The sequence below is a fragment of the Bombyx mori genome, chromosome 11 (genome assembly GCF_030269925.1).
Source record: "Bombyx mori chromosome 11, ASM3026992v2".
NCBI lineage: Eukaryota > Metazoa > Arthropoda > Insecta > Lepidoptera > Bombycidae > Bombyx > Bombyx mori.
The window spans coordinates 10,677,223-10,814,898 of record NC_085117.1 but is presented as its reverse complement, the minus strand read 5'-3'; the positions used below and the strand labels follow the sequence as shown (position 1 = coordinate 10,814,898).

The 137,676-nt window shown below is 36.2% G+C and overlaps 4 protein-coding genes and 1 long non-coding RNA gene across 7 annotated transcripts; 3 read left to right on the top strand and 2 right to left on the bottom strand.

Annotated features, from left to right (window-relative positions):
• The first annotated feature begins 37,323 nt into the window (after nucleotides 1–37,323).
• Nucleotides 37,324–81,563, top strand: LOC101740207 (ataxin-1-like). The gene is made up of 4 exons (XM_012695064.4): nucleotides 37,324–38,001; nucleotides 74,030–74,430; nucleotides 75,252–75,485; nucleotides 76,251–81,563. Exons 2-4 carry the CDS (start codon nucleotides 74,038–74,040, stop codon nucleotides 76,557–76,559), a joined length of 936 nt encoding a protein of 311 aa, XP_012550518.1. The 5' UTR covers nucleotides 37,324–38,001; nucleotides 74,030–74,037; the 3' UTR covers nucleotides 76,560–81,563.
• Nucleotides 56,526–58,099, bottom strand: LOC134199689 (uncharacterized). Its single transcript, XR_009974286.1, has 2 exons — nucleotides 57,084–58,099; nucleotides 56,526–56,877 (listed from the first exon to the last, which is right to left on the bottom strand). It is a non-coding gene; the product is annotated as an uncharacterized LOC134199689 (long non-coding RNA).
• Nucleotides 81,564–81,980: 417 nt separating the features above from the next.
• Nucleotides 81,981–88,538, bottom strand: LOC101735486 (anamorsin homolog). The gene is made up of 6 exons (XM_004931489.5): nucleotides 88,198–88,538; nucleotides 87,620–88,116; nucleotides 86,555–86,784; nucleotides 85,205–85,370; nucleotides 82,856–82,962; nucleotides 81,981–82,171 (listed from the first exon to the last, which is right to left on the bottom strand). Exons 2-6 carry the CDS (start codon nucleotides 87,762–87,764, stop codon nucleotides 82,067–82,069), a joined length of 753 nt encoding a protein of 250 aa, XP_004931546.1. The 5' UTR covers nucleotides 87,765–88,116; nucleotides 88,198–88,538; the 3' UTR covers nucleotides 81,981–82,066.
• On the top strand, nucleotides 88,504–95,140 carry LOC101735621 (transmembrane protein 42). 2 transcript variants are annotated; one of them, XM_012695011.4, is made up of 4 exons: nucleotides 88,504–88,834; nucleotides 89,690–89,782; nucleotides 90,935–91,084; nucleotides 93,491–95,140. In XM_012695011.4, exons 1-4 carry the CDS (start codon nucleotides 88,751–88,753, stop codon nucleotides 93,611–93,613), a joined length of 450 nt encoding a protein of 149 aa, XP_012550465.1. In that variant the 5' UTR covers nucleotides 88,504–88,750; the 3' UTR covers nucleotides 93,614–95,140. The 2 variants fall into 2 exon arrangements, with proteins under 2 accessions (XP_012550465.1, XP_004931547.1); XM_004931490.5 differs by lacking the exon at nucleotides 89,690–89,782.
• Nucleotides 95,141–95,828: 688 nt separating this feature from the next.
• Nucleotides 95,829–137,447, top strand: LOC101735761 (dual specificity protein phosphatase 22). Of its 2 annotated transcripts, XM_004931491.5 has the most exons (9): nucleotides 95,829–96,400; nucleotides 104,753–104,869; nucleotides 113,145–113,269; nucleotides 119,415–119,586; nucleotides 123,765–123,918; nucleotides 126,733–126,909; nucleotides 127,172–127,361; nucleotides 129,243–129,338; nucleotides 132,768–137,447. In XM_004931491.5, the coding sequence occupies exons 1-8, from the start codon at nucleotides 96,380–96,382 to the stop codon at nucleotides 129,295–129,297; spliced, it is 1,011 nt and encodes a 336-aa protein (XP_004931548.1). In that variant the 5' UTR covers nucleotides 95,829–96,379; the 3' UTR covers nucleotides 129,298–129,338; nucleotides 132,768–137,447. The 2 variants fall into 2 exon arrangements, with proteins under 2 accessions (XP_004931548.1, XP_012550463.1); XM_012695009.4 differs by lacking the exon at nucleotides 129,243–129,338.
• The last annotated feature ends 229 nt before the right edge of the window (nucleotides 137,448–137,676 follow it).

Sequence of the window (137,676 nt, the reverse complement as noted above, 5' to 3'; positions counted from 1 at the left end):
AGTAGAAGCCTAAAGTAATTACTAGTTTAATCACCGGTATGTTTTTGTGTTGAGGCACACTTTTTGGGCATGTCGGTTCCTTCCTGGTAGGAAGTAGTGGACACCAGAAATTTCCATAACCTTTTTTTTATTGCCCTTGCAGGCAGACGAGCATAAAACAGGTTACCGTCATCCACGGACTTCAGCAATGCCAGGGGCAGAGCCAAGCCGCTGCCTACCGTTAAATCTATTACAAGATACCTTTTCAAGGGCGTTTTGTAGTGTGTTACACTGAAAGTAAGACAATGAAGTAAATTGCATTCTGGCTGCAACATTCTGTAGACTACTGATGGCAAATTTATCTCATCTAAAAATCTCACCATGGTTATAAATATAACTAATAATCATTTGCAAAATGTTTATAATATATAGTGGTTATATATTTAATATAATAGAAAGTAATAGGATTTTGTTACGATATTTTTATCGGGTAGCCCTTTATTTCAACAAGCAGACAGCCCTATGAGGGCAACGTTGTGTTTCGACCCATTAAACGACCAAACAGCAAACCTGTTTATTCGTCGTACACACTAACCAGAAGAGGTCATTCGCTTCAATAATTAAAAAAAAGATAATTTCGTCTTTCTCTTTTTCAGGTTTTCATATTTTTTTAAGTCATATTTGATCAAAAAGTTTTGAGTTTGTTCACTTTTTTCCCCTCCTTATTGTTGGTAGTTTATGAGGCTATTCCAACTACACGCGGACTGGCAGGTGAGCTCATGGGCTCAACCTGAGAGAATTCCTTTTTATTTATTTATTGCCCTTTTGCCTTTGTAGCAGACGAGCATACGGCCCACCTCAGGGTGAGTGGTTACCGTCGCCCATGGACTTCAGCAATGCCAGGGGCAGACCCAAGCCGCTGCCTAACACTAGCCCTAGCAAGAGCAATGTTTTTCTGAATCTACTACAGGATCGGAACCGCGACCCACGGAGAAGATCCAGCGAGAAACTCAGCGGCTTGAGCTTGTTCGATACTGGGCTTGCTGTATGCGAGTTACAAGTTCAATCACATAACAAATCAGTTGTGCTGGTGTGCGGTGAATAGCCGGCTATAAAATACGATGTTTAAAGCGATAGTACCTAACTATAGTAGTAGTTAGTCCAGCCTTCTTTCAACTATGATTTAGGTACCACTTAATGCGTAATTCACATGCGTTCACGACTGACCTCTGTGATAATGGGATAATAATTTTTAATTAATGTGACTGTTTTATGATTTTATTGATCCAGGCGGTCAATCTTATGTTATTAAACTCGAAAGCTTATTGATTGGAACGATCGGCTATGCGTTATTCTGATACATTTGAGGCTTTGAACTGCGGGAAGGTGCGTGATGGTTTCTATAGCTGTGTCTATGGGCTCAGGTTATGGTCAAGGAGCTCCCTGATCGTCCAAGTCATTAAAATTCAACTAAATTAAGTAAAATATCCAATTAATGGCAAAATTTTACAAACAATCACGTCACGTACATCACCATTATGGTTTTAAACACGATGAAACGAAAAAGCGACACTAAAAAGAGACAACCATATACATTTGTAAGATTTAGGCTGCGGGAGAATTCGATAGAATACAACTGAACGTTTCAGTTATATTCTACTGTGTGTGTTTCTATTTATTTATTTATTGAGTAATGACTGCAAACGGGTGCCGTCCTCGAGATGTCGCGTTGGAGAAAAATACTCCGGATCTTATGGATTGCATATCGGACCAACGTATATATTTAAACTCGCGAAGCTCAAAATCAAAACAAGGCCTTCTAATATCTGCCTCAGGCGAATCCTAAAGTAGGTACTTCGGACTAAGTGCCAGGAAATATGGAAATAACTTTGAAAAACTGGGGATTACTGGCAAAGTGGAAGGAAAAAGATCGCGGGAGCGCATCCAATGCATTGATCTGACCAGGTTCGCTTTGATTCCATCGTTTAAATACAGTACCTACATCGAGAAGATGAAAGTCATGGGTGGAGGTTGTCACGACCTTCAGGCATGGAAAGCACAACTGGAGAACGAGGGGTGATATATTATACAAAAATATAAATTTTGATCTCTATTTCTGTCTCAATTAATATAATATTTGACACATATAGCTGTGGCTTATATTATAATTTATGAAATAAAAATATTTCAGAACTTTTATTACGTAATTGGGTATATTTTTAAATATTCGCTCCCACACTTTTCCCAAATGTTACGTGAGGAATTTCAGTGATTTCTTTTGAAGGCGTTTCTCACGCGATCATTCTGCCGAACCTCGCGTGAACCCCTCACATATGAGGCTTCGCAACGATCCCGTGGGAATTTTTCCACTTTCAAATGATTTTCATTATGCAGTACTTTAAATAAAATAACAATACGAATTCGCAAGTCTAAAAAAAATAAAATACTGGTTCTTTACATGCGTGTTTTAATTTTATCAGCTGGTACGCCGCGCCGCATGGTTTCTTGGAAAATCACGTGTGTTTACTTGAATTTATTTTATTTTGTGTCAATTTATGATACACGTGCTCTGCTGTCTTGCACTGTGGCTGAACTTAACAGGTTAAGGACCGGAGCGGTCTCTGTGGGTGGATACTATTACTTTGCCAAAACAAAATTAGCGATCCCTTGGGACCTCCGCAACTCATCTGTCTAGAATACCCCTGACCGCAAATTTCTATTGAATATGTAAGAAACGCGGACCCCCGTGGCTCATCTTGGCTAGTAGCTATAACATATTCAAGGGGGACTATTCGACAATATAATTGTATAAGCAAAAAACTAAAAGTAGGAATAGCTTATTTGAGTAATTCTTTATCCATATCTATTTAATTACTTTTGGCAAAAATCGCAAAAAAATCTCGGTCATTAATCTGTTAACTTTCGAATTAGGTACATAAGTTTTTTTATAGTTACGTATTTTAAGCATGCAAATGTTTGCATAATCATCCCACTGATTCGAAGCATTCATGAGTGCATGCATTTCGGTTTGAATAGCAGCACACGCTCAATTCGAAAAAGATTTAGATGTCATGTTCGAAAGAGTCGGAAGCATTCTCATCGTAGTGTCTATGGTAAGTCTATTATTTACTCAATTACACCACGCGATCCATGAACTTCGTCTGACATATAAGGCAAATAAAAAAAAACAAGACACGAAGACTTGAATGCCATAGTATTATAAAGTTGGCCAAATTAGCTACCCTATTATTACCCATACGAATAAGTGGTCAAGGTGATAAAAATGAATGTGTTCAAATTTATTGAGAGGAATAGTTTTTCCTGTTCTCGAAACACAGTTTTCGTTAGGGATTCCTTAGAAAAAAAAAAGGATTTGGAAACCAAAAATTTGAGGGAAAAAAAGCTCATAATTTTCATTGCGTTTCCATAAATAAAAACATAATTTACCTTTTTTGTATTTTCCACCTACAAATTTTAGTACCAATCGTTACTTCGATTAGATCAAATTTAACTAAACCGGAACTGTTTAGAATAACATCTTTATCTAACCTATACTTATACAAATAGCTTCAATTTTAAAATTGAAAGATGACTCAAAATTCCCTTTATGGTGTATCTTCTATCTAGTCTTTTTAGGTTTTCTTTTTTTGTCATGTTTATAAACTGGACACTGTTCCAGAAATATCAATGAAGCCTGCAACGTGCACATGCATTACTATTACGTGTAATAATTAATATGTAGTAGCAGTAATAGCATTACATAATTGTAGTGTCAGTAGTTCCTTTAATCGCATTATAGTGCATGTTAATTTAGTTATCTTGGTTTTTTTTTCACCACTAGGTGGGGTCGGCAGAGCGAATTTTTCTCTACCATTCTCTTCTAGCCCTTAGCTCAACACTCATCCCTCTCTTTCTCTCATATATTAGTTATAGTCTCTCATATATTAGTTAACTCCCAATTATCGTCTACGTGTGTTCGTTGTGAGCGTTGCTGGTTATTGGATCGGTCGGCCATTATTAAGCGGTCTGTGACTGCGGAATGCGCCCATTGACCGCTCCGGATGCCTCGCATCCCATTATCGACATGCTAAAAGTGTTTATTTAATTGAGAATGAGATTTATTAGTTTCCTTTCTGAAATTATATCATATTTCATTTAGTGTGGGCGTCATGTTTAATTCTAATATCTCGTCCACTCGCTCAACGTTACGTTTAAGTTCATTTCTAAAATAATAGTTCCGAATATACAAAATCATCTGTTTGTTTACTCTTTGCTGGATATAAAAGATCTGTGTATTAACTACAAACCGATACGATAGTATAAACGATAAATACATGATTAATGATTATGTAATTATATATTTTTAATCAAACAATGTATGATTGAAATAAAATATATGATGGAAATGTGTATTTTCTTTAAAACAACTTTCGCTTATTGCTGAAAGAACTCAAAGAACTCATTTTAGAATAATATTTTATGAAACACGTCCCTAATAAACTATGAATAGAGAGGGCACATTAAAAGCCTTCCGACACCGATTGATTACGCACAAGCAATAAGCTGGTTCGTTCATTATCACTACTGCAATGGCACGCGTTACGTCATCACTATCCATCCATAATTACGTACGGTCTCTATGGAAGTTATGTAAGTTCTCAAAGATGTTTTGCAATCGTATTGAATCAATTACGGCATGCATAGTGACCGGCGCGGAGCGAACGGAAAAAACTGAATCGCAACGAATAATTCATGGCAAGTACGAGCACTTCAACATTGAATGCTCTGAGATCACACAAACAATTGCTCGTGAGTGCGCGCGTTTTTCAAATATTTCTTTTTCTCGTTTCTCCGTTTCCTTTCCTGGCAGAGTGCCACATGTTTTATTGATGGCCAGTTCATTGATATGGCTGGGTCGTTCAGCCGGTGGGTGAGTGGCCACTTATATGAGCCATAAAAGGCCTAGCCTTGGCCATATGGGGAAGCCGTCACAACGCGAATGCATTCATGCGCGCGCGCATATCAGATCGCCGGGGTTACAAAACAAAGTGACGGGCGTGTTTGTAATTCAAGATTAAAAGAAGGTATCAAACAAGAATCGTTCTTTGAACACGAATACTTCTCCGAATGGAGTTTCGGAAACTTTATCAGACGCTGCTCTCGCATTTTGTTCTTTTGAAGACGAAGGCATGTCGCTAAATCATTATTTCTTTACTAAATCAAAAGTTATGCATGTGTAAGACTCTTGACAACTTATCAGCAGAAAGGAGTACAGATCTCTAACTAAGCAATAAGAATTAAACTTGAGCGCAAACTTTTCGGAACCTTATGATAACATTTTGTATTAGATCTTGTAGACTTTCTGAAACTAGATAGTTCATTCATTCGTTCGTTCTTTATGCCAATCTAAAAGGTACCTAATCCAACCTAGTCGGATCGTCACGATAGCTCAATATTAGTTTAGGTTAGAACAAAGACTGGACTAGACAAGCTCATCCAGTAACTACTGAAGCGCATAGACGTCACCGAATACCGCTGCCCATCTTAATATACCATGTCTATATTATTGTATATAACAATAAAGTAGTAACAAAAATAAACCGAGTTATAGTAGAGATTTCATTTTGACGTTTAAAAGACAGGTTTGAGTTTTATCTACAAATAAGGTATACTTATGTTTAATGACGAGATTCTACAACGTCGCTTCAAGCGGTAGGTATTCTAAAGCGCGCTAAAAAGCCGAAGCTGGTTACTCGCTAGTACCAAATAGATAAATAAAAAAAACAATTCAACAAAAATAACAAGAGTAATTAGAAGCGGGTCCATTATTTGATCTCGCCAAACAGTAGCGTCTATAATCAAACAAAACTTGTACTCATGACAACTGTTATCCAAATACATATATAAATATGTGTGGGTGGGTATTCAGTAAATACTTGTCGCAGCTTGTCAGAAGTCTGCCTTTGGCGTAGTATACTAAACACCAATAGTATAAGTATATCATTATACGACGCACGTGTCGCTCAGCTGATACACAGGGACGCTAGAAGAGGAACGCTACCCTGCACCCGCTGCTCGGCCAGTGAGGGGTACTAAAGATATCGATAGCACGATAATTTATCGAGAAATTTACACCGTGTTACGTGAGAAACGTGGATCTCCATGATGATCTGAGCCTAGAGTCCTAGAGTCTATCTGTAAGGATAAACAGTTGGCATCAGTTTGAAAAAGCAGCACGACACGAGAACCCTCTCATCGTGGCCGCCGGTAACTACATTCCCGATCCTGCGGACCGAATGGTAAACAGTCATCGTTCTCGTCGAACCCCTCGCTTGCGACGAAGGGATCGGCAAGTAAATTAACCCACAGACGCAGCCCACTGAGTTTCTCGCCGGATCTTCTCAGTGGGTGGCGTTTCCGATCCAGTGGCAGATTTTGCGAAGCACTGCTCTGGCTAGGGTGAGTGTTAGCAACGTTGTCAGGTTTGAGCCCCGTGAGCTCACCTACTAGTTCGGTGAATCTAGTATAACCCATCGAGGTTACTAGAATAGGTAGGAAAAATAAAGAGAAATCTAATTCATTGGCACTTTTTTTAAATCCATTAACTACTTCTATCTATTTTATTAGTAACATACATACAAAACCGAATAAATATATTTCTAAGCGTTAACTTTTTAAAGTAATATACACACAAACAACAGCTATTAAAATTCTCTATGGATTGTCAGATTTATATCTAAGGCATTGTTATTATAAATGCATCCGTTTATTGCTAAACAGAATGGAAGTTTTTCTTTTAAGCATATCTGCAGTTTACGCGTGCAATCTCAAACCAACACAATAACATTTTGTTTATGTAATATGTAATATAGAATAAGATCTCGCTGTTTTTAATTCAGTGTGAAAAATGAAACGTGATCTAAATTTGGATTACCTGCTCATTTCATATTTTGAGGAAACATTTAGGAACTTAAAATGAATTTTCGGAACAATTCATCTACTGTTTAAGATGTCTTTTTCTTTTGGCCTACGGACTGCCCACTGCTGGACATAGACCTCCACAAGCTTCACCACAACGGCCGATTTTGTGCTTCTTTCATTCTGCGAATTTCCGGCGATAAAGTTACAAGTTGCTATTTTTTACATACATTGACTGATTTTATTGGTGATTGGGCGTTTTGTGGAACCACATGAGTATGTACGGCGCGAAGCAACTGCGTTCTGGCTTAAAGGTAGAACGGCAGCCATAATTTACAAGTGAGACTTAGACGTAGTCTTAAGATAAGCGGGGCTATTCACGTTGTAATGTCTATTCCTCATCATTAGTAACGATTTAAAACCAGGCGCTGTGATGAAGTCGCCCTGATTGCTGGGCCGAGAGTCGTGGGCGCGATTTTGGGGATAGTCGTGTGCAAACAAACGAACAGGATTGTTTGGTCTGTCAGAGCATTTAACATGTTCACATATTATTATGTATATAGTAGGTATATAAGTTTATTCTACATTATACTAGTCATCTGTTTCATATACATATTACCTACAGCAAGGTATTCTGTGATTTAGCCCTTAAAAAAATAATAAGGCAAGAGACATTTCAAAAATCTTTAAAATATTATTTGGCGTAAACTCTTGCCTTTTATTTTCCTTCTCGTGTACAAAGTGTCTTCGAATCTACTTCGAATGTTAGTATTGTTGAATAAAGATACGATAGTTCTAAAAGTCGGGATAAAAAGTGTTCGCATTGTATTCTTGCAATTAAAATATCGGACGACTTATAGTCCAATGGTTTTTTGGAAACACGAAAATTGTGGGCTGAGAAAATGGGAAGCTAAAAAAAGGACAAGATTTTTTTTATTAGCTATAAACAAAGACAACAAGTCCTGTACAAATTTCAGTTTCTTATTACCTTTTATTTAGTGTTGATACTATTATTTCTTAAATCTTCACCTATCGATATATCGAGCAGTAGCAGTAAGGCGAAGCCCTCAGTACGCACGTGTCTCGCGGCCAAGGCTGCGTCGTGAAAGCTCTGTATCTCTCTGTGTACGTACCCGCCTACGCTTGGCTCCACACAACCGCGCCCTGCACACATAGATACGTCTGTCAAGCCTCTAGCACTCACACAGGCACCGAGCCCGTACCTCTCATGTTTACACACGCCCATAATTGTGTGCGTACGATCGGATTGCCCCACGCATGTGTGCAATCTCAAGCTCCATAACTTGTTTAGTGAACAAATTCTCAGAACCTCGCTAATGTCTGTGGTTTTATCTGCACCGGCTTGTGTTACATTGGTGGTTCTTCCTTCTTGTGTTAAATTGTTTCACGTGTTCGATACTCATTTGAAACGTAATAGACAACATATTGTAGGAGCGCATTATGCCTGTGAAACATTTTATGATCTCATTAGGATGCGTGTTTCATGCGATTTGTAATTACACATACTTATAACGCTCTTTGAGAAAGAATGGCATTCAAAATTATATCACGGCCTGCCGTAACTTGTCTTTATCAAAGCATTCATCGTGACTTATACTATTTAAGTTATTTGAGTCGACTATTATCAAAGCCGGCAATGTGACTTTTGGACAATTATTGGTAAATCAGAAAAACGAATTATTGACTTTGTATTCCATTTGCAGTCACAAAACTCTTCTGAACGACATCTTAGATAAATAACAGGTTAAGTATTAACCTTTATTTAATGCAGGTTTTGAACCGTATTCTTTGAAGGAGACGATTATATTCAAATCAATCTGTATTGACATATCAATCACATTTTTTTGTCCAAATGCACAGATTGCCACCTTTGATAATAGACGACTCATTTAACTCAAAGTTTATAAAAATAAATCACCACACCGCGTATGTCACTATATTTTTTCCCCGTTATAATCAATTAACTAACAACACAATTTAAATGCAATTTAATTTCGATTTTAGTGAACACAAAAATATAAAATTAAAACCACAAACGATCAACATAATTCCGAGTAAGAACTTGTACGTAGTAAGTAGGATTACTACACGTAATAACGCATCACATGCTGACGTAAGCGTGTTGAAAGCTAACATAACCAAAGGTCAGCTAAAAGACAAAAAAGTTAATAAGTAAAACAGAAAAATAAGAGAAAGATAGACATAAAATGCACATTAACAATGCTTTTGTTATTTATGTTAAAGTTTTAAATACGTTGTAATAAATGACTTTATTACTGATGGAAATACTAAGTAAGGGTTTAGTTTAGCTCATTTCTACGGTGAAATTCCGTTGAAGCAGAATAGTCGATATTTCGATATACTTAAAATTTCAATCTCATATCTTAAGGTGTGTTCACGGCACTGTATCACGTGTATGGAGTACGGGAACCAAGTAGTTAGTTAGGCTGTGAGTATTACCGTCCTGACGTCAATTTAAAACGCAAATTTAGTATCAGCTCCCGTTTTACAATTGCAAAAGAGTTTTAATAAGCTATCATCTGACGACTACTCCTTAAAGCTGTGATTAAATTTACGCGAAGGTTTCATCGTTGAGCTAATCTCTTGATTTATCTCTCCAAATTTTGTTTATAATAGATTAGTTTTTTTTTGTCATGTAAAAACATTTTCAAATACTAATACACGATACAAAATAAAAATATACGAGTATGTATGAGATCTGAAATAAGCTGTGATAGTTTTGCGATAATGACGTAAAGTTTAAGTTACTAGATAAATTATGAAGTCTTTATTCATAATAAATAGGTTTACGTTTACGAGACGTAGATTTGACCGAATAAATAAAATAGTATGAATTATTTTTGTATTTAGAAAATCTACTGGGTATGTTTCGCATCAAAATAAAATAATTAGAAAGTTACGTGTATCTATTCGACTTCCTAATTTGGCTGTTATATTAATTCATTCACGTTAATAATTTATTAGAGACTAGCGACTCGCCCTCGCTTCGCTTCGGAAACATTAAATTTTATTATTGATAGCTGAATCCCGTAATGCTACCCACGGTTATTGTCGTACTGCGGATGACGCCGCGGGGCGAAGCTAGTTTAAAAAAAAAAGCCTAAGTTATTCCTTACATGAACCTACCTATCAGTGAAAGTCTAGTGAAAATTCGCCCAGCCTTTCCAGATATTAGCCGGAACAAACAGACAGAAAGACAAACATTTAAAAAAATGTTATTTTGGTGTGTGTACCGTATATATATTCATATGCATGAAGTAAAAAGCGCTTATTTCAATATTACAAACAGACACTCCAATTTTATTTATATGTATAGTATGTCGAGAAAATTTTTAAAGACCAATAAAAGCATTTCGTTCGTTTGTAAGCGTGCGTTATAATGTTGCCTAAACTAGGCTATCGCGTTTCAGACCGGTTATATGTACGAGTATATCCCGACTGAGTCGACATTCCAAAACAGACGGTAGCTTTTTACATCCAAAAATAATATTCGATAAAAAAAATATGACGCCTAAATTATTTTAAAGATTTTGACATCCATTGACACCTGTTGATTGATTTATCTTACTATTTCACGATGATCGGCGAGCCGGGATTATGGAATCTTAACTATTCTATAAAAAAAATTATTCAATCTTAGCAAAATATAAACCTAAATATATAGTAAAATTGATCGATAATAATATTTACTAGTGGTCCAGTAGTAGTCGAAATTCGACTATAATTAATTGAAATTGTAAGTTTGTACACTATTATGATTGTATTTTATACTTCTATAATCACAAATTTCGCCAAGGCTACACTATAAAAAAATATTAATGAAGACAAACAATATTTAATCTATTCTCAATTTGACCACAGACGTCAAGAACAAAAGTTTTACAATAAATATTATGCATGCATGTGTGCGTCAAATACATGGTATGTAGTATGTGTAATGTTTTCTTTATTGATTTAATGTATCTTTTATGCATTATTTAAAATAAAAAATATTAGCATTGTGCACTTCTTCTATATATTCTCTATAAGTGTGGAAAATTTCATAATCCTCCGTCCGCGCAATTTTCGTAAAAAGGGATACCAAGTTTTTGCTTCACGTATTAATATATAGATAAAAATAATCTTGTGCTGTGCAAACAGTTAATGTCATTAGTACATACACCTACTAGAATTTTCCATTTTGGTAAAATTTCTAAATATTTTATATATATTTATATAATAAGCACTATCGAATCGTCTTTAATATATTAGTTACCGTGGAACACAGTTAAACTTTACGTCAATTAGCTCCAAACTATCACAGTAGAGTTATCGCATTGCACGTCTGGAAACACTGGGCTTGACTACGGATCTCATGGTTCTATTTATGTTTTGTGCCGTGTGTTCCACGTGGAGTGCTGAATGGCCTAGATGTCTGGATTCAGGCCACAATCGATTTTCTGCCAGTGCGTTTGATAACTATATCTGTATTCCATTTGCATATTAAAACGTATTTATACTGTTAGAACATTACATTTTCAAGATCTAATTTAAATGTCATCCTAAAAATGTAGGGTAATGCTATAGCATTGCTAGGTAACTTGGTATCCATGTAGAAAATACATGCTATTAATGGATAGGCTAATATTTATATGAGTGTTGGACTCCCTACACCATTTGCGGGGGCGTTAATTATGAGAATCTTTGTGGGGATGAGAAATAATAATGTTAATTTTAAATGCTTAGCGAAGCTGTACCCAGCTAGTATCTAATATGTGTTAAGAAGATAAACTCAGATAAATTATTTTAGCTCAAAACCCTCTTTTTTCCGCTCAGCTCAACCTTAAAACCCTGCTTTTCTCAGCCTTTTGAAAGTGCCGCGTGCCTGAAGGGTGCCCATTTGAATAAGTTTCCGAGAGTCGTTACCGGTCCCCAAAGTTTCTTGCCAAGACGAATGCTGATAGTGAGAACAGGGGAGCCTCATGGAGTGGTCTAATGATAAAAACGAGTGTGGGTAGGGGGATGCCCTTGCTACTGCGATGTAGGTCACCGGGGCGCCGCTGCATCCAGACCGTGCCGCGGGATGTCGCGACCTGACCTAAATTCCAAGAAGTACACAAACTCAATTTTATCGTAACACTGTATAATAATTTATTTACATCACAGATGCGAGTTATCGTTGAAGTAGACCATTACATTTCCTTGAAAGATTTTCATTATTTTTAGACAGAGAATGAGAGAGAGCACACCAAAACACAATTAACAGTCAAAAAACACGCATAGTTGTTTACGGTGGTTTTATGGCTAAAGGCGATCTCTTCCAGACAACCATTTATTTATCTACAGAAATTCTGAAAAAGATACGCATTGAATTGATGATACGATAACGCGTATCTATCATCAATTCCGTTCTCGTAACCATGATCATGATATTTGAAATTTCGTTACTCTTTGTGTTTGGCGATTGTTTTTTGTTTTGTGATGACCCGGTTACGCTCGTGGCATGAATGATGCCTGACCGTGTACCGGCGGGGCGCCGCTTAAGGGGTGACGGTAGCGGGAGACGCCCTGTGCCTCTCGGATGTATTTATTCCTAGCCCGCCCGCACCTAACTGAAAATTAATGCAAAATAGCTGTTATACTATACAATATGATATACAATATGTTATTCACACTAAAAAGATGATAGGTACCTTTTTTGACACCAAGCTTCTTAAAGAATATACTAATACATTCGCTATGATATGTTTTCTATCCTACTTGATCCTCTTAAGAGTCCGCGCGGGTAGGTACCACCACCCTGCTTATTTCTGCCGTGAAGCAGTAATGCGTTTCGGTTTGAAGGGTGGGGCAGCCGTTGTAATTATATCTGAGACCTTAGAACTTATGTCTCAAGGTGGGTGGCGCATTTACGTTGTAAATGTCTATGGGCTCCAGCAACCACTTAACACCAGGTGGGCTGTGAGCTCGTCCACCCATCTAAGCAATAATTAAAAAAATTAACTATTTAATGGAATTATTTATTTACAATAATGTACAAATAAATAATAAGTCGGTTCAATTCCAACTAAAATTTACATTTAGGAAAATGTAAATTATATAATCTAAAATTAAGTATTAAGTATACACGCGAGCAAAAGTTTGGAATCACTTACTTGAAATTAGTTCCGCGCGATCTTGCTTACTGAATAAATTTTAAATTATTATAAAAATCACATAATTTTAAAGGTTCAACTATCAACTTTAAAATGATACCAAATTCATTCAAATCGAGCCAGTAGTTAAGGAGCTATTCCGGAAGGAGGTACGAAAACAAGGAAATATGGAAAAATAATGAATGAATAAAACAACAAAAATTAATAAATAAAAATTTTATTTAGCCTTAAAAGTAAATGTCAGTACTTTGTGTTCCCTTCCCTTGCCCTAATAACTCCTCGAAGACGATTCTTCATAGACCTGATCAGCTTTTGAATTGATTTTTGTGGGATACCTTCCCACTTCTCAATCAACGCCGGTTTCAGCTCATTCAGGCATGAAGGAGCAGAAGTTCTGGAACGAACCCTTCTGTTCAGTTCATCCCACACGTGCTCAATAGGATTCAAGTCAGGGCTGAGCGCAGGCTAGTCCAATGTGGCGATATCGACTTCTTCGAGGTATTCAGTTGTTACACGGGCAGTGTGACAACGAGCGTTATCGTGCATAAGGAGGAAGTCATCACCGGTGTATCCCGCATAGGGAATGACCTGTTCCAGCAGAATATTGGAAATGTACCGGTCCGAAGTTAGATCGCCTCCTCGTCCCCCATCAGGCACGAAAAAAAGCTCGGTTTTACCGTCGAAGGAAATGCCGGCCCACATGATACAAGAGCCGCCCCCATAAGCCACTGTTTTAGCGAAACAGCACTGCGCAAATTGCACCCCAGGCCGCCTGTAGACCCAACCTCTTCGGTCGCTACCGTGCAAACACATCCTGCTCTCGTCGGAGAACAGGATTTGCCTCCATTGCTCAACCTCTCAATTATGATGGGTACGAGCAAATTGAAGGCGTGCTTGTCGGTGAGCTACCATGAGTTTCGGGCCTGTGACAGGCCTTTTTGGAATCAGATTCGCTTGCTTGAGTGGTCGACGAACTGTCCACTTGCTGGCTGCTACCCTACGAACATCTCGGAGCTCCTGTTGGACGTCGACGCCAGGTTAATGCCGATTTCGGAGAGAGGTTGACACGATAAAACGGTCATTCCTCTCCGATGTAGACCGGCACGTCCAGATTTTGGTCCCGGGATAAAGCTAGCAGTCTCCTGAAAGCGCTTGCAAACTTTTGAAACACAGGACTGGCTTATTTGGAGCCGACGAGCGACAACTCGCTGGCTGAGCTCTTCTTGCAATAGGGCTACGAATTGTGCTACTTCTGTAGGTGTTTTCTCAATTGTCGTACAAGGTAAAGAGTCAAAAGTAGCGGAGATATGTACCGGTCAACGTGTGAAAGTCGACTCATAAAGAAAATCCGATAACAGGTGCTTTTATAGGGGTCAATAGGCCGCAACTCGCGACGTATCAAGCAATTGAAACACGTCTTTTTCGTTATTCCTTCACTTAATCCAACATAGCTTCTTAAATACTGGCTTGATTTTAGTGAATTTGGTATCAGTTTAAAGTTAAGAGTCCAACCTTTAAAATGATTTCATTTTTATGATTATCAAAAAAATATTTAGTACACAAGATCGCGCGGAACCAATTTCAAGTAAGTGATTCCAAACTTTTGCTCGCGAGTGTATATTAAACGAGAACAAAAACTGTGTGTCGATAAAATAGTCACACTTTTTTATTTTATTTTAAATTCACTTATAGTCTCCATTTGTTTTTCAACCTCTTAAAATTAAATTTTCAATAAATTACACAACTAACAATTGAATATGAACAGTTGAATTTTTAACTTTTCCTTATGATGAAGCCCCAGAAGAGTTATCTTAATAAGAGTGAATTAAATCGAGTCTAGAATTGTTCGCAATTCATGTTCACTTATTTTCATCACAATAAAAAAAAAAAAAATATGATTGTAGATATAGGATTTGAAATTTTCCATAAGGTGTGTGATTTTCCTCAATTTTCCTCGTGCCAATAGTACTATCGATCGAAACGATCCGAGACAAGCTTTTTAAGGAAACATGGAACGGAAGCTTCGATCCGTAACAAACAGATATTTACTTTCACTAGCCTCAAAGCACTTAGGAGGAAGCTTTCGCACATTTCTGTGTTCCTGAGTTGGCAGGTGTCAGAGATTCGTGTATTTCGTAAAAGCGATTCAGTGAAATTTGACATCAAACATTCCGTTAGTTACTGTGTTTTAGATTTTACGAATTTATCCGTTGATAAATTATCGGTGCGTCAGGCAATCTCTCCTCGATCTCTTTATTTCTCGTCATGAATGGCGGACATCTTAGTTCTGTCTTTACAATTAGGTCTAATTAGAGCCCATAAAAGAACTTGTATTTTCTATTATAACTATTTTTACTATTGGACAAAAAGACTTGTATTTTATACTACATACACTGAAATTTCTGATAAGTATATATACTTTTTAGTGTTCTTCTGACGATGATTAAATTTGCAATAATACTAATACATACTTGTAATACATTGTATGTAATACATACATTTAGACAGAAAAAAGTTAATAAAAGTCAGTGTAGTGGCGGTATGCTAAAATAATGATATACGATATAAAACACACAATCTATACATATAAATAAAATTAGAGTGTCTGTTTGTAGTATTGAAATAACCGCTTTTTACTACATGCATATGAATATATACATACACCAAAAAAATTTTTTTTACAATGTTTGTCTGTCTGTCTGCCTGTTTGTTCCGGCTAATCTCTGGAACGGCTCGATTTTGATGAGACTTTCACTAATAGGTAGCTGATGATATAAGGAGTAACTTAAGCTACTTTTCTTAGCCTAGCTTCGCCCCGCGGCGTCACCCGCAGTTATTGTCGTACCGCGCGCAGCATGGCGGGCTTCGCCTATCAATAATAAAATTTAATGTTTCCGAAGCGAAGCGAGGCCGGGTCGCTAGTGTGGTATAAAAATCGTTTTCGATGAATTTTTTTTGTAAACTTTAATGTAGGTATTTGTACACACTTGTAATAAAGCTTCATCAGATTCTGTAATCATACAAATAACCAAATCAACAAAATAATGCGTTTCAAATTTTACTCTAAGTGAGATTCGATGGCTTAGAATGTATTTTGTGTTTAATAGCACCACCTTTTATCTCTTTCCATGGGTTTCGTAAAATGCGACTGACTGATTCACAGGAGAATGGACAGCTGTTCCCCTTAAGTATCTATCAGCCTACTCTGATGGCCTAAAAAGTACGTTTCTTCGCTTATTACAAGTTCAAAGTTATTACAGTTACAAGTACAAAAAGAAAGTTTTGAAAAAGCCTCTACTTAATTCAGATATCATTTTACATTCTTAGGATTCAAACAAATCACAGATAAAAACTGCTTACGGTATCGGATGAATGTCCAAACTAATCTAATCTAAATGAATCTGAATCTAAATGAATCTAATCTAAATAATCGGAATGTGATCTAAATCCAGTTTCGTTGATCATGAAAATAAAAAATATATATACAAAAAAATCGAAACTTACAATTGAGTGCTTATTACATTTTCAAGGGTTTATTAAATTATTACTCAGCAGCACCGCCCCCTGATATACTGTAATAAACCAGCTCAGCTCTACGAATACTTTAATAAAATCCACATAACAAAGCTGCTTCACAAGACATTAGTCACTGGCTGAAGGATTAGGAACCAACTTCCCTTTGAGTTACATACGAGAACGGGCACAGAAATTATTGTTGCGTGTTTGTATAATAAATTAACGCTTAACGCTTTTTATGCACAACATGTACCTAATACAATGGATACCAATATAAACAGGTATTTTTGTCGAATTTAATTCAGGAGATAATAATGTCTACGTGCTTTGAGTTTCATTTTCGTTATTGAAAAATAATCAAAACAATTAAACACGTTTGAAATATCAACTTAGGTATACTTATTAAATTTTTCTATTCTTATCATACTCAATGAAAAAATATTGTTAGTTAGTTATATAGTTAGTTATATTGTTAGTTAGAAAAAATATTGTTAGTTAGTTATATAGTATATAGTTAGTTATTTTGTGAGTTGCCAGTTTTGGATGCCTTCAAATTTGAATGGCCAGTATCAACAAAGTCTGTCATTGTGGTGTAGGAATCTTATACCTTTAAACGAGCAATTCTTGTATATATATATATATATATATATAATCTGAATTTCGGAAACGGCTCCAACGATTTTCATAAAATGTAGTAAACAGGGGATTTCGGGGGCGATAAATCGATCTAGCTACGATTTATTTTCAGAAAATGTTGTTTTATTCGTGTTTTCAATAATCAACTCTTCCCGACATCTCTTGGCGAATAATAATACTATTTTTCTTAATTGAGAGCAACTAGCCGCTTTAAAGACACAACAAGATGGCGTTATCAAAATCATCGTCTAGTTGCAATTAAAGACAACAAGAACGTTGATTTGCGTTATTGGCAACCCTACTGTGAGTATTATTTGTGTTCGTTCGCGGTTCGCACTTGTAGAATTCGTGGCTGGTAATAATCGTAACAATGAAGCCGAAAACATTAGTGCTTGTCAAGTAGTCAGGACAGCTACAGTAGCGCAATTAATTGACGTTGCATGCATTCAAAGCGTGCTCGCTACACAGACGTTTATTTTACGAGTGCTATATTCGTATCAAAGTTCAAACGTACAATGATCCTACATAAACATTACACGGAAAGCATAATCGGAGTATCGCTTAAGTAACAAGATGATTACAATTACAAATTGTTCGTATATGGCTTGATTAATATTTAGGGTACTAAATGAGATCCTCGCGTGAAATTAGACACGATATAAAATTTGGAGGATTCTCAAATCCTAAATGAGAGTCCGACAATGCGACAGTAGTAACATATAGTAATGCTACTTATTTCTGTTGACTCATAATGCTGATACTGAACATTACAAAATTATTTGAAAATTTGTTCTCGGAGGATTAACCCACAACATTTTGATCAACGTTTTAATTGATTAACATTACAAAAGTATTCAATTATATTACCTTATAATGTGTTCTGCGAAAATGAAGTAGTTTACTACGAGAAAACCCGGATCGCGTTTTTTTTTTTTTTTTTTTTTTTTGTCAGGAGGAAATCGCCGGACTCCCACCCTCCACTGGGGATGGAGGGTGGGGCATGTCGGAGTCGAACCGACTAAAACCTCCTGTCGCTCAACAACCAACGTCCAACCCTCGCATGAGACAGAACTCATGAAAAGGCAAGGGGAGGAGAGTGAAGCGTTTAGTGCGGAGCACATCTCTCCCATCACCCTCCCCCTCGGGACGCCGGGCCAGCGATCGTCGGCGCCACGACCACCAGCCCTCTCGGTCGGCAGGCTGTCCGAAGCCCGCCTAGATGGCGCCGGTTTGAATTGGTTATCCTACGAAATACCCCGCTGGGTCAGAACCAGCGTGGGTCGAGGATAGCCGGCCTTCCATCACCCGGATGCTCTTGCGTAAAACGCGTGCAGAGCAGCTTGCACGTCGTCTTCTTAGGCCCCCTTCGCCGGGCCCCAGACCGACATATGAGGGGGACCCGAAACACTTAGAGGGCCAGGGCTAGGGCGAGATCCGCCTCCCTGGCCCCCGCTCGACGGCGGCGGGCTTGTGCGTCTCTCACGCGCCCCGCCGCCTCCTTCTGCGAGATGGTGCACTCGCAGAAGTCGAGCATCGCCTTCCACGACTCGTCGTTGCCGAGCATCGATGCCACAACACTCGGCAACGACAAGTCGTTTCCTATTTTTGCGACAAGGACACGGCGCCACCCCTCCCATGCGGGGCAGGCAACGAGCGTGTGCTCCGCCGTGTCCAAGTCGCAACCACAATGGTAACACTCTGCCGTCGGCTCGGCTCCGATCCGGTGCAGGAACTCACCGAAGCAACCATGCCCAGTGAGCACCTGCGTGAGCCGGAAAGTGAGGCGTCCTCTGTCACGATTCACCCAATCCACAAGAATCGGGCGAATCGCCTCGACGGTCCTACGACCAGCCGAAGGATCGGCCAGCCGCCTGGACCATGACTCCAGCACGGACCGCCGAGATTGGGCCCTCCGCGCTCTGACCACACTGGGGCTGGGACGCGCCACGCCCCGGGCACGAAGGTTAGCCCGCCACTGATAGTCAGCGGCGAGCGCCTCCGCCTCCAGGACCCAAGGCGGCGTCCCAGCCAGTACACACGCCGCCTCAAAAGAGATGGTGCGATAACCACGGATGACCCTGACCGCGATGGTGCGTTGCGGCCGTTGCAGCAACTTCGCTACCCCCACGGCCAGGGACTGGCCCCACACGGGTGCTCCGTATAGGGCCATTGACCGCACCACCCCCGTATAGAGACGGCGCGTCACCTGGTCAGGCCCCCCGATGTTGGGAAGAAGCCGGCTTAACGCGCCGGCCACCCCCAACAAACGAGGGACCAGGTGCTGAAAGTGAGCACGGAAGGTCCAACGACTGTCCAGAATGAGGCCGAGGTACTTTAACTGCACCCCGACCCCGATCCGGACGCCTCCAACCACGATATGGGCATCGACAGGTGGCACTCTCCGGGGCCTGTGGAACCACATGGCCTCGGATTTACTGAGCGCCACGTCGAGGCCCAATCTCCTGATTTTGCCGACGACATGCGCTACCCCAGCGGTGGCAAGACGAGCAGACTCAGCAAAGCTCCCTCCCCGGGCCACGACCAGCGTGTCGTCTGCGTAACATATTACGCTTAGGCCCGGGAGGAGGGCACCCCTCAGCACCCAGTCATACCCGATATTCCACAAAAGAGGGCCGAGTACCGACCCCTGTGGAACACCGCGCACGACCGGGAACCGATGTACGACCCCACCGTGTCCGGTACACGTGACCGATCGCGTTTAGTTCATATTATAAATTGCACTGCTCGTTTTTCTGCCATTTTCGAGTTAAACCAAGCCAAAGTCTTTTTAATTATTGCAGAAATAAATATTAAAAGGATTCCATCTTTAGAAGAGGAAAATAGGGGAAACCTTCCGCTTTTTAGCATGTGCATTTTCATTCCGAAATCCAATTATAGCTGAAGGTTTTCGAACATTCGAGGAAGGGGAGACCAATATAAAATTTAATAAGTTATTCTTTAAATTCCTCGTCACTCTCGTTACCTTCTAACGCTGTTTCAGCAAGAACGTTTACTGAGTTACAAACAAAAATTAATCTACTTATGTACGTGATTCATTCTGTTGAGAATTTTAAATAAGAAGCTACATTGACAATATAATGTAATAGGAGCGTCCACACGGATGACATTTATTTACCTCCTTGGATCATGCGAACGATCACGGCAAAACTTTTGAATCGATACTAATAATTAAATATTACGTAAGATCATTACATTCTAAACTTGAGACATTAACAATATTTCACACGATTTAGGCAAATAATAAATATCCCAAAATGAAATTAATTAGTTAATTACCAATTTTTTTTTATCATTTTTTAGATACTCGTAAATAACATCATCATTGCTTTTTGTTTGATAGCTATTATATTTTACACGTAGAAAATTTATCGTCATATATTTTGTTAAATATTTTTCTAACCTAATCGAATATTCTCTGTTAAACGACATAGATTTTATTTACTTTAATATTGAATTTTAAAATTTACTTGTGAACTACATAGTATCAAGGAATTCATTGTTCTAAATAAATGTAACGGCTATTGCACTTATTGTTCATTGTTTATTCATATTTTTCCACAGAAAATACAGTTATGCGGAACAATGAGAATACTGTTACAAATTATGATGATCCTTTATATTCACACAGGCTAAACAAAGGTCGACAAAATTATGTCGATTACACCTGAATCAAAAATTCAAACTGGTCTCTTTCAATTTGACTCGGTTTACAATTTACAATAAACTTACGAGTAGATGTCTGATATTTTTCCGCTGAGAGAAAAACTTGATGAAAATAAAAAATAAAAACATTCATCGTTAATTTGGTTTGTGGATTGTCAATAATTAATGGTTTAAATGACAAAAAAAAATACGGTTTTGTTGGTAGCTGAGTTAAAAGGTGGAAAATATTTTTTATAGGCTTTCAAAAAATAGAGTTATTAAGAAAAAAAATCATTTAATGTAAAAATACGTGACCCTTTTAAGTGTGTGAAAATCAAACATTCAATAGAATATGTATCTATGTAATAACATAGATACGTACCAAGCTAATAATACTGTGTGTTTGTCAAAGAAGTTATAGGTAATCTTAATACAATTTTTTTTTCTTATTTTTCTCAATTATTAAATTTCCCCTTTGATCCCATCTCTGTTTTGTCGATAAAGGCGTTGGGCATATTATACCAGAAATTGTGAAGGTCGAAAAATAACAAAAACTGACATTTATATTTATGATTTTCATTGGCTTGATGAAGGGATTGCTGGTGGCCGAGGGGCACTTTCAGCTTCACCTGTGCAGGTAAGTACAGAGTAAGCACAGGCTCATGCCGGAGAGGTGGGATTTGCTAACAGCTGCCTTAGCTTGCTGGTGGTAGGACCTCTTGTGAGTCTGCACGGGTAGGTACAACCACCTCGCCTATTTCTGCCGTGAAGATGCGTTTCAGTTTGAAGGGTGGGGCAGCCGTTGTAACCATACTGAGACCTTAGAACTTAAATCTCAAGGTGGGTGGCGCATTTACGTCGTAGATGTCTATAGGCTACAGTAACCACCTAATACCATGTGGGCTCGTCCACCCATCTAAGCAATAAAAAATAAAAATAAAAAAAGGCTAACGGCTCAAGGGCAGCTACTTCACGACAAATCCTGATCACGCACGAGCCAGTCACCGTCGACGCTCTAGACACGTCCTTAATCCATCCATCCAATTGGAATCCATCGAATCCAATAACTCTTGCACTAAACGCCTTTAGCTCTAACACTAGGAGCAGGCTTAGGGACCCCGGTAACGACGGAACCCCGGAATTAGCAAAGGGTTTGACGTGCAAACTAGCCCATGCATCAGCCCGCTGAGTTTCTCGCTGGATCTTCTCAGCGGGTCACGATTCCGATAGTAGTAGATTCATTTGTGAAGTAGCTACCCTTGAGTTGTTAGGTTTCCTTTGGGGCGCTCGGGAAGCTGTTAGCAAATCCAACTCCTCCTTTTTTTTTTTTTTTTTTTTTTTTTTTCGGGCCGGGGGCCGAACCTCCTACGAGGTCCCCGCGCCTAGGGGGCGCGCGGGGTATGTGAGACTCAACGATCTGCAGGTGTTGAGAGCAGATCGCGGGCCCAAGGATTTTAGGGCCCACCCACTAAACGACTCCCCTGCACTCTTACACCCGACGTCCGATCTCCGTCCGGGGTCAGAACCCGTTCAGAGTAGGGGGGTTCCCGCGGTCAACACTACAACCAGACACGCGGCGCCACCCCGAGGACGCCCGACCGACGGGTCGTCGAGGCGATAGTCGACGACCAACGACGTCGGTCTCCGCGGTACGGCGGCCCTACCAGGCCGCCCGGGCGGTGCCGCTGGTGTTCCGGGATACCCCGCTGGGCCAGAACCAGCCTGCCGGGTCGGAACGCGATACACCGCCGACCGGGTTGCTCTTCAACAGTATGTTCGGCGACGACAGCGACGACGAAAATGCGGACCGCATCGCAGTCCGCAGCCGCCGACGCGCCGTCCCGTCCTCCTGGTGCCAGCGCGCTAGAGTGACGGTAGCGTGCGGCGCAGCCTCAACCCCCTTAGGTCGCCCCGTGACCATCACCGGGAGGAGACTGCCTCCTCATAGGGGCTGGAGCTGGACAAACGCCCTCCTCCGAACCCCGGCTCGACGGCGGCGGCACGGCGCCGAGAGGGAAGAAGAGCTCTCCCTCTCCCGTTCCGCCGCCTCCTTCTGCGAGATGGTGGACTCGCAGAAGTCGAGCATCGCCTGCCAGGACTCGTCGCTGCCGAGCATCGTAGCCACGACGGTCGGAAGCGACAAGTCCGGTCCTATATTTGCAACGAGGACGCGGCGCTGCTCCACGAAAGCGGGGCAGTACGCGAGCGTGTGCTCCGCCGTGTCCTCGTTGCAGCCACTGCAGTGGTGGCACTTCGGCGTCGGCTCCCTCCGGGCGACGAGGTGCAGGTAGCGACCGAAACAGCCGTGTCCCGTGAGCACCTGTGTCGCCCGGAAGGTGAGACGTCCTCGGTCGCGATTCACCCATTCCGAGAGGACCGGGCGGATCGCCTCGACGGTCCGTCGCCCGTAGGCGGGGTCCGCCAGGCGGCGAGACCACGCCTCGAGCACGGCACGCCGAGATTGAAGCTTCCGCGCTCGAACTTCCGCCGCCCCGGGACGCGGCTCCCCCCTGGAGCGGAGATCGCATCGCCACGCGTAATCCGCAGCGAGCGCCTCCGCTTCCAGGTCCCAGGGAGGCGTCCCAGCTAGCACGCACGCCGCCTCAAACGAGACGGTGCGGTATCCACGAACCGCCCTGACCGCAATCGCGCGCTGCGGACGTCGCAACGCCGCAACGTTGTCGCGGGTCAGGGCGTGGCACCACACGGGAGCCCCGTACAGTGCCATCGACCGCACCACCCCCGTGTAGAGGCGGCGCACCACCAAGTCAGGCCCCCCGACGTTCGGCAACAGCCGACTCAGCGAGCCGGCAGCCGCCATCAGTCGGGGACCTAATCTTTCAAAGTGAGCGCGGAAGCTCCAACGACCGTCCAGTACGAGACCGAGGTACCGCAACCCGGTTGCCTCGATCTCGACGCGAACGCCTCCGATCACGAGGTGGGCCCCCTGAGGCGGCGCTCTCCGGGCCCCGTGAAACAACAGGGCCTGGGATTTATCGAGCGCCACCTCCAGACCCAGCCTTCGGATCCTGCCGATGACGAAGGCCACCCCCGCACAGGAAAGACGGGCAGACTCTCGCAAGTCCCTCCCCCGGGCCACGACCAAAGTGTCGTCCGCGTAACAAACTACGCTCAGACCCGGAAGAGGAGCACTTAGGGCGCTACGCAGGACCCAGTCGTAGCCGATGTTCCACAAGAGAGGGCCAAGGACCGACCCCTGTGGAACACCGCGCTGGACGGGGAAGCGGAGCACCGCCCCACCGTGCCCGGTGCACACGACCGACCTGTCCTCGAGGTAGGACCCGATCAGCCGACGGAGATACGCAGGGACACCGTGATACTCCAGCGCCCCTGCGATCACCGACCAGGGCAAGGTGTTGAACGCGTTGGCGATGTCAAGGGACACCGCCAGTGCAACCCCGCCCTGGCCGACAGCCTCATCAGAGAGGGCACGCACGCGCATCACCGCGTCGATGGTCGAGCGGCCCTCCCTGAATCCGAACTGCTCCGCTGACAGATCGGGACCCACCCCCGTCAGATGCTGGACGATGCGGGCGGCCACCACATCCAACTCCTCCTGGCTGAACCTTTGCTCGCCCACCTGTCCTGATGACATTGGAAAGGCTTCCGGGCTACCAGTAATCCATCAATCATAAAAAAATACTTCTCGAATGAATCTACTACTGGATTGGAATCGCGACCCACTGAGAAGATCTAGCGAGAAATTCAAGAAAGCTGACGCTATGGGCTAGTTTTTACGTCGAACTTTTCGACCAGCTCGACGAGTATGGTAACATATGCTTTGGATGCATCTACCGGTAGCTTCCAAAAGGATTGAGTATTGCAAGGGGCGCGTGACATTGACGTTACCATCTACGCAACAGATAGAGCTGAGACTAATTAGAGGAAAGTCATTAGCTTTACACCTCGGATAAGGAAACGAACATAAACAAAACTCACTCCTAATGAGCTGGCACATCGCTTTGAACTCGTACCTATTTCAGCCAAAGAACAATGTAGCTTTGTCGTTCTGGGAAAAATAAATCTTCACACGGCTCCCGACGCTCGTGTTTACTATGAAAACCAGACGACTCGCGTTTCTTTTGCAATATTGATGTAAGTGTGCGTAATACTGAGTATATGTGTAAGTTATTGTTGCAGTCAGGTTACACGATGCTCTGGGTTTATATTTAAAACACGGAAATTTCATGTTCGTTTGTACACTGAAATTTACAGTCTCGAGAGATCTCGACTACGGGTTCCAGTCGATTGAGTATTGGTCAATTCGTTTAACCTTTTTATTTATTATGTTATTAACACTGACTCCATTGTAATCGGGGTTTTCAGAAATACTTGTAGTTGTTTACAACAAAGAGTGCATTTAAGAATTTAGACTCATTTAAACTATAGTACATATTCCGGGATATGATCAAAAATTGCGTATTATGCTGACAGTTGTCAAATTGCTTTTAGTGATGTACATATATAGATGAAGATTGAATCAACTGTAATCATTGATCAACTAACCACGTGATAAGCGTAACAACAAAAAATGCGAACTACGCTAATATATATTCAAAATGTACTAAAACTTTATTGAAAAATTATTAAAATTTAAAATCACTTTACATTCTTCGATCAATGTATTCTAATTATGAGATAATTCTAATTATAAGAACATTGGAGATAGTGGCAGTATTTATTCTGATTGTAATTTTTGATCTGATAAAAATGTACCTACCTACCTAAATTGCTATAAGCTTTTTGTAATATGACGAAACTTACAAAAAAAAATGAAACAATTTTATTTCAAAGCAACAAAAAAGAAATGAAACAATTTTTTTTTGTTGCTTACTAACGTTACAGTATTTCCTTCTATTTTCGCAAATCGAAGACATAATTAAACCTACTATATTACGGTTTCTCTTCAGGGACAAAATCTCGCGTTTTTTTTATTGTCAGTACATTACTTCCGACATATATTATGTATATTTTAGTTTTCTTGGTCACGGACGACTAAGTTGTTATTCGACGACATTTGTATATTGTGCTAACTTTTTTTTTTATTGCTTAGCTAGTTGGACGAGCTCACAGTCTACCTGGTGTTAAGTGGTTACTGGAGCCCATAGACATCTACAATGTTAATGCGCCACCCACCTTGAGATATAAGTTCTAAAGTCTCAGTATAGTTACAACGGCTACCCCACCCTTCAAACCGAAACGCATTACTGCTTCACGGCAGAAATAGGCGGGGTGGTGGTACCTACCCGTGCGGACTTAAAAGAGGTCCTACCACCAGTGATTACGCAAATTATAATTTTGCGGGTTTGATTTTATTACACGATGTTATTCCTTCACCGTGGAAGTCAATCGTGAACATTTGTTAAGTACGTATTTCATTAGAAAAATTGGTACCCGACTGCGGGATTCGAACACCGGTGCATCGCTACATACGAATGCACCGGACGTCTTATCCTTTAGGCCACGACGACTTCAAAACTGCTGTTTCATTCTACATATTATATACATATAGTGGTAAAGTACAAATTACGTATAATAACGTCGATTCAATAAGACGTGAATTGTTTAAATACTATGTGAAAATAGCTGCGGCTTTTGAATTTTGCTTTAAATTATTTCGAGATTGAAAACATCACGGCCGACGAGACGTTTGTGCGAATGAAACGATAACAATTTGTACGGAAAACAAATAGAGACTAGTCGGAGATGCGTAGGTTCGTACGGAAATAGGAACGCAGCCAGACGGGACGCCAGATTGGACCGAGCAGGAATGTTTGTGACTATGTAATTATCGAACAAAATAGAAGAACACAACGCTTTTATATTTTGCTACATTGGAACTTCACCCGGAATATTTGGAGTAGAATTCTCAATACACAAGTCTTTGGAGGAAGCCTTTACCCAAACCGGGATTTCTTGTTAATTCATATTTATTTTAATACACGTACTTATATTACTAACATGATTTAAGCTAACTTGCTAACAAAAATCATATTTGTTGTTTAATGTAATATTATTATCCACCTAAGATTGTAAAACAAGAAATAAAAACGCTTATTATTATTATAATGATCGAACACAAATGTTTTTATGAGTTCGAAAACATTTATACGGTTTTATCTCGTTTTTCATTTTCCGACGTCTCAAATATAAATGGTCAGTCTAGAACGAACAGCTGTGAATAAATAAATAAAATAAAAGCAAGATTACGGTTTTAAACGTATCCGTAATCGTGTCCTTATATCACTTCAGAAATAAATGTGAAAAGCACAAGATAAGATAATTATAATATTAAACAAGACGAATATTTGAAGAGCAGCCCCGATTTCAACACTGAATTGGACTGCCCATATAATTTTATAAGAATATTCTAGAAATTTCCATAAGATCGACATAGACGAAAGGCATATTTTGCAAATTCTGTTCAACAATGGAATTATATCTTCTCTTTCTCTTTTGTTGGTCGCTAATTATGATTCAAGGCTTAAATGGTTTACTACTATAGAAGCAGAAGTATTGAAATGCAAATACTACTACTAGGTTTACAAGTCTTATAGGATAAGGGGAGGTCATTATTAGTAAGTAAATCTATTCTACTTATAAGCTGCAATTAAAGTATTGATGTCGTCATACATATGTACAAAGACACGTACATATGTATGTATAGCATTGAAGTGACGTCTAACCCTGGGAAAACCGAATGTGTGTGAAAACGGGGTATTTGTATTTAAAGAAAAAATGCAAAATATCTCTACAACAGGCACGTTTAATAGAATAAATTAACATCATCTTCAGTAATACGGACGGCGTCAAAAAGTATGTCTAAAGTGTTGCATAATTAACACTTTAGACATACTTTTTGACGACGTTCAAAAATTTTATTTAATCGTATTAGTTGATTATCCTATGGAAAAAGTTCCCTCTGATTTATATTTTAATGTTGTTTTCTATGATGTACCCGAACGTAATACACGCACGATCTAATATTAGTTATATTTAATGTGTACGTCGACATTTCTCGGCTCGTGGCGTCTGGAACCTACAGGAATAGTTTAAATGGCGGACTATAATAAACAAGAGTATTCTCGACGTACGCTCTACACTGACTTATTTTCTATATTAACTCTTAGCATTATTTTTTATGACGATACATTAATCTGAATAATTTTATTTTGGTTGACTGGTATGCCTTTTAGCGGGATGGCATTTGCCTTTTAATATTTAATTGATTTTATTTCTTGTTTTAAGTTTAACATTCAATAATCTAATGTCCGGCCATGAATGTGGCATAAATATTTATTTAAAGATAAATAAAATGTCGTATTAGTTACAATTATGTTTAATATGTTACGTTAAAAGTTGTTAATTTTATTGAATTTTAATTACTATAATCGCCTCAAAGATTCATCGTAATTTTAATATGTTTTCGAAGACTAAATTTTACATTTAAATTGACAAATTATGATTACTCTTGTGCCAATGTAGCTAATTTAAAAAATAAAATAAAAATACCGCACCATTTTCTTTACAAAAAACAAATTACCAAAAGTATGCGCTGCCGATACAGTATATGGTAAAAATACCTATGTCCAATATGTAAACTATTCCACAAAAACCCGATTTGAAGTGAACACACTATGTGATTATTGTAGCAGTAGCTAACACAGAACAAAAAATTTGAAAACCTAAATCGCGCCCGCCCATATCCTGTATTTTTTTTCTACCTGTTTTAGTAGCCTCGAGGGGTTATTCTAGATTCACCAAGCTAGTAGGTGAGCTCACGGGGCTCAAAGCGAAGGTGTTACTAACACTGGCTCTAGCAAGAGCAGTGCTTCGCAGAATCTACCACTGTATCGGGAACGCGACCCACTGAGAAGATCCGGCGAGAAACTTAGTGGGCTGTGTTTATGGGTTAATTTACTCGTCGAGCACTTCGTCGCAAACAACGATGACCGGTAAACCTATCTAAAAGCACTGTTAATGGATCCGGCGGATCCGTAATGACGTGCTTAGGGCGACGTCGACTGCTTTCTATTCGGTCCACAGGATCGGGTATAATTCTGCATCACTATCCTGCCAATTTATATACCACAGCAGTTAAGCATTCAGTTTTGAAGGATGTTAAGACAACCCACTGAGTTTCTCGTCGGATTTTCTCACTGAGTCACTGGTAAAGGAATAACGAAATAAACAAAGGTTCGAGTCTTGAAATATCTTACTTTTTCAGTATTTTCGCATGCAGTCGTAGCCTGCTCCTTAAGAACTTCAGGCTATCCTGCACTACAAAAATGACACTTGGATTGGTATAGGCGAAGCCTGCTGAAGTTTCTTTGACAAGTTTCCGTAAGATCAATTTTAATCCAGGTATCGTTTGTTTATCGATCATGTTTCAAAAAAATAAAACACGAGGTGTAAAAGACTTGAAAGCCAAAGATTATAGTTAGAAGGGGAATGAATTGTAGGCAAAACACCAAATTTTCCACCGCATTGCTTTCATTATAATACTAGAGCAACTGTACTTAAGAAACTAAGGAGTTTGATAGAATTTGAATAGATTTCACACAACAGATTGAATGTTGATGCACAAAAAAATGTGCAAATAAAAATTTTGCTCATAGAAATTTCTATACCATTGTTTAAATCGATGGATGTTTCATTAGGGGAAAACCAAATTCATAGTCTAAAATATTTTGTAAGTCCGATGTGTTAAACACGTTATAGATTGCTATAAAATTTGTATTATTTTCATTAATATTAAGTATCACTTGTAATAAGAAATGAGTTAATAAAAAAAAATGCGGCCGAATACAAAAAAGTCGCTCTAAAAAAGTGCTTTGCATATTGGTGTCAAACTCACGGTTGATCTGGAATTAGCGATTACCGAATAATCCCGGATTCTTCAAGCACAGGATTCAACGACCCTTGAGTATTCAAGAGACATCGGTATTCACACATCATCAGGTACATAAGCTGGTATAACTTAAAGACAATCTAATAACCATGTAAACGTTCAGATTTGAGGTAAACATTGTTACTTACGTATATAGACGTTAATGAAAATAATATTATTATTGACGAAAACCTCATTTTATAAAATCTTTGGTATTCAAATATTAATAAAGTTAAATAACATCTTAAATAAAGTACTAAAAAGGATATTTATATTGTGATTTTGAAAGTAAATAAAATTAGGGTTTCGATTTAAGAAAAAATTTAGTCTTGTAAGTTTTATTTTTGAACAAAAATTAAGTGAAGCTTAGGAGGCGTGGGAAGGCAGACGTCTGGCAAATTTGCTTTGTGAGTAACTAAAGTACTTTGATTGATTTTTTGAAATTAAACTCACTTAAAACTGAGATCAATTATTGCGTTGAGATAAAACTGTATTTTCTTGTAAAGTTTTGTGAATTCAATCGATTTGGAACCGCCCTGCTTGTTACTATCTGGAAGCAAATATGCACATGCAGAATGTGGCCTTATGTCTCAGGAGGGACGGCCGTGACATTATATTCATATGGACTTATAATGCTAAAAAAATTCAAAGAGAACCAAAAATACATTATTGTGAAATCGCCTGTGATTTTGCCCACATTAATTTTGTTATTCATAAAGATTGATACTCTTTCCATTTTCTCGGGTTAAAGAGCTAGTTGCGTAACCCGTAACACAAAAAAATTCAACGTTTTCGCAATATATTATAAAATTATAAAATTTAAACCCTTTCAGAATTTTTTACCAAATATCGATTTTCAAATTTAAATTTATAAAGATATCTTAAGCTTTAGAAGTAAAAGACTAGCCAGATTTAAGAACAACAATCCAGTCAAATAAATTACAATTTGTGACGAAATCATTTTCATGCTCATTTAACAATGTATAATTTGTGAGAGTGAATAAAAAAAAATATTAATTCCGTTTTTTTTTAAGGCCTATATTAAGATTCCCCACAGGCTTATTCAAGAACGATTCTTTTCATTACTTAGCTCTGAGTAAATGTACATTTATGTAATTTTTAAAACTTTTGTAGGTAATTTTGATACTGCGTGAACCATAGACATCAGTTTTCCTAAAGCGATAAGAAAACGTTTTCGAAGACTGAAATTTAACGATAATATTATTAAAACCTTCTCACTTGGAAGATCAATATTATTGGTATTGCCTTGAATTTTGATCGGATAGTCTGCACGCGATAATGCCGATGTGATTTACTGAGTATTATTTTTAGTTAATATTATTGAATTTCGTATTTCAGTTGTATGTTAGTCACTGGAATTTATGATGAAGTCAAATTGATACCACACATGTATTAGAATTGCGAAATCCGCGAACGGCGATATCAAAATTCATCTGTAATTAATTGACGTACCCAGTTATCAAAGCACTCGAGTCGGCATTCAAAAAAACCTCTTAAATTTCCATATTAATCAACCACAGTAGATAAGAAATATTCTAATTATGAAAATCGTTTTAAAAGTCGTCGTGGTCTTAAAGACGATTACTTAATATTGTTAATATTTTTATAATGTTTACCAATTAATAAAAAATATATATATATAAATAGGAAAAAAGCACAGATCATTGAAAAACACAACAACGCGGCATTTTGTTAAAAAATCGTAAGCAGTGAAGACGTCGCAAGCTGACATTCGACTTATGACCGAAACTGGCATCAAGCCGCTTCGAAGCCAGATGCGTTCGCAAGCGCCACGCCTCCTTGCCACATCTTCTGTGTTTCTATGATCTGTGGCAAAAAAATAATTTCCTCTCAGTTTATTTCGCCGGTTTTCCCTAGGACTGTTCTCGTCTAAGTACCTGGCGTAACGATTATTTTGACTCTAAATATGAATTGTCAATCATTACGAAATCGAGATAAATTATTTTGAATTAAATTCAAACTCAACAGACGACCCATATGCATAGAACTTGAAATAAACGAGACCTTTAAATTTGAAAAGTTATAATGAAAACGAACACAGCAAAACTGTTTTCCTTAAGTTCGGTTTCAATTTCGATTACTTTTTCTGAGAAAACGATTTTCCTGGTATTTTATATAAAATATGTATACGTTTAAATTACTTGGCACGAGAAATTAAGAGCAATAATGTAAATTATTTTAAAGAAAAATCAAAACACTAAATTAAACACGGTTTTTATTAATTACGTTGTAGAAATAACGACATATGTATTTCGAATGTAGTAACAGCATTAAATTTATTTTATTTGTTTATTAATAGTATTTCTTCGAAAAATATAAACAAGCTGTTATGTATATGTTTCATAAATTAATATTTTACATTTTTAAGCTATTGCATAGCTTCTATCGCGGGCCTTGAGCGCGGCGACTGAATCAAGAAATTCCGTAACGAAAATAACCTAACACCCCCACTACGCCTACTATGTAGCTCGCGTTCAACACATTCACACGTTGCGCTGGTGTAATTTTTGTGAATAAGCGCGTGGTGTGACGTCGCACTGCATGAGCATCATGAAAAGTCTGCCCATCTCTCTCTCACGCGGTCTAGCTTATGAGTGTGAAGGGGACAGTTAATGTTTTGCTTTTGTTAATGTTTATAAATATAGCGTGGTCTTATTTTTATTATTGTTTTAATATTAAATTATTGTTGTCTAATTGTAATTGCATAAGTTGATAAAAAAAGCTATGCAATAGCTTTACCACGGCAGTCCCCGAGTGCCACACGTCTTTTACATTTAAAGGATGAATCACAACAAAATTGTTCACTTTAACTTTGTTTAAATCTATAAGTAACTGAGGTTGATGTTCATAGAATTTGATATCGACTAATGAGGAAAATTTTGACTGTCAAATTCAGAACATTAATCAAAACATTTGATATATCATATGCGTTCATAAATTACATTATTAACCGCTGTAGATCTTTTTTAAGAAAATCGTATGAATTTTGAAGAAAACTTATGTTACACTTTAAAACATATTAATTTTGCTTTAATACTTTATTAGATTGTTGAGCATTTAGAGATTTAAAAAAAATTGTTTAAAAAAATTGTTACGTCTTTTTAGTGATTGTGGGTGTGAGCTTTTGAGTAAACTGAAATGGTATTAAACAACATGATCAAGGCTGTTTGGGTTTTTTTCCCTGCGCCTGAGCGTGTCCAATCGATCGATGGCCCTACTGACGAGTTCAACGCGAAGTTGCTTTGAACGTTTTTATGTACATTAAAAATAATTATCTATTCCTTAAGCCATAATAAACTTAAGTTGACATGAAAGCGATTCTCGGGTCAAATAATTTAATTAATAATATTCACTCGATAAGATATTTTTAATATTTATGTGCATTATCTTGGGATTGTAACAAAATACAGTTTTTTTTTGGTGATACATTGTATTTAATTTTAACACATTTTTATTATTTTTGTTTTCTTGTTATTAATTTGATATTTTATGTACATAAAAATATTTCTAAGCAGTGTAAGATGTAAAAATAAGTTGTTAAAATGCTTTGTATTACTTCAGTAATTAATTACGACTGCAAAAACGAACTCTACGTCCTACGATCTATGAATTTTCTATAGTAATTTCTGTTGTACTTTTAGTAATTTTAATTGTTGTAAGCATTGTTGTAAGTAGTGTACAAGAATGTTAATGCAACGCAATAAATCAAGACCCTCATGTTTTAGATGTTTATATTGTAAAAAGATTGTAGAAGGAAACTTTTTCTCAAACAATAATCTTAGTGTGTTGATTTTATTTAATTTATTTATTTTCTTTCTCAGTCGATATGCGCCAGTAGCTTTTTTTGAATGAAGGTGAAATAAAATAAAGGATCTAAATACGAATCGTCAAAACGCTTTTTTTCACTACCTATGCTGATAGTCTTTACAGGCTATTTCAGCTTCACCTTGACATAGGTGAGCTCACGGGGCTCAAATAGGAGTGTTGCTAACACTGGCCCTAGCAAGAGCAGTTTTCGCAGAATCCACCGCCGGCTCGGAAACGCGACCCACTGAGAAGATCCGGCGAGAAACTCAGTGGGCTGTGTCTATGGGTTAATTTACTCGTCAAGCCCTTCGTCGCAAACGGGTTCGACGAGAACGGTGACCGGTGCTTGAGGTACCTAAAAGCACCGCTAATGGATCAGCCGTAATGACGTATTTAAGGTGAAGTCGACTGTTTACCATTTGGTCCACAGGATCGGGTATGTAATTTCCGGCAAAACGCTGTCTTACATTGGTCTAATTGCAAAAGGAATCTTACAAGCAAAGTTTGAAAGTGAACGAATTAATTGAAATTTACTTTATTGTACAAATGAAATGTTCATGTAATAAAATTTACACTAATTTTAAAAAGAGGCCACAGTTTAGTATATTTAGTATGTTTTTAAAGCCCAGAAACCCACAAAATTGTGATTTTCATTATAGAACTAGAGAGATCAGGCCCGGTATTCCTTTTTGTTAGGATTATGGCTTTTTATACCCGAAGCAGAAACGAGACGACAATAACCGTAGATTACTTTGTAGTGCAATAATGAGTAGGAATAATGTTAACGATAACGATACTTGGCTGCCGATTTTAGCTACGTTCCTTTGTGTAACCGAAGTCCCCATCTGTTGTTATTACCGACGGGTGTTTTTTTTTTTTTAAATTACGGTCTTCCTCGTTTGTCTCAGCTATTGTAATCAACCGTTTGAATGAACACAAAAAGTAATTTGCCGTAAAAACTCATACTACGTATCTTCGTTAACTGAAATAGTTTCGAGTGAAAGTTGCAATCCATCCACACTACCTGTTGCCTAGCAGGGACATATCTCTTTATTAGCTTTATTTTCGCATTTACCATGACCGTAGCGATGAAGATTTTAAAAGTCAAGATGAAGATTTTTTCAAGATAATACTGAAGATAATTTTGTTATTTTTATTTACTGCTTAGATGGGTGGACGAGCTCACAGCCCACCTGGTGTTAAGTGCGTCACCCACCTTGAGATAAGTTCTAAGGTCTCAGTATAGTTACAACGGCTGCCCCACCCTTCAAACCGAAACGCATTACTGCGTCACGGCAGAAATAGGCAGGGTGGTGGTACCTACCCGCGCGGACTCACAAGAGGTCCTACCACCAGTTTTCGTTGTTATAATGTTGGTATTATTCGCGGTCCACTTGTAGTTGTTACCGGAGTTCGTAAACTCGCAACGTGAATGTGGCCAGAGATATTGATACACAAGGTCGAAGACTCAATTGCATTAAATAACGGCTCTCCCACATTTCGAATCGAAACGTGTGACTGACTGTTTAGCAATGTAAAATCTTCACGATGATCCGGTCTCAAATCCATCGGTAAATATGTGAGGTCAGCGTAGGAACGCTACTTCGCGACAATATAACACTTTTATCGTTGCCGCCGCTAACTATACCCTTTATCCGGGTCAGGCAACAACCCATCACCGACGATGTTATAGGCACGTTCTGATTGATCCACTCAACTCCGTGTTTTTGGATGCTTCTAGGCCTAAGCCACGCAGCCATAGCACAGGTCATTGTACTCGTCGAAGAACTTAACGTAATACCTAACCCATACTATAACCCCGCTGAGTTTCTCGTCGATTCTCCTCAGCAGATCGTGATTCTGATCCGGTAGTAGATACACTCGCCAAAGAATCAACTTTGAACTACTGTCGCATACTGAAGCGTTTGGGCCGTTAGTAAATCCCTGTCTCGTGGCTGAGTACACGCTGTCTTTCTTTGCTTTCTTATTTTGTTTAGGCCGCAAAACCCCTACATAAAAAAACAGCTTGTTTCATGGTCAAAATAGGCAGCATGATGGTATCCTTTATACGGGCACATGACCCGTACCAATAGGTGGAAAGGTTCAAAACTAGAATATGTTTAAATACATTTATTTATCGTATACCAGCATAATGAAACACAAGTGACTCATACGATAAAGTTAGGTACAATTCCGGGTACTGACCACATGTAAAGCTGCATTATATGCTTCGGTATTAGATTCTACTTTAAAACTAATTTTATTAAAACCTAATGTCTCCATAAGGTTAAAATTGCAAAGAGCTGGTCTAAATCTGCCTATAATACCAGCGAAAAGGCTCAACAAATACCTGTCGTGTAAATTATTCGAAGTTAGTCTACTGAGAGGCTTAAATCTTGGTATAAGCTTAATACCAAATTACAAAGGTTGATTGATTGCTGTCTGAGATGTTCTAAGAATCCTTCCAACCTATATAAAATATTTTTATAATGAAACTAGCTGACCCGGCAGACTTCGTAGTGGCTCAATCGATAAATAAAAGACCTAAATTTTATTTAATTCCGAGAATTTTTATATTTGTCTACCTTTTAAACCTTTTCTGGACTTCCACAAATAATTTAAGACCAAAATTAGCCAAATTGGTCCAGCTGGTCTCGAGTTTTAGCGAGACTAACGAACAGCAATTCATTTTTATATATATAGGTAGATATGGCTTAACGAATCCGGTCTCTACAATAACATATACCTAAGCGACATTCCGTCCTAAGTAATTTTCTTGGATATTTCGTATCCAACTCCCAACCTTGATCTTAGGTACTGGTGGTGGCTACGACATTTTACTAGCCCATGAAGGTGGTTTAAGAGTGTCCCAGTCCTGATTATGTCTGACACGATGCGTTTAAGAGTGTATAACATGCATAAAAATCGAACACTCGCAAAGTCCAACTTCAAATACAATATATCCAGGTATTATTACGAGGGTGCATATCGATTCTGGTAACCGTATCTAGCCATAAGCTTGTCTGCATACCTTCACTAATAAATGAAATCGATTCAGGTTACAACTCGCGTCACTCAAGAAAGCGCAGCGATGCGATGTGCATGCGATACATTTGTAACAAGTTCCAATAGTGAAACATATTCATTCATACGTTTGTTGTAAACTTAATCTTTAGATTTTGGAGTCAGTCGCACCGATACAACAGTCATTTTTTTCTTTTTTAATTCATATCTAATCAGATAAATAAATCGGTTGCTCAAAGACTTAACAATGAAATGAGACGAGAACATTAAAATATTAAAATTGAAAATTTACGACTCTACTTTGCTAACTATAAACTAAGAACTTATCTCGTTTAGTGAACATTTTTGGTACAATGGCCCTGGTTAGCTCTAATTATGGTGAAAGAAAGCCATAAACACAGTTACCATAGGTATGTGAGTACGAGCTGTGCGATGACGTAAGCAAAGTTCGAAACCGGTCCGGGAACATTTCTGCTCGAGATGTGTGGGAAATAACGATAGAGAGTAGATTATAGTAGATGATAGTAGACCAATATGGATATTAAGACTTTTTACACTAAAATAGACTGATTCCAGAAAATAATGAGATTAAATAAATGAAAATATGGCTTACTCTACATGCTCTACGTTTCAAATTAATTCATGATTTGCATTTGCAAAAAAGTCTTTAATCCTTGATTTTAATACTAGTCTATTAATTTAATCCTCTTCTTTTGTTGACTCAACCTCTGGAAGGTGCCGTAAGTTTCCGGATTCATTGTGGGCACTACGTGCGTGCTTACAGTTTTTATGCATGTATTGGTGGATGGCAGGTTCTACCGGCGTGCGGCAGCGGAGCGCGGCCCAGGGGGGCATACTTACTACGTGATTAATCCGCGCCCCCTACCCCCGCCCCCCCGGGCGGCAGGCGGTGGGCCGCGGCCGGGCGCTCCGTACTCGCGCCGGGTTTCCTCGTCCCCGCGCCTCACGGCCACTCACTACGCACGGGGCTCCGCGTAGTGCCACTGCCAGTCGCGCTGCGACCTGCGCCGACGTCGCACATCGTTCGCGTATTTCTGATCGTCACATCGACCCGTCATATCATTCATGCAGATCTCTGCCCGTTGATTTACCTGCTGTGACCGCAGCGAGAAGACGCGCGACCCGCGAGTGACAAACAAAAGCGGCCGTCGCATCCGTGCACTTTTCCTTCGGTATTTGAACGCACGGAACCAGTTAAGAGTGAACGATAGACTTTTCCTCGGATGAGACCTCCGGCTTACCGCCGTTGTAGTGATCCACGGCCTGCGATGCTGCGCCCGTGACCGTCTCAAGACAATACCACGAAACGTAAGGAAATAATTTTGATGGCACAATCGGGTGGCTTGCGTGCACGGCCCGCCTTCCTATTTGCATGGCGCATACGAGTGGATTTTATTTTCGTCTGGCGGGCTGTGTGTGCGCGGGCGAGAGTGTGCGAGCCGGCGGTGGTGTGCGCGCTGCTTGTCTGTGTGTGTTCCACGGTAGAGACTCGAGACGGCTATTCTCTGGTGCTCCGCTTTATTTAGGTTGTTTCCGAGCGTATCGGCTCGTTTCAGTCTAACACCACCGCCTACCTCTATCACTGCCTCTATCTTAAATTTAAGATCATTTCATTCAGACAATTTTAGGCAGTAGTAATGAAAGTACTGCTATGTGTATTTGTATCATGAAATCAAGTACAAAAAAGGTACTGAATTCATTGAATTTGCCTGAAATGACTGCTATTCACAAATCGTTAAGAGTCGTCAGAGTAAACAAGCAAGGTAGAGCTAGCTATAAGCAATTCCTCATAGACTGTGTATAGTGGTGTGAGAACCGGTCCAACAGTGTTACCGTGTTGGCAATATTAACATTTTCTACAATTCAATGTGCGTTACATGTCAATGATCTCGGAACACTAAGATTTTTCTTTTGAATCTAAATGTTGTAGCCCTTCTTTTAGAAAATGGTTTGTTTATTTGTTACTTTTGAGCCAAAATATCACGGGTTTTGTTGGACGATAAACATTTACGATTGATATCCAATATCAAACTTGATATCCAAGATAAACCGTCCGTTTCTCAGTCGGTTAGGTGGAAGAATAGTTTAATGGTGTAAGCTTATTTACGACACCGTTAATGATCAATTTAAATGTATATTTGGAATGATTTTAGCGATGGCAACTTCAAAGTGATTACACGTGTATACTTAAGGTACTAAAATATTGGATCTTAAAATATGATCGAACAGATAATAACAATTCGTCAAGTTTGAAAACGAACTATACATTTATTGTACCAGAATTCATAATTTCTGTGTTTACTTACTCTAAATTACGTCATCTGAGGTTAATAACGGTAATGTAGACACAGAGCTCGCTTAAACAACAATTAGTAAGGGACAAACTATGCCGATAACAACGTGGTTTAAATAGTTATTGTTCTAATTGTAATTAGCTTTAATATTAAACATGTTTATTTTAGTTAGGGGCATCATTCATAGCCGATAGTATACTTCAAATAGCGCACGTTGGAAAAATGCGATGTAGGTAGTATTAATTTTATTAGTACCTATTTGCAATATTGAAAACTGCAACAGTATCTATATTACCCGTAAATCGGTCGTATATATATATAATATATATAAAGGTTGTATTTGATACAAGAAAAAAATTTAATTATATAGTTGTAATTATATTAAAATTATAAAAAAACCCGACCTTGAAGGATTAACGAATATCGAATGTGTAGTAAAAAAATACCCCATTATGGAATCTAATTGATAGAGCGTTGTTGATAAATCTGACAGTATTGTTTCCATAACAAATTGTTCTGTAGGAACGTCTAAGCAATAATACAACGTGTAAATAAATATTGCTCAAGTTTAACGTTATTATTAGAACAAATAGGAAAACTACACGGTCGAGTCGGACTGATACCCTCTGACCGATGACATATCCACGTTGTTGTCATATTTATGTAAAATTATATTTCTCGGCACCAGAAATATAACGTGTTTTTTTTTTTTGCAAACTTCCCTCATGAATTGAGTTTTTAGTTTTTTTCGTTTAAAAAATTTCTCAAAAATAACTTATCCTATTATAAAATGGTAGCATAAATGCCAGAACACTTAGCATGACACATGAGCTCGAGTTCTTAATTGTGTTGTTTAATGATTACCTAATCCCATATATTTAGTCAGAACACACGGCTGTTTCACGGCAGAAATCCTCCTCGCGTCGTTTTCCTCATTACTGAGGGTCGAGACTCCCCCGCTGAATCAGTTTCTCCCGTACGACTTCCCTCCATCTGCCGCGATCCTTTGCTTCATAAAGGCATTGTGGAAATTGATGCTCAGAGAAGATCGTATTTGGTCCGACCATCTCGTGGGACTGCGTCCTCTGGGACGTTTGCCATCTACCTTTCCTGTCACCATCAGCTGTTCAAGATTGTGACCCTCTTTACGAGCAATATGTCCGAAGAATACCAGCAGAAATAGGGGATGGCAATACGTACACGTGTAAAATGCTATAAATGAGTCGTCTATTATCAAAGGTGGCAATCTGTGCATTTGGACAAAAAAATGTTATTGATATGTCAATACAGATTGATTTGAATATAATCGTCTCCTTCAAAGAATACGGTTCAAAACCTGCATTAAATAAAGGTTAATACTTAACCTGTTATTTATCTAAGATGTCGTTCAGAAGAGTTTTGTGACTGCCAATGGAATACAAAGTCAATAATTCGTTTTTCTGATTTACCAAGAATTGTCCAAAAGTCACATTGCCGGCTTTGATAATAGTCGACTCAAATATTATATCAAGTCGTATGCCTATCAAATTATTATACCTGTTTCAACCTTGTACCGTAACAAGTGCAACAATATAATAAAATGTTAGATAACAACGGAAAGTAAACATTATTAATGATATAACTATTTAAAGCACGTAATATTGGTTAATATTATCAAGAAGTCGTTTTCCTAGAATGCGAGTCAATTTAGATTTTATGTCATTAAAGTTCTGGTCACGTGTGGTAAAATATAGAACGGAATATAATATATAGTATTGATGTGATTTACTCATCTCGGCCTTCAGTGTAACCATTGTACGAAATAGCATAATAGTGCAGACCTTGTGAAGGAAGATATACGAAATTATAATAACGAATTCATAGATGTAGGTGTATTATGTTATTTTTCTGCTCGGGATAACTTATACAATCTTAAAAGTTGTTTCTGTCTTCTAGAATTTCAATTTTTTAATTAATACTTGTGACCACTATTCATGGGTGGTTGTCACAAACCGAATAGTGTATCAAAATATTCAGTTATATTGATAGTGCTATGCTTGAAACTTTCCCCTGAAGTGCAAACTACAACTATAGGCAGTTTTAAATCAACTAGAGGTCCCGCAGCAGTCGAAATTCGACTATAATTAATTGGAATTGTAAGTTTGTACACTATTATGATTGTATTTTATACTTCTATAATCACAAATTTCGCCAAGACTACACTATAAAAAATATTAATAAAGACAAACAATATTTAATCTATTCTCAATTTGACAACAAACGTCAAGAACAAAAGTTTGACAATAAATAGTATGCATGCGTGTGTGCGTCAAATACATGGTATGTAGTGTGTGTAATGTTTTCTTTATTGATTTAATGTATCTTTTATGCATTATTTAAAAAAAATATTAGTATTGTGCACTTCTTCTCTATATTCTCTATAAGTGAGGAAAATCTCATACTCCTCCGTCCGTGCAATTTTCGTAAAAAGGGATACAAAGTTTTTGCTTCACGTATTAATATATAGATAAGATAAATGAAGGTGTATATTGAGCAAGCTACGTAATTCGAACTACGACTCGTATTAACAATTTAATAGGAAAAAAAAAGCATTTTACATATGGTCCCATACTGACAGCACATGTGTAAGTCTTGGAGCGTAATCATTAATGTACATGATCTTACTAGACTATTAAGTTTAGTAATTTTATTAACCAGAACATACGGGTGCGTGACGCTGACCATTTCAAACTACTTCCACTATCCCATCTTCTCTATGAATTCGCAATATCGTTGTCTTTTTAACTTGACCTTCCCGTAAATTAATACTCTGATTTTCCATTCCAACGCCTTAGACTAATGAAGAGTGACGTTAGCGGTCATAACCGGTTTTAACTGTAAACTAAATCACACTACAAATTGGGTACATGTTGTTTCGACACTAAATATTACGAAGATGATAAACGGAACTTGAGCTAGAAAATACTAAGAGTAATAACATGTTCCCAATCTTAAGGCATAATCTAATCAGCCCACTGAGTTTCTCGCCGGATCTTTTCACTAGGTCGCGATTCCGATCCGTTGATAGATTCTGCGTAACAATGCTCTCGCTGGAGCTAATGTTAGCAAGTTCTCTCAGGTTGAGCCCGTGAGCTCACCTACACGTTCGGACGTAGTTGGAATAGCACCTTAAGTTACCAGAGAATAAGTAGGAAAAAACAAGGCTAAACCCAATTTCCTATTGCACCAGCTCACATTAACGTAAAGCCTTTATACTTGGCAGCGAGCTTGAGGTCTTAATATTGATGGTCTTGTTGTATTAATCGAATTTTTTAATGATTAAAACTGATGAAATGATAAAATGGTAATTAAATCTTGAAACATTGGATGTTAAATTATATTATATTTCTATATTTCGCTAATAATGTGCAATTGACCTTGATTGTTTGGGGTGCATCACTGTGCTAGTTTTTTATTAAAATGAAACACGTGTATTGTCTGTTTTTGTATAAAAAAGAATAAATTTTGATATTCGATGCTATTCAGTCCCTATTAATAATAATTATCACCTCATTTTTGGTATTTTTTTGTAATTAATTTTAGAGTATTCTCCCGTACATCCAAGCAGCCTATATAGTGATCTAAGTCTTGTTCATTTGCTATTAGACAATGCTTTAGATTGTTGCCGATCATTCTCTCTCGTGCTCGTGATAATAACATGCTTATAAAATTAAACTAGAACGATTTGTTTTGAATGCTGCGAAAAGCGTCGAGATAAATTTTTACAGCTGTGTTATATATCGGTCTTTTATCTGTATTTTGAGAACGAGTAGCAGGGGTCAGGCTATTACATTAATTTAATAAAAATACATAAATAACACGTTGAGCTGTGCGATAATTTTAATAATTAATATTTATATTTCATTTTGCAATCGTTTCGCTCGTTTGACATCTTAAAAATATATATTATTGTTTGACAAGTAAAAAACACGCACGGCAAATCGAACTAACAATTAATTTTATCTTTTTTTTATCCTGTTGATACTGGTGTGGGTGTTAGAGTGAAGTTATAAAATTATTGCATTGTCATCCGCCCGTTGACGAGTGAGCAAACTTTCAATTTAATCAGACATCTTGAAGTCTTTGAAAATGACGCTAAAAGATTGATATTCACACAAACAAACATACACACATACTCAGCTAATAAAAACGTGTTAAAAATGAGACAACAGGGTCGACAATTATTTTATTACTAGCTGAGTCCCGCGATGTTACCCGCGGTTATTTTCGTACCGCGGGCGACGCCGCGGGGCGAAGCTAGTCTAAAAGAAGTCGCCTAAATTACTCCTTATATCATCAGCTACCTATCAGTGAAAGTCCCGTCAAAATCTGTCCAGCCGTTCCAGAGATTAGCCGGAACAAAGAGACTACAGAGAAATTTAAAAAAAAATGCTATTTTGGTATATGTACTGTGTATACATACTTACGCATTTAATAAAAAGTGTTTATTTTATTATTACAAACAGACACTCCAATTTTATTTATTTGTATAGATTGAAGCAAAAAAATATACGTTCAGTACAGAAAAATGAGTAGAAATTTTTATCCGATATATTATAACAAGATTAATAGAACGTGCTGAAAAACTGAATTAAAACCACAGAATGAAAAAAAATTCTCCATCTTTGAACAGGAGATATCATAAAACATTCATGAGATTAAAAGATTAAAAACTGTACAATAATGAACAAGTACATAGCAGTCTTTGCAAATAAATACAAAAGCATTTTTTACAGATTGTTTTATCTTTAATCCTTACAAAATTTGTCGAATGTTAATAATGACATTATAAGTAATTCACTTACGGCGATTTTGGATAGAGCATTTTTTTTTTAATTTTTACGAATTAAATCTCTAGTCGTAAATACGTAAACATTAAAATACTATGTAGGTAGAATTATGTGTTGTCTATCTAATTTACTACCCTTAAAATTATTTCGCCTATCTATAGCTATAAAGCCGAAAATCAATTCGTGATCGTCATCAAGTATTAAGATTTGACTTCGCCTTGTTTGTCTTATACATATATACATAACTATTATTATCAACAGTACGATATTCGACTGATATGCTATTCAATATATTTATTGAACCTTCAGAAACAAAACCTTGATTATTAAAAAGAAATGCACTCAATTATGTTCGCGATCATAACTTTTCGTCACGAGTATCATATCCCTGTAAAAATAAAAAACTAAAATAATTCTTTCGTTCGTATTTACCTTGATAGATATATAATCTATCCTTGAAAAAAGTATTTGTTCGGTCGATTAAAACTTCTTTAATCTGTTATTATAGCTTCTATTATAACTTCAATAACAATGTATTTTAAATATGCATATATTTATTCTCATATTGCAGGCAATTCTCATATTGCAGGCAATATGTCCAGGAATTAATGGCCTATCCAACAAATTTTCAAAATTACTGATAACAAGAACTATAAATACTGAAATCTTCCACGTATTACTAATGGGACTAGACCACGAAAAAAAAATACAATGAAATGTAAAAATTTCCGACGCGCGGCGTCGCTACAATATAAATATGTACGTACGGTTTTCTATTTTTAAAACATATAACAACAACAAAATACATAAGTTATTTTATATCAACGACGTTTATTCAATAAAGAGGCATTTGCCAGAAAACCGACGTACATTGCAAAGAAAATAAAGAGATACCGGCATAAATCGAACTGTCGCGCACGCACACATTCGTAAGTACTTGTCGCGTCGAGATCAGCGAGTGTGGGATGTGTTATCAACCAACTACCGCCTACACGTAACATCAAATGCTATCAGCTGCATTATAACGATAATACACTAGTGCCTATATTATAGGACATTTGTGATACGAGCAAGGTTTATTATTATTGTTATTATGTACAAAGTTTTTATTCTCGATTTTTTATAAATTTCGATAAATACTGAAAACCACGGGCCTAAGCCAAGTGGAGAAATTTTCAGTTTTAATTTCGTCTGATGTCTGAGTTCCGAATAATCCGTCACGTATTTAAAAATGTGGCTTTTTGCATGGTAAAAAAAATATCTTTGGGTAAACCTAATAGCTTGATGGAGTCTTGAAAGTACTTTGGTATGAGTTATGTTTGGGTAAAGCTTGATGGAGTCTTGAAAGTACTTTCGTATGAGTCCAGTGCTGGAAAGCACCAGCGGTACAATATATACTTTATTCATTTTCCAAACTCTAGTAATTTCTTCATGTAATTCTGTATATTTATGTATTTTTTCATTTATTGTTTTCTCCATATTATGCGTATTAGGAACTGCTATGTCTATTAAATGCACTACTTTATTTATTTTACCAATTATTATTATTACATTAAATAATAAATTTAATTTAATTTTTATAATAGGAATTCTATCATTAAACAATATTATAACATTCTTTAACATTTCTCGAATGATATCCGTTAATAATATTTTTCATAATTCCTAAATACTAGAAGTTGACTTTCTTTTAATAAAGCAAATTTGCCTTTATTTCTGTCCCTAAGCGTGAAGCTGCTGCTTAATTGAATGTGTTAAAATATTTAATTTAAGTATTCAAATAGTTTCTGATTCAAATAGCTTAAGACTTACGAAGTGTGGATAGGGGGTGATTAAAGAAATTAGTTTATTGCTGCTAAAGAACTTTAAAAATAAAATTTGCTCCGTTTTTCAAACAGTTCATTTTATTTGTTTACTCCCGTAATATATAAATTATATATTACTAGCTGACCCGGCAGACTTCGTAGTGCCTCAATCGATAAATAAAAGACACATCAAGGGGACACATCAAAGGAAAAACAAAATTGTTTGTTTTTATATAATTCCGAGCTTTTTTATATTTTCTCACCTTTCAAACCTTCCCTGGACTTCCACGAATAATTCAAGATCAAAATTAGCCAAATCGGTCCAGCCGTTCTCGAGTTTTAGCGAGACTAACGAACAGCAATTCATTTTTATATATAAAGATTTTAGAGTACAGTTTTGTTTCATCATCGCCTCGTTAACCAGATCTTAATACCTATACTCAAATAAACATATATGAGTGTTTTCGACTTTTCGTTTCTCCAATGATCGACTCAAATTGCAAACCTTGAGCCAATTTTCCGTAAATACGTATTGTAACCTACTTTGAAAGCAATACAGTAAAATGATTCGATTTATTTAATGTCTATACAAGCTGCGAATTCCAACAAAATTATCGAATTCCAAAAAGGAAAAAAGTAAAGTTGTAAAGAAATAGTGATCCTTCTCATTACTATACTTCTGAAGATACAGTTCATTCAGTAATGCTGCGAAATAAGACGAAGCTAATTATGTTTCAGCTTAGTATAATATGATGCCATCAAAGTACGCTTTATCAATATACGCCTATAATATAAATAAGTAAAAGAAAATAAATATGAATATCATCATGGGAATATTAATTAATTCCAATTAGTGTTTTGTCACGCGTTGCTGAATTTATTAATGACAAGGAGCGCCTACATTGTATACATATAATGAATTTAACCATGACTTACAAAAACATTGAGCCTTTTACCAAATCAAATTTGAGCACATATGTTCTAGTCACTACTCGCTGAATTGAAAGCAAAGATGGCCAATAAATTTTCATAATTACGAACTTCAATGTTGGTAAAATTCTTGAAACTAGAGGTCCCGCAGTAGTCGAAATTCGACTATAATTAATTGGAATTGTAAGTTTGTACACTATTATGATTGTATTTTATACTTCTATAATCACAAATTTCGCCAAGACTACACTATAAAAAATACTAACAAAGGCAAACAATATTTAATCTATTCTCAATTTGACAACAGACGCCAAGAACAAAAGTTTGACAATAAATAGTATGCATGCGTGTGTGCGTCAAATACATGGTATGTAGTGTGTGTAATGTTTTCTTTATTGATTTAATGTATCTTTTATGCATAATTTAAAAAAAATATTAGCATTGTGCACTTCTTCTCTATATTCTCTATAAGTGTGGAAAATTTCATACTCCTCTGCCCGCGCAATTTTCGTAAAAACGGATACAAAGTTTTTGCTTCACGTATTAATATATAGATAAAATGATAAATAAAAATTATGACAAATGAAGATTACCTAAAGTTCAAGCTTATTCAATAAGAACTGCACAACAAATGTAACAATTATAATTTATCAATAAACTTTGATAACGATTTTTAAATTATAAACCCTATTAAATGAATTGTCAATGAGGAAATAGTTGTAATTTATACATAATACACAAATAGTTGCTGCATTTAAAAATAATTTTCTCATCACGCTTCATTATTCCTAGGGAAATATTATCATAAATTTAATTGAAATCTAGTAACGGTATCAAAAACAATTAATGCTTTTTTTTTAATAGATTCCTAAAAGGATCTATCTGTTCGCAGCGGTTGTCATTCTTTTTTACTGACATGCGAGCGTAATTCGAATTGTATTCACGGTTGCTCACGATTGGCAGTTCATTAGGAATTCGGCAATGTCGAAAACTGTTATATTTTCCACGTTAAACCTTCGGAGACTTCGGCGTAATGCGTCAAGATAGGCGTTAGTATTTAGATTGGGCTTGCACGGGCCCGACTGCCTATTTAAGTCTAAAGAAAACCATTAACTTAGTCTAAAGTTAGTCTAAAATAAAATCATCACCCAACTCAAATCCACTAGATTGACTGTTCGTGATCCGAAGCTGATGTAAGATTTAGATCAAGAATAGCTCAAAAGATACAATTGCGTTGTGAAAATTTACAAGGCGTTGCGCTTGTTCTCATCATTGGCTATTTCTGGTGTTCGTAAAACAATGCGGTTCGTGCAGTAATTTGCATCTCAATATATGTATTATACAAACGGACATTGTTGTGTTAAACAATGAATATGTTAAGGGAGTGTGTTTATCAACAACGCCCTTACAAACGAATTGTACTTTGGTTTTGTTCGGTAAACAATTATTATTGAATTCACAATGTTAGTCGGTGTGCATTTGTGTATCAAACAACAAACAACCGTGACTGGAAGTTACATATTAGATTTTTTTTTGTTCGTTTCATTCAGCTGACAAATTACATTTGGAGGTTAAATATCTAGAACATTCCTTAATTATCTATGAATAAGAAAGCTGTTAAGAATTCGGAATGTTTGGAAAAACCAATTTGCGATAATCAATACGCGAAAAGCGAATGAAAAAACTATTATATTCGATGTTAATTCCTTTGTTAAATTAATTCTGTTAATATTCTTTGTAGCGTTGCAAGTTGTAGTTATAGGTACCACGATACTGCCTATTTCTATTGCTAATCAACGTTTACGTTATGGTTAATAGGTTCCGGTTTATCCTTACCGTTCATTCGCCCATTTCAACCAAAGAGTATTTATTTTGTTATTTTTCTTGAATATTTAATTTTCATTTTTATTAAGAATCCCTTTAATTATATAGAAAGGTGAAAAGTTATTTTGTTTAAGCGACATTTTTGCAACTTTACAGGAGAGTTGTTTTTTTTATTGCCCTTGTAGGCAGGCATACGGCCCACCTGATGGTCAGTCGTTACCGTCGCCCATGGACTTCAGAAATGCCAGGGGCAGAACCAAACCGCTGCCAGCCGTGATTTAAAGTTTAAAATTTGAAAAAATATTGTAACAAAAAAGTCCTCAGCTATTTGAATGGAGTAAAGTTAATTAAAGTTCAATTAAAAACATAGAACTGTTGATGCTAATACCAAATAAAACGCACCTTTAATTATAAAGATAAATATCTCTTAAACCAAATATCATTTCACCCCTCGATATACATTTTATGTAAGCAGTGTGACCCGTAAAATTGTTTTCCTTTTACGTAAAGCTGTTTACTTATTTATGCTAGACTTGTTCCCTTTGATTTATCAGGAACGCGGTTGATGGACGTTGTTGACCCATCTCAAAGAAACTAAACTTGCCTAAAAATGGAAATTACCTCCTTGTTCTTGAATATTTTCTTTTTGGGTACGCACCACCATGGACACGGTGATCTAATTACTTAAGCTTACTGGTGGTAGGACCTCTTGTGAGACCGCACGGGTAGGTACCACCACCCCGCCTATTTCTGCCGTGTAGCAGTAATGTGTTTCGGTTTGAAAGGTGATTCAGCCGTTGTAACTATAATGAGACCGTAGAACACATATCTCAAGGTGGGTGGTGAGATTTACGTTGTAGATGTCTATCGGCTCCAGTAACCACTTAACACCAGGTGGGCTGTGAGCTCGTCCATCTATATATGCAATAAAAAAACATAGGTTGTATGAATTCTTGAATAGAACACACAAATTGTGTCTATTTATAATTTTTATCTTTACTGGAAGGTCTTTACTGTGACATTTTTATTCTGTATGGTGACCCTGTTCCGCTTTTTCTGTGTTGTGACTACTGCTAGTTGTATGTGTATTTCTTGAAACTATGCGCGGGCCACCTATTGTACGCAGATGGTACTATTGTAACATAACATCAGATAGGGTGTGAGTTCGTTCACACGAAAAAAAGATAATTTGTTATAAACTTGTGCCTATCAATCGTCGATATTGTTCTCGAATTGATAAATAAGTACATTGCAAAAGGCAACGACCTAGAATTCCCAACGTTCACAGGCGTATTAACCAAGTCGCTAGTATATTCAAAGGAAATGAAACAAATGTACCAAAAACGCTGAAAAACATTAAGCTATCCGAGGTGCAAGTTTTTTTTTATTGCCGTATAGGCAGACGAGCATACGGCCCACCTGATGGTGAGTGGTTACCGTCGCTCATGGACGTCAACAATGCCAGGGGCAGAGCCAAGCCGCTACCTACCGTTTAATACTCTCCACAAAAATATTTGTACTCCAGTAAGACCCTAGCTATCGTTTCGCAAACGTAAACCTGTGTGCTTAGTGCGAGTTTTTAAACGTTTTCGATAGCGTAAAAGTTAACTCATATTTGTATGGAATGGGATCGTTTGCCCACGTTTGCCGCTAGGGGCGCTGTTCCAACTGCATACAAAATTGGATTAACTTTTACGCCCTCGAGAACGTTAAAAAACTCACAGTAAGCACACAGAACGAAGATGCGAAAGTGATTGAATATAAGAATCGTTTGGATTAAGTAACCAGTGGCGGTGATCGTCTAATGAATGGGCCGGTCGTCCGTGCCGGTTACGTAACGGCTTTCGCGATACACCGTGCAGCAGAACTTGTGAAACAACACTTATGCAAGAAATACGCTGTACGCAAATACCTCTTGCATACATCGTGCTAATGCATTGCGTCGCCCATGCGCAACTTATTGGACAAACTACCCGTACACACATGCACTTGGCATTGTCACAATTATTCCTGGAATAATTGCGATATTATGTCATGCAAGTTTTATTGATAAGCCGCTATTTCTAAGTTTCATAGAAAATATTTTAAAATATGTATTATTTGTTGTTGCATATAAAATTATTACGTACGTAACTATTATTGTTATCAATTGTTGACTTCTAATAGAATTATTTCTGTAATGTTTCATATATAAATATTTTTTTTGGTTTTTTTTTTAAATCTCTTTTCGATCGTATCAATCTTCATTTCAATTGTAAATGACAACCAACTCTTTAAGCTCTATTGTGTTTTCCTTACTAGGTGAACCTTTCGGTAATCATTTATGTAATCTTCTGTTATCGTATCGTCCGTACGTACACAAGTCTCACTGAAATGGCACGTGTAAAATGTTAGACGAAAAACGCTTTTGAAATAATATATGTAATATATTCAATTAACGTACATTTTTATTCACTTAAAATTATCGCGCATCAATTAAATTAAAGATACAAACAAAAATCGTTATCTAAATCTTATCCTTTGTTATTTATTACATACATTCAGATTGTAGTATTTGTTTCATAAAAGTGTATTTACGCAAATGGCTTACGATGATAATACAGAAACATATTATGCGATAACGAAAAGAAAGATTATAATCGGTTACTCGAGAATTCTGTTTGCTGTGAAGTTAGTAATGATAAAATACGAGTATGTGAAATATATTTCAATTTCGGTCTGATAATACTTAGTTGGTTAGATTTTTATGAATCAAAATTATTGTTAAATTATTACTACGGATGTTCCGTTATAACTATTGAATCATGCATCCGATTGACTTGAAACTTGGTATCCATGTAAAAAATACATGTACTTAATGGATAGATTATTTATGAAGGATTATTTATGGATGAATATTTATATGAGTGTTGGACTCCCTAATAATAATGACAATAAATAATAATGTTAATTTTAAATGCCCAGCGAAGCGGGCGAGTACGGCTAGTTAACTTATACGATTAACAAATAACATTAGCTGGATTCGAATAGTTTACGATTTAAATAATTTTTAATGATACAATCTATGTATTAAAACTTTAAATGAATGTCATACTATTTGACCTATTGAATTAAATAAATAATGATTCAAAGAACTAATAAGATATTACCCTACAATTAACAAAAGGTATACTAATGCGAAGAATTTCAGTTTAGGTGACATTCCTTAGATTCCTTCCATGAATTCGCCTAATTTAATGTCAATGTAATAATATCAATACGTAATATATAATATGTAATAAAGTCAAGATAATTTATTAGAAAAAGTAAATGTGTCTCTATCGAAATATTACGAAACTATAATGGATTCAACTCCGACCTTAGAAAGACTCTTTTGCATAACTTGTTCAATGAATATGCGATACCTTATTCAAACAGTCTCTATTTTATAATTAATTGCAAACAGAGTTTACATTACATTTATGTTTACAACATTAAACAAAGTTTTTTCTTTTTTTCTTTAGCGCACAGTATTTTTTGCTTTCTGTCTAAATGTTTTACATCGAAATATATTATAATTTTTTATAATTATATATTTAAAGGTACATATCTATGCATATCATTTCTAGCCGTCATAGTACAAGGAATCCAGATTTGAAGCCAGATAATCGTTTATAATATGTTCAATTTTAATTTATAAGTTTCACGTCCAGATTTCTATTTTTCATTATCTCGTTGCATTAATAGAATATATGTAGGTGTCTAAAACATAGATTTTGTCTTAGACTTTCTCATACAATGTTATAATATAATATTACATGTTTCCCAAGTTTCGGGGAAACATTAAAAAGGAAATGAGTACAAACTTATGTTTAATATAAATACTAATGTTTTTGTTAATACTAATAAAACGCGTAAAAACATTTACTTTTTACTGATAGTCAGTAAGCATCGATCTAACTGGAAAAGCCTCCGGGCCACCAGTAATCCTTCAATCATAAAAAAAGAGCTGTAGAAAAGGGCATGGTAGTAATTAAGATCTTGAATTAAAAAAAATATTTAAACTGAAATTGTATTCCTTAAAGATCATGTTAAATGTTTTTTTTTTTTGTTTTACATCGATACTGCATTTGTCAAAGATATAAGATGATATTTTTAACAACGTTACAAACGGTTAGTTTTAACAACAAACAAAAACAAATAACCTTTTTTGTTCAACCACTTCAATGACAACGATTGTAAACTAGTGTACTTAATCTTTCGGGAAAACATAACCTATCTATCGTAGCTTATCTCAAAAGCGATGAAGTATGCCGTAATACTTCATATGCCGTAATGCTCTTAAATCCCCGCTTCACAGTTGAATCAAGTAAGAAAATCCGTCGATATGTAACAATGAAACATTTCTGAATGTTATCAATTCGCAAAATGGTTTCCAACATGGATGTTAATACGTTAGGCCGTGTACACGACGGAGGTATGTGTGGAGGATGTAACATAAGGCTGCTTTCACGGTTAGTGGACGGTAGTGTTGATGTGGCGATAGTAGCGGCCTTGCGGCGCGGTCGACTGCGGCGCCCCGCACCGCGCCGCACGTGGCTGTATGCGGTGACGTCACACTCGCACGCACCACACTACGTTCAAGTTCAATGCTGACTATTAATTTCAACGTACCTCAGCACCACCACACACCCGCCACAACAGGTACATCAAGCGACTCGCAACACGACAAGGACGTATATTGACTCGTTGAAGACAGATAAAAAGGAAATTAAGCGATGTACTGAATTTGAAGGTTATAACGTAACCTCGAAATTTTAAACGCCTGTTATCGCGTATTATAATATTTTTTTGATAAACAAACACGTGGATTCTCGAGCTATTTCAGATTCATAAATGTTTTTTTTTCTCATAATACATTTTGATCGTCCGTGATGCAACGTCTTTTTGCTTTTGTTTTCCAAAGTAGTGTTATTCATGGTACATTAACGGACAGACTTTTGCAACTTTGTTTTAGTTCTAGATCGGTCACGGTTATTTCGTTGGATACCTTGGTTTTTGTAATCTACTGTTACCTCTTAAAACCTCTCCTTTGTTTTGTTAAATTAAAAAAGCTTAATCACTAATTAAAATTAAGGCCGTCAGCGCAAAAGTGGCCTAACCCACAATTTTTTATATTCAAGCTTATATGTATGTATATTGGAATTTATTTAAAATATAATAAATTTTGATGCAAAACCGGCCTATCCATGGTTTCACCCATAGATAACAGATGCTTTGTAAACATTATTTTTGCGCGTATTGTTTTTTTGCCTACTGAAATTCAAATTCATGAAAATTTAAACCTAATTGCCTCCATACTAACTATGGTAAGCTTAAGCCAATTTTGCGCTGACGGCCTCAATTATCTTCTGTATCTAGAGGGTCTAATGGTACACAAGTCGATTTTACTAGGAGAAAGATGTTTACGAATATTCGTAAATATTACCAATCCGAACCATCAAGAATGTTTCTAAGAAGCATTATGAAAACAGCCTCGGATCCATTGATCGAGGGTTCCGTGAAGAACTCGTGCTGGAATATCAACATTACGCCAAAACATCACAAGCACGAATTCATTGTATCGAACCGTGGTATTATTGCCACTAAGTAGTAAACGATAAGCCCATTCCTTATCAAAGATTGCGAGTTGTAACATCGTCAGTTGGAATTATATCCGAATAGCTTTAATTATCATTAATAGAATCTTAAAAGAAGATTGCAATCAAGGAAAAGATTGTACCAATTGACGTAATTGGTTCATCGCATTATATTTTTTTCTTTTTTTCTGTGGTGGGAGAGTGGGTGGAGCTCACGACCCACCTGATGTTAAGTGGTCAGCAGAGCCCATAGGCATCTACAACGTAAATGCCGCCACCTACAACGTAAATGCCGCCACCTACCTACTTGAGATATGAGTTCTAAGGTGTCAGTTTTTACAGTACAACGGCAGCCTCACTAATTGGGAATAATCACCAATTTGGGATCTCGTCATCGTCTACGGATTTTTTTGGAATTTTTCTCCAATGTTTGTATCCGTAACAAACTTATTTTACAAATATCATAATTTTAGATGTGAAGTAATTAGGTGGCTGTTTAATTAATTATAGTTTTTGAAGTTGACTTAATGTCGATTAAGGTCACCTTTGATGTAAGATGTAATAAGAAACTTTACAAATTACCGGGAAAGATTTAAACATTACAATAGCCACACAATACTCAAGCCTCAAGGTGTTTTATTCAAACAGTCTTAATTGTTTATTACCTTCTATTTTAAGGTTTCATATTTCCATGTCAAGATGATTCTTTTATTCGTCTACTGCAAATATACATAAGTAAAACTATTGAAACGCGTAGATGATTACTCAATTTAAAAAAAAACACTATTTTGTCTAACTATTAAAAATACTGGCCATCTAGTTTTCGTTATTTAAATAAGTTAATGTTTAGTTAATAAATAAGACTAGTACTTGGTGTCTTAAGGTATTAAAGCCATATTAATTAACCACGTTTAAGTAGTATTTTAATCAATGTATTTATTGAAATAAGGGACAGTCTCTTGGACCCATAGTTTTCATCTAACTCACTCTCTCTCTCTCTCCCTCTCTCCCTCTCTCTCTCTCTCTCCCTCCCTCTCTCGTTCTCTCCCTCTCTCTCTCTCCCCCCCCTCTCTCTCTCTCTCCCCCTCTCTCTCTCTCTCCCTCCCTCTCTCTTTCTCTCCCTCTCTCTCTCTCTCTCTCCCTCTCTCTATTACTATTATATATAGAACAGAATAATTCATGTCCGAAAGAAAATAAGAACCCATTTCGTTCGTGCTCAAAGAACAAGTCAAGAGCACACTGGCTGTGAATGCTGTTTTTTCACGCTAAAGTTAAAATTATGTACATACCTCATTACTTGAATTTCTGAGTAAACGTAAACCGTGAGCTGGCCGCCAACGCTGGCGCCTATCTCGAGCGAACTCGTCGGCTTTCTGTAAATAAAATAAGAAAGCCAATTCTCGTTTTCGTTAACATCGTGAGAAGTTACATAAACACAGTACGGTCCTATTAGTCTTTGTTTTTTTTAAAGTCGAATAATAAACGGCGTACGTGACTGTCTCATATCTAGAATTCAAAGTTTATCATTGAAAATTACAATAAAAAAAGTCACTTCATAAATTAACGATCATTGGTTTTATAGTAATAGTAATATTTACTTTTTTAAGAACTCGTGCAGATTAAAAATTAGTACGGTTCGAGTCTTTTAACTACCGAGGCTCCCTTCGCAACTATCACAGAAAGTGTATCAAGCTATCTTGAACTGAGTTTGACTGACTAGGTGGCGCATTAGTTAACGCCACTGATTCTAGGCTGAGGGTCGCAAGTTCGATTCCCACATCCAGCAAACATTGGTGTGACGAACAACTTCGTTTTCTCTTTGTCTAAGTTTTTAAAATGTGTATATTTAAACTTAAATTAGTATGCATATCAGTCTCCAATATCCATTGTACAGGAAACCCTAGCTAGAGGCCAGATGACCGTCTGTGACTTGTCGCTTCATTTATTTTATATCTGTATCCAGAAGTAGGCGTCTGCAGATCTATGTGATACTAGAGATATTTTATATTTCATAATCAACATGATTTTTATTTAAAAATAAACAGAAAAATAACATGTATAATAAAGTATATATGTTTGTCTGCAATTTATCTTATCTCCTCCAAAATACCAGGGACGAAAATTTTTCGACTTAACCTAAAAACCGCGTTTAACCCAGGAAGTTGCATGAACTGTGTTTATATGTATATAGATTAGTTATCTTTGTGGCAAAATTTGAGTTCATTACAGATAATGCCTTGCCTTTTTAATGTGTGCCGCACGAACAGGAATCATCGTCCTGCCCATTTCTGCCGCGACGCAGTTACGCTTTCCGCTTTTAATGATAGAATAGCCTTTTGAAACATACAATTCAGACTTCAATCTTATATCTCAAGCCGGGTGGCGCATTCATCACGACCACTTAACATAGAAATGCACTAGTACAATAAAAAAATTAATAAAGTGTGTAAAAACATTTTACCCATGGTTCAAACGAAGTCTTCAGATGTATTCTATCTCATTTACTCGCATGCCAAATCCTATATACGTATCTTTGTAGAGTCGCTTCGTGGTTACTTTGTTCTTCTGAGCCGGCATCTTCAGTTCTGAAGGTCATGTCTAGTTAGATGGCTGTTCTCTCATCACTCGCACAGTTCCTTTCCACGTGCTTATATCTTCTATGGTCCTGAGTGCTTCAGGTATGGGGCATGCCGGTAGGTGATGCTATGACCAACGGGTAGATGAGAGATTGATTGTAGAGGGCCTAGTTATTATGGAGATTTTCGAGACGACAATTTTTTTCGACCAGCAGTCCATGGGATGCGTAATATAAGTCTCCAACATCACATCTTGATTGCCTCGATTTTGGATCTATCTCTCTTAATATCGTACAAAAATCAATATGCTGCAACCAACCAAACTTTTGTGTTACGGGATATGTTACAATATTATTCGTAACATCAATGCTATAAATCACGGCGGTACTAAAGAGGTTTCTCCTCAAAAAACTTTATCTAACGTCCGCTATATGATGGCAAAGTTTAATTACTAAATTCATTGCAATTGTTAAATATTATATTTGAATAATAAAAATACATAATATTATCATACCTGACCGTGGGGCTTCGTTGCACGTTTTTTACCCGAGTGATCGATTTTTATCAACTCAATTTGAAAACAAAGATAACATTATTTTTTAAACATTTCAATCGGCAAACGGTACGTAAAGAAATAAACAACAAATCAACGACATCTGACCTATTACATCACCATATCACTTTAGTTTGAATCTTCGGCTAAATTAAATTGTTTAATCAGAGTTTTTATGGAATAAATCAAAATACTTTCACTCAACCTTGAACATATAATATTATTTGTACAGTACTGATCGCTCGGACAATTGCTGCTACTCCACGTATAGGCAGGTGACCTCGTCACACTACGGATTCGATTCACAAGGAACTCTAAAGAAAACGCCTACATATCGTTTGAGTGTTTACATAAAACTCAATCCATTCATCGATAAAATATGCTGACGACTTGAAAGTATCTAAATAACTTACCCTGTTCCGTACCGAATGTCCCATAGGGAGTTCTCTGAAGAATTGTTTGAGATTATACCTTCATCTCATTTTTACCTATAACACATAGCTCGCTCTGGAATTCCCGTCCCAAACATTTCCTGAGAACTATGTATATCCTTCTTAAAACTGGTTAGCAGTAGGTATACCTATTGCTGATGTCAATGAGTGACGGTAACCGCTGACCACAGGTTGTCCGCACCGTCTGCAGTCGAAGGTTAGTTTTTCTTTGAATAGAAGTCGGGACTTTATACGATTCCAATAGAGTAGAATGACGGTGAGGCGATCGGGACGTATAGGGCATTTTCATTAGCATACAATCGCTAGTAACTCCAAGCTGCAGGTTAGTCACGTGGCCACTATGATCTGAGCATTTAGTATGCATGTGAGGCTCACGTTTGCTTACGAGTGTAACAACCAAGGACCGAATCTAAATAAAGAAGCAATAACTGTTCACACGAGGTCAGCCTCGAGATATGTTTGCGAATATTATATTTGAAATAGGACAAGACTTGCACTGCGCCTACGTACCGCCATTGAAAATATACATACAGTCTCGGTGGCATTGTATTCTTATTTATATGTATATAGAATTTAGTAAGAAAAATAATAGAAACAAACAATTAGTCATTCAGCTTGGTTAAGGTAAATTAAAACATTATAAAATAATAAAGTATTGTATTTTAAAAATTTATAAATTTCACGTCAAAATTATGCCTCATAATGTTAATAATCATTTCCAATATTAGCACTGTTTATTTAGTTATAAATAACGCGGAATATGTATCTGCCAGACTCTGGTTGCGAACGCTGTTACAATCAAACATATGTTTACTGTTCTATTTTAAAACAAGTTATATCATCGAAAAAACAAAACGCATCTTGATTGGAACGTGTCTCATTTGTTTGTTGATTGTGTTTGAAATGAATTAGAAGGGAGTACGTGCATCGTTGGCAGCCCAGGGGAAAGCACTTGGCAGACTAATGTCCACAGACACGAGCGTAAAATAGATAACGCAGCAATGCTATTCTTAGATCAATACTAAGTAATAAACTAAAATACTTGGCAAGCGCACTCGCATGTTTCATCTTTCAGGAATGTTCATTGTTAAGTCTTCTTTTTGAATACATAATATGAATATGGTTATTCAAATACAAATAAATTATTTAAATTAGGTGTCATTTAAAAAATATATTTAAACATATCCGTGGTGGTAGGATATCTTGTGAGCCAGAACGGCTACCACCACCCAGCTTATTTTTGCCTTGAATTATTTGGGTATGAAGGTCAGGGCAACCGCTGTAATGTAAAATTGAGACTCAGAAACCATGTCTCAAGATCGGAGGCGACATTTGGCATGGTCAACCCATCAAGAAATAAGTTATTTTTACTAGTAATTCCAAAACTTTCCAAAACTAGTGACTCCGAAACTTGGTTTGTTCGCAAGGACTTAATAAAAAAACTTCAAGTGTTTGTGAATAAATGCCTGCGTCAAATTTTGAAAATTTTTTGGCCTGAGACGATCACTAACAAAGAGCTGTAGAGGATCACCAAGCAGACAATGGAGAAGGAGATTCTTACGCGGAAATGGCATTGGATTGGTCACATATTAAGAAAGCAAGATACCCACCTATCCAAGACAGCACTGACCTGAAAAGTTTCTGGCAAAAGGAAGAGAGGCCGTCCCAGAACAACTTTCAGCTACAGCTAGGCGTCTTGGGCATGAAGTGGGAGGAGCTAGAACAGACTGCCTAAGACCGATGTAACTGGAAGAATTTCATTCGTGCCCTACGCCCCAGAAGAGGGTAATAGGAAAGAAAGAGAGTGATTTCAAAAAAATTGCTACAATCCTGAGAAAAATCGGTGAAGCGAACATAGAAATATCGTCTTCTTTATTATTATTTACAATGACAACGAGTACGAAGAAAAGGATTTTGACTTGCTAGGTAGATCAACAATTTGTATGCTTTTTTTTGAGGAAGGATTGCCATTGGATTTCGCTAATTATGTACAGGTGACAGTTGAACATTTTTAATCTGTGATCCGGTAGCCGTAATAGCTAAGCCGAATGCTGGATTATATAACAATTGTATAAACAAGTAGATAACACGTTTTCAATATTGGTTTTACGATGACAAAATTACAATGTATAGTAAAATTTCTTAATTAAATAGGGCATGATTGATTGTGGGCCTGCACGGTAGTACAGTCATACGCCGTCCGACTAATTCTACGTTTCCATTCAAAATATGAAGCAGTCGTTAAAAATACATACAACGACATTGAAACTTCGATCTCATATCTTAAGATACAGCGTGACATACGAATTTCGTGTCTATGGTCTGTGATAAATTTTTTTTTGTTGCCCTTGTAGGCAGACTTGCATACGGCCCACCTGATGGTGAGTGGTTACCGTCGCCCATGAACTTCAGAAATGCCAGGGGCAGAGCCAAACCGCTGCCTAAAAATTACCTAACACTTAGTGACATTGACAACAAAAAAACCAAGCACGATTTAGTCTATGGAATAACCTAAAAGACGTTCTATTCTTTTCCATAATAGTCTTGTTTGGAAATAACGGACGTTGTCACCGATATCGTAAGATTAATTGAAATTAAAAATATATTTTCCAGAATTTAAATTGTTATGTTCATTGTTTTGAGGATTTCTAGCCTATTTGAGCTAATTATAACAGTTAAATAATAGATAAGTGGTCGTTAACCTTAAAAATGTTCGAATATTAGGGTTAATATTTTCGTGTATTATAGTTCCGTATTTGTTAATGCCATAGATAATTTTGTTCTGACAAGTGAGTAAATACATATTTTGTGGGTAACAATATAAGCATCCAGTACCTGATAAATCGACTTTAAAGTAGTGAACTGGATACTTTTTTGTTCTTTGTGACGTTTGGAGTCGAATGTATACATAATTTGAATTACTGAGATATTTGTGTTTTTGTGATTTGACAAAATATGAATTTTACTGAGGTTCTGTATTTCATAGGACTAGAATCTTATTTTTCATTTTACTATTCAAAGAGGTCTTGCCATATTTTGAACTATACGTCATGACGAAGTAAAAAAAAATGTTTTGTACCAAATTTCATTTTTCAAGGATGGATCAACGAAATATGAATATTCATTCCTATAAATAAATTACAAAAATAATAAAATTATTAATATTTTTTAATGTATTTAAGTATTTATTATTTTATTATTATTATTTCTAGTTTTTTCACAAAACATGGTTATTAAATAGGCCGGTACTGTCCGAAATTCTCGTGTAGGTATTAAAAATCTAAACCGATATACCTACTGTGGTTCACAGAGGCATCTGAAGTATCAAAGTGAATCTTTGACGGACCACAAAGCTTTCACGGCTCAGCGATATTCATCTAATCTATTATTAGACGGATCAATGAAAATTAATTTAGGCACGTTTAATTGCGCACATCGCTCCAAGTTAAATTTTAAATGTAATTAATAATGAATATTTAAGAAACTACTAGCGAATTCGGTAGAAGTTGCCCTGTAAACACGTCTTAAATCCGACTATTAACAAACATTTCGAACATTCAAATCGAACTTTACTTGAACAAACACAAAAAATTTGATCAATATCGCTAAAGCCACTCACATACACAGATACAGAAGAATTATTATAATATTAGCTTTTGGCCCGCGACTTCGTCCGCATGGAATAGTTCACAAATAATGCTTTATTTTAAAAGAAATTTAATTAGCATAAAAAACGCTATAGTGAGCCAACCTTATTATATAGACATATGCTGTCGCGGACTTTTTTTTAGATCTTTTAAAGGGGAACAATTCTGTCATACATTATTTTAGCGAAACTTTTACCGTTTCTGCAGCGCACGCAGCGGAAGCTTTCAAAAGGTAAAAATAACCCCGATTTTGATACATTATTTATTGGTGCTCCGCTTGTATTGGTCTTAGCTTGATGTTATATAGCCTTATAGCCTTCCTCGATAAATGGGCTATCTAACACTGAATTTTTTAAATCGGACTGTAGTTCCTGAGATTAGCGCGTTCAAACAAACAAACTCTTCAGCTTTATAATATTAGTATAGATAAAGATAATGAGTTCGTAAGCTGTAAATATCTAATTAGTATTTATTACCAGCCTTTCGGTGTTAGTATGTGGCTCATAATATAAGTTCAACAGTAGTTAGGTTTAAATCGAAAACAACATCTATTTTCTGTTTGATCATCTTGCGGAATTTAAAGTGGGAACTCACTTTATGAAGAAAAACTATACAAAAATAGTAAATTCAAATTGGCTGCTGTCAGGGCATGGTTTTTTAAAAAGCTCCAGCGCTTCGTTCGTGGTTTTAAATTAGATGTGACCCGAATTCGCTGAGGCTATTTCGTATACATAATAACAAGCAATGGAAAGTCTAAAATAACATGAATTTAATGTAAGAGCGAACGCGATTAGGAAATTTGTTTTGTTTGCCGATAAATATCATAAATATTTTAATAAAAAATAAATAAAAATAGAACATGTCCTCATCTTGACATTGATACTTTAGTGTTATTTCAAGTTTTATTAGAAATTAAATCTTCGTGAATTCCTACTGTTTTTTACTTGACCAGCTTCTAAGAGTGTCATAGGCCGTTGTATAATGCAATTAAATTTTTTATCTATTTTTTTTTATTGCTTAACTGGGTGGACAAGCTCACTGCCCACCTAGGTTAAGTGGTTATTGGAGCCCATAGACATCTACAACGTAAATGCGCCACCCACCTTGAGATATAAGTTCTAAGGCCTCAGTACAGTTACAACGGCTGCCCCACTCTTCAAAACGAAACGCATTACTGCTTCACGGCAGAAATAGGCAGGGTGGTGGTACTTAGCCGTGCGGACTCACAAGAGTTCCTACAATCAGTAATAAATGTCGTAAGACAGTAATATTGTAATGACTGATTCGATGGTGCAGTAATTAACGCCCCTAACTATAGGGCCGATGGTCGTGGAATTAGATTCTTACATGGGGCAAACATTCATGTGAGGAACTTGTTCGCTATCTCTCTGGGTATTTGATATGTAGGTAAGTTTTATATCTATCAGTTTCTGTTTCCCATAGAGTGTAGGGAATTCTAAGTTGATGACAAATGACTGTGTATGACTTTCGCCCTTTATTATATTACTAGTGGTCCCCGCAGTAGTCGAAATTCGACTATAATTAATTGAAATTAAAAGTTTGAACATTCTTATTGGTTCTATTGTCAAAGACTATTATACTTCTATAATCACAGATTTCGTCAAGACTATACTATAGACAAATAATTTTAAAGACAAACAATATTAATCTATTCTCAATTTGACCACAAACTTTAAAGAATAACAAAAGTTTCACAATTGACAATTTACAAAGAGTATATTTATACGTATGTGTTGTGTCAAATACATGGTAGTGTGTGTAATGTTTTCTTTATTGATTTAATGTATCTTTTATGCATTATCTTAAAAAAATATTAGCATTGTGCACTTCTTCTCTATATTCTATATAAGTATGGAAAATTTCATACTCCTCCGTCCGCGCAATTTTCGTAAAAAGGGATACAAAGTTTTTGCTTCACGTATTAATATATAGATTATTATAATATGGTTCTCTGTAACTAAACACCGAATGGATCAAGAGCTCGTCTGCCCATCTCTAGCCCAGTTAAATGTCACCAAGTTTCCAACTTTCTCGTGCGACACGTATGTAAGTAACTAAAGCATATATTTTTTTTAGTAAGTCTGTGGTCTTGATAAATACATTATCACCTCTGCGTCCTATAAAGCGTAGGAGTCGACCGGATCGAAACGAATGCTCGTATGTTTTATGATACTAATATTATGAACTAGTCTAGTTTGTAGTTGTAAATCATCGCTTACATTGTACACTTTAATCTATATATGTATTTAAAAATGAATTGCTGTTCGTTAGTCTCGCTGAAACACGAGAACGGCTGGACCGATTTGGCTAATTTTGGTCTTGAATTATTTGTCGAAGTCCAGAGAAGGTTTAAAAGGTAGATAAATATGAAAATTCTCGGAATTAAATAAAAATAACAATTTTGTTTGATGTGTCCCCCGTCGGACGGATTCCTTTTGTTTGTTTTAAGTTCATTTTATTTACAAATTATTTTATTTATTATACAAAAATTTAGGTCTTTTATTTATAGATTGAGGCACTACGAAGTCTGCTGGGTCAGCTAGTCAGAAATATAAAAACTACGCAATTAAAAAAAAACAAGGCTTGCTAAAATTATTTTATTATCTTGCTTATACACGAACTCACAACCCATTTGGTGTAAAATGGTTAAGAGAGCCCATAGACATCAACAACGTAAACTTGGCCATCCAGTTTGAGACATGAGCTTCAACTCTGAAGAAACGTTGAAGAAACTTTTACTGGTGGTAGGACCTCTTGTGAGTCCGCACGGGTAGGTACCACCGCCCTGCCTATTTCTGCCGTGAAGCAGTAATGCGTTTCGGTTTGAAGGGTGGGGCAGCCGTTGTGACAACCTGAGACCTTAGAACTATATCTCAAGGTGTGTGGCGCATTTACGTTGTAGATGTCTATGGGCTCCAATAACCACTTAACACCAGGTGGGCTGTGAGCTCGTCCACACATCTAAGCAATAAAAATAAATAAAAAATAAATGGGAGGGCGGTGGTGCCCGCGCGGGTTCATAAGACAACCTACCGCCAATACAATATATGTTAAAAAAATCCACTCGTGTGCTTATTTTATTGAAGTCAATTAAAACGAATGCCAGATTAAATATTAACTGGTCGTTGGTCTCTCAAATCGCTAATTTATGTATCTGCCGTATAAATGTAGCAACAATTCTGGTTAATCCTTATCGCGCATAGTGGTTCTTGTTTTTGAATAGGATTTCAAACTACCAAACCAAATTTCCCGCAAACTATAGTCTTTCAATCGAAGATAATTATCGTAATGATGGAATAACTGCAAACGCACTCTCTGAATATGAGTTAAATGAGTTAAAGCATTCTTGAAACTGAATATGTAACTATTAGACCGTACATTACGTAGATTCGTGTTGTTTGAAAGAAACTAAAAATGTTTACGTAAGTCGTAGGTACGATTATCATGCTAATCTTGAAGTCAAATAAATGCTAATGCATTTTCGTCACAAATAGGTATATAAATACGTATGTTTAAATATTTATAACAGTTGAATACAGTTCAGAGATCTCTGGGCTCCTTGTACATTGCTAACGTAAATTATAGGAACGTCGGCCGTGAATGTAGAGAAGTGTCCATGCCGAGCTCGATGCGAGTGGGCGAGGTTGTTTGCCTCGGCTCTCATTGCGTGATCCACTCAATAAAATCGTTATCCGATTCCAAATTGGTCATTCGAACGAACTCACCGAGCTCCTCGAAGGATAAATTCCGACACAAATAACTACGGATATTAAGGAACACATATGCGTGAAAGCGCTAAGGATAAATCCCAGGATCGGATCAATCGAGAGTTGAATATCGACGAAATCGACATTTTACCGTTACCGTTACAGCAAAGAACGTATTTATTTACGTGACCAATAAATACGCACTGGTTCACAGCGATTGTGAGTGGTATTGGAAACTCGAAATAACTGTCCTTAACACGCCAAGCCAGTTTCTCGATAGTGATCAAAATGCAACTTTAATATTATAATTAGCAGTACTGCAATGTAATTAACACGTCAGACGGCTTTTTGCCGCAAACAAGTAAGCTAAGTATTGTGGAAACTCTTGTTTACGTAATAGTCGCGTGACTAGACGCCGGCTCATTCAGCCTCGCAATCTTTATAAATATAAACCACAGCTCTGTACATTTTATATGTCCTGTCTGTATTGCTTCGTTGTAACTGCTGTATGAAATAAGCAATGACAAAGTGAATGAAGTTTCGGGACGTGAACGAATTGTTAAAACTAATTATAAAGTTTTATTGGTTTAAAAACGCCTTGTTTGAGCAGTGTTAAATTAATAGAATGCTTAATCATACTCACGAGGCATTTTTAATGAATTAGCTATAATATGTATGTGACGTCAATCTACAAGATTATGATGGACGACATTAATAGTGAATAGCAGATGATAATATAGATAAAATATTATTACTAAACTTAAGCATTAAGAAGATTACAATACGACCGCCTTATTGTTTTTATCTATCATAGCTAGAATACTAATACTATTTCAATATAAATCAATTGTACAAACAAAATTATTTACGTTACATTTTACATTGCAAGCTGTTTATTGTTTTGCGTATAAATGATGTAACCCGCTATTTATTATTCGAATCTATTGTATCATTGAATTTTACGCCAACTTCTGTTAAAATGTTTTTGGAAATGACTCACGCATTCTTGTACCATTTAATTTCTACATACTTACATATACATACGTATGTATTATATGAGGTAGGTATTTCATGTTGATAAATAGAATTCGTATAGTTATGTTTAATTAAATAAATAAACGGAAATATGTACATATATGCAGTGCTTGCTACACGTCGTTGATGCTAGAAACGTTTCTGACAGCTGACTGTCGCAGGTGCGGACCGTATCTCCGGCTTTATAAATATTTATAGTACGCCATTTGTCAACGATATTGTTACATTATTTTTCAACAATTACTAAGTTACCTTCGTCTATCTACGGGAGTGTTTTCACGGAGGAAACTAGTAGAGATATCTGTCTGGTAATAAAATTTGTTGTCAAGTAAAAATAAATGGTACGAGTTTTACCACTCATATAATGCGTCTTCATCTTTTCAATAGTTTTAAAGCGATAATCGTAAATAGTGTTCAAAACATAGGCTTATAGTTTACTTCATCGTTTTGGAAGCTATTATTATGACTATTATTTCGGCTTAAGACGTGATCATCGAACGTAAGAAATTCTCACGTAATGGAATTTATTGATGCTCGGTATGATTTTTAATAGACGAACAAGCATTTCACGATTTTTCAGTAAATTGTGTTTACAATACCTTGGAAGTAATGTATATTTATTTATGTTTATTTAAAAATGAAATATTTGAAAATAAATGCAAATTATTTAAATAAATTGAAACGTTCAGAAATATTATTAAATTTATAAAACCGATATTATTTCATTGTCCAAAAATAAATCTCAGTAAATTTTCCTTTTGTTTCATTTTGTAATAATTATGAACAAAAACAACTTCTCGTTAATTGTATAACGCTCGAACAAACTTGCCCTAAGGAAAATGAACAACTTGCCTACTCAAAACTTTAAAATAATAATTTGAACTGTGTAAAATTATGAGTGTGAAATAATATATTTCGATCTGTTTAATAAATATAAAAGAATGTGCGGATACTGAGAGGATAAGTTATATGTTTTGGTTCAGATAAAACCGAAATAATTTAATCGAAAAGCTATTATTATTACTGGTGGTAGGACCTCTTGTGAGTCCGCACGGGTAGGTACCACCGCCCTGCCTGTTTCTGCCGTGAAGCAGTAACGTGTTTGGTCTGAAGGGTGGGGCAGCCGTTGTAACTATACTGAGACCTTAGAACTTATATCTCAAGGTAGATGGCGTCGTTTACGTTGTAGATGTCTATGAGCTCCGGTGACCACTTAACACCAAGTGGGCCGTGAGTTCGTATACTAACCAAGTAATAAATAAAAAATTGGTGACCATAATTACATGGTCAAACCTAGTATAACAATATTGTGTTGATGCGTATGAACCTAGTTAAACATAATGAATACATTTATGTTGAGAGTTCAATATGCATTCGGGAATCGTCCAAAACGTTCGAATTTAATATCTAATCATGTGATTATATCAATCATTCATGATAGCGCGATGTTTGTAAGCTGCGATGCGATGTCGGGTGGCGGGAGAGGGAGGTACTAAGAGTCGAAGACGCAGTGTGAATGGCGGCGGCGGCAAGGTCACGGGCGTCGGAAGTGGGTTACGGGCGCCCTATCGACCGCCCGACGATCCACCCCTACTACCACCACTTTACGTGACTTTGCTGTCACAAACATTTAGGGTTGCCAACAGTTCTCTAAAATAGAGTTTTGTGTTTTATTTTACGTTGTGCGTGTACTTTATAACGAATAGTACTGTTTTGACTCACGAACTATACAAAATTATTTAAAATTTGAAAAGTACGATATGTGTATTTCAAAAATTAATATTAGCTACTTTTATTTTAATTTTTTTTTTGCGTCCTCTGTACTCGTTGAATAATAGTGATATAGTAGAAGTTAAATAAAATCGGTAACATTCCTAATCACACAATTGACTAATTAGAAAATGGATGTTTTTCGTATTGTGTAAAATGTGTGTGTTAGTAAAATGACATTACATATATTGTTATTTAGGTTTATTATCCGGCCACTGTAAGAATGCGTATGACTCGTTGCGTGCAATCAAATTGAGGATGTAGCTTTGTAGATTGACGTAAAGTTTGTAATGAAAAAATTGTGTAATAATAATATATATTGTTCATTTCTACTAACAAACGATCACTCAGAAATAATAAATCATCGTGTTAAATTGAGATAAATGTTGTAATTTCGTGCTAATTTTTTTTTAAGCAACAATGACATCCACCCTTCCGCCAGACAATAGACAATGCAGCGTCCGTATTTTTTGTTGATTGCTAAGGAGTTTTAGATCTAACGCTCTTCATTAAAAGGTACACTGCGATCAGAAACCCAATTACACACATTTTCTATTACAACTACTATTATTGTCAATATTAAAATTTATCACTGAAAGAAATGTTGGTATAATAATCTAAGACAGTGCCTGGTTTCGATTCAAATTATAATAACAACAGTAATTACATTAAAAATAAAGTGTTGCATGTTACGGTTCAACGATATTCATTCGGCCATGTTGTTTAATGATGTAAGATCAGCGCAAATTCGGTGCCATTCATACGATGTTTTTTGCGATGCGGCCGGCGAACCCGCGGCCTTGTTTGCGCCTACGCCGACGCCGATACGTACTCAACTAGTAATGCATAACGCAGACACACACGCACACACATATGCATACATACGCCTGAAACGTACCTTTATATACACTATAGAAAGACGCGCACACATGTATCTAATTGGGAATGCACAAACACATACAAGCTCTTGAATTATTTTTAAGTAGAGAAACGTAAGTAGAATTCTAGAAAAATCAAAAAGAATTTAATCTGAAATCCTAAGTTAGACTATTAGAAGGTAAGTTACTTTTAGCAATAAACTTTCAACAGTAAATACATTCATACATTACAATACTTTAGAATACAATAATACATTGAACAAAATAGAAAACAAATCCCTTGAGTTCAAATATATCCGTTAATTTTTATTACAATAACAAAATTTCTAACCTGAAAATGTGCTTGTTAGTGTGTCCTCTCTTTCACTTTGCAACGAAGAAACCATATCTTTTCACGTGTTTCGTTTTAGAATAAAAAATTCACGTGGGTGAAGTGAAATCGCGGCGCATCGGTTTCACACCCGGCCGTGCTTTGTTTAAATTAACCGATTCTTAGCTGTTTTTTAAAAGAGTAAATTCCAGAATAGTATTTATAAGAACTAGATGATGACGAAGCTTTGCTCGGTTTTTTTTTTGATAACGCCATCTTGTGTCTTTAAAGCGGTTAATTGCCCTCAATTAAGAAAAATAGTATTATTATTCGCCAATAGATGTCGGGAAGAGTTGATTATTGGAAACACGAATAAAACAACATTTTCTGAAAATAAATCGTAGCTAGATCGATTTATCGCCCCTGAAGTCCCCTGTATACTAAATTTTTTGAAAATCGTTGGAGCCGTTTCCGAGGTTCAGATTATATATATATACAAGAATTGCTCGTTTAAAGGTATATATATATAGAATATTTAACACTAGACATAATAATAATGCATAATTACTAATCTATTTAACGGGTTTAACGATACGAAATTCCAAACAATTCCTTTTAATTTGAATATTTGAATAATGATTCAATATGAGGAATGACGTTAGGTGTGTACTCTTGTAATGCGGACATCTTTTTTTTTAAATATCGTGGATGAGCAAACGTACTGACCGGACAGACCACGCAAGTGAAAAGTTTGAAACATATGACATATTTGGCAGAAGTCTCAGTTGCATTAATAGTGGCTGTTCCTTTGTGTAGTTTCGAACCCGTGAGAGCTAATGAGGGTGAACACGATCGGTGCTAAAAATCCACTTCGATAAAGCGGCACGACACGAGAACCCTCTCATCGTGGCCGCCGATAACTACATTCCCGATCCTGCGGAAAGAACGGAAAGCAGTCGACGTCGCCCCAAACACGTCATTTCGGATCCTCCCGATCCACTAACGGTGCTTTTAGGTACCTCAAGCACCGGTCACCGTTCTCGTCGAACCCGCTTGCGACGAAAGGGCTCGACGAGTAAATTAACCCTCAGACACAGCCCACTGAGTTTCTCGCCCGATCTTCTCAGTGGGTCGCGTTTCCGATCCGGTGGTAGATTCTGCGAAGCATGGCTCTTGCTAGGGTTCATGTAAGCAACGTCGTCAGGTTTGAGCCCCGCGAGCTCAGCTACTAGTTAAGGTTACGCTGAAATAGCCTCTCAAGACTATCAGCTTAGGTAGGAAAAAAAAACTGAAAATATAGAACATTTATGAAATTATGTAAGTACGCTGAGGTCTAGGAAATACGATGGGGTCTCTATCGATTTAATTAAGGAATAGTAGGTAGTCGAGTGGGTACGGATCGCATTCCTGAATCAAACGGACAAATTAATATATTATATTCAAATATTCTAGCCATCTTCCTTTGTTTTCGATTTTCCGACAAATGATAAATACCATTGCCAGTTTTATTTTTAGTTACTCTAGCATTCGTTGTATTTTTACGCTGTTACGCTCAGAAAAACAACGTTCTGCGTCGGAAATACAGAATTAGAATAATGCCGATACGTCAATCTGTTCGTCCGGATGCAAAATGTATGAAAGTCGCATTTAATTAGAGTATTTTGAAGTAGCCAAGCGTTACAGTAATCTCAGAATGGAATTAAAACTTTGGTAAATTAGGTTAAATTTACAAGAGCCGTTAAAAAAAACGTTATTTATTGAAAACGAAGCGAACCAGCTTTAAATATCTTTGAAAGTGTGTTCTAATATTTTGACGAAACGTCAGCTTTCAAAATGGAATACTTGATTGCTTTACAGTTTTGGTTAAAGAAATAGACGGGTTTGTGCGACGTGCGGGCTGCAACGAAAAGTGGGTGAGGGGATTAGGAATGTAGGAGTTTGAAAAATCAGTGTGGATTTTGGTTTTCATTACGCTATACAATACTTACACACACAAAGAACCATATATATTATATATTGGCATAAGTACTTAACATAAATACAGAGTTCGGCCGTTGTTATCAACACTCAAAATAACTATTAAATAGATTACAACAACTCAATAGCGATGTTAATATTTGAAAATGTTATTTAAATTACTGTTATGCCTGAAATTCTGTCGCTAGCTCCGTTGACTATTGTTAGACGAGTAGATCTCTGTTAAAAATAAAACCTAATGCAGTGTTGTCGGCCTCCGGCTATGTTTGGGCCGGCGGTTGAGAACTAGCTAATTGGCTTGAATTTTTAAAGAGTTAGTCACATATACGGCCATCTCTCATTGTTTTTGTGACTCACGCCAGTAGAAGCCGCATAATCTTGTTTCCTCGTGCGCGAATCACGGAACTATCAAAAAGTAAATTGTACGGATGGAGAATTAAAGTACATATTAGAATTAATCATATTTATAGGAACAGCAAAAATAACGCAAATTCAATCGTAAGCTATAATATAAAACATTATTTTTATCATTTAACTAGCCGACCCGGCAGACTTCGTAGTGCCTCAATCGATAAATACACGACAAACAAAAGGAATCCGTCCGACGGGGGACAGATAAAAGGAAAAACAAAATTGTTATTATTATTTAATTCCGAGCATTTTCATATTTATCTACCTTTTAAACCTTCTCTGGACTTCCACAAATAATTCAAGACCAAAATTAGCCAAATCGGTCCAGCTGTTCTCGAGTTTTAGCGAGACTGACGAACAGCAATTCATTTTTATATATAGAGATAATGCTCTATACTTATTATACTAACTCTTATTTGTAATTCTACTAATAAACTGAAACCATTGAAAATTAATACTGAAATTTCGATTCTTTAAATTAGCCATAACCGATTTTACAAAATCGTTGAACACAATAAATAACAAGGTCAAGAAAGGTTCGTGACTAAGTCTAGAAAGCCTAGTTGTGTAACGTTCTGTTGAGTTTCACATCTTTAACAATTTTTATTGTGAATTCAGTTTCTATACAGCCTAGATACGACTAATGAAAAGCGTAGCACTTTAGTCGGGTGGCACGAATTTATAAACGACATTTCTGTGCCATTAGTACTATAGAAGGCATTATAAAGGAGTTCCAATTGAAACGTACCTTATATTCTACTGTACCGTATGCATTTGTACTAAATAAATAATGTGAGTACATTTCGGCTCACGACGATATCCCTTAGTTTGTAAGACGTGCATGTGTTAACTCGAAAAGAGCTTATTGTTTGAGCAGGTGTGCGGACACATTCTTTGTTCTTCAAATTATCGTATGTACCACGAACGTTCACAGGAATGCGAGAAGCCTCTTAGTTTCACTAAAATGATGGAAAAACCAAAGATGTGTGCGCATTATTATTAACTGTATGTATCTAATGCAACCGCTTGTAGGTTTGGATGTGGACGATCACTACAATGTTACGTTAGCCTAATTTTAATCATGACGATATTACCGAACTCTTGTTTGGATTTTGAAGCGTAACAGAATTTGTTTACGTTTAACATTGTTTGTATTCAGATCGGAATTATAGTAAGTGGGTAATCCATAATGCAGATAAGCGCGTGTATTGGATACCGCGTGCTCAGCTTTATGAGAACTTACTAGTTACGTAACGCCTTGCCTTTACGTAAAAATAATCCTAACGTACTATTGTCTATAGATCGGTAGAAATATAAAATGTCTTTGAAAATATGTTGTAAAAAACCTTGTACTTCAAAATAGCATTAAAACTAGTATTCGGAACGTTATTTAGTCAATAGTCAGTGGAAACGTAAACTACAGAACCGCATACGGTCACACGTACTCATATAATGATGGACGAACGATAAACCGACAAAGAATCCGTTTTATGTGATCATAGACCTAAGGATCCCTAAAAATAGAATAAAAGCCGTGTTTATAGTCACACGACAGACGCCCGAAGTCATGTGGCGTGCACACTGAATTACTAAGTTTTATTATGTACGTGAACTAAATCTATTTATAATGTTGACGTCGACCGTTCTACATTGTTATCTCTGCGATACTATACGATTAATGCTGGCCGACGCAGATTCTGTATCTCACAATGCTTTGAATAAACTCGTTATTTTAATCTAATTATTTCTCTTAACTAATCTTGGAGCTTTCACGTGTTCAACCCGAAGCGTTCCCTTGGTTTTGAAAGATTCGAATAAATTTTTTCAAGCATCTTTTAAAGCTTAATCTATCTTCTCTGTATACAAAAATGAATTGCTGTTCTTTAGTCTCGCTAAAACTCGTGAACGGCTGGACCGATTTGGCTAATTTTGGTCTTGCTTTATTTGTGGAGGTCCAGAGAAGGTTTAAAAGGTAGATAAATATGAAAATGCTCAGAATAAAAATAAATAAAAATAACAATTTTGTTTTTGCTTTGGTGAGTCCCCCGTCGGTCTTTTATTTATCGATTGAGGCACTACGAAGTCTGCCTGGTCAGCTAGTCTGATATAAATTTTGGTCCAGAGTGTCCATTTTAGTTTTAGCATATTCTCTTTATATTTAGACGGTCGCTTCTCAATGAAAACAGACGGTCGCTTGTAATTCCTGATTTGATAACATTTGAAATATCTCGTGAATTTTTTTTGGACCGTTTCTTGCAACGCAAATGTACCTCAAATGACAAACAGATACGGTGCCGTTCTCCGTCACACGGCTCGCGTAACGGGGAGCTTTCTTAAATAGCCTTCTGTACAATGCGTTTCACTAAAAATCTATCTATATATTTAGTTATGCTTAGGGTTCCGAAACAGTTCCCGTAGCCTGGATTGAATGCTCTGCGCAGTGATAGTAATTGTTGTATTTCAAGTTTTTTTATTTTTCTGCTTAAATGGGTGGACGAGCTCACGGCCCACCTGGTGTTAAGTGGTTACTGGAGCCATAGACATCTACAACGTAAATGCGCCACTCACCTTGAGATATTATGGTCTCAGTATAGTTACAACGGCTGCCCTACCCTTCAAACCGAAACGCATTACTGCTTCACGGCAGAAATAGGTAACTTATCATCATAATAATAATATCTATTTATTTCTTATTTCAGGTCATCAGATGATTTCGGCGAGCTTGCCCGGCGAGGCGCTCGCCCAGCTGCAGCTCGGGCAGCTGAGCCATCAACTGTACCCTCCGCCGTCGGGCGGCATGACTCCAGAGTTCCTGGCGCCTCCTCCGCGCCCGTACGCGCGCTACCCCACGCGCCGCCCCGCACCCCGGGAGCCCATGCCCGCACCCCCGCCGCCCAGCGCGCCATTCCCAACCGTACCGGCATACACACCCTTTCTACCGCACCATGCTTCCTATGCGTATTTGTACCGATCGAGGGCGCAGCAGTCTCCGAACTACCAACACCGTCCGTATTCATCCGGTTTCGTGCCGCCATCGCCCGCGCCGGCACCGCAGTCACCGCCGGTTTCTGCGCCCGCCCCCGCACCACCTCCGCGAGAGGCAAGTAATCCTTTACAAGTAAATAGCTATTATTTATTTTTAAAAGAATTAACAAAATGCGCTTTTCAAAACGTCGAATTAACTCGAAATTTGATATATTTATTAAGGATCGATGACAAATCAATACTAAAAATAAAAAAAAAACAAATTGAAATTCAACTAAAAAATGAAAAATAAATAATGGTTTAAATAAACTTACAAGATACGCTTTTATAAAAAATCCAACTAAAAAATAGAAAATAAAATTCAATAAATTTGAATTAAAAATAGTCTAAGAAAAATTGATTTTATTGTAAAAAAAAAGCGTGGGGTGCTTTTCTGGATATCATCAAAATAACCTTTCTACTCATATCTGTTCATAAAATATTTATAACTACTGATACCATGCACCCCATGCTTTTTTTTTCCAATAAAATTTTTTTTCTTACACTATTTTTTTAAAGTTTTTAAATTTAATTCAAATTTAATAAAATTTATTTTCTATTTATTTGGATTTTCTATAAAAGTGTATTTTTTTAGTGGTTTTAAACTATTATAAAATTTATTTTTCATTTTTTAGTTGAATTTCAATTTTTTCATTACTTTTTTTAATATTAAATTGTCATCGGTCCTTAATAAGTATACCAAATTTCGAGTTAATCCAACGTTTTGAAGGGGGTCAAAATCATGTTCAAAGATTCCGTTACATAGTCTGAAGCTAATAAAGGCATATTAATAAGTTGCCTTAACAAAAAAAATAGTTCCTTTTTATGCGTCAGATATTTTTGAGTCACGAATGTACCTAATGAGAATTCGTTTTTTATAAAATCATTAATTTCCAGGAATCACCCAGATCTCCAGAGCGCGCCGTTCCCGCTCCATATTTCTGTCGAGGTGCGCTGATTCGACTTGAGGATGGTTCGCTGAGGCGTGTCGAGGAGATGCGCACGGAAGACTTTGTTATGAGTGCAGATCGTATTGGTGAACTGGCACTCACGCAGTGTACCGTCCTGAGGCTAGACGAGCGGGGCGACAAACTAGCACTTACGCTTACATACGGAAGGAATCGCTCTCAGGTCAGACTTTTAAAAATTCCTACTCACCTGTGAACCCAATCTTAATAGTTTTTTTTTTATTGCTCAGATGGGTGGACGAGCTCACAGCCCATCTGATGTAAGTGGTTACTGGAGCCCATAGACATCTACAACGTAAATGCTCCACCCACCTTGAGATATAGGTTCTAAGGTCACAGTATAGTTACAACGGCCGCCCCACCCTTCAAACACAAACGCATTACTGCTTCACGGCCGATATAGGCGGGGTGGTGGTACCTAACCGTGCGGACTCACAAGAAGTCCTACCACCAGTAAAAAGTATCTTATTCGCGTTTTCACTATTCGCGGGTTTAAAAAATGCGACCCCATTCCTCTTGTAGATTCCTTTATTCGTGTCTCTAGTCGGTATATACACATTGATAAAAAGGATTCTAATATCCAGTAGATATCCAACCGAATATCCTTTGTACAGTTACCATTCCCATGGTTTCTGTATTCGCGGCATATTTACGGAATATATAGTCCGCGAATAAAAAGCTTTTACTGTTTACCAGTTTAGGGCATCTAAAAAATCTAACTTTTCTGAAATTAGATTTTGATCTGTCAACAATCAGGTCGTTTACTGAATCACGACTAATCTACAAAATACTAGAAAAGCGTTACTAATGAATGCCTTTCAATTGAGTATTACGAAAGATTGCGATATTGCGGAAGATTTATACGCGGCTACTGTGACGTTAGCAATACTGGAAATATTTGTACAAACGTACCTTTCTCGATTTCCAGGTGGAGTTAGAGTCGACCGTGGAACATCCGTTCTTCGTGTACGGTCGGGGATGGGCGTCATATAAACCTGAGCGTACGTTGGCACAATACGGCCTGCGTGTACATCGGCTTCAGATAGGAGATGTGTTCGTGTCATTGGCCCCGAGAAAACATGCGTCACCCGCGCCTCCCGCCCCCAGCTCTATGCCACCGTCGGCACCTCCACAGACACATCCAGAGAACCTTAGTGTCAAAGAGGATGCCCGTAAAAGACGCTGGTCAGCCTCCGATGTATGCGAAGAAGACCATCCACCCCTCAAAAAACGTTGAGTCAACGGGCCATACGTCAAATGTCCGAAACGTGTGGACTATAATTAAATGTGTTGTGATCGCCTTCGTTGCAGTTTCCAGCTGTTTTCCAACTGTTTTCATTATATCAACTGAATTCTTGTGGACGGTACGTCACTAGTAATTCAGTTGGTGATCAAGCCGTAGCGGACTGCAGGTGTTCCGGCCCCAGTGAGTCGGGTTGCGTAAATTTTGACCATCGTTCTTGTTCATTATAATTTGCGCAGTTTCTGCAGCGATCGGCCGACCACTATGGTACGCTTATTCTATTCGGGAATTCTAGGTGCTTTTTACTGTCGGGTGCTTCTGTACGCGTTTGTGTACGACGTTGTAAATATGTAAGTAACTTAGGTCAAACTTAAATGTTACACTCCATGACTAATTAATTCACTGTCACAAAAGTACCGTTGGTTATCCGCGCGTGATTTGATTGAAAACCTCTATTATTCTGCATTACTAAACTAAAAAGGTTTTCGTTAAAAAAGTTATAATAAAGATTCAAGTCTCAACTATGTATGAATTAAGTCGGATTTTTTTAATGAGCACAAAAACAATAAAAAATAGGTTTCGAAACTTAAATTAGGGTAGAAATTGTGATAACCAATGAGATTTCAAGAGGGCAGAGCGAACGTCTGTGTGCATGACATACATGGCGTCGCATTTTTAAGACATAAAGGTACAATGAATGTTAGGTCGTATGTTTTAGCAGTTTAGGGCTGACGTGTGCTTATCTCCGATTTGCGATTTCCGTGTTTAGTTTTTCCAAGCAGTCATGTCAAGGCTCCGTTTTTCTCCGAAGGTTGTGACTGCAAACATATCTGTGGTGATTTCATAGCGCGCCTATAATTTCTCTCACGCGTTAGAATAGTGTGTATCAGACTCTTTCCATTGTAATTCATTAAACGAAGGTTGCAGATTCTCTTGACAAATAATTGAAACGTATTTTATAAATGTTGATATAATGATAGGTACATAATATGTATATTGTAAAAATTTGATATGTATAGTGATCATGGTTATTTAGATGTCATCTTTATTGCTTTTGACGTCCATGTGTGATACACATAAAACTTTTCTATGAGAAGATGTATACATAATAAACACACAGTCTGTGATATTTTGTAGTTATTGGTCGGAGTGGGTATGAAGTATTGCTTGATTAAAAGGAATATATGTTTTTAGGAATATAAGAACGTTATTGGTAAGAAATTGTATAGTTGTTGTATACTCAAACAAAATGAATACGCTAAAAAAATAGTAAAAGATAAATTAAAAAAAGTAGCGTCTGTGATTAATATACATATAACGTTATGTTACATAACGACAAACGCATGGCCATATCAAAATCATATTAATTTTATATAAATCATTAAGTTCGACATATTGTATTATTTGTTTCTCGAACTGCAATAACTATGCTAAAACAAAACGTAACGAAAATTATATTTGGATATCGCGAATTCCAAACGCTCACGATTACTGTACGAGCTTATAATGAAATAGTAATTTTCAGTTACAGTATATATTTTGGCAACAAATCTGGTTGCACGGTCTTCCGCGATGTATTACCGACGAACACCGAGATATGTTACACGATGAGAACTTGCCAAAAATATTTAGTTAGCCGACTAAGCGACTGAACTCAACAGTGTGGAACATACGGTTGTATTTTAGAAGGGTTGTTTTCATTGTACCGTTAAACGCTACATGCTTATTATAAATAATTCATTATTTTAACCGTCGACAACAGAACGCATAGTGCGAACACCAATCGCACGAACGATCTTTGGTGTTGTAAAAAAATTTATTAACGATTCGTTGTATATTGTATGTAAATCTAGTTTAATCGTCTTTATATTATATTAATATTTGTAATTGTAATGAAAGATCTCATTTTATTAATCGGTATTTTCTAACAAGGCGCTTTCATTAGATCATGACTAAGCCTACCTCACAAATTAAGACTAGTGCATCGCCGCGGACGCGCGCGAGCCGGTCGCTATAAAGTCTAAACAAGATCTCAATTTGATGAAAATGAACTTTTAAAAAGACTGGGACGCTTTACTGAATGTTGTGGGATAGTAGTTTCTTTGAGGATATTACTTAAATTATGAGATAAGGAGCATTTATTTTGGGGGGCGCGAGCTCGTTTCGTGGTTATCTTGCAAGGCTCCGCTTTCGACATATTCAATGAACCAATTTAGTACAAAATTCGTTAAAAAAAAAACAAAAGTATTATTACCCAAAATTTTTAATTCCGAAAGTATTAATTTTAATTCGATGAAAGTACTATTTTATTCTTGTTTTACGTGTTCTGTTCAGGCACAATCATGCTCGATATAACTAAACGAAATTTTGAAAGTCGCGGCTAGTGTTGATCATAAAACTGCCTTCGCCTCTACGTAGGTACATTTAGTCGATAAAACTCATAAACGAAAGGATGTATGAGCAGAATGTTTCAATAACTCTTCGTTCACACATTTATTATTAGTGATGACAATTTCCTTCCCTGACCGAATATTTCGGGAATTAAAAAAAAAACGATACGACCGGCATTTAAAACAGACTTGAGTAACTATAAAATTCGTCATATACGTAAACCAGAGGCTGACGTAATTTCAATAAATGAATTTAAAACACTTGTATAGAATCAATTTCCGTGACAACACAATTCACTGAACGTTTGTTATGAATGAATTTGTTTTATGCAAATCGTCGAATACTTCATGATAACAAAATGTAGCGTTGCTTGTTAAAATCAATACAGAGTCGTAGTCAGTTAACGTTTTAACAAAAAAAATTATCCATTTAATTAATCATATTTAATTCTGTCGCTCTAAAACATTTAGGGTCGATTCAACCAAACAAGAGTAAATCTTATTCTTAGAATAACTCGTCAGTTAATCGAGAGTAAATCAATTTTACGTTTTACCAACTACAATTCTAAGAATAGTGGGCCTATTCGGGAATTGTTACTATACCGCCGTTTCGCACGGAATAACGGAGCTATTCCTAGAATAAATTAATGGCGTCTGTCAGTCCAACATCTGATTTCTGTCATTTCATAAATATTTATTCTGTTTTAATTTCAAGTCAACGCAATGCACTAAATGATTATTAATAGTCTGAATGCAACGTTTAAACGAAAAAAGATAAAACCACACGACAAAACTTGACAATTCCCTCAAACAAACAAGAAATAAAAATAATACGTTTGACAGCTGGATATCTTACACAACAGCTACTTTTTCACACTAAAATACGGCAAAATCGAGTTGACGATTTGTATGCTCTTACACTATTATTATTATTATTATTAATGCTTTATTTCAGTTATTTTTTTTTTTTTTAAAACCATAACATTTTGTTAGTAATAATTACTTATAATCTATGTTAGTAACTTAAAAATCTAACACATAACTATCATTATATTATACATTTTATACCATTATATATTATTATTTTTCTCCTTCCAAGTGCCTACTGCAAAGGCTATTGATCAGCAGTCCCTCGATCTTGCTCGATATGATTCTCAAAAGACTGTTGTCACTGTCACGAACTCGACGCAATAACGATGCACTTCTCTTCCGCATTATTGCAAAGAAGTCATCGGTGTGAGATGTCGCAAACATTGTGGATGCACTACAAAAGCGCGGCAGTGACAACATCATCCTAAACGCATTATTATATTGGACACGTAGGGCATTGTAAGCTCTCCGCGTGTATGTGGTCCACAGACTACTGGCGTAAAAATTCTGGCAATAAGCTTTAAAAATTGTAAGTTTGACATAGCTATCGCAACCAGTAAATCTGCGGGCCAGCATGTTGCATCTTACTATCAACGCCCTACGCTCCCTATCTATATCAAAATCAATCACTATGCCGTTGAACAACAACATTTATTTGCCGGATTTTATTTTTGTTCACCATTCACTCTGCTATTCGCGTATTGTTATTCCTAGCGCAAGTATACGTGGAAAAACGACTATGAATTTACTCGAGATTAAAATCATGGAATAGGTTATTCCTCGTATAGTTACTCGAGTTTAAATTTAAGTTTGGTCGAATCCGCCCTTAGTCAAACAAAACAATATGTAACTAATCACCATAATCAACATCTGACTACGACCCTGATTCATTATGATTGCGTGAATCACTTAAGTGTTGAAAGCGTAGTGACAAAATTGTTTATACGTATTAAGAGATTCGTGAATTATTTGATGTTGCCAATTTTAGGTACGGCCAGTAATGGTTTCATAGTCCGTAATGTTAGTTTAAATACCGCTCACTAACAACTCAGAGGTGTTGCAAAGAGGACAGACAACATAACGAATACAACAAAACATGATAATTTAATAAATTCACAAGTACCGTGCGTACAAGTTAAATAAGGTTTATTATTGTAACCAAACACAAATCAAAGCACACTTTATGATGATTTTCGTCAAATTTACAAAGTCAGTTTTATTTGCAACGCCTAGTTTGACACAAAAATGATTGTGCCATTCTGAAAAGGACGTGTCCATAAGGCGTTCCGCAAAGTTCCATGAATTTTAAAAACCTCACAGATGAAAATCTTCAAAACTTTCGAATGCCTATGGATGTGCCCTTATATTCCATTTGTTTGTGGTAAGAAAAAATAATCTTCTTGCCATGAACGATATTGTTATATTACATATTGGGAACAGTAGTAGATATATATTTAGATAAATATAATAATTGTTAAAATGTTTATAAAGTAATAATGCACTGTTTCCAGCATGTAGAGATCGGATATAATTGTGTCATTAAATTTTAAATAAATATATGAAATGTTATAAATACAGTAAATACAAAAGGATTATATATTTTATTGTATAGCGGAATGAGTACTATTACAGATTTATTGTAAATGGACGGAAGTGTTATAGATCGAGAATATGTTAATGAATAAGTGAAATGTTTGTAAAAAGAAGAGAAAAATATGTATTACTGATTATTTGATAACCTGTTTGTTTTATTTGCATTACCCTCATTCTTTTTAATGGTAAGGCGAATCGTTTATATAATGAATCTAAATAAAATCAGTGTTCTAAAGGATTTTTTTAATTGCTTAGTTGAGTGGACGAGCTCACAGCCCACCTGGTGTTAAGTGGTTACTGGAGCCCATAGACATCTACAACGTATATGCCGCCACCCACCCTTGAGATATGAATTCTAAGGTCTCAGTGTAGTTAGAACGGCTGCCCAACCCTTCAAACCGAAACGCATTACTGCTTCACGGCAGAAATAGGCGGAGTGGTTGACCTAGCTGTGCGGACTCCCAAGAGGTCCAGTAACCACTTAACAACAGGAGAGCTGTGAGCTCGTCCACACATCGAAGCAATAAAAAAAAGTGACCACACTTAATCAAACACACAGATATATCTTACAAAAACTTTTATTTAGTAAAGGCATTCACAACAAGTAAAATACTAATACAGTGGACTGGAATAAATCTAAGCGGTTTTTCATATATCGGCCTTGAGATCTAACATCACTTTCTCGCCGGGCTTGAAGGCTGGCATGCCGAGGTACGGGCAGGTCGCGCATCGGAACGCATCGCCCAAGTAACACTGGAAAAATCCAAATGACGCATGTTCTAGAATATTCGGTTATATTGCTGCTTGCCGGTGGAACGGTCCACGGTACTGTCTAATCCTTACCAATGCTTGGTTCGTTTACGGGCATTGCACTCACTAGCTCCGGTTCCAACATAACATAGATATTTCGTATTCTATTGTCATCGGGTTCCGTAAATGATTAAAAATATTATTACGGCTTAATCTCGCTATAATATGATCTTTTATATTATTTTTGACGAATACTTACAGTTTTCATGGTAAAGGATAATCGACTAAATTTAAAAAAAAAAAAAAAACATAATTAAATCGTAAAAATAATTTTCCTTTCATATTTCATTTTGACAGTGGTAATACCTACCTTGCGGATTATAATATACTATACTACCACATAATTATTGATAACGGTAAATGTTACACAATAAAGGGAAATTTAAAAAAAAGGCCATTTCGGCCACAATGGTCACAAGTGTATGTATGATTGTCTTTTTTTACCATTAATAATATTCTTACTAATTTGGATTTTAGATAATATAACTTCAAAGTTTAAAAAAATCCGAAAAAAGAATTTATGTATGCTAATGACACAGAAATAATATTTTATACAAGTTTGAAGAATTCATTTTTGCATGAATTATTTATGTTTTCAAATCATAATGAAATTAAATAGCTTCTTACACTTCCACACGACGATTTTGGAGTTTCTTTTGTCTCGCCCCTTAGTTCCTCGGCGAGGCCACAGGTGCAGTCCACGCACGCTTTTCTCTTGCCTGTTGTTGCACAAACTGAAAAGAAAAAAAATATGTATGCATTTTCGACAGTACCATAGGCCTACAAATTGACTAAAACACTATGTGCTTTGCCCTAGATAACTTTTTTTTTTTTATTGCCTTTGTAGGCAGACGAGCATACGGCCCACCTGATGGTGAGTGGTTACCATCGCCCATGGACTTCAGCAATGCCAAGGGCAGAGCCAAGCCGCTGGCTACCGCTAACTAAAGTGGGAGTTTATACATTCTTTAAATTTACTAATAAAAAAAAACAGTTAATTAAATAGTAAAGTAAAAGTTGTTTTAACGAATGTTCATTAAATAAAAATTATCACATAAATACTATTAACGTGAAACAAATATTATATTAATGATAATTTTCATTTGTGTTTAAAATATGCTTCACTGCAGGAACAAGCAGCAATACCGTCTTTACCATAAGAGTACACGGGGCCCGTGCCCAGGGCCCCCATTCTCAGGGCGCCCGGAAGGACCGACAATTTCTCTCACACATTTATTCTCAAAACATTGTTGTCGGGCACATTACACTTTTTTCACAAATCAGTAATCTTATCAGAAGGTAATTTCGAGGCATATACTACGCCATTATATCGATGACTGCGCCTATTCCTACTGTACTAATTAATAATATTTCCGAACGCATCCTACCTAATTTACTAAGTACACCATCTAGCGTAACAAAAAAACCAGCAGCATTCTAATATCATTAATGAAATATTATATCATACTGTATTTGATTACCTATATAATAAATGGTCATACTCAGTAAAAAAAAAACATTTTTTACTTTCCAAAAGGGCCTCAAATTCTTGTGTGCCCAAAGGCCCCAGCCTAATTTAAGACGTCCCTGACAAGCAGGGTGGTGGTACCTACCCGTGCGGACTTACATGATGTCCTACCACCAGTAGATAGCTATACATGAATCTACATAACAGATATTAAGGAAATATTTCTGTTAAAATAAATGGTTATAAAATACTATGTCATTTATTTTCTGATCGAAAATAAAAAAGCAAGTTAGAGGGCAAACGTCCCAGAGAAAGAAGTCCCACTAGATGGTCGGACCAAATTCGATATTCTCTGAACATCAAGTTCCACGATTGCCCTTACGAAGCTAAGGATCATATTAGATGGAGGGGAAATCGTACGCGAGAAACCGATGCAGCGTGCGAGTCAGGTCCCTCACTAATGAGTAAATCGACGTGAAGAGAAGGAAATTTTAATTCATGTTTTGAAAATTATTAAATTCTTTTTTTGAAATTTAATGAATAAAAGGAAAAAGAAACTTTTGTTGCTGCGTGTACTCTCAATACTGTTTTCTGTAAGTACAGAGTGCAAGTGCACTCGATAAGAATGAAACTAAGTGAAAGGGCGGAACATTGTTTCACAACCTATTTATTCCCTAATTTTAATATGATTTCCGTTTAATTGTGTTACAAATTACAAATGACTCTTCAGATTAAAGAAAAACGATAAAACAGTCAACAAAATGATAAATGATGACATAACACTTTCTTGAATCACAAGATGGTATTTGAAACACAAAACCTCAGAACAAACATGTTAATGAAGAAATACATATTCACAGTAGTACAGACAATTATTTATCAATTTATTACAAATGATAATGGAAACCACCACTGTTCCCATATCTTTCATAATATCAAAACCATTGTAAATTAATTTACATACCACTTTTAATAAATAGGTTGCATTTACAATATTTACATAAATAAAACTATTGTTGATTGATATACGAATACTTTGGTGTAAACATATTTTATTGTACATTCTATAAGTTGCCAATCAAAGAATAATTTACAATAAGCTCAAACATTTGCTTATTGTTTTTGCCATTTACACAGAGCGCGAACCACCGATAGATAAGACTCTATTCATGGATATAAAGCGCGTAGCATCGGAATACCGACTAGCGTAGTTTGATTATAGTTATCGTAATCGTATCGTAAGGTAATTATTAGGTATCGACCTGTACCAAAGTGTCTTACCACCATCAATACCATTTATAAATAACCCTTTAAAATGATCTTGCTGTGAATTTAGCATTGATTTTTGTATATTTTGAAGTAAAAATTTTATATAAGGTTTTATATTTTAAAAAATTCTGCAAAATATGTGAAAATAAGCTTAGCACAAATAAGTTTCAAATTTAAAGATGATTCTATAAAATTAAAATCCCGAAGAATAAATGTGTAAAAAATTCAAACTAATTTACCACTCAAAGCTTCTTTATCTGGCTTTTTAAGGTCATTTTCATCCAATAGTTCGTTCTCATCAATAATATCATCGTTGTTAGTGCTGGCCCAAGCTTCCTCAACTGTGCTGTCCAACTTCCAGACTGTGGCTTTTCCATTTAATTTCAGAGATGACTTTGAACCAACCTGTGTTATTAAACAGCTATTTAGTGAAATAAAATTAAGTTTTTTCAGTATTTCCAAAAATATTCTCAAATGTAGTACACTAAAGACACAGTTAAACAGGGCTCCATGACTGTTGGTTGTTCTTCCTTTGAATTATAAATTTCAAGACATTTAAAAAAAAAAAATTGGAGTTATTTTCATTTCATAAATATAAGTATGAGCTAATATAAGTCAGCTATTGAAGCAGATATTAACATCTTTGCCAGAAATTAGTATAAAAAAAAACTGCAGAAGTTATAATTGGATTCCGTTTTGAATGGCCGAGAAACCCTTGTACTAATGCAGCATCAAACAGTTATGTCTCATGGCAGACAGCATTCACATTGTGATGTCTGTTGGTTATGGTAACCAACTGGTAATTAACATCAGCTTAAAAATATTTCAAAAGTCTAATTAACATCAGCTTAAAAATATTTCAAAAGTCTAATTAACATCAGCTTAAAAATATTTCAAAAGTCATAACATGTTTACAATTTTTAAACAACTAAGATATGCCTACTAGGCAGAGCCTGGCAATTGGTATTAATGCTCTTAATACTATAGTAATATTATACCTATAATATTATACTTAATACTATAGTAATATTATATATATTATTAGTATATATTATATATTTTTGAAGTCGTCGTGGCCTAAAAGATAAGACGTCCGGTGCATTCGTTGTTGCGATGCACCGGTGTTCGAATCCCGCAGGCGGGTACCAATTTTTCGAATGAAATACGTACTTAACAAATGTTCACGATTGACTTCCACGGTGAAGGAATAACATCGTGTAATAAAAATCAAACCCGCAAAATTATAATTTGCGTAATCACTGGTGGTAGGACCTATTGTGAGTCCGCACGGGTAGGTACCACCGCCCTGCCTATTTCTGCCGTGAAGCAGTAATGCGTTTCGGTTTGAAGGGTGAGGTAGCCGTTGTAACTATACTGAGACCTTAAAACTTATATCTCAAGGTGGGTGGCGCATTTACGTTGTAGATGTCTATGGGCTCCAGTAACCACTTAACACCAGGTGGGCTGTGAGCTCGTCCACCCATCTAAGCAATAAAAAAAAAAAAAAAAAAAAAAAAAAAAAAATACCCCCTTGAACCAGGTCATTGGTAGATGGTAAATCCTTCATTTCAAACATTTTTAATGCATACCTCAAACTTTGGTTTCTCCGCAACATATCTGTTATTCTCCAATTCAGTGACATTTACAAAACCATTTAATTTAAGTGTACTGGTCAATTTGTTGAGATCTTTGAGTATAAGTTTACCATTTGGTTTGAGTAATTTAATGATTATTGCCAATAGTTTATCAGAATGTGAGACACTGTGGGGAGGTAACCAGTTTGAGAGAACAACATCAAATGATGAATGCTCACGGGAACCTGAAAAATTATCAAATTTAATTTAAACTTTTTTAGACTATCTTAAAGCATTAAAACTAGGATTATCTGTGTTATGATAACGAGATTAATATACATAATTTTATACAGTTAAATATATACATACACAGATATTAAACACTAGACATAGAACAAACAAACCTGTTCATTACAAACATGATTGCTTAATTTGGTAATAGACATCACAACCTTCTGCCCTCGTCAGGGGCACACTTCTGGATCACCAAATCAGTCAATACCGGGTTTATCAAAACACAACTTAAAATAGTTACAGTTTATCTAAATTTACATTGATAAACAAACCTTTGATACCTGACATTGGAATCATTCTATAAATTGAAACTTGAACAACTTTGCCAAAACATGTTAGGATATGATGTAAATAAATATTATTTTGCTATTTTAAAGTTTTAAGAATTCGGTTGTGTCCTGACTAAGTTACATGCTATTTTATACATCAGAGTAGATGAAATAGCAGAAAAACAAGATTTTAAAATTTAAACATTACAAAAAAGCACACAATTATTTTTCTCATACATTTTCTGAGATAACCAAATCAATTATAAAAACTATAGAATACACGTAAGAGAGAGTAAGTAATAAGTAAGCACAATACTACAGCCAACTTAAAGAACCCTATTTATAACATATCTATGCACAGATAGATTTCTGATCTTTTTTTTCCGGTAAACACTTATAATCGATTTGTGGAGAGCTACTTAACGTATGAAAAAAGTATAGAACTTTTCCTAATATAAAAACTTTAAATTCGATAAGACCACTAACTGAGAATTAAGAACTAAAATGTATAATTTACCTTCAGTGATCATGTCGGAGTTTTCCAGAACCACAGTATCACTTTGAATTACTTTTTTTACGTCTTCTATTAGGCTCGTAATGTTTCCTTGACTGTCGTTCTTCCAAATAATAAGAACATTGTCTCCGTTTTTCAAGTTGTCCATGTTTGTAAGCCAAGGATTTTTAACAATGATTTTACAGTATTTTTTAAATAACAGATAACGAAATTATAACGCAGTTAATTTGTTTCCTTGAAAAAGATAACAGGCAATTGGTAAATTTCCTAACCAGTGGCTGCTGGCTTAAGTAAATGATTATAAATAATGAACAATGATGAATTTCAATTCAATTGTCAGGCACTTCCCTTCTTATTTTTTCAGTATGGCAATCAGCTTTTTCAAATGACATTGTTGCCACTATCTAGTTCATAAAATCTACATAATTACTATTTACACAATTTGTTTAATAATTGTTGAACGGATACAATACGAAACGGAATAGAAAAATTTGATTGATCTGAAATGGAATGAAATTAAATCAAATAAAATGGGATAAAATGAAACAATGCCCTAGTACTATAATAGGAATTCACTGAACCTTCGGTAGAATTGGACTTTGATAAGAAAATAGTAAAGTTTTGCTTTCGCTGCAAAACTAGAAGAGTCCGAGGAGCCGTGTCACATTTATGGACATTCGTAGACGCTAATGGATTAATAACCCGCAATTATTACACGTATAATGCAACAAAAACACAAAGTTAACTATTTCCTTCGTAGATTCTCTAGACTTTAGATATCAACCTAAAACGGCATGCAGATATAAAATGTCGATTAGTATTTTTACACGTAAGATGAATAGCATTATTATTATTATAATAAACGGGTTTTTTTTTATTCAAAATTAAACCATTTTATTTATCAAATGCCAACACCACTAAAATAACCTTAAAATTTGACATTTTGGTTTTAAAACATTTGTTTTTTGTTGACAATATTCCTACAATGTAAAGAACAGCTGATGTGGACCTAAACAATAATTTATTGAATTGTGTTTATCTTAAGAATATTATCGTGTTGCAAGGGAGGCTCTTACTTCAAAAGTGAAAATTGTAGATTACTTATAAATTAAAATACGTTATTAAATATTGGAAATGTTTCATGAGGCTTTCCTTGCTGGAATTTGGGGATCTGCTGGAAGCGCTTTGGGGAAGCTAGCTGGAACTGAAAGTGTAGTAGTAAGTTATTTAGAAGTGTTTATGAAATTGATAAGAGTTAACGACACGACCTGTTACAATTATTAAAGCTTATGACGATTTAAAACAAAACAATGTCAAATAATGATTTAAATAACAAAATTTGAATAAAACGACAAAAGTTTATCCTGCTATTTTTCAAATTGTATGTGAATGTAAGTAATTTTTGTAGCTCTAGCTATATTGTATGACTACATTATCTAGGTCAATCTTTTTACTCGTCATACATCATAATATGTATTAATTAATTTAATGTTCAACTATTGAACAAAATTAGACTATAAACTACACTTCAAAATGTACTGATAAAAAGATAAGAAAATTGCAATACATACTGTTTTATCTTTACCCATTAAATATAGATAATGTTGAATGACTTACCTTTTTTTCACTAGTTTCAAGAAAAGGCTACTCTCATTAAAATACAATAATGATTAAGAATAATAATAATTATAGTAATAAACTTAGATTATACTAGATGGCGACACTTGTATAGTGCTACAGTAAGGTTGGACGAGCTCGCGGCCCACCTGGTTTTAAGTGGTTACCGGAGCCCCTAAACATCTATAACGTAAATGCCGCCACCCCCCTTAAGATATAAGTTCTGAGGTCCTCGTTTTTACAGTACAACGGCTCCCCTACCCTTCAAACCGAAACGCATTACTGCTTCACGGCAGAAATAGGCGGGGCGGTGGTACCTACCCGTGCGGACTCACAAGACGTCCTACCACCATTGACTATGCAAATTATAATTATGCGGGTTTGATTTTTTATGAAGTTAATCGAGAACATTTGTTACGTACATTTTTCATTACAAAAACTGGTACTTGGCTGCAGGATTCGAACATCGATACATCGCTAGCTACGATTGCACCGGACGTCTTATCTTTTAGGCCACGACGACTTCTTAACTTTCAGTCACTAAAAATAGTAGGTACTGTTTCACAGCTTATCATAGATAATAAATACCTACAATCAATAAATAAATTGTACCCTTGAGCTATAAATTAGTAATTTATCTTTTTACCTCTAATTATCCTGTTTAAAAAAAAACAGAGCTCATTCTAACTTTAAAATCTTAGCATTTGACGACACTAACACACAATTCATATTCATATGTTAGTGTCATAGATCACCTAAATCCAGTATACAGAAACGCAAAATTGTTTCGCGATAGAAATAGGAGCCATGTCCAGATATTTTTGGAAACCCTGACCCTGTATTTTCCATTACAATAACATTGTCATAAACGTAGATTTTTTTATAAGCATAGCTGAACTATTCCGGTGATATATGTTTGACCGATAAACATAGATAATAGGTCATAGACATCACAATGTAAATGTTGCCGTTCACTCGTATGGGTTTACGGGATGCATCCACCACCAAGGGTTAGTCGGAATCAGTGTCGGAGTGGGCATCTGAAATCTCTATATTCTAAAAACAAACGCGTTCCTTCAGTTTGTCGTTCTGAAGGGGAGTAGCAGTAGCTGTATTCGCTAATCCGCATACCCACTAGCACTGGCTGCGGAAACTGCGTTTTCTGGCGATAGGGCCTCTTATGAGCCCGAACGCTAAAGGATAAGACGTCCGGTGCATTCGTGTTGAGCGATGCACCGGTGTTCCAACCCCAGGCGGGTACCATTTTTTCTAATGAAATACGTACTCAACAAATGTTCACGATTTACTTCCACGGTGAAGGAATAAAAATCAAACCCGCAAAATTATAATTTGCATAATTACTGGTGGTAGGACCTCTTGTGAGTCCGCGCGGGTAGGTACCACCGCCCTGCTTATTTCTGCCGTGAAGCAGTAATGCGTTTCGGTTTGAAGGGCGGGGCAGCCGTTGTAACTATACTGAGACCTTAGAACTTATATCTCAAGGTGGGTGGCGCATTTACGTTGTAGATGTCTATGGGCTCCAGTAATCACTTAATACCAGGTGGGCTGTGAGCTCGTCCACTGGGCATTGCAGCAGTATCAGTAGGTAGCGACAGTGAAACAATTCTTCGATGTTACATCGAAACACTCAAAAGCAAAAAGAAACACTAAAATAAAGGCGCATTTACATTAATTTGACAGGGAGACAGCTATGCTATATCCGGCGTTATCTTGATAATCATGGTCCTCGTTAACACGTGGAGTAGCAGGCATTACTTGCGGTCACTGGACGCTGCACCTAACTCGGTCGCACCCACCGTCATATCCGCAGCTTCTAGCTACGTTCTATCGGTAAGATATTTTTACGCATTCTTTAAAAGCCCACCTCTACCTATGATATGTGTGCAAGTATGAATGGATGCAATGGAATTTTACCATTATTTTTAACTGATTTCTAAGCTCTCAGACTATAGCTGTGCCATGAAATCTGACAGTTATGTACTTTTCTTGACAGTACAATATAGCCAGATTGTACCGCAGTCGCTTTATTTACCTTATTTTACATTTAACATTTTTTTTATCACTGTCAAATTCGAGTTGAATATAGTTACATTTGTTGAGATCCAACCGAAGGTTTGGCTGCCAAGCGTGCCGAGGAATCAGACAGACATACATCATACATGCCAATGATGCCATGCCATTTATGTTACAAAAAAAGTCTCCCACGTCTTATTTATTAGGTACTTTAACACGTTCAACGCTACATGAAAAATGGAGAGTTTTCATTTAGGCCACGATGCTCACCGGTGAGCCTTATCTTACTGAACCATTCGGGCCATGAGGGTCACCCGCGAGCCGCGTGAGGGTTCCAACGTAAACGCTTCCTACAAGCCACAGATTGCAGCTATCAAACAAAGCGCGTATGGAAGTGAGCCGCGTGACCCTCAGCCGTAGAACTGGTGGCAGGACCTCTTGTGATTCCGCGCGGGTAGGTACCACCACCCTGCCTATTTCTGCCGTGAAGCAGTAATGCGTTTCGATTTGAAGGGCGGGGCAGCAGTTGTAACTATACTGAGACCTTAGAACTGATATCTCAAGGTGGGTGGCGCATTTACGTTGTAGATGTCTATGGGCTTCAGTAACCACTTAACACCAGGCAGGCTGCGAGCTCGTCCACCCAACTAAGCAATAAAAAAAAAGAACGCCATGATTTTCAAATTCAATAGAAAGTTGTAGTTTTCATCATAATTATAGCCTTTTAAAATATCTTAATAACTAAACGGTAAAGTCGCTAATTTTTATCTTCCGTGGAAATTATTGAAATTTATAGATTTTAGAATGAAAATCTCAAGTTCATAAAAATTACTGATTCCCTGATTCTGGCTTGGTAGGAATGGTATAGTACGCTAGGCCCACCGCTGTCATGTCGGTCTGGGGACCGGCGAGGGGGGCCTAAGAAGACGACGTGCAAGCTGTTCTGCACGCGTTTTACGCAAGAGCATCCGGGTGATGGAAGGTCGGCTATCCTCGACCCACGCTGGTTCTGGCCCAGCGGGGTATTCCGTAGGGTAACCCACTCTAACCGGCGCCATCTAGGCGGGCTTCGGACAGTCTGCCGACCGAGAGGGCTGGTGGTCGTGGCGCCGACGACCGCCAGTCCGGCGTCCCGAGGGGGAGGGTGATGGGAGAGATGTGCTCCGCACTAAACGCTTCACTTTCCCCCCTTTGCCTTGTCATGAGTTCTGTCTCATGCGAGGTTTGGACGTTGGTTGTTGAACGACAGGAGGTTTTAGTCAGTTCGACTCTGACATACCCCGCCCAGTATCCCCAGAAAAGGGCGGAAGTCCGGCGATTTCCTCCACTCCACCTGTGGTCGAAGACTTATGCCCTTAAGCAAAATATGTCTCTTATGTAGGTAAATAAAATAAAGAGTTTCAAATGTCTAACCTCGAACTTTATAAATACTTTATTAATAAACATTATCAAACTTAAATTATCAAAATATGCGGGAATCATGCACAGATCCAGGCCATTGCACAACAATATCATATATTTCCATTTGCGGTCCACATACTATTTGGACATTGATAGAAAACCAGCCTTGAGGAACGTTCAAGGTACGTCGCGACGTACCTTGACTTGACAGTTCGCTTACTTCACTCCGGTTAGGAAAATTTTCCAAGGACGTTTGAGTGGAGTTTATTTTTACGACTAATCATACCAAAACGCGCGTTGGAGGTTGAGTCGAGTCGAGTTAAGCTCGTGTAAACGACTAAAGATACGGGTGTAAATCGTGCTGTTTAGTGAAAACCTTTTTAACTTATTCATAGTAACGACTTCGTCGAAATCATTTGCGGCACGTCCGTATACCTCACTGCGTATAGTAGGTATTCACCGTCCCAAAGAACCCTGTGTCTATGTTTGCAGGTTCCTTAGCCTAGAACCAATCTAATACGTCTAATTGACCAGGGACTCGACGTCTTTCTTCTCTATTCTTGAATCGCCTTTGCTCGATTCCATCTAACTATAGGCAGCAGCTTGGCTCGGTAGGCAGCGGCTCTGCTCTGCCTCTGGCATTGCTGAAGTCCATGGGCGACGGTAATCACTCACCATCAGGTGGGGCGTATACTCGTCTGCCTACAAGGGCAATAAAAAAAACTATGTCACATTTGTGTGTCTGAATATGAAACATTCTCTTATACTGTTTTTGGATCTCATTTACTAACTTGCATAATAACCTATCTCTATTTTTTGCAGGGTTTTATAGGAATCGTGTTATTCGAAGAGCCATCAAGTACCCAATGGTGGGCAGGCGCAATTCTCATTATAATGGGGTTAACATTAATTGCCCGACCGAAGGATAGAGATAAATTCACATAAGATTAACTTTGATTAAATTTTATTTGTTTAATGACTAAGGCATTCTCTATCAGTCAACCAAGGGTAGTGTGAGAGTGTACATGTATCTGCATTACGTCATAGAAAAAAAATATATAAATTATTCAACTATTTGTTAAAATTTCAAATCATTTCACGTGTTCAGCATAAATAAAGCAGAACATCGCCGTAAATGTAAAATATGAAAGATATTTAACATTTAAGGTGAAGTTTTTACATTTTATATTACGTGAGAAGAGATTTGAGGCTTACAATAAAACGGCTATTTTCTAAAATATAATAACTAAAATACAAGAACTAAGTTTATTAAAGTACATTATAAAATGTAGTAGATATAGAAGAATTTTAATTTGAAGTGGTCGTGGCCTAAAGGATAAGACGTCTAGTGTACTTGTATCGAGCGATGCGATTGTGTGGCGATCAAATCCTTTAGGCAGGTTAACATATCTATCACATGTTCACGAATGACTTCCAAGATGAAGACTAACATTAGGCAACAAAAATCAAATTAACCATAAATATAAAATACGTAATTATTCTACTGAATGCTTGTCCACTCGTGCCTAAGTAATAAAAAAAAATGTTATTTATAAATATTATGATTAAAATAAAATACATTCCGTGTTTTTTGTGATAAGGGAATGATGGCCGAATATAAAGAAAAATTAAATTTTTAGCTATGGTGCTAATAAAGTAGCATAGGAAAAAAAATATAAAATGTTTTGAAAACGCATAAAAATGTGTTTCTTTTGTTTTCTTCACGTTTCTTATATTAACATCTGACTATGAACTTTTTTCTAATTTTGCATACATACATCAGCATACTATTGCAGTTTCTCCGGTCACCGTCCTCGTCGAACCCGTCGACGAAGGGCTCGACGAGCGAATTAACCCATAGACACAGCCCACTTGAGTTTCTCGCCGGATCTTCTCAGTGGGTCGTGTTTCCGATCCGGTGGTAGATTCTGCGAAGCACTGCTCTTGCTAGGGCCAGTGTTAGCAAAACTCCGGTTTGAGCCCCGTGAGCTCGCCTACATGTGAAGGGTGAAGCTGAAATAGCCTCTAAAGGCTATCAGCATAGGTAGGATAAAAAAAATAAAAAAAGCAGTTTCTATTTCGAGAATAGTTGCCCTACACCCGTTATATTGTTAAACAGCGTGTAATCATTTAACTTCGTCTTATTATCTAGTACACAATATTACAACAACACATACATTGTTGGGTCGTCAAATGTTTTGTAAAATTTCTATGCAATTTTAATCACACAACTAACTAAATGCTCCTATATTTCTCGACACACAGTCCAGAAGATTTAAAAAAATGTAAAATAGACAATAAATTTAAAAAAAAAATTGTTTCATACAGAATATACTACATATTTGTAAATAAATTACCTGTTTGTAATAATTTCAATAAATTAATATCGCTCCTTGTAATGATTTAGAGAAAAAAACATTAATCTAAATCAATGTGAATTGTATTTTAATAAATCTTTAAAAACCTTGTGTATGTACTGTATTTAATATTTTCCCTTTACGCTTAGGAGATCTGTGCGGAGTTTCCAGCGAGTCGTTAAGGCGCGATATCTTCGACTTTTTTAACCTTACAAAACTCTAGTGTTGGCATGTAGATTATTCTATCGATAGTTTATTTGAAAATAAATTTATAATTTTTTTATGCTACTATTGAATTTGGTATTGAGGTTATTTAGTTGCCATGGGAAACTGTGTTAATAATAAAGTATATAATTATAACAAATATAGCTCAACACGAGATTTATACTGCAGAAGATGAAAATATGAGTTCATCTGGTAATCAATTATTTCCGGAACCAACACAGGTATGTACCACCAAGAAAAGCGCTGCGCACCATCTCATCATGCCTTGTATAGTATACTGTCCTACCGTATAAGACCAAAATACATCAACACTAGCATCGCATAAGGAATATTCATCAAGGATTAGGCAAGCTGGTGCTATGTACTCGCGAGGACTCACAATATGAAATATATCATATATTTATATATCCATATCTACCCTTTGTCGTTTACTGTAAATAGTTCTTTATTTGATACCTGCCGGCATGATTTGAACGCCAGCATAATCGCATCACTCCATACAAGTATATCAAGTGTTTTACCTTTTTGGCTACGACGACTTCTAAAAAGTCTTATTAGTAATTTCTCTTGAAATCCACAACTCAGGTACCAGTTTATTATCTCACAATTTTACATTGACCTAACACAAAATAATAAATAAAACAAAATAGGACAGTAATACAATACACAACATTTTACATTTGTCGACATCAATCATAGATAGCCTACAACTCTATTCGGTTCGTAGACGCAGTGACGCCCGTAGTCCGTACGGCAGTGGCGCGACTCGGGCCGAGCGTTCTGCACGTATAAACACGCTCGTCATCAGCCCGAGTACTCGATTCACATTCCAGCACACTAACATCACATAAAACAAAAGATCGATAATAGAATATACTAAAAATCATTTAAATTATCGATTACAAGACAAAAGCCGCAGTGCAGATTTAAAATATTACGACCGTTTTATAAAGTGTCTTCGATGGCAACATCGATATCGCATGGCGAACCGGCATCAACACTGTAGTCATAGTGACGCGTTTATGTTGACACAATTTTTTTTTTGTAAATTTTCAAAATACCTACGTAAGTTGCAATGACAAAAACATTCTGTAATTTCAATAGCAGCTAGTGTTTGTGTCACATAAAAATGGGAAATGGAATGAACAAGGTATTTTGCAATGTTATATTTGTCATAACAATTCATGGTCATAACAATTGTTTATTTTTCTATTCGACTGTTTTTCTCTTCGATGCGCCAATTACGTAATGGTAACGTTGAGGATCGTAGACCGTAGTTCGTATCGTATCGCGTACGTAGCGTGTGGCATCCGAAATATACTGCCTTTTTTATCATGTTTATGAATTGAAATGAAATAGGGAAATGCCTATATTATTTAAAAGCTTATCAGTATGTTTAATGAACGATATTCTTATTTTATTTTTAATGACACCCAGCACATAACACAAAGAATACAACAAATACTTTAATACCTAATTATGAAGTTTAAATCTATAGTATCAATTGTATATTTGACTACTAAAATCAAATATGTATATATTTTAATTTATTATATAAATATATATTAAAATAATAAATAAATAATAAATTAAGTAATAAAATAATTAAAAGAAATATAAGTTTACTATAAAAAGCAAATAATTTTCAAGCGAGTTTTAAATATATTAATCACTATATGAAGGCGTAATTGTATTTTCAAGAGAAGAACACTTTTATTTTGAGAAGCCACGTCATTATAAACAATCTACCCTTTTACATGATATAGGCCCCTTCCAATACACGCCAAGAGCTAGCCACATAAATTAGTATGAAACTATAGCAACCATAGAGGAGTATCACAACAGTCCAGGAGCCATTGGGAACACTGTGGCCTGCAAGATTGATGTACTTCAACATTATACATTTCGCTCACACACTGAATTCATTTTGACAATATAATTCTGATTATTAAAGACAATAAAGTACCTATACTTTCATACTATTTTTATTATATTTTAAATGTGGAAGTATTTTTTATAAATGCTTAGATGGGTAAAAGAGCTCACGTACCATCTCTGGTATTGACTACCGAAGCCCATCAACGACGTAAGTGTCACCATCCATATTGAGACACGAATTCTAATTGTCAATTTTAAACTACACTGACTGGCCTCACCCTTGAATCCGGAAGTCTGTATTTGTCTGTATTTTTTGTCTATATTTACGTACTATGGCCAACAAAAGTGCTCTTATGCAGCCTCCTGTACCGACTGATCTATAAATCGACTATGTGAAATATGGAGCTTGAGCTTGAGCTTGATTTTTTAGTTCGGAAAAATACTTTTTGAATTACAAATCGAACGCGCGCCATCCATGAAATATGTTATTCATAAAAGTCATGAACTTTTATTTAGATCGCCTCGATTTCGACCCTGACCGGATCTGGGATCGGCTGCCGGTCGAATCCCGGCTAACTTTGTTACAGATAGTTGATCTGAGTATAACATCAGTTCATTTGTCTCGTATATGTGTGTTTCCGGTCCACCTAGGGCAGAATCAAAGCTTGAAACTTGAAATGGGATAATTTAAAAAAATCGTAGCCAATCAAGACCATCCTTGAAAAAACTTTTTATTTTGATCGAGACGGATGTAGCTGTAGATTAGTTAAATAAAAATATATTACGAGTAAAAAAAAAAAAATATATGTATCCCTACAAATAAACATAGAGAAAGGCGTGTAAAAGTTTGATATTCATAATCCAGCGTGAACCCATTATTGACTTACGTTCTTAATAAATTAACAAAAAACATTTTAATCTCTCTAGTAAACACATAATATAATCCAGCTATTGGCAACTGGATTATGCGAACGGCTTCATAATTAAATTGTTTGGTAAGAGCAATTGTGGTGTTTGAATTCGAATCAAAATTTTCGCGTCCGCCTTTTGGCTGATTTGAATATCGTTTTAGTACTGTTCACTACATCTAATGGATCGAACGCCAGGGAACTAAAGGCGTGAAGGTACCCATGTTCCAGTAACCATAACCGCTTAACATCAGTTGGCCTGAATTCTCGTTTGCATATCATACATATTATTACATATTATGTATGTAGCAGCGGGCAGCGGCTTGTGCAATAAGCATTGCTGATGTTCGTGAGCGCATTGTCTTATTATCAGATGGGTCGTTTGTACCGATCTATAATGGCTTTAAAATTATGATCGCCGAGAATATTTTTATTCACTTCTGCAACTGATTAATTAAAATAGTGAATCACCGATGATGATAACGTCTTTGGTAATCTATGTCTGTAAGATTGTTTTTTTCTGAAAAAAATATAAAGGAGATGTGTGAAGTACCTACAAACGTAGGTATAAGTACTTGTAATTTTTTCTTTTATATTATGTGGTTTTATTAAATAAATCTACGTAGTTGAATACAATTTCGTACATAATAATGTACGAAATAATATTTTGTTATTACTTTCATAATGAACTTAGGTTTCGTTACAATATATCCGTCGACGCTAACGTTATAATTTACTAATTTTTGGGTCCAATAAAGTATACCCTGCATTCTAATTGTATCACAAAATTTCGAACCTATCATTCTCACAGACCTGCCCCTAGCGATTTATTAACCAGATTGCGTGTAATGTATCGATTGATGACCGAATACTTTGTGACATTTTATGAGCCTGTTCGTGAAATAATGCCTTGTTTTTTTCATCGACAACTCGTAAAGGCTGGCAATTTGCCTCAAAGCAATGACTCCAAACGGATACATGTGAATGTTAATGAACTACAAACAATATACATTAGATACGGCTATCATTCTTGTATCGTAAAAAATACCATTAATCACTTTCATATTGAATCAATATGACGGTGATTAATGTGGTAAGGCGATGGTTTGCGAACGGTTGCCAACAGAAATTCCGAGAAAGGCGATGATAATGATGCTATTGAAGTAATATTTTTATATTAACTATAACAATTTCCTGTACAAAATTAAGATACATCGCGACACATGGTTGCTTCGTATGCCTATATTGCATTATAATATTATCGCTCAAATAATTCATTATAGAATACGGGTAGAAGATTATTTTGTTCTTACGGTACATCTCACAGTTTTAAAACTATGTTTTTTATTCTTAAAGAGACAACAGACTGTTATAGGTTCGAGGCTTGTTGAGGACTTTTAAAACATTTCGTGACAATTCATATAAATAATAATTATATGTATATTGAAAACATTTAGTGACATCAATTAGTTTAGGTCGATTTTAAACGTACGTTGGACCTAGTGGTTTCCTTCATTATACTCGAGAGTAATGAAGGAAACCAATGGAAGTAAGCCAAACAGACTGTAACAGTCCAATAATACTAAATCCGAAAAACTAAATGAGTTCGCCTCAATAATAAGAGCAGGTGTCTTATAGGATTGTTTTCTTAACCAAGTCGTCCCCAGGAAAACACTGGTCCATCTGTTTACCCATCCAATATATTAGAATCCAAATTGAATTTTCTGGTCTCTGGCTCACAGTAGTACTTCAGCCAAATTGGTTATTTGATGCTAGTAGCTTACTTGTATTTATCTAGTTGTACCGTAACTCTTAGGAAAATGTGTCGATGGTAATTAATTATTAATAGCTAGTGATTTCGTGTCTCTCATGTCAAATATATTAAGTGTATAATCTATGTCTCATGTGAAAGGCGGCGTGTACTAAACTAGCCATGATCCATTGCGCTTTCAACTCTTTTACGGATATTTATTTTTAATACGAAGTATGTTAATGATAAGCTGATGTTGTGCTACTTAATAGATCGGCGGGGGGCAATCGTATTTTATAAAGAAATTCAAGATATTTTTTATCATTCTTTATTTACATTTAAATATATACACATGTGCGATTTTCTGTGATAGCTCGTTGCCATTTTGTTAGTAGTAACGTAATACCGAAACTGAAGATTTTGTTTTAAATTCTAGAAAATACTGCGGCAAGTAATTTGACAGTCCTGTCTTGTTAACCTAATTCAACCTAAATAATCCTGAAGATACCTAAGCTGGTGAATATCGGAGGGTGCAAGGACAGGGCTATGTCAGATAGAGTGTATCTATTTAATGGTATGAAAATTAATCGGATACAAAGAGTATGATCAAAGAAATTTTCCTCTTTTTTTTTAATTCTACCCAAATACAAACAGTACAAACAAAGACTTTTTTAATGAATACAATATTTTAACTCAAAAACAGATACAAAAAGTACAACTACAAAGATTTCAATGCAAATTTCTATTATACTTATAAAATACAAAAAATAATAGTTTAAAAAACCTTAAAAAATACGCTTCTATAGAAAATTCAACTAAAATGTATAAAATAATTTCATGTAAAAAAAAATGCGTGAGGTACGTGGTTTCAATAGTTATAAATATTTTATTGACAGATGAGTCGTCTATTATCAAAGGCGGCAATCTGTACATTTGGACAAAAAATTTTTATTGATATGTCAATACAGATTTATTTGAATATAATCGTCTCCTTCAAAGAATACGGTTCAAAACCTGCATTAAATAAAGGTTAATAGTTAACCTGTTATTTATCTAAGATGTCGTTCCGAAGAGTTTTGTGACTGCCAATGGAATACAAAGTCAATAATTCGTTTTTCTGATTTACCAATCATTGTCCAAAAGTCAGATTGCCGCCTTTGATAATAGTCGACTCAGATATTATAAGTAGAAGGATTATCATTTTGATAATATTTTAAAAAGCAAGTATGAAGCTAATAAAAGCGTATTAAAAAAAACCGGATCTATTATTTACATTGCTAACATAAACGGCGGTTGACCAATGAATGCTCCGCGGTCTGCATAAGTTATAAAGCAATCATGCCTCGCATTGCACTGGTCATAACGAAGACATTTAACTGGGTAGCAAAATATTTTAGCCTGCTTATTTTAAGTCACGTTTCTATGATTCCATCGACGCATTTCTCTTCGAAATAGCTTTAATTAATAACATTACAAATTGGTTATTTTCGTGAAATTAAAAATTACGGAATGTAAGCTATGTTATACGGGAGAAGCGCGCCGATCGCTACCCGAAACTGGCTAAGGTCGATCACAAAACTTGAGAAACTTCCTCTGAATTGATTGATGTATTGGATATTAAAATTTGGGTGCCTTCAATTTTAATCAATTGCTTTCGATAAATATTTCATTACATTTTATTATGCAACGATTTAATATCCGATATATTTGCTAGGTGGGTAGGTACTTAGCTTTTTAGATGGGAATATAAAGGACTTTATGGCGGGAACGCGAGGAGTGAAGTTGCGTGATTTGTTTTATTATGTCTATTTAGTGTTTTTTCCGGTTTAAATGTGTAATAACGGAGGTTTATTAACTGTTTAATATCTGTGAAAGTGCACAAATGTGGGAAAATGAAACAAAACCGTTGGACGTATCTTCTCCGGATCCTCCGAATGTCCACTAAAAAAATTCAATAAATGACCACCATTTTACTGAGATTATATTTCATCCCATAACATCTCATCTTATTACATTTCATTTCATCCCAGCTGATTCATGCCTCAAATTAATCATCTTCATTTCATTTCATTTCATTTCTCTCCATATTATCATTTTTCATAAAAATATTAATTTCATAAATTAAAATAAGACATGACTTAAAGGTCTTAAAATCCTTTTTTTTGGGAATGTAAAGCTTTCCTTGTTTGTTTGTACAAGTATTTCCGCCGCATGCGAAAATCACTGAAGAGGACAATTGGAGTCATATTGTTTAATCAACTTATTTTTTCAAAAGTCTTAGTAAATTTTTCTCGTCTCTTTCTTTGTTTGGTTGTCAACAGATTTACTTGTTTTGTTTAGTAGCTATTGAAGAGCTTTTACAATTCTAACAAAAAAGCTTGCTTTAATCTATATCTTTGGGTATCCGCGATCCTGCTCAAACTTCTATCATTGTCTACCACAATGACCAATATAACCGCATGACATATATTCTTGTATACGATGCATTATGTTACAAAGTTTAACAGGTCATCCTATCCTACTTATGGCAGCTACAGTAAAAGGGCAGTCCTTTGCGATCCTTAAATTTCGCTTAGAAGATTTCGGCTTGATTGTCAATTCGCTTATGCTTATAACCTAGCCCTAAGTTGAATAATTGGGCTCATTTGCCTTTTAAGACCTCGAAGGAGGCGAGAGCGTCCGAGATTGGTTAGTGAAATGTGCGTGCTCTCTTTCAATGGTTTAGGCAAACGAATATATCAATACCAGTTACCGTGCCTATTTAAAACATTAAAGGCACATCACTTTACGAATATCTTTTTTTTTATGATTGAGAGCTTACTGGTGGCTCTGAGGCCTTTCCAGTTTCACAAGGACAGGTGGGCGAGCAAGGGCTCAGCCAGAAGGGGCGGGATTTGCTAACAGCTATTCGAGCGCCTCCAAGGGAAACCTAACAACTCAAGAGTAGCTGCTTCGCGAATGAATCTACTACCGGATCAGAATCGCGACCCCCGCTGAGAAGATCCGGCGAGTAACTCAACGGGCTGATGCTTTGGTTAGGTTGCACGTGGAACTCTTTGCCGAGGTCTCTACTTCTAGTGTTAGAGCGAAGGCGTCGTTTACGAATATCATCAATACGTTCCATCGTAAAGGCTCATTACACAGTAAAAAATAACAAGATGAACGATTAAATACGATTCATTTTTATTCTATCAACAATTATTGCTTTTATAAACTTGACATAATATGTACATACACTTAGCGAAAGCAGTTTCATACCAGTCTTCAGCGTGAGACTCTTCAAATTGAGTTTGGTATAGTAAATACAGTGACAAAAGATTTATCGTGCACGAAAGCATGTCAAGGAGCTTTGTAGGAGGAGGACACACGAGAATGACAAATACATATTGGTATTGTAGACGTTGAGTCTACGAAAAAGGTTGAATGTTGAAAAATAAACGCGTCCTCGAATGCACGATTTAATAATAGCTGTTTTTGTGGCCAAACTATATACAGAGTATTCGTTTAAAAATTACTCGTATTTTCTTAGTTGTATCGGTCAAAAACTTTATATGTATCCGGATGATATATAAGTATAGTACATACACATCGATAGTTACATATTGAGAAGTGAAAGGCTTTTGTTTGCGACATTTTGTTTAATTCGCGATATTTTTTTTTTTAATAAAAGGTCCGTTTTATTTCAATTTAGCATCAACGATTCGATGTATTTAATTAAACTTCAATTAAAATTAACACCCCATTCAAATAGCTGAAGAAGTTTTTCGTAATGATTTTTTTCCAAATTTTAGTCTTGAAATGGCTATAGTACTACAAAGTTCTAGAAATGTTGCTTAAACTAAATGCCTTTCAACCCTCAATGTGGAAATCGGTATTAGAATCGGTTGACGAATAAAAGTAAAGGGGCCCTAAATTTTTCCCATTTACTAGATACGCTAAACGCAAACAAAACACAATCGAAACATCATTAAAATAATAATCACAAAAATAACAGCATGAAAGCCGAATCGCATCACTGTATGTGTTAATAATAAAGGGCAATGAAAAGTTTACTTTATAATGAGAGAAGTTAAGCCGTCGCCTATTCCTCGACAAAGTTATAGAGCTTGTTTAATGCGGAGTACTTAATGAGCGAGGAACCTAGATTGCATAATGTTATCATTAGAAACTACATATATAGTATTAACCAAAATGCTAAATGAGGTAATGTATGTTAAACTTGTAGAACCGGGTCGGGCTTCACTATAATGTATTATAATGTTCTTAGAACAAAACCTTTTCGTGGAGTGCGAACAATAACAATACCAAGTATTACCGATCGGATAAACGGTACGGACGCGTTTCGTAGAGGACAAACATATCAAAAATAGGATTCCCATGAACGTTTGGGGCGGAATTTCCATAATTCCTTCCTTATCAAGTAAAGCTTACAATAATAAAAGGCAGCAGTGGCCAAAATTTTGTTTGGATTTCCAGTGGCTTAGGCTTTGTATTGATGAATTCATAATTCATATAATATATTATGATATACACATTACATTTATATAAAATACGCTTAATTTATACACAAGTTTGTTATACAAAATGAATGTATTTATACGAAACAAAGCTTAAAGATGAATATATACGACGTATTATACACGGCACGGTGACGGTAGTGTCCGCATAGAAAATGGCTAAACGATTCTAAACTCACACGAGCTTGTTGACCTGAGAAAGACTTATTTTATTCTTTTACCTTTATTGATGCACAAAACAAATTACTACCATTGAAATTATAAGTTTAAATATTTAATATAACAATCTGGATTGCAATTCAAAACACGTACATACAGAAAATTTATAACAACTGAACAGATGCTTAAATACCTTGTGTGTATTTATACATGTATATACATACACAAAATACACAAAAATATGGGAAAACATGTAATTTTTTTTAATAATACGAATGTTATTTTATTAGGTACTCCCCGGCCTATACGTGGGCAACTACAGAGACTCTAAGGACACCGTACAGCTAGAGAAATACAAGATAACACACATACTATCCATACACGATGCCGCAAGAAGACTACACTCTGTAAGTACTCCGAACTTTTATCGAACGATTTTGAAAATATTAATTAACCTCCAGTGTCAGGGTCCCCTGCACTCCAGAAGAAAAAAGGAGGGTTTTTTTTCCTACCCATGCTGATAGCCTTGAGAGGCTATTTCAACTTCATCCTAACATGTAGGTGAGCTCACGGGGCTCAAACCGGAAGTGCTGCTAACACTGATCCTAGCAAGAGCAGTGCTTCGCAGAATCTACCACCGGATCGGAAACGCGACCCGAGAAGATCCGGCGAGAAACTTAGTGGGGAAAGGAGGGAAAATAGTATTTTAATATCAGATCAAAATATTGTTGGTTTACGAATCTATGCTAAAATGTTTATCGTTCGCGTGAATAGTTTACAGTAAACATCTAAGATTTATAATATAATAAACAAACCGTATTTTATGTTATTATGTTTTTGGTGTACCGTCGTTTATTAGAAGCCGTCTACTAAGTCATAGAAATATGGGCTTACATAAGGGTCGGCATGGCTTGGCCAAGCAGTTCCAAGTCCTGAGATACCTTAATCGCCAAGTTCCATAACCTCTGAGTTAAAATGAAATAAAGCACCCCGCATTTCTCCAATTCACAGCAAAAAAAAACGTTTACCATTTCGTTTATCATTCAATTGTTGCTAGTAGTCGCCCGGTAGTCGAAATTCGACTATAATTATTAATCTAAATTATAAGTTTGAACATTATTATGGTTCTATTGTGAAAGAATTTAATTCTATAATCAGAGATTTCGCTAAGGCTACACTATAGACCAATAATATTAAAGAAATCAATATTAATCTATTCCCAACTTGACCACAGACTTTAACAATAAACAAAAGAGTATATCTATATGTAATGTGTTTTGTAATGAAACAAAGAAACAAGTTGTTGCTCTGCAAAGAGTGTGTGTGTCAAATACATGTTAGTGTGTGTAATGTATTCTTTATTGGTTTAATGTATTTTTTTTTGTATTATTTAAAAAATATATTAGCGTTGTGCACTCCTTCCCTATATTCTCTTTAAGTGTGGGAAATTTCATACTCCTCCGTCCGCTCAATATTCGTAAAAAGGGGCACAACGTTTTTGCTTCACGTATTAATATATAGATAGTATGTTAGTACTACTATGCTATATTTTAAAAATGATTGTACACAAATGTTTTTAATGAAGCTATTTAAATTACTGTTGTTTGTAATTTTTTAAAATGTTATATTATACTAGTTTAGCAACTCCACTAAATTGTAATGTCGAGGGATCCCATATTTGCGTCAAACTAACAGTGTATTGTGCTGTGAATAAAGTTCATTATTCATTGCACCGTCTATCACTAGTCTAGGTAATTAAGTTAGAAGCAACCTCGGTATAATGCGGCTTGTTGATGAGTTTGACTCAAATTAAGGAGGGTCGTACATCGTATTAAAGTTGTAGCGCCTTACAACTGTTTAGAAATTCGAAAATCCCCTTGCTCGCGATAAATACATAGTTAAACATTTAAATGAATTGAGAGCAGCAAGGCTATACGCAACAATTAGAAAGAAAATTGTTTTGGACCAACTAAGCTATTTTTAAGATATTGTAAATGTATATTCTATCTATGCTAGTACAAGCCTTGATCTTCCCTATAATTGATTATGGTGATGTGTGTTATTTTGACCTCAATACAGACCTTCTTAATAAACTTGATCGTCTTCTTAATAACTGCATTCGATTTATTTTTAATCTTCGTAAATATGATCATATATCTTCCTATCGTGCTCAGCTCAAACTTCTACCGATTCGCCAGCGTCGTAATTTACGTGCACTGACTACTCTTCATTCCTTACTTATGTCTCCCGAACATCCTTCCTATCTAACTCCCTATTTTCAATATCTTCACTCCAGCCATGAGCGGGCCCTACGTTCTCTCCATAGCCTATTAATTCGTTGTCCCACACATAGTTTTAGTTATGTTCGTGACTCTTTCGTCGTGCAATCTGTTCTGCTATAGAATGCGCTTCCTCTCGAGATCAGGACTATTACTAACCGTTGCGCGTTCAAGTTAAGGGTTCGGCGAATGCTGTTGGAAAAGTTAGCGGAATCGTCATGAACTTATTAAGATGAAGTTATTTGTTAAGGAAACTTATTAATATATTCCTTTTAATACTGTATAAACTATTATATGTATTATGTATTTGTAACTTAATATAAATTTCATTGCACCTACCACTATTCACTCTGCACTACCTTTGGTTGACTGGTAGAGAATGCCTTAGGCATTAAGGCAGCCAATGTAAATTTTACATGAAGTGTAATAAATAAATAAATATATAAATATTCGGTTCTTCACAGTTTATTTTAATTATCATTTTATTTATTTCTTATTGCTTAGATAGATGGACTAGCTCACGGACCACCTGGTGTTAAGTGGTTACCGGAGCACATAGACATCTACAACGTAAATTCCGCCACCCACCTTGAGACATGAGTTGTAAGGTCTCACTTTTAACAGTACAACGGCTGCCCCGCCCTTCAAAACGAAACGCATTTCTGAAGCGAAGCGAGGGCGGGTCGCTAGTCTTAAATAAAATTGTCACAGTTAGATGCATTTTCATGTTCTGTTACAATTCTGAAAATCGTCCAACAAAGCTTACCGACATTACTTAAATTCTCTAAAAGAGTGTTAAATATTTTCCTGACACTATTCGAATTACACTAAGTGATTCTCCCCATATTAGTGTCGTAAGTAAATTGTCACCGTGAATTGTGAAAATCACACCGTGAATTCGTGTACCTCTAGTGATGTGTAATAGCATTAAAACTAAAAATATCTGCCAATTTAAATTTAAAAGACCGGACATAGTGTGTTACTTGATCGATTAGTGTATAATTGGAACGAAGTTCCTTACGGCAGGCTTGGAGGAGATAGGGATTTTGCTGCGCGACCGAACTGAAAAAAAGTGATAGTAAAACCGTAAGAAAAAGTCCGTGGAATAAAACCGTTAAATGAGACGTGCGCAGGCGCGACAGTCGTATACACAAGCGAGTAGTGTATAATACCTTTCTCTTTCTCCTTCTTTTTTTTTGGAAATTGTGTCGATTCTACATTAGCCGAAGGAACTTCGTGGTGTCCCACGACACCACATTTTTCTTCTAAATTTAATGTTTATATACCGCCTGGTATTAACAATTACACTGCCAAACAAAAATTAAGTAATTTTTTATTTCATTTACTGTTCTTAATACTAAATTGTATGTAACGTAAAAAGGAGAAATACGAGTATTTCATTTCCTTTCATTTAATTGTGTGACTGACGAGGAGCAGTTTTACATACTGAAGCGACCATCCGACGTCCGATTGAATATTCATGACAATTTGTTTCAAAGTTTCAACTTCGACGTAACCGCTCGCAAATTAAACCAGCTGGCCATCACAGTCAAATGATTCCACTACGAAGCTGATTCAATATTTAAATGTATTATTAATTATTTAAAATTGTGCATTTTTAGGCGAAAATTATGGCATGCAGTGTATCCAATTCTTATTAGCATTGTCCGTGAGTCGTCCCGTTTTTATTTTTGTATTTCGACCGTAGAAGTTTTACGCGTTCCTCAAACAATATTTATAAATAAAAAGCAACAACTATTTTTGAGAGTTTAAGTGTAGGTTTCATACTTTAGTGTTTAATTGTCATTTGCATTAGCCATGACATCTCATGGCTAAATAATTTTATTATAGGTATTATGTAATGTGATAGGTTAATAGAATAGGTGTGTTAAGGTTAATTAGCCCACAGCGAGTGTAATAATCGAATAGTGTGAGCCATGTTCATATTTTTTTATATGAGCAAAATTTGATTGTATACAAAAAAAAAACATCGCGTAGTTTGGTGAACGAGCTCATAGCCCACCTGTTGTAGAACTGTTATGAAATCACACCGTATCTGCGGCTCATTCTCAATGGCATCAAAACAGCAGTATTTTTGAGAGACATTGCCAATAATTTGGTTTTTAGCTTCATGAATGATGCATCAGATTGCATGCAGATTATAAGTTGTACCAAACTTTGTTTAATAATTCTTATTTAAAACTTCTTAAAAAAATAAATTTTCCGACGTCCAAGAGTGACACGTATTAACTTTTAGTAAATGGTCGCTTTATAGGTATCTAGTCCGTATAAAGTATATGTATTTGTGTGGCAGGAAAGAAGTAAAAAAACCTACCCTAAAAACAATTTGTCATCAGACTCTACGGTTCATCAATTCTCTTTAAAGACGACATCCTAAATCCCGTCAAGGACTTTACTTAGTACTTATCGATTGTAATTCTGTTTGTGGTTTCCCACAGACAAATAAAATAATCACAACATTTCAACACTCGAATGCGATTCTGATCCTTGCGGTTAAGATTTAAGCTCTAAGTTCGCATACTGATTTGGAAACGTTCGGTGAATAAAACAGCATTACTTGAGACGATAGATTTTAACTTTTTTCCTTCGTTGATGCGACATTCTTTCCTTACGATAGAACCTTAAACTTGTTTACTTCGTATAAAAACTGGATATTACAGATTTCAAGCTATATCAATACCTCATAATATGAGGTAAATTATAAAACATATACTTAATCAAATAAAAACATCTTCAGTTAAAATAGCGTTTAAAAAAAAAAACATATTTTTTTTCTCTTCTAAGCATAATAAGACGTAAAGCACACAGTAATGTACAGATAAATTATGCTGTAATTTAAAACAGCCATACGCCATATGGAACATGAAATCCAGACACAAAACGCGAGTTATTTTACTTTACCCGCAAATCCCACACATGTCGAAGAAAAATGAGTGAACGTATAAGAAACATCTATAATACGATACGAACGTCGCTTTCAGAATAAATTTGTTGTACAAAGAATGCATTCGCAAACCTACTAAGACCACTAGAATCCCGTAATGTTCACACATTCTTTTAAGTGTCTTTCGTTCCATGTTAGGCCAACCTTTTTTCCTGTTTGTATTATTTAGACGGAACCTTTTCCCTGTCGTTTCTGTTATTATCACATGTAATTTCGCTGCTTTGAACGCGAGTTCTGCAGGTTTCTAAAAATATATTTTGAAAAACTATTTTCTAATATTGTTTTATTTAAAGATTTATCTATTAATTGTTTCCGACCTGTATATTATAACACTTAGTTTTTGTTGTGTTATTGAAGTGTACCCCTCCTCGACAGCAAAGTAATTAATGTTTTATCTTTAATATTTATTAGACAAAACTGTCGTCACATTCAACTGTTATCCTTAAAGTATTAACTTAAGGTAAAAAGTCGTAAATCAACAGAGGAATATGGAATTAATTATCTCGAGCTAAGCGTGCCATCGTCAAGAGTATCTGTTAAAATACTAACTTAAATGAAAAAATTGTATACGAAGTAATTAAATACATTCGCTTTTGAAATGAATAATAAGGGTTGTCGACCGATAAAAACTGCGACAAACACAAACTATGCTGTAGCGTTCGTTATCTGTTCATTTGTAAACAACGTTTGAACTGATTTAATTTGACATCAAGTAATCTATAAACTAGAGGCGATATTGTGTTAGGAATGAAACGTCCGGTGTACTTTTACCATTTATATACGAGTATTTACTGATTTTTCTAGGAAAATACGTACCTATCAAGTGTGTGACTAGTGACTTCTGAGATATTAAGCATCACATTATTTAGTAAAATGAAATGTCGAAATGTATAAAATCACTATAAAAGCGTTAAAGCTCTTTTAAGTTTTAGAGCACAACAGTCGAGATGCGATTGATAGATTTTTTTTTATTGTTTAGATGGGTGGACGAGCTCACTGGTGTTAAGTGGTTACTGGAGCCCATAGACATCTACAACCGTAAATGCGCCACCCACCTTGAGATATAAGTTCTAAGATCTCAGTATAGTTACAACGGCTGCCCCACCCATCAAACCAAAACGCATTACTGCTTCACGGCAGAAATAGGCAGGGTGGTGGTACCTACCCGCGCGAACTCACATGAGCTCCTACCATCAATACACCAACTATTTACTACTAATACTGTGCTGGCGCTATGACCCCGAAGTTGATCTCGGACAATAAACATGGACATCCATCCCAGCGCTGCGCAACACCTTGCCAGTCCGGCACTTGGAGCTCACGTAAATTTCCTACCATAGCGTCAGACCAGCAGTACTTGAGCCTCCCTATGGGACGGCGTCCCTCTAGTACACCCGTTCCACAGTCCAGATCCAGCTCTATCCACTGTACATGCCCAAGCTTGGATGGCCTCCGTGCCTTCATCTTCCTTAGAGTATTTGGCTCACAAAAAGCCAACTATTTAGATATAGGAAAATTGCTGGAGGGCTCCTAACGTTTTCGGATATTTTTTTTTAACGTTTATGCTAGCTACGCTGTTCGCTCCTCCTATCCGTAGCAGTACTACGCGAGTCCTAAAAGTGGATTTCATTGTTACGTCTGTGACGACACGTGACGTGTTTACTAAAATGCTCTGACCTGAGAGCGAAAGAGTGTCACCCCAATCGCATTTATGACGATCGGCTGTTACATATCAACTCAATTTGCTTGTAGACTATGTGATGATAATGCGAAAGTATGTATCTTTATGTAATGTAATGTAAAATAAAAAAATACACAACATGTTTATGTATGTAATATAATGACTTGCAAAAACGTGAGATTAATCCGTAAAAGTTTTTAATTATGTCTTCGACTCGGGAAAACCGAAGAAAACGCAATAGGTCTATTTTGTTTGTTATATCCGAATGCTCTTTATATGTAGATCTAATTAGATAGGCAGACACAAGAAGAGATTACTGCGGCGTGATGGAAGTAGATTTATTTATTTATTGCCCTTTTAGGCAGACGAGTATACGGCCCACCTGATGGTGAGCGGTTACCTTCGCTCATGGATGTCAGCAATGCCAGGCGCAAAGCCAAGCCGCTGCCTACCGCTTAATACTCTCCACAAGCCTACTTTAAAGAAGGACATCACATAGCGCTCGAGAAACACCGTAGAGGGGAGCTCATTCCAAAGCCGGATGGTACGTAGCAAAAAAGATCTCTGGAAGCGCACTGTGGATGAACGCAGTGGTTCTAGGTAGTATGGAGGAACTCTACTTCCGGTGGCTGGCGCTGCGATGGTAAAACCGATATAATGGAATCATCTTAAACAGATGGTATCTTTCCGTGTGGGGTTCACAATATCATCAGTAATTACACATATATGTAGATTTTGAGGGTTTTATTTTTTACCTTACTCACTCATTCCATCTTTTTCTTATAGCACGTTAGGCGGGTTCGGCTCTTCTAATTCGTTTCGGCCAGCAATTTCTATCCTAAGTTATGACTTAGTTATCACTGTCAAGTTGAATCGCTTTAAGTATTTGAGTCATGTTCGTTCAGCATGTGCCCGGGGCCGCCTTATCCCGCGCCTTTTGTCCTGTGCCTGGTGAATGACGTAGTCATTGATACCATCGACACAGCCCCTTGAGTTTCTCGCCAGACCTTGTCAGTAAGTCGCGATTCCGATCCGGTGGTATATTCTGCGATCCACTGCTCTTGCTAGGGCTAGTGATTGCAAATTCTCTCGGGTTGAGCCTGTGAGCTCAGCTATCCATCCGTGCGTAGCTGGAATAGCCCCTTAGGCTACCAGCGAATACGTAGACTAAAAAAAACAAAATTATTATTCCTTCATATTGAAAGATGTGTGTGAAATAATAGATAGGTACGTGCTAGGTTACGTTAGGAAATTACATTAAATTGAAAAAGTTTCATTTGCAAGAAACGGGAATTTATTTTTAAAAATTAGATTCATAATAATAATTATATATAATGAACTTATTATGACCCTATTTACACGATTTCGCTTTGATATAATTTAATGAATTTTGAAATTTAATAAAATATATATATGCATTTGTTTGCATATTCACCTATAATTAAAAACATTTTTGGATCTCGTTCATATGACAGCGAAAAAAGCTCGTATTTTGATTACGAGTCGTGTTTGTGTATTAGAATTAAAAAGATATCTGTTTTATAGATTTTTTTGGAGTCTTTCCGTTACACAAATCACACATAATGAACACATAATTTGTGTGATGGATAGGTTTGTTATATTTTATGAATCCATATTGTTCTCTCTGGTTTAAGTGAAGTAGAGAACTTTGTTTTAATGGTACATATAGATTAAATTTTAATCCAAATGGTTGTATAATTTACGAGGGTGTTTATTTTCATTTTTTTTGTTCTCAGGACAAGCACTACCTCTGCATAATGGCGTCTGATTCACCAGACCAGAACTTGACACAGTACTTCAGTTTATGTAACGACTTCATACACGCCGCGAGACTCAGAGAAGGCAACGTCCTTATACATTGGTAATGTAATTTTTAATCGACATCATTAAAAGTTTAAGAAGTACGGCTTCAACCAAGCACTGAAGAATTATGTACAGTAAAAACTTCTTATTCGCGTTTTCACTATTCGCAGATTAAAAAATGCGGCCAAATTCCTTCCTATATGTACATTGTTAAAAAGGATTCCAATATGCAGCTAGAATAATACTAAATATCTAAGTCGACTAGTTAATGCGCACTACGTCACATGTTAAACGTTTTTTCTTCACAGAATTATCGATAATAATAGCTTCGGTGTCGGCGGTAATTCGTAATCGCTGTTATCGATTAATTATTAATTGCAACATTGCCGACAGCCCTATTAGTTGAGTTGAGAGACATCGACACTCATGCTAAATGGATCGTATATTATGAAACAATCCGTACTGAAAGTAAACTTTAGTGAAGTTTTTTGAATGCTTAGTAATGCGTTGTAAATAATTCATCCAAGATAATCACATTTTCATATTTGATACACACAAGACAATCACATGCTGATATTTAAAAAAACACATCCACACGAACATAATGTCTCTTATTAGATTCTGTATTCAATCAATCATCCAAATAACGTCGAGTGCAATTAATTCTCGCTGGTATTTTCTAGCCATGAGAGCACTACTTAAATTAAAGTTTAACAATCTAATCTAAAGGTTTATAAACTTCAGAACGATACAATATAAATATAAAATTAAAGGCCCACACAAAATAATTCATCTTATTTTTTTATGTGTGGCAATTAGATTCTTGCGACGACATTATTGCCAGTATCGAGCTTATAATAATCTTTAATTATTATAGATACAAATATATTCTCTTACATGAAAAAATATTTTATGAGAAATAAGACGAAGTTGATTATTTAAAGACTTTAATGAATTCGGATGAAGTTAAATGGAACTAGATGAGATGAGATGAAATAAAGCCTCAGTAAAATGGCGGTTGTTTACCTTTTTAGTGTTTTTTTTGGAAGAATCCGAGAAGCTACGTCTAGTGGCTTTCCTTCATTTTCCCATACAGATTGTTGTTAATAAACAACAATTTGTGAAATTGTTTGTGAGATTGTTGTTAATAACAAACAATTTCACAAATTTCTGTGAAAACAAAAAAAATAAATAATAATGATAACTGTTAACAAATTACTTTTATTACACCTGGAGAAATACTAAATTAACAAAATAAAACAATTCACAGAACTTCGCTCCTCGAGTTACCATCAAAAAGTCCAAAGCAATTCTGTTGTTCAGTTTTATATAACCTTTTTTTCAAATTGTTGCGCGCTTTTATTATCTAGGAATTCCACTTTAAATTTAAATAGGGCGATAAACGGTGACTGGAGGAAAAGGATCGAGTTTCTCAATTATTCAAAAAATAAATTTGAAATGACGACAAGGTCAAATAAACTTTTTTACTCTGGCCGTCAGGATGAATGACCCAGTGCCCTATTTAATCCCTATATTAGCTATCGTGCATCGGACGGCACGTGAAGCTATCTTTCCCGTGTTGTTGTTTCATATCAGATTTAATTAGTGTGTTGCTTGAAGCAGTTGTTAGCGATATAGTCATTAGAAATAAAGGCAATGTACATGCAAACAATAACGTTTATATAATAGCTTAGTATTTGGTGATAAATAAAAAATATATATAACCTATAAAGACAACATTATTTTCTTATAATTTATAATTTTAGTAACTTTATTATGATGATGAGATGATTGCTACTTTTTATTCGCTTTTCAAAATGACCTTGCACATGTCCAATATCTTCGCATCAAGCAAATGTCTTCTGTCAACAATGTCAGATGAGTCAACAGAAAATATTTAGGCTATAATATTATTTTTAATTATTAAAATGTATAATTTGAAAGGTCAGAGAGCAGTATATTACTTTTTTTTTAAATCCCAACAGGCGCGGCTCGGTTATGACCATTACTGTTTATCCAACAAAATAATACCAGTCATAAGAACTTGATATACACATAAATTATTTCGACCTACGTACATTATTCCTAATGTGACTCCTAGTATTATTCAGGCTAAAGCGTAAGCGTGGCACGCACCCTCTAAAAAATTACTAACCCACGACTGTGTTCATCCCTAAACAAAGACCACTGCAAACATTTTTAATTTACCCAGTTTAGTCATTTATTAATAGCCTGGATGGTAAATATAAGATCCATCGCCCTCGCGGCCCGCATCGACTTGAAACCCCTTCAAGTCATTTAATCCCGTTTTTGCAGGATAGTCGTCGGAAGACCATGGTTCTTAAGGAATGTGAATCTCCATAATGACCTGGAGCTTGACTCAGTCAGTAATTATTTACAGTCGGCATCATTGCGCCACTTTGAGAAGGCGTTACGACATGAAAACGGGTAATTACATACCCGATCCTGTGGACCGAATGGCAAACAGTCGACGTCGCCCTAAACACGTCATTACGGATCCTCCCGATCCATTAACTGTGCTTTTAGGTACCTCAAGCACCGGTCACCGTCCTCGCCGAGCCTGTCGCTCGCGACGAAGGGCTCGACGAGTAAATCAATCCGTAGACACAGCCCACCGAATTTGTCGCCAAATTTTCTCAGTTGGTCGCGTTTCCGATTCGGTGGTAGATTCTGCCCGGTTTGAGCCCCGTGAGCTCATCTACTCACCCGGTTACGCTGACATAGCCTCTCAAGGCTATCAGCTTAAGTAGGAAAATAAGATCCAAACCTGAACTTTTGAAGTATACATCAGATGATGGACTTAGAAAACCATTTTTTAACGGTTGCAGCTTTTTTATTATCAAAATCTGCCCCAATTTTTATATGAAATGAACTTCAACAAAATAAAATAGATAAAATCAGTTAAATTTACATTATGCTTAACTCAATAATTACTAGTCGGATCTAGATAAAATATTAAAGGGTCACATGAGAAACACTCGCTTTCAAATAAAGAGAGAATCATCAAAATCGGCTCAAGTGGAAAAAAATGTATACAAAACAAACACAAAAAATACTATCGAACTTAGAGCCTCGTCCTTTTTGGAGTCGTTTAAAAAGAAAATCCTCTTGTCGGGTCAACGTCCTCTTGATGTCTGTCTCGAAGCAAATGTGCGTTTCTGTTTTAAGGGTAGGTTAATACGGCGCAAACCGTGAGCAGTAAATAATCAAAGCAGCCAAACCATTAAACGTGTATAGTAGAAACCGTTAAGATTTCCGAATAATTAGGAACTCTGTTTGATGTGCAATTGTTTCTCGCAGACAAAACAGATGGTACTTTGAGGTTGTTTAATCGTTCCGCTAATTCGATTTGCCTCGATTTAATCGAGTCACCGAATCGAGTTAAATTAAATGCGAAGGATGTAGTAAGAAATACAATAGAACTGATGTAGTTTCGAATGAGTTCGAATCAAGGGCGGATCCAGCTTTGGTGCCAGGAGGGGGTCACATAGTCATGGTCAAGTCAAGAACTTATAATTTAATTTTGATAACAATAGATACAAGTAAAAAGTAGGTATTTTATTATAAGCACATTAAAGGTATAAAGAAATTTTAGTTTTTTAACTTAGAACTATGTTATGATATGTTGAAGTTTAGTCGTTCCGATTCCGATTGAGGTTAGGATTCAATTTGAGGCTAGGCCTAGCTAGACGTTACGTAGTCGACAAGCGCGCGCGAGTGTGGCGCGGTAAAATTCAAATTTTTGATGCGTTCGTTCCCAAACATTTGCCATCATACAAAGTTATTATATTATATTAAATTAATTAAGGAGCAACAATATACCTAGTCTTGCCATAAATACTGAAACAAAGGAAAAAAAAATTCTATTGCAAATAACATTTATTACTTTTACAGTGTGTTAGTTTAATACATAAATATAAAACAATTTAAAGTATAAAAAGCTTATTCGAAGTGGTCTCCATTGGCTGCAATACAGTCCTTTAAACGTTGAGGCCAGTTATCAATAGAAGCACGCACTCTTTCCATGGGAAAAATTTTCACTGCTAATCGTGCGGATTGTTTTAGGGACTCCAAATTATCATGGCGTTTAGAGCAAGCCGTACTCTCTAAAACTGACCATAAATCATAATCCAGCGGATTAAGATCGGGACTAGACGACAGTCAGTCTTCAGCTCTGATGTAGTCCGAAACGTTCGTTTCCAACCAAGCTGCGTAAACCGAGCTTTATGACCTGGCGCCGAGTCTTGCTGGAAGGACCATTCTTGATTATTGAACATGGTGTTGTTAAGGGGCTTCACTACCTTCTCAAGAATCGTATCTTGATACACTTGTGCCGATGTTTTGATACCTTTTTCACAAAAGTATGGCTCAGTCACTCCTTCATGGCTAATACCCCACCAAACCATCACTGAAGTCGGATAGTGCCCACGTTGCACTCTGTCGACTAATTGGGAAGCTTCCTTAGAGCTTTGAGCATAAATACGGTCATTTTGTTTGTTAAAATGTTGCTCAATTGTAAAAAAAATCTCATCCGTAAATAACATTTTTCTGTGACCTCCCTTTGCTAGTTGTTTCGATTTTACCCCCCATTCTCTTTTAAATTATCAGTTAAGAAATGACCACTAGGTCTCTTATAGGCTGCAAGTCTTAAGTCATCTTTTAAAATACGCGACATGGTTCTCGGTGCTATCTTCATCTCCCGAGATAAAATCTTTTGCTTTCGGACAGGATTTCTTCGAATTCTTTCCCTTACTGCTTTGACCACCTTTTTCGTACGAACACTACGTGGACGGTTAGATATTTTTCGGTCACAAACAGAGGAGGTCTCATTGCACCTATTAATAGCCCGGTACACAAACATTTTACTAATACCAAGCGTATGGAGAGTTTTAAAAATTGCATTTGGCTCCATACCTACTTTGCGTAATGCAATCACAGCGATTCGGTTTTCTTTATCACCCCACTCCATTTTAATATCTCAAAATATTGTACAATGTATTGGCGCCAAAATGAGAAAACTCAATGAGCAATCATATAAAAATGACAGATTCCAAATTCAAATGTAATATTTTGTTTATTTTTAATTGTAACAGTATTTATGGCCAGACTAAGTATTGTGTCCTTAAATCATTATGTTCAATATGTGGTCCACCTAGGTCCTGGGACCAGCTCAGGGGGGGGTCATGACCCCCATGACCCCCCCCCTGGATCCGCCCTTGGTTCGAATGAATATCTTATTTATACATAGTGTTAATTATAGACTTAGTGTAATTTCAAAGTTGTAATTCAGTGTAAAACATTTGTGCTTCAAATATAATAATATGTTAATTACATTGCTGGCTGGGCTATACAAAAAATAGTCAGCTTAAGAGGCACATATCAATATTTTCAAAGCTTTCAAATTTATTATATTGAACTAGTTAAAGATGCATGTCGCTCTAACTAACGCCAAATTTTTTAATAGGACTAAGAAGCATCATCCATCGTACTTTAATTATTTAAGAACCTACCCCATAGTTCCAATAACTATCTCAATTTTCAATTAAATAGGATAAACAAACAATGATCCCAATTCGTTTTATATGTAAAAAAAGTGAATACAGCAATGATAAAAAAAATATTGTTTATTTTTAATGAATAACACTTTTTGTAGTTAAAATTTATACGTGTAATTCGTCATTCTCAATATATGTCTACGTAATTCTGATCGTGAACAATAAAACATGCAGCTACTACTTAATCCGGAAGGCATTGCCGCGTTTCGGCGTTCAGAATAAAACAAGGAATTATATTTTTTTATTATTTTTTATTTCTTAAATGGTTGGACGAGCTCACAGCTCACCTGGTGTTAAGTGGTCACTGGATCTCATACACATCTACAACGTAAATGCGCCACCCACCTTGAGATGTATAAGTTCTAAGGTCTCAGTATAGTTACAACGGCTGCTCTACCCTTCAAACCGAAACGCATTACTGCTTCACGGCAGAAATAGGTTTTAATAAAAGACAATTTTATCGACAGCTGGAGAACTATCGGAGGATAGTCATATTCACATCAAGTGGTCCCAGAACTCACTATTATTTTAAATGCACTTATATTCATATAAAATGTCAGACTTTGTTTGGAACTAAGGTAACTACTGATTTTATATAAACACCTCATAATTTATTTCTCATCCCAGTTTGGCGGGAATGTCTCGGAGCGTGACAGTTGCCGTTGCGTACATAATGTCGGTGACACCCCTAACATGGCGAGAGGCATTGAAAGTTGTCAGAGCGGGTCGAGCTGTTGCCAACCCTAATCTCGGCTTCCAGAGGCAACTCCAAGACTTCGAAACTTACAAACTAGTTGAGGTAACTATTGTTCAATTCTTAATTATTTGTTTTTCATTGTAGTTTACATTCCATGTTACAATTTTTAGGCTCTTACGGATCTTTAATCTGTTTCATCAGTTTAACTTCAAACTCAGTCCACAATTCACTGCATCTCTGAACAATCGCGACAGCAATTATAGGCTGCTGCTTTGTTCAATCCCGAGGCATAATTGTTTAGAATGATACGTAATAGCTGAGGAAATGCCCAGATCTTAAACTGGCCTGTGGGCTGCCCAAGAACTCCCTGGCATCAGAATTAAGCTCCTGGGCGTCCATCGAAAGCAAATCGTATTTTAATAACTCACCAATTAAATCAGGATTCAAATTAAAATTCAATAAATTTAATACAGATTTTGAAATCGTATTAAATCAACAGGAATCTTATGTAGATGACCTTAAGAACTGTTTACGTAATTAATTAGTCTGGTATGTAATACTCAACGTATTAAAAATATTCCCTCATTTATGTTATAGTCAGGCTTAACATCTAATTAAGTAACTAATATCGAAAAAATATTACTCACCGTTAAAAAGTTCTAGTCATTGTTTACGGTCTGTTTTCTAGGCAACTAACATTACTTTGAGACCTACGTTATTTTAACTTGGATTTCTATTTATTGTAACTAGTGATCGCCCAGTGGTCGAAATTCGACCATAATTAATTTCAATTATAAGTTTGAACATTATTAGGGTTCTATTGTCAGTATCTGGACCACTAGTCAAGATAAAGGCATGCAAAATAAATAATTGTACTTCTACTCTCATCGTATCTTACTTAGAATCAGTCCTGTCAAAATTCGTAATACTTAAACTTCTATTGCAATTGCAAATGCAAAAAAAAATATGTTAAGTTTTAGGCACGCATGCACTTATGCTCCAAAACATCCAAGAGTTCCATGTTGGTTATTAAAACACAATTTGGAGTCGACCTCGCATTCACAGCAATTTAGCCTGTGCTCTAAGGCGTGCGCTGATCTGCCGAGTGCTCACCCCCTGCAATGCAGTATTAGAATAATATTTATTCTTAGAAATGTTCAATGAAAGTTTTTCTTTGCTGTGTCGTGTTACAACCTCAATTCTTCGCAAACTTCCTCAAGTTTCGACCTAAAACAAGGACGGCGAAAGTGTCTGAATATTATGAGGCTATCGCAGTTCCAGTGTATTTTTTTCTTTACAATACTTTACCGGATGCTTTATCTAGTAGTGCTATATTTTCATAAAAATATATGATAGTTTAAAAAAAACGAACAAAATACGCTTTGGGTGCTTTTCAGGTTATTATCAAAATAACCCTTCTACTCATATCTGTTCATAAAATATTTATAACTACTGATACTATGCACCACATGTTTTTTTTTTTTACAATAAAATCATTTTTCCTTACACTATTTGTAATTGAAATTTATTAAACTTTATTTTCTATTTTTTAGTTGGGTTTTCAATAAAAGCGTATTTTGTTAGTTTGAATTTTAATTTTTTCAATATTTTTTTTCAATATTTTTTAAAATATTGAACTGGCGTCGGTTCTTAATAAGTATACCCAATTTCGAGTTAATCCGATGTTTTGAAGGGGGTCAAAATCATGTTCAAAGATTCTGTTACATACTAACACACATGCGTCTGAAGCTAATAAAAGCGTATTAATAATCATTCGTCACGGTAACTACCATTTACATGGTATTTTCGGTAAGGTAGGATTACTTTCTGCATCTATTTATTACATTTTCGATCACCGTAATTGCTGAAAACTTAATAGTTTCGTTCATTAAACTTCTAATGCAAATTAATTAGCTTGTTTAAACAAACCTCAATTAACCTAGTTATGTGACTGTTATTAAATAATGAATCAATCAAATGCAAAACAAGTCATATGTTATCTCAACACAACACAAGTGTGATTTGGTTTATATTTGTAACAAATACCATTTAGTGATAAATTTTACATTGATAAAAGCAATAACCAAGAGAGCTTGTGGTCCGTGAGTACTTGATATGAATAATATTACGATAACTATTGTAGAACTCAGAAAAACGATTGAACTATTTTATCTTTTGTTGTGCTCATAGCTGAAGAGATTTTTTCTTCTTTTAATTTGGAACTTCTAAAAAACGAATTTTCTAAACAAAATTCGTTTTTCAAAAATGTTATTTTGAAATTTTTAATATTATTGGTCCCGCAATAATAACATTTAGATTCTAAAATTTTACTATTTCTTGCAATTTCAGATAAATTAATTTCGTTAATGCTTTAAATTATTTGAAACTTCTCAATTTTATAATCCTACATAATGTGTAAATATTGTTACATTTAATATAAATCAAATCCGTAATAAACCATACTGAAAATGTAGGGTAGATACAATTATAATTCTTCGGGTCTTTGTAGTAGACTTCTCGCCCTACATTTTTAAATGCGTTTTTTTCCACCACACCCTCTTGTAATTGGAGTCAATGAACGTTATTTAGAACGTTGAAATTTACTTCGCCTTATCGGTTTCAAATTTTGCCTAAAAACTCTTACCAAGCCGACTTAACCTAATAGGTGTATGGCTCTAATAAAGATCAAAAAAAACTCTTACTGTTTCCGCAATCTGCTATGATGTCTATTTAAAAGCTAATACAGGCCTCACAGTCATTTTAATTTTTAAATTCAGTCCGCTTTAGTAGACCTGCAATCAAAATACAGTTCGGAATCTATATATTAATACGTGAAGCAAAAACTTTGTATCCCTTTTTACGAAAATTGCGCGGACGAAGGAGTATGAAATTTTCCACACTTATAGAGAATATAGAGAAGAAGTGCACAATGCTAATATATTTTTTAAATAATGCATAAAAGATACATTAAATCAATAAAGAAAACATTACACACACTACATACCATGTATTTGACGCACACACGCATGCATACTATTTATTGTCAAACTTTGGTTCTTGGCGTCTGTTGTCAAATTGAGAATAGATTAAATATTGTTTGCCTTTGTTATTTATAGTGTAGTCTTGGCGAAATTAGTGATTATAGAAGTATAAAATACAATCATAATAGTGTACAAACTTACAATTCCAATTAATTATAGTCGAATTTCGACCACTGCGGGACCTCTAGTTTTCCTAAATGCAAAATACCTATCTTAGCGTGATTCAAGTTTTTGCTGGATTTAATCTATTCGATTGTATCCACTATTATTATATGCAGATACAAACGTGCAGGCATGCACATGACCTACCCATCGGGTATCAGATTACATAAGCACCTAGATTCTAAAGTGCGTCCCGATTGCACGAGGCTAAAGGCTATCTATCCTACTTCGAAAAGGAACAAGTGATTGAAAATCGAAGACAAAGATACTAACTCGTGCGTATACGAGTTAGTATCATTATTCATCCTAAACATAAAAGAGAATTAATAGAACGTAAAAAATCTTTTATAGGTATGTAATTAATGGCACATTAATTGCAACAGCAAATTAAGAGAATTGCAAATTTGTTCCTGTGAAATTATGTATTACGAAATATATAAATTATGTTGATATAATATGTGTTTCATAATTTCACTACAATAGATGTCTTGGTATAGAGCTTTGTCTTTATTATTAGTAAAATTGTACTCGCACCATAATAGAAATTCGACCATAAACAATGACACCTTGAGGTTTAAATTCAGTCTTTAAGTTACATTTTCTCAAGTTACTAAAACTTAAACATTTCAATAGTTTCTAAACAAATCGACTATCGTTTGTTATCAAGTACCAGGAGAGAGGAAAGTATTGAACTACTTTAGCCTTTGTCTTTTTACTTTTTATTAGCTTAGATGGAGGAGCTCATGGCTAACCTAGTGTAAAATGTATATCGGAGCTTAAAGACATCTATGATATACAATGTAAATTGGCGGCATTTACGCCATCTTGAGACATAAGTTCTAAGGTCTCCATTTTAACAGTACAACGGCTGCCCCATCCATCAAACCGAAACGAATTTCTGCTTCACGGCAAAAATAGGTAGGGTGGTCGCAACTACACGTGCTGACACACAAGACACCCTACCACCAGTAAAATTGATGTCTATTTTTATAAGATTAAGCAACATCTCTTAATGGAAATCGTTATGAAGTGGAATGGTACATTCTGTGTAACCGATTATAATTCGTTTGAAATCAGGAGAGGAGACGTTTAAAAGAACGGTATCCGTCACTGGCTCTAGCCGAGAAGGATTTATCGGAATGCCGCATCATGCTCGATTCCTACCAGACGATGCTGAGCGAGAGAACCATTTGCGAAGGAAAGTGCGCCATGGGCCGGCAGTGTCCAACTGGTAAGGTACACGGTATACTCTTATTCTCTGTTATTAGCACCGGTAGTTACCTAATCACTACAAAAATATACAAAATACTTTATTTTCAAAAGCGAGTTAAAATAATAAAATCATTGGAGTCTCCTTTTAAGCGTACAAGTCTGTACTAGGAGACTCAGCTCTTCCGTAAAAGCACGTTATATGGTTTATATACTACAATGTTACAAGTTACGTACTACAATATTACTCATTATATATAACAAATGTTTGTGTGTGTGTTTGTGTGTACTATACAATTATTAACTAAATTACCACTTTTTATTATAATTCTTGGCTAGAAAACATTTTTTGATATTGTCAAATCAAAGAAATAAGTAGGCCTATATTGTGGCATTTCGAGAGAAAGTATTCCATTCAATTTAAATTCTAAGTAGTATTGCAAAATTCAGGCACAAAGTATGAATTTGGAATATTTACCGCGCGAACGAACACAAATTTCGACGATGGCAAAAGCCTCTAAACCTTTGAACACTTCAAGCTTCCTTCCTTTATGACGCAAACCTGAGACTGAGGGACGATCGCTTTTGTTTCTACGAAAATAAGCTTAAATTGCTGGAATTTTGCGTCTTGAAAACTTTCAAAAAAGTGATTACAATTTTACAATCGCTACAAATCAATATATACGCAATTAAAGTATTTTCTAGTAACTTTTTTTTTTTATTGCTTAGATTGGTGGACGAGCTCACAGCCCACCTGATGTTAAGTGGTTACTGGAGCCCATAGACATCCACAACGTAAATGCGCCACCCACCTTGAGATATAAGTTCTAAGGTCTCAAGTATAGTTACAACGGCTGCCCCGCCCTTCAAATCGAAACGCATTACTGCTTCACGGCAGGGTGGTGGTACCCACCCGCGCGGACTCACAAGAAGTCCTACCACCAGTAACTTACGTACCTTTAGCGTAACGTAAATATAAATAAGGCTACTTCTATAATATACTAATGTAATGACAATAAAAAATCCGAAACTTTGCCGTAAAAGTATTAATTATACGCAAATAAGATAAAATCATGCTCATTTATAGCGGCTGTCATTTCGCCATTCGAAACGAGGTTATTTTGAATCATAAAATTTTATGGTGATTGAGAGAGCCCTTCGCTTGCTCAATTCACAGCCTGTGAATGTCCAACTGATAATTTCGTTGAATACAACAATTTTATATGAAACTTGAATGGTACTAATGTTATTAGAAGTCCAAATAAACAATTGAAAATTCTTCATAAAATTAGTTGCCCGAGCCTATGGATATCACAACGAGAATATCCGCCAAAAATCACGAAACTAATATTTGTATTGGCCCGGTAGTTGGTGTGGCCTAAAGGATAGGACGCCCGGTATACTCCTATTGAGCGAAGCCACTTTGCTTGTATTCAAATCCCGCAGGGCTACATACACCCCTATCACCAGTAAATTCCAGTTGGAAATCGTAGTACCGTGATAATTATCCCACTCGTATCTCTGAGTATTAACTGCTGCCTATTCTCCAGTAAATCCCTTAATCGCCTTTCACAACACACAAGGGAACTACTAGTACCATACTATATATGCCGACATAACACAACTAGTTATGAAAATCAACCAATTTGTAGTTAGGATTCGACCTCATTCATGAAGAATTAAAGAGATGGTTTTATTCACGTTGATATGTATTTACTTATGAGCCATTTATGCTAGGCGTATCGGGAGCCAGATCAGCTAGCTATCGATAGCTAGCTAACCTGGCTCCCGCTGGCTGGCCGAGCTATCAATACGAGTGACTATTGTCGCACAAAACACCGGTCACCGTTCTTGTTTAACCCGTCGCTTGCGACGAAGGGCTCGGCGAGAAAAAAAAACACAGACCAAAAAAAAAACCACAGACCACCACTTGCTAGGGTTAGTGTTACCAATATCGTCAGGTTTAAGTCCGGTGAGCTCACCTACTAATTCAGTGAATCTGGAATAACCCCTCGAGGCTACTAGAATAGGTAGGTTAAAAAAAAAGTACAAAACATTCTGACTCGAGCAGCCGAATGAGCTGGAGCTCTCTGTTGATATTGTTGTTCACTTGAAATGTAATAAATAGAATTCATTGGAAAATTGAGTCTTAATTATTGTGACTGTGGAAGGCAAAGATAATTATGAAGAGAATGGCGTCAGTGACGTCATAATTTTAATAAAACCTTGGAACCAGCCAGTTCCGCCATATCATATTATAATACCTATAATTTGACAATAAAGTGATCAGCTTCGAGTTGAAAAAAATTATTAACTTCTCTAAAAGCACGGTAACAATTAAAAATAATAATTTACGTTAAATTAAAATTTCATTAATTATTTTGGGGAATTCGAGCGCGACTGCTAGAAACCGAACGAAAAGAAAACTTCAAAATTCCAAATATTGCTTTACGGCAATTGAGGCACCATAATAATTTTCTGACTGGGAAAGAAGGATATAGGTGACCCAGTTAGTTATACGAGAGTATAGCGTTGTTATTTTTTTGAGAAGTCTTGATGGCGTTTTATATAAGCGCTTTTATTCGGTAATTGTCCCCACAGACACAGCCCACTAAGTTTCTCGCCGGATCTTCTCAGTGGGTCGCGTTTCCGATGCGCTGGTATATTCTGCGAAGCACTGCTCTTGCTAGGGTCAGTGTTAGCATCACTCCGGTTTGAGTCCCGTGAGCTCACCTACTAGTTAAGGTTACGCTGTAATAGCCTCTCAGGGCTATCAGCTTAGGTAGGAGTAAAAATAAAAATGTGATTATTTGATCGTTTACTTTTTCGCTAAAAGGCGTTTGCAGGACCGCGTCTAAGAGACAGCCTCGACCGCGAAAGGCCGCGGCGGCTTCTAGCTGCGACGCCGGAACAACGGCGATGAAACGATCACCGTCCACACTGTCCACTACTTCCACTGCTTCTGGTTACCGACCGAGATCATCCCCAGCCGGCTTGTACAGCTACACCGGCGGTGAGCGACGATTACTAGTTTTACGCCATAAATTTAATCACCATACAAATAGTACCAAACCACCCACCTTGAGATATAAGTTTTAAGGTCTCAACTATAGTTACAACGGCTGCCCCGCCCTTCAAACCGAAACGCATTACTGCTTCACGGCAGAAATAGGCAGAGTGGTGGTACCTACCCGCGCGGCCTGACGAGAGGTCCTACCACCAGTAAAGATTCCCAGTTAAAGTGTATTTTCGTGAAAGTTATTTGCTTTGGTAAGGTCCCTCGAGACCGACCCGTTCAGCGTCTGGTCTGAGCGTGACCCGCGTGACGGACTCGAGCGGGCTCGGCTCGGCGATGGCGGTGGGCGGCACGGAGTACTCGCGGCGCCGCGCGGCCTCGGCGCCCGCTACGCCGGCGCTCTCCCCCGCCTCCTCGCCGCCCGGCTCGCCGCATCGTGCTCCACATAGGTAACTATTCCTCTAAACCAGGGGCTCCCAAACTTATTTTGTCTACTGCCCACTTTGAGAATAAATTATTTTTTAGCGCCCCCATTTTTTCTCTTTCTTATAAACCACTATAGCGAGAGCTCAGTCGGTGTCTAAGAGTCCTCTTAGATGAAATGACAAATCTCCTCCTATGCCTCTACACAACGCCCCCTTTTTTTTTCTGGGTCCCTTACCGCCCCCCTTTAGGCTTGCAGCGCCAACAAGGGAGCGTTATCGCCCACTTTGGGAGAGGCTGAGATAGCAATACGAAAGTTTCCTACTCGCGGGCCTCGTGGCATGTTGTTAAGTTATACCGACTGCCGTTTCGAAGTCGCGGGTTCGATCCCCGCACAGAACAACTATTTGTGTGATGAACACAGATATTTACAACAAAAAGTAATATATATGTAGTATATTCGTAATCTAGCACCTATAACACAAGCATTAAGCTTACCTACATTGCATGTTCTTTTTTTTAAATCATCGATTTCATTACCTTATAACATGTACTTACTGTAGTTTCAAAACTATTAGTGAAATTTTGTTTAAAATTTTTTTATTTATTAATTGTGACATCTACGCGATGTATTTAATAGATGATATCAATTTACCTATATAATAATATGATATCAAACTTTACGCTACGATTTTAATTAAAGTTGTGATGTTAAAATCGTCTGATTTAATGCTTTTTTGTTTTGCTTGTTTCGTTATACAGTGGATTTTAGGCCAGCGATGTCAAACTTAAAGCTCTTAAATCGCTAAAACCTTCTTCTTCTTCTTCTGTGTCTTCTTACCCTTATCCAAGGTGTATTAGGTGGCGTCGGCGCAGCACGTTCTCTTATCATGCCGTATAGGGATTTGGTGTGAGTCTTACGACCGGCCTTTTGCTTTAAATCAGTTTTAGCCTACATCACACACTAAGTGGTAGTTACCTAACCCATGCATCAGCCCGCTGAGTTTCTCGCCGGGTCTTCCCAACGGATTGGAATCGCGAATCCGACCCGGTGGTAGATTCTGCGTAGCACTGGTCTAGGGCTAGTGTTAGCATATTCACTCAGGTTCAACCCTCACCTACTCGCCTGGGCGTAGCTGGAATAGTCCCTTAAGCCATCAGCGTGGTAGGGAAAAAATCACCAATTAAATAGGCAAGTTTAATAAATAGCAAAACAGAAGATATAGGGTCTTCGATTAGACCCACGTCATTTCATGTCGAGTCGCTGTCAAGAGTCAAAAGTCAAATTTGCAACATAAAATTGAGTAAGTTTTATACTGGTGGTAAGGCATCATGTGAACCAACACGAGTAGGTACTTTTTTTTTTCATTGCTTCGATGAGTGGACGAACTCACAGCCCACCTGGTGTTAAGTGGTTACTGGAGCCCATAGACATCCACAACGTAAATGCCACCCACAAAAGCATACCATACATACCACCACTCTGCCTGTTTCTGCCTTGAAGCAGTAATTCGCTTTGATTGTAATGGTGAAGTGGCCGTTGCACTATAAAACTGAGACTTAAGACAAAGGTGGGTAGCTGCGGTTACGTTGTTGATGTCTATGGGCGTAATAACTTAACACCAGGTAGGCCGTGAGCCCGTCCACCCATCTGAACAATAAAAAAATCATCGCGTCGACTAGATAATTGCTGGGCTAAGCTTTATATAGCTTTTCATAAAAGTATAATTACACGTAGATTTCTTTTTTATGAAATTCGCTGTGCCCTCCCTAGTGGGATAAGTGGAGACAAAAGAGAAGAAGAAGTTGGTATATATTATAAATAAACTTATCGTGATGTTTTTAAAATCACAATTTTAAAACAGTCCGTGGAACCAATCTGGAATATTCTTTGTTTAATTCACTAGGCCTGGCTGCTCTTGGATCATTCCCACAGTGAAGTGGGACCCCAACACAATGTAGTAACGAGTGAAGCAGCCTTAATCACCTCGCACCGTCAGAAGGTCGCACCATTGTTCCTTTTGTTCACTCGACCCCGGTCGTTTAACTTTCATTGTAAAATCGCTTTTTTTGTTTTTATTTTGTTGTTTTTAATCATGAAATGCAAACCACGCAAAACTGTTGCTTTTTTTTTATTATAGAAGAAAAAAATCGCTTCTCTATGAAAGATTTTATTTATTGGCTCTGGCACGGTTTGTGTATTAACCAGCGTCAAGTAATAAGATTTTTATAATTCTCAACTCTAATTATTTACAGTTTATGAATAATAAAAAACGAAGGAAACTAATCGCGACATAACATAAATGATTAAAAAGGAATTAAATTTACGAATGAGACGATATGTGACGAAATATAATCTCAGTAAAATGATGGTCATTTACTGAAACTTTTTCAGTGTACTTTTTGGAGGATCCCGAGAAGCTACGGCCAGCGGCTTTGTTTCATTTTCTCACAATTATACACTTTTACATATACTAATCAGTTAATAAACCACCGTTATTACGCATTTAAACCTGAAGAAACATTAAATAGACAAAATAAAGCAAATCACACAACTTCACTCCTCGCGTTCCCGCCAAAAAGTCATATTACATTAATTTTAGTTATAATAACCCATCGAAGTGTGGATGAGCTGTAGTATTTTTACATATTTATTTGTAGATTTAACGAAAATCTTTACATATTACTTTATATTGCTATGTATGTAGTAACTATGTATACAGTCTAAGGTTTAGGTGTTCGAAGAATCCGAAAAACTTCGTTTTCATCTCAACGGAATATTATTGCCGAAACACATTACCGAAGGATATACCGGATTTTATTATCGTCTAGGAAAATCGCGTTCTCACACGTAAAAAAAGCTAAACCTTATTATTTCTGAATGTATATCTTACTCGTTGTGTAACATACATATTTTTACGTAGGTACTGATAACTTTGTTATTCGTATTGAGATTTGTTTGTTTACTTTAAAAAGCAAGTACACTTTGCCAAATGCAAGACAATCAACGCCAATCTTTGTTGAAGTGACTCACGTATAAAATATCTCCAATGAAAAAAATGTGAGCTGTTTGTTGCAAGTTGTTCGTTATAAAATATATTAAGCTGTATTGGAACTTATTTACTATGCTTAAAACAAAAACTATATTTTTTGCTACCTCAACATTAGTCTTCACTATAATAAGCAAAGAAAGAAGATCTATTGGAGCTATAAACATTACAATGTGAATATAACCACCTTGAGACACGAATTCGAAGTCCTTTTTAAGGTTTTTGTTTTTGCCCGTACATATTCGCTGATATCCCGTAGCCCGTAGCTCTTCCAGCTATGCACGGTTTAATAGGTAAAGTTCTCGAACGCATGGCCGCTTTGGAGCAGCAATAAAAACCCACCCGTGCGGACTCGTTGTACGCTCTGACACTTGTAACTCGCCTATAAGTCTTTGACATCAATTGATTATTTGATCCACAACAGAACTAAGGTATTGTAACCAAAGAACTGGTTTAATTATCTGTTGCAATACGAAATATTTAAACACATTTTACGACATATCACGAGGTTTTTAAACAATATTCGTAGAACATTATAATAATATTATACTAGCTTTTGCCCGTGACTCCGTCCGCGTGGAATAGTTACTTTGGCATAAAGCTAAATTTTACCCCTCACTTCATTTACGTAGAAAGTGAAGATATTTTTGAATTATAGAATGTTAAGGAGCTATTTAAACCCTTATTTTGAAACCTTATTTATTGGTGGCTCCACTTGTATTAATCTTAGAGTGACTACTTGATGTTATATCAAATCGGACCAATAGTTCCTGAAATTAACGCGTTCAAACAAACAAATTCTTCAGCTTTATAATATTAGTATAGATTATCTGAAAGAGTTTTACTGTTGCTAGACTAAACACTTAGTATTCGCAATAATTTACCGAATAATATAAGAGTGAACAATAAAAGTTAAAAAAAATTTATACACGCTTTCTACTTTTCCATTCAACGCATTTTAATGACAATAGCTTTTGTGCCAAACACACAAACGAAACGGCCAAGAATAAAATTCTCTTTTTTTTACCATAAACAATATTTTACGCGGTCATATTTCATTACAATAGCTCCATCTTCCCGAGAGTTATTTTGATTGTAGTCTTGAAAGTAATAGGACAGGGATGTACATATTATTATGTGAACTTGATTCATAAAAAAAGAATCAAGAAATGGTTAATAATTATCTTTCATTAATTTCTGCGTAGCTTTTGCTATTTGCTTATTGTTTCAGTACAAATCATTAAGGTGTTATTGAATTATTAAACCATTATAGTTGCATATGCATCATTCGCTAAAAATATGCTTTTAAAATATATTAGAAAAAAAAATGTGATTAAAACATTTGGCGTACGTATTCCCATTAGATTTTAAAAAAAATTGATACGTTCTATACAGCAGTAGTTACCACACATCGTTTAAGGAACACATTTTTATTTCGTACAGCTAAAACATGTTTAGATTTAAAACCAAATTTTAAATAAATTTGAATGCGGCACCAACCCTAACATTATGTAGAGCATCATGATACTCACTGAACTACACCAGCAAGATAAGTCGGAAACATGACGTCAAGAATCACGATACTCGATGTAATGTAAAATATATTTATACGAATTTGATTTGTTGGTCTTTGTCATTTTAACTAAGTGATGTGTTTATTGGAGAATTTATATCAGAATAAGAAACGAGTCGTTCTTTTTAAATGTTACTGGTGGTAGGACCTCTTGTCGCGGACCTTTGTCATTTTAACTAAGTGATGTGTTTATTGGAGAATTTATATCAGAATAAGAAACGAGTCGTTCTTTTTAAATGTTACTGGTGGTAGGACCTCTTGTAAGTCCGCGCGGGTAGGTTCCACCGCCCTGCCTATTTCTGCCGTGAAGCAGTAATGCGTTTCGGTCTGAAGGGTAGGGCAGCCGTTGTAACTATACTGAGATCTTAGAGCTTATATTTCAAGGTGGGTGGCGCATTTACGTTGTAGATGTCTATGGGCTCCAGTAACCACTTAACACCAGGTGGGCTGTGAGCTCGTCCATCCATCTAAGCAATAAAAAAAAGTTAATTATTTTAATTTTAGCTAGTTATTTTGATGTTCGATCAAGAAAAGTATAATTAATGAATTGTGTAAATTTAAAAAAAAAAATTTATGTATCATTTTACTTTAGAGAAATAATTTTCTTGCACACAATAGCCTAGAATAAGATGACCTCAATTTAATGTTACCCGAGTGGGTACTACATTGCTAAGATTATTTTTGTTGCCGTCCGGCTTCGCCCCAGAAAGGATCACTAAGAACAATATTTAGGTTAAGCTTCGTGTCTTGAGATGACGATGATTTTGCGAGCCAACGACAATCAAATGAAGTTACCATATCAATTTCAGGTCACGTGCTCTACAACGATGCTCTTAGCAGTCATTTTAATGTCGCTCTCCATCCGCCCAGCACCGCCCAGCACCGTCGAACACCATCCAACATCCTTATGCTCAACCTGCCAAGTCCAGATTTATGCGCTGAATCAATTATGTCGCTTACACGAAGCGAGTTTGCCGATTTTTAGTCAATTTGTAATTGAAACCGACCAAATTGCGTTCGTGTGTCAAAGACTAAATTTATGCAGAAATCTAGCTAACATTAGTAAGGAGATTGTGTGGTTTGCCTTTTTGTATAATCCTGTAAAGATTGGAAGGTCGTTTCGCCAACGATTTATTAGTAATGTTCTTGTTTTGGCGATGCGAATGGATGATAGGTATATGTATGTGTAAATATCAAAAGCACAGTGACTTGGAATGTTCGATTCAATACCTTAAAAGGACAGTTGAGTGATTACAAATTCTATTTTATCAAGGAAATCGGTAATTGTGTAATGAAGTGTCCGAAAAACAATTTATGTTACGTATTGTGGAATGTGATCGGAAAAAAATTTGAATTAGGAAGACCTTTGATGAAACATGTTGATTGTTATAATATAATTATAAAATGAAGAACGTATTTATGAGTTAAAAATATTGAAACCTTTGGCCTTTTGGGATGTCATCGGTTTGTTTATGAGAAAGTGTATGATATATTTACGTATTTTTTTTAAAGAAGCACCTATTGGTGGATTTTATTAGATCCGATCATAAATATATATTAACATATTCTAATAAATCTCGCCCCTATTGAATGTTCTATTTCCAAGGAAAAAGTAATCTAAGATATTAAATAGATTGTTTAAAAGAAAAGTTGCCTTTTTGAAAATAAGCAAAGGAAGCTTAGCGTAGATGTGCAGATAAACGTGAAAGTTCAAGTTACTTAGAAGATAAGGCACAATTTGAAGTTAAGTAAGTATAAAGAAAGAGGCTTAAAGCCATAATGGAAATGAGTAGTTTTATGGTCTGCTTTTGAAAGCAATAAAAAAATGGTAGAAATTTGTTCTTGAAAATTAAATTTGGTAAGAAACGAATGTAGAGTTTACAACCCTGTTTTCAAATAAAACACCATTAATATAAAGGGTACTACTACATATTTAAAAAAATCTTTGGTTCATATAGACTTTGATCAATATAAGCGGGATGTAAAATTTAAAATAAAGAAAAATAAATGTTCAATTAAAAAAAAAACTGCTGTTGCACTGGAATTACTTTCAACAACGAAATACTTTCTTGATTTATTTGAATCGTACCTATCAATGTTCTGGGCGAAGTGCTTTTCTCGTTTTTATTCTTGTGAAATAACTAAACATACATAAATACATTGAACTCGAATTTTGTACTGAAACATAATAGCACATTAATGCGAAATCTCATTAACGGTTTTAAATTAATTGTCTACTAAACAAGGTAACATCGTAAAGCAGGATCTTCGACGAATTAAATTTTTATGGGCGCGTTAAAGTCGAAAATAAATGTTATGGGAGTGTTAAATTGTATTGCTCAAAATGAATAATTCAATTCCGTTCTCTATACTATTGCACAATTGAATGAAAAATTTGATTTTTAATATGAAGAAAAGCAATTTTTTGTAGTTATGACTTAGATTTAATAATCCGGCCTTCCGTGGAAACAAAAAAAGAACAACTAAAAACCAATCACAAGAGCATCTTCGCTATTTGTAATAAAAATAATGGAAATTCAATCATGAATCTTTAGTTGTGGTGCTTCGATCAACAATAGTAACATTGTTGATCGAAGTTGTGGTGTTAATAAAACCTGTAATTAACGAAAGTAACGTACATAGTTCTTAAATTTTATGGTGGCTTACGGAAGAGCTAAGCCGAAAAGTCACTTAACTACTATCCTAAGCTATGAACGGAAAATTATATTAATTCACTAAGAATAAACATTTGTTGTTTTAGTAGGATCGTACGTAAATGTATTCACTAAGAATAAACATTTGTTGTTTTAGTAGGATCGTACGTAAATGTAATAAATAAATTCAAAGAATCGACCGGTACAATAAGTACTAATCTGAACTGCACAAAATGAATCTATCTCCAAGCCAAATTTTATTTATTTAGATTAGTTCGCGAAATTGAAACCTATTTATTAATTAAAAAAATTAAACAATTCTCGGTTGGTCGTAGACATAATTAAAACTGATTTTACGGTTTGATCTCGTGTTTTTATCATCAATACATATAATATTATATATCAATACATATATATTTCCGATGTTTCCAATACTTTCAGTTTTCGTGGCCCCGGACAACGTAGATGTTATTATTCGATATTTGAAAATTGTTTTAAATATAGGATATAATATGAAGATACTAAAAAACGCGACCATCAAAGTAATTTTTAATAGTTTTTTTTATTTATTTAATTACATTTATTGCCATATATATTAAATTCGTGTCTTTTGCGCTCATGGAATACTGGTATTGAAGTATTTTGGGTGCAGGTTTTGAGCGTTTATCAATATGGGAGTCATTGGGAGGGTAAAGGCAACTTGACGTCAGAAATTCTGGGAGTCTTCAACATATTGGAACGGTAACTCACGCCTGAGGAAAGACGTTTACTATACAAAGCATAAGTCCGGCCTCGCGCGGTGTACTGCTCCCACCTCTGGGCCAGGGCTCTCAAATACCAATTACTTCCATTTAAGTCCATACAAAATAGGATCGTTCAAATTGTTATTAATCCCATTTACATGGATGATCGGAAGGGTCTACGGATAGTCTTCAATTCTCTCTGTGTTTTGTACCGTATGTTCCATAGGGTGCTCTGAAGAATTGTTTGAGATGATGCGATCATCTCCTTTTAAACATTGCACCGCCGGTCTCCAGAATAGAGCTCCTCCATATTATCTAGAACCACTGCGTTATCCACAGTGCTTTCAGTGAGATCTTTTCTGCCATGTACCGTCCAGTTTTGGAATGCATTCCCTTCCACAGTGTTTCCAATCCGCTATGACATGTCTTTCTTCAAACGAGGCCCACGAAGAGTACTCAGCGGTAAAAAGCGGCGTAGCTCTGCCCCTGGCATTGCTCACATCCATAAACGATTCTCGTTTGCCTGTAAGGGCAATAAAAGTAAAAAAAGATTTATGGGATAAAAAATCTATTGTTGGTGGAATAGTCTTGGCTATGCAGACTACGTCCCTTTTGCCGATACAGGGGGAAAACAACTAAATCTCTGAAAACCACATACTATTTTTAAAATAAGTTTTAAATATTTGCATATCTTTCATTCTTCTACTATATTATAGGCTTAGCCGGATTAGGAAATTGTGATTTAGATGCCTTTAGCTCGGTGGCGATGTCATAATTAGATTAGCGTTTATTAGATTTATAATAATAATTAAGGTCTTCAGGTATTTAGTAAATATTTTAGTGCGTGATTACACGGTACACTTTAAGTACCCATTAATGATTCTAAACCAAAAATGTTCCACGTTTAATTACTAAATACCTGAAACAATTCGAGATGCTGCCACTGTAGCTTTGTTACTTATTTGTATGTAAAGATTAGTTGGTAAAAATATCTATTCTTCTTTATTATTAAGTAAGGTAAATTTTGTTCGCCTTAAACCAAATCCAATATATTTAATTTAATTTACATACTGTAAATACATTTCTCTCGAACTTTGTTATTTAAATATGAAATTGTGATAATCTGGATTTTATAGTTTTTTTGTTTTTTTTTTTAATCGTGATGTTGTCAACTATTCCCGTGGTCGTTGCTAGCATTTATCATGTATCTTAGTTTCTATTTAGCGATTGATTTAAATAAACTGTTGTTGAAAAATTTATGCTGTACAGTTATAACTAATGAATGTACGAAAACACTTTGGAATTGATGCGTTTTGCATTTACTTATAGTTTTTTTAACTGGCCTCTTGAAAGCAGTATCAAGCATATCGCATAAGCATAGATCTTCGACGCAAGTCTCAAAGTTGCTGACGTCATACGTATATTGACTATGGGCTTTGGTGACCACTTAAAAGCAAGTCGGCTCATTGGATGTTAGGTGAGCTCGCTTACCCATCTAATAAAATAAATTAAGAAGTTACCTACCAACTTCTATTCGCTCCTTAATACAATAACAATAATTCATTTAACAATAACATAAGTTCAGCAGTTTTCGTTGTTTAACTTATAGGAAAACAAAGGATTTTATTATTATTAGAGATTGCCTGTGAAGCCATTTATAAAATTTATAGTATTAATTGCTTACTGAATCCCATAGAAAAGAGCTTGAAGAATCAATTATTTGACAAATTATCTCTAGTCGACGACCAGTAGAAATTACAATTGTTAAAATGTAATTAAGCCGTTAAAGGTATTGGTATTTGGACGAATACATGACATTTTAACAAACTAAGTAGGTACTCTCCACATGTGACGTGTGTCTGTGGCAACAATGCGAACAACAATCCTGTTATTATGGCCGTATCATTATAAAACTCACGGGATAACACGAATTAAAATCACGTACTAATTAAGAATTTTGTGCACTAAACCACGTTAATCTATTAATAACATGAAACAAAAAATTAATTCTGGATGTTTGTTTGCGAAAGATATAAAGTATGTTAAACGTATAATTGTGTATATTTTTTTAAATAAATATAAATTTGAAATATTGCTCTGTTTTCATGAAAATAGAATCCCCTTTTTCCATCTAATTTCCTCAATATCTTATTACCTCAGTTTTTACCTACGATTTCGGTCATAAACCAAAATAGAGATTTTTTTCCATTTCCATACTTTAGCCTATTTTTACAGTACCGTAAAATGGGGCGATTAGGGACAAATTCCAACTTTATGAGCAATTTTAAGGTAGTTGTTGATGTATATAATGCTATATCAGG

What these genes read in the sequence shown, in the direction of transcription:
- LOC101740207 (XM_012695064.4), top strand. Translation starts at nt 74,038, where the DNA reads ATGATTTCGGCGAGCTTGCCCGGCGAGGCGCTCGCCCAGCTGCAGCTC. An exon ending in CCGCACCACCTCCGCGAGAG is followed by an intron (nt 74,431 to 75,251) that starts GCAAGTAATCCT and finishes ATTAATTTCCAG; the next exon opens with GAATCACCCAGATCTCCAGA. An exon ending in ACGGAAGGAATCGCTCTCAG is followed by an intron (nt 75,486 to 76,250) that starts GTCAGACTTTTA and finishes CTCGATTTCCAG; the next exon opens with GTGGAGTTAGAGTCGACCGT.
- LOC101735486 (XM_004931489.5), bottom strand. Translation starts at nt 87,764, where the DNA reads ATGGACAACTTGAAAAACGGAGACAATGTTCTTATTATTTGGAAGAAC. An exon ending in CTCCGACATGATCACTGAAG is followed by an intron (nt 86,785 to 87,619) that starts GTAAATTATACA and finishes ATAATTTTTCAG; the next exon opens with GTTCCCGTGAGCATTCATCA. An exon ending in CAAAATCGTCGTGTGGAAGT is followed by an intron (nt 82,172 to 82,855) that starts GTAAGAAGCTAT and finishes GGATTTTTCCAG; the next exon opens with TGTTACTTGGGCGATGCGTT.
- LOC101735621 (XM_012695011.4), top strand. Translation starts at nt 88,751, where the DNA reads ATGTTTCATGAGGCTTTCCTTGCTGGAATTTGGGGATCTGCTGGAAGC. An exon ending in CTGGAACTGAAAGTGTAGTA is followed by an intron (nt 88,835 to 89,689) that starts GTAAGTTATTTA and finishes ACTTGGCTGCAG; the next exon opens with GATTCGAACATCGATACATC. An exon ending in ACTTTCAGTCACTAAAAATA is followed by an intron (nt 89,783 to 90,934) that starts GTAGGTACTGTT and finishes TTAATTTGACAG; the next exon opens with GGAGACAGCTATGCTATATC.
- LOC101735761 (XM_004931491.5), top strand. Translation starts at nt 96,380, where the DNA reads ATGGGAAATGGAATGAACAAG. An exon ending in CCGCAAGAAGACTACACTCT is followed by an intron (nt 104,870 to 113,144) that starts GTAAGTACTCCG and finishes TTTTGTTCTCAG; the next exon opens with GACAAGCACTACCTCTGCAT. An exon ending in CTTGTACAGCTACACCGGCG is followed by an intron (nt 126,910 to 127,171) that starts GTGAGCGACGAT and finishes TGCTTTGGTAAG; the next exon opens with GTCCCTCGAGACCGACCCGT.